The sequence below is a fragment of the Lepidochelys kempii genome, chromosome 6 (genome assembly GCF_965140265.1).
Source record: "Lepidochelys kempii isolate rLepKem1 chromosome 6, rLepKem1.hap2, whole genome shotgun sequence".
Lineage (NCBI taxonomy): Eukaryota > Metazoa > Chordata > Testudines > Cheloniidae > Lepidochelys > Lepidochelys kempii.
In genome coordinates this window covers 117,240,603-117,384,781 of record NC_133261.1, presented here as the reverse complement: position 1 = coordinate 117,384,781, position 144,179 = coordinate 117,240,603, and the positions used below count along the sequence as shown (strand labels likewise).

The following is a 144,179-nucleotide window of genomic DNA, read 5'->3' as shown; positions in this document are numbered from 1 at the left end:
GGCATTTAAAGTTTGAATGCCTTATGCTCCTATTCTCCCCTATGGGCCAGGCTCTCTGGCTGGAGTACATCTCCCATGATGCCCCCCTTTCTTCCCCTTGGTGAGGTGGAAGGATCCATCCCATGAGTTCCTGGTCGTCATACATTATGGGAAATGTAGTCCAGTCATAGAGCCTGGCCCATAGAGGAAAATGGGACTGTAAGATAGCTGAACCTACAAGTCCCATGAGGCAACGCAGAGCCATTGGGAATTGACATATTTCTGTTAACTCTATATATTCCTTGGCAAGCATACACTGCAAAAAAAAATTGTTGAATACCCAATTTTCCATCAAAAACAGTTTTGATGGGAAGATTTTTGACCAGCTGTACTTCCAAATTCCAACTCAGTGCCTTAGCCACAAGACCATTGCTCCGCTCTCACTGACCCCAATTTTGCCAGCCAATTGCATTGCGGGTAACACATCACTTGGTCCTGTACATCGTATCAGTGAGTACTGTGATATCCAGTGGCATGCAGGATTTCTGCTGAACACAGCACGTTGAAAGAGTGATGATTAAACGGATAAAGTTTGCAGCTGACACAAAAATTGAGGGAGTGATAAATAATGAAGAGGACAGGTAATTGACACAAGGTGATCTGAACTGCTTGGTAAACTGGGTGAAAGCAAACAGTATGCATTTTATCATGGCCAAATGTAAATGTCTACATCTAGGAACATAGAGTGTAGGCCATACTTACAATATGGGAGATTCTATCCAAGGAAGCAGTGACTGAAAAAGATTTGGGGGTTATGGGGGTTAAGCAGCTGAACATGAGCTCCCAGTGCAATGCTGTGGGTCAAAGGGGCTAATGCGATCCTTGGATGCACAGACAAGGGACTTTAAAGTAGGAGTCTCTGATTAATTGTATAGCCAATTGTTTTGATTATAGTCACAGTTTGTTATTAAACATTTTCAAAAGCCCAAATAACCAAACTTAGCCAAATTTATTGTCTAACGACAAAACAGTACAATATGAAAAGAAGACATACACATTCTCCTTCTATGAAGCAATTCTTATCTCACAGCATGTTCATTTACACAGAAGGTGTGCCCTGAAATATGCATTGAAGACCATGTATTTACAGCAGACCAATATACAAGCCAGAAAGTACTTTGTAGATTAACTAGGATATAACCCACCAATTCGTAACTACCAGTTCTGTCCCTTTCTTTGTATCATGTTTTGGTGAGGCTTTTCCTATTTTCTCATGCCAAAGCTAACTTCAGCTTTGCAAAGTGTTGTGGGATACTTGACATTGGTGAACGGAATTGTGGGTATATCATAATTTAGGCCGTGACTTCAGCCAGTGCTGGATGAGAGCCACAGGCGGCAGGCAGCAGGCAGCTCCCCGCAGCTCCTGGCCGCCGTGGACAGCACAGGGCACCGCTGTCGCTCCCAGTCATGGCAGGCAGCAGGGGAGACCCCCACAGCTCCTGGCCAACCCGGGCGGCAAGGGGAATCCCACCACTCCCAGCCGCCAGCGGTGGCAGGGGGGACCCCCACTGCTCCCAGCCACCCTGGATGGCAAGGGGGAACCCTCAGAGCTCCCCACCATCCCTGCAGCAGGGGGGACCCCCGGAGCTCAGAGCTGCCTGTGGAGGGGGACCCTGGAGCGCCGAGCCCCCGCGGGTGGAGGGGGCCTCTGGAGCTCCCAGCTCACGGGCAGTTGTCTAGGCTCCACATTTTGTCATGGATATTTTTAGTAAAAGTCAGGGACAGGTCACAGGCTTCTGTGAATTTTTCATTATTGCCCTTGACCTGTCCGTGACTTTTACTAAAAATATCCGTGACAAAATCTTCGCCTTAATCATAATACATTCAGTTAACATAACTTCTCAACACTTATCTATGTAATGTATGTTATATTATTAATACTGTGTGAATAATACCTATTACTGTGGTGTATACTACATCTAATATATATATATATATATATATATTGGCTAACAGTGTAGAAAGGTTATTTTACCTCTCTATTTGGAACTGGTGTGATTGCTCCTGGAATGCTGTGTCCTGTTCTGGTGCCCACAATTTGAGAAAGATGATGTAAGATTCGAGAGGGTTCAGAGAAGAGCCATGAGAATGATTAAAGGATTAGAAAACCTGCCTTATAGTGATAGACTCAAGGAACTCAGTCTATTTAGCTTAACAGAGAGAAGGTTAAGGGGCGACTTTTAGAGTCTGTAAGCACTTACATGGAGAACAAATATTTAATAATGAGCTTTTCAGTATAGCAGAGAAAAGTATCACATGAACTGGCTGGAAGTTGAAGCTAGACAAATTCAGACTGGAATTAAGGCATAAATTTTCTACAATAAATGTAATTCTCCATTTGAACAATTTTCCAAGGATTGTGGTGGATTCTCCATCACTGACAATTTTTAAATCAAGACTGGATGTTTTTCTAAGAGATCTCCACTAGGAATTATTTTGGGGAAGCTTTATAGCCTGTGCGATATCGGGAGGTCAGGCGAGATTATCACAGTGTCCCTTCTGGCCTACGAATCTAAGAAAAAAATTAAGTATGTTCTAAAATCTTCTATGTAGAAAGCCTTCCTGAATCTCTCCCTAAGCTATTGCTGTTTATTGAGCACTAGGTTGAGTCACACTAGAGTATCTATAACCTTACAATGAAGGTGTGTTTATTTATTGATACACTAAGGATCAGTAAGTAGAATATAGCAAAATATTTTCTTATTTAAACAATACACATTTTGAGACCAAAGTAAGGTCTTGTCTTCAATGGAAAAGATGGGAATTGAAGGTAAAGAAAATACATCTTTCAAGATGGAAAAGAATTATTCTATTATGGGAGAAGATTGACACTGAATGAGCTGAGCATAAAAAAATCTGAGCCTGAAACAGACTTGTATTAGTAGTTGTCTATTTATTTTAAAATACCTACCAGAATCAAATCATGTTAACAAACCATTAGTAAAGCTAGTGGAAAAGTTTCTGTTGCAAATATTTTCTGATGTGTACACACACACACACACACACACCAAATCATAACAAAAAACATCCCACGTCCATTCTCTTTTTTGTAAAAACAAAATTTCAAATTTTCTTTGGAAACAGTGAAAAATTGTAATGCAAACAAAAATTCATTTTTGTCAAGATTTTTCTTGGGGGGGAGGGGTAGGAGGAAATATTAATTTCCTGATCTGCTCCAGTTATTAGTTAGATCTCTTCTTTGCTTATTGATATGTCTTGCTTTCTTGATCTCTTATTAAAAGTAAATCTACAATGGTGGGAGTAGAGCTGTATGCACTACCCAGTTTTATCATTTTAGCTGTCTCTACAAAATACCACTCAGTAAATGTTTGGCACAGTGTGAGAAGGTTTGATATCAGATATTGCTAGTAAGTTCCCAGCTGTATTGAGATGTAAATACAAAAGACAAATCTCAAAAAATAAAAGAGAAACATTTTATATTAAGGGCTGTGTGACAGGGTGTACTTACCCTGCACTGGCCCTGCAGGGGTTAACTGCGCATTACAGGCCGAGGAGGCCACGACCCTCCACTCTGCTGGGCATGCTCAGCCTGAAGACAGGATATAAAAGGAAGCAGCGTCACTCAGTCTGGGCAGGCTGCTGAAGGGGAAGGATGCAGACTGCAGGGTCTCTCCCGGGAGCTGCTACATGGTTAGGGTTAGAGCTAGAGCCAGAGCCAAGGTGCATTGAGCCACAGACAGATTCCAAGCTGCCTGCAGAACCCAGAGAACGGACCAAGCCATCAGGAGCTGCACCAGCTGAGGACCCCAGAGACCCAGGGGAACTGTGAACCACTGCTGAGGAAAACAGGGTAGGAAGCAGCCCAGAGGACTTAGACTTTGCTCCGCTTGGAGAACTGGGGAACAGGTCAGCATATTTCGGGGGGATTCCCACAGACTCAGGGTCGAGCACCCTTGTCAGGGCCCTGGGCTGGGACTTGGAGGAGCAGGGAGAGCCTGAGTCCCCCTACCCTGGGCACCACGCACCCCTAGGTGGTGCCTCACTTCCCCAATGAGCTAAAAGGCCAACACAGCCCCGTAAAGGAGGGCTGCTCCATTGACTCCGGCCATTGGGCCACATTGGGTGCATTTATTGAATCTGGCCACTAGGATGTCCTTCCACACATTATAGTCAGGGTCATCAGTATAAGCTTTGAAAATCTCACCCTTGGTTTATACATCCCAAGGCTTAGTTCCTATAATGAGTTCTGTGCAAGCTCATAGGTTCACCCACGTGGTGCTCATTGCAGGATCTGGTCCGTAAGTGTAAAACTATGCTGTGGTGCTGCTATTATCATAATGTATTATTTGTATTGCAGCAGGGCCTAGGAACCCTAGTTATGGACCAGTATCCCATTGTGCTAGGCACCGTACAAACACACAACAAAGAACAGTCTCTGCCCCAAGGTGCTTACAGTCTAACAAGAGACAACAGCTGAACACAGACAGACCAATGAGGGATTATACGAAAACAATGAGATAATATTGGTCATCATAGTAGGCTGTGATCTCAGTACGCCAGCAACTTAACCGTTGCCAAATTCTGCTCTCAGCCAGCCCTTTTATGTCACATTTACACTGGTGTGACTGAAAGCAGAATCTGGCCTTTTCTAGGTACAGATGGGATGTAGACAAATGCACTGTCAAACTTGAACCATTGCATCTCGTCAGTTTGTGGAAGTCCATCCCTCTCAACTAAGAAGTAAAACTACTTTGCCACATTTTCTCTGTCGTGAAATAAATGAGATCAAGCAGGGGGTAAAAACCATGAGCCTTCTGTTTAAAATTACAATTGTAAGCAAAGAGCCCCTCGGGCAGCCCATATTAGGCAAAGTGCACTCTTTTCTTGTAAAAAGTTTGAAGAATTGTGGATCTGCTGCCCCCCACTTATAATCATCAGTGCACTTGTATATCTTGAATGAAAACAAGAGGAGATGCCAGGACACTGGAGCAAAAGCATGAACTTTAAATTCTTCACTGCTAGGGCCAAGACCTGCATGTTGTAAATCACCAGGTGACAAAATGTACACACACAAAAAATGAAATAATGCGTCTGCTGAGAACATATGCCCTGGATTTTTGTTCTGAAATGCAGGAGCTGCTTTTTTAGCTCTCTCAGCACCCAGGACCTGTGAGGGTGAGATGATTTATTTAAACATGTGTCTGAGATTTTATTTTAAAAATACAATTAAGTTTTAGTTTATTAATGATCATTCCTAGTTCTTATTATTTTTTTGTTACTTGTGCTCTGGCAGCATGTAGAGGCCTCATGCAAGATCAAGTCCCATTGTGCTGGGCGCTGTACAAATACAATGAGAGTTCCTGTGCCTTGCGGCAGAAATAGACAAGACACACACAGAGTGGGAGTAAAGAACTATTGTTATACCCATTTAATAGATGGGAACTAAGGTGCAGAGAGAATCAGTGACTTGTAAGTCTGTGGCAGAGCTGAGAGTTGAGCCCAGGCCTCTGGAGTACAGGCCACAGGACAAATATTCCTCGCCTATAACAATTAGGATTACAAACAAACACAAGGAATTTTTCCCACTGGGGCTAGACAGGGTAAGTTCCAAAAAGTCCCATCATTTAAAAACTTCCTGTGGATTTCTATTACACGAGGGTATTTCTAATCTCATTGCTGATATAATTTTTCTTGGAAGTGCAATAAATATTGTAGAGCATTGGATAGCAGCCATTGTGCTGAGCTCTTGAAGTGCCCTCAGCCAGTCTAGGCTCATCCGAGACAGGACATGTTATATGTACTTACAAAATAAAACCAGCTCAATCTGCAGAAAGAACTGTGAGACTCCTTATAAATGACAACGCTGGGGTATCCTAGCGAGAAGAGTGTTAGTAGGAGAGATTATACAATATATGATACAATACTATACCTGGATCAGTATCTCCAGGTATGATTTCCATCATCTACACAGTGGAAAGCATGCTTTCTGTATGTTCTCCCTCAAGCTTGGGGGATCAGATTGGTTTATGAATGTGCTTATATGAAGAACAAACAGTTTATCGTGTTAGATTCTCAGTGGGCTTGCTTCACCATACCTCCCTGACTTCGTGGCTATGTTCTGTATCTACCTGCTCGGCTCATTCACACCTCTTCATTCCCAGCCCGTAACCTGCTGCATTTGGGGGTTCTTTATCTTGTACTGTCCTGTCTGTCAGGCCCACTTTTTTCCCTCCCTCCTGGCAACTCAGATGCTCCTCACCCCAATTTGAATCGTGCAGTAACATTACCTTCCTCATTTCTGCCTGTCATTGATCCTCCTTGCAAAGTATTCTGTGATCATGAACGTTAAATAAAATGTGGGTGGGGGGTTGTGTAAGATAACGCCGATATTTTAAGTTGTCTGTCCTTTACCTATCCAGTTTACCTCCTCATTTGCTAGGTGTTTGAGGTTGCTCTCTAGTCAATAAGGTGTGTCACTTCTCAGATTCCAACATACATTACAAATTGCTGCATCAACAAATAAAAGTAAACACCCTTCTCTGCCTGGTAAGATGATGAAAAACATAAATTACGAGGTCTTTAAACAAAAGGGAAAAGGTTGCCTTATTAGGCATCAGGGTCTTATGTGTATATGTCCCTTGTAAAATCCCTGTCATTCCAGGGTCTGTAGATCTGTATAATGTTCTGCACAGATTCAGCCGAGTGGCCAGCATACCAGAGCATTGCCTAGGCTTGGGGATTTGTCATAAAGATGGGGGGTGTGTGTGTATATTTAAGTAGCTAGAAAAAGTTACAATCTATGCTGGTCCTTTCACAGAAACATCGCCCTGTGAGGAACATGCTTTGCCTAGATTCTGGTGTAAGCGGCTCTCTTGATCTCTCTCTTTCTCCTCCTGCCGCCCACCGGGCACCTTTTCTTAGTTTATGTAGAATATACTCAGTTGGTTCAATCTCTTGCGTTACAGTATAGTTGAGAGCAAGGTTCCTCTAATGCCAGGCTAACAGAGCACCAGTTTAGACATTAGGAGCACAGCGTCTTCACATTCACATGCCCGCTATCTGTTCCCACTTCGCGTTCTCAGTCACCTCTGAATTCAATCCAGCTATTCTCATTCACTCTCTTCCCTGCACTCATTCACCTTGCTCACCCTCACCTCATTCATTATTTCCCCCACAGTCATGCCCTCTCACTTATTTTCCCAGTTTCTTCCCAGTCTTTTCCCCATTCCGTTTCCCTCTTCCTTATCCCATCTCTCACCTCTTTCTTACCATTCCCTCTAACATCAATTGTTCCTGTCCTTCTCCTATCTTAGTCGTAGATGCTGGAACAAGGGTGCTGCTGCACCCCATGGCTTGAAGTGGTTTCCATTATATTCAGGGTTTACAGTTCAGTTCAATGGCTCTCAGCATCCTCACTATATACAAATTGTTCCAGCACCTGATCTTATGACAACCCACACCTGCTGTCTCTTGGGTGCCAGAAGGCCCTCTGTCTGGGGAGTAAGGGAAGGTAATAGGATCTTTATTCCCCCAAAGATTGGGTGGGGAGAGCCAAGATAAGATCCTGGATGATCAGTGGCAATCACAGGAGCCTCTCTGCCAGTCAGGAGAAGCAGTGGTGGCTATGGAAGGATGTGAAGTCCTGGAGCTTCCAACTAGGGCTGGTCAAAGACTTTTTTCACTGAAACATTTTGTGAGAGAAAATTGGGCTTTCGACGCAGTGAACGTTGTTGTGGATTGTGTATGCATCCCTCAAAATGTTTTGATTTTTCATCAGACAACTCAGAACCTGATTTAAAAAAAAATTCTAAAATTTTGGCTGAAAATATTTCACTTTGTGGCAATATTCAGTTTTCCAACAAAAAAGCTGATTTTTTTCATCTGAAAGGTCAACACATTCTGTGAGGAGAAAACAACCCATTTTCTAACCAGATCTATCTCTGCCCTAACGGGGAGGCAGATCTCAGATAGCGGTGCTTGACAGCAAGGAAGTAGGGTGGCTGAGTATATGTACGACTAGGCAGGACGTTGGCTGACAGGAGAAAAAATATATTGATAAAACTGGGAAAAATACCCCCAGCCCTGCTAAATCTCTCCATGAGAACCTAGGATTAATGGATACCCCAGTCAGCTTAACCTGAGCCTGGCTTTAGGCAGGGTTACAGCAGTTGTTAGCCTGTGACCGCAGTTGGACAATGTTAGTCTGACACGGGGTGCCATTGAAACCTGGACATTCCCTACCTGTACCAGTTACCTATGCTCTGGCCTTTGATTCATTTCTCATTGGAATGATCATGAAATAGGAGAATGCAGGAACTCGTTATTCCATACATGGTGCCTGTTTGTACATGAGTTACCCTGTACCTACCTAAATAGTTTTTTGTCACAGTTCAGGGCAACTGCACCTGTATTTCCCCTCAGGGAGCCAGTAAGGGCACCCACCCTCAGGCTTCTGGCTCTCCAGCCATTGCTTTTCTGGGTGGAGACTCATGCCTTTCTCCCTTCCAAATGTGGTATTGCCAGGCTGGACAGTTCCCTGTCAGCAATGTGTATTTCCCAGCACAGCCAGGTAGCCCAGGACCCCCCATAGAATATCAGAGTTGGAAGGGACCTCAGGAGGTCATCTAGCCCAACCCCCTGCTCAAACCAGGGCCAGTCCCCAATGTTTGCCCCAGATCCCTAAATGGCCCCCTCAGGGATTGAACCCACAACCCTGGGTTTAGCAGCCAATGCTCAAACCACTGAGCTATCCGTCCCCCCTGCTTGCTTTCTCCTCAGAGCTGGTTTACAGGAGTAATTGCTGCAGTTATAAGGTACCACTCAGTGCTTCCTATCCAAACCTGCTTTTTAGGTATAAAGCATTATAAAGAAAAAACATATTAAAAAGAATAAAAGAACCTACATGTGCTAATAAGCTCACCAGAGTTAACCCCACCATTCACGTGAGCTCTGGTGGGAGCAGGCCTTCAACACCACACCCAAGGGAATTGTTTTGTAGTCACAAGTTCATCACAGCTCCAGCTCAGAACAAGCACCCAATTGGCCCAGTCTTTCCAATCCACCCTACGGATTGGGACTCTCCATAGACCAGAGAGCCCATCCATTAGCTAGATCCAGAAGAAGGCCCTGAGCCAGTTTAAAACCAGGCTATTTATCCAAAAACCCTTTCTTTGTCTGTTGGTCCCAGGAGAATCCAATCTGAACTATCTTCATTAATGATCTGGAGGATGGTGTGGATTGCACCCTCAGCAAGTTTGCGGATGACACTAAACTGGGAGGAGTGGTAGATATGCTGGAGGGTAGGGATAGGATACAGAGGGACCTAGACAAATTGGAGGATTGGGCCAAAAGAAATCTGATGAGGTTCAACAAGGACAAGTGCAGAGTCCTGCACTTAGGGCGGAAAAATCCAATGCACCGCTACAGACTAGGGACCGAATGGCTAGGCAGCAGTTCTGCAGAGAAGGACCTAGGGGTTACAGTGGACGAGAAGCTGGATATGAGTCAACAGTGTACCCTTGTTGCCAAGAAGGCCAATGGCATTTTGGGGTGTATAAGTAGGGGCATTGCCGGCAGATCGAGGGACATGATCGTTCCCCTCTATTCAACACTGGTGAGGCCTCATCTGGAGTATTGTGTCTAGTTTTGGGCCCCACACTACAAGAAGGATGTGGAAAAATTGCAGAGAGTCCAGCAAAGGGCAACAAAAATTATTAGGGGTCTGGAACACATGACTTATGAGGAGAGGCTGAGGGAACTGGGATTGTTTAGTCTACGAAAGAGAAGAATGAGGGGGGATTTGATAGCTGCTTTTAATTACCTGAAAGGTGGATCCAAAGAGGATGGATCTAGACTATTCTCAGTGATAGCAGATGACAGGACAAGGAGTAATGGTCTCAAGTTGCAGTGGGGGAGATTTAGGTTGGATATTAGGAAAAACTTTTTCACTAGGAGGGTGGTGAAGCACTGGAATGTGTTACCTAGGGGGGTGATGGAATCCCCTTCCTTAGAAGTTTTTAAGGTCAGGCTTGACAAAGCCCTGGCTGGGATGATTTAGTTGGGATTGGTCCTGCTCTGGGCAGGGAGTTGGACTAGATGGCCTCCAGAGGTCCCTTCCAACTCTGTTATTCTATGAACTAGTGTATGTGCACCTTTCCACAGGGGTGGCTTCTCTGGAGAGGTGACATCCTGAATTAATTTGTCTGCTTATCCTCTGTTGTTCTCCTATTTGTCCTTCCCATGAAAATACATACAATTTCACAATCACACAACTGCATGTTTAATACAATGGATCCCAAAGGTATTAGCCCTAATTCAGTACAGTTTAACTTAATTCAGTAAGATTTGTTCAGGATATAACAGGAAATTGCCAGTCTGTCACAGTTTTACCTAAATAAATAGCTCAACTCTAGTGTCCTACACTTGCTGCTAGAGGAAACGTCCTGAATGTTGCTAATACTGACATCATCTAGCTGCAGATATTTCTTAGTCATCTGAGGCAATTGGCCAGTTCTTAAGGTCCACCATTGTCAATTATGATTAAATCTTGTCCTATTGATGTATGTTTTATGTATTCTTACAAAATATGTAAGGCTTATTTCTTCTGGAGAGCCTTCGAGCATGAACCTGTACTTCTGGTCTCTTTCCAACTTTATTTCCTCAACTAATAACCCATTCACTTAAAATACATTTAAAATAAAACAAGAGAAAAAGAACAAAAAAGAACCTGACACAGTGGGGTCCTGGCCCATGACTATGGCTCCTAGGTAGTACAAATAGCAATAATAATAATAATTAATAATTAATTAATTAATAAGTTGCATAATAAAGCTTATCTTGATATCTTACTGTTATGATTATTCTTCCTCCTAAGCCCACCACCACCCTTTGTTCATTAACAATTTGCCATGCTGTTATATCTGATTTGGGTTTGACCAACTGCAATTGCCATTAAAGTGAATGAGTTATCTAAAGATATTTAAAGACAGTGGAGGTTGTGCATGATAAACAAGTCTTAGGATCAGTTATGAGACGGGGATCTGTCTTTTGTACAGGTGTTAAAGCACCAGTCATAAATTTGGCACTACATAAATAATTACGTCAAAAAATCCCTCAAAACATACAAACAAACAAACAAAAACAGCCCCTCCCCTTTATGTTAAAAAAACATTAAGATTGCAAAGTCAAGCACTCAAAAGTTAGGAAATGCCAGAATTAAGGTTGCCTGTGTAACCTTAATTCAGCCCCCTTGACTGTATGTATTATGATATAGTCTTAAATTATATGCTTGCATACTATTTTTTCCACAGGACTCGTTTAGAGAATGGGTAGTTATTCAGTATTTATTTTTATCTTTCTCATTCAATGTGTGGCTAGAGCTCTTACTTACCACACAACATCCAAACCCTACGCTGAATACAAAATTCTTAATTTTGTGATGAGCATTTCTATGGTACTCTCATCAAGGTATTTGAGAGCTTCATAAACAGTAATAAATTTGTCTTTACAATATCCTGTGAGATTGGGGGTATTATTATCCAGCTGGGGAACGGCGGCACAGTGAGATTAAAGCCAAATATGTCCACTAATTTTGGATGTCCAATTTGGGACACTTGTGGACTGATTTTTCAGCGTTCTTAGCATTTGATAACACTTTATATGTCCAAAGCACAGCCTCCACTGACTTTAGCTGCAGTTGTCAGTACTCAGCACTTCTGCAAATCTGAAACCAAGTGTAACACTGAAACTGTCTTCCACACCTAAACCCTCACCAACCAAAGCAAAAGAAATTATTAAAATCTTTCAAAAACCCAAATAAACAACCAAAAGAAAAAAAACCCCTACCCTAAGCAGAGTTTTTATCCTGAACCGAAAGAAGTGCCAGAGACTTCATGAAGTCAATTAGCTACTTTGCTACTGCTATGGATTTTACATGAAAAGCACTCAGATGCTATATTGATGGCCAGCAGTATAAAAGTACAAGTTATATAGATAGACAGAAGATAAATGTTTCATGCTGGGCATCCAGAAAATGAGGAACACACAAATAGTGTTCAACTGTGAAAATTTTGGTCTAAATGGCGTGCCTAGCATCACAGAAGAACTCTGTGTAAGAAGCAGGGATGAAATCCAAATCTCCGGGGCAGTATTCAAACTGCCTTACCCATGAGACAACCTTTCCTCTTTCCAGTACAGGTACTTCATTCACTAAACACCTCCCAGCTTCTGCAACAAAGGAGGCTGGGATCCTACAGACAACAACCTCCTGTACCACACAATCCTGATTCATTCTCAGTGCACAGTGTGTTGTGTGTGTGAAATGAGGCAGAAGTGCTGAAGAACGGAGCAATTGGGAATGGCGCATGTGCTGTCCGGTTGGCATGCAGGAGCTGTGAGAAACTGGAACATGCTCAGTGCTGACAGAATCTTCTAAAAATGTAGCTGCCAAACTAACAAACCTCTACCGAGCATGTGCAAACTGAGATTTTTCAGAGGCTTATAACTTGGGCAAGTTTGGGCACATTTTCACATGAATGGCAAAAGGCACAGTCCTGACATTAGGGTGATCCCCAGCCCCTTGCTAAATTTCAAGACCCTGCTCCAAAGCACAGAGCAGATGCTAGAGTTTCTCAAATAAATGGTTAAGATTTTTTTTTAACATGAGTAAAACAATGTATTTTCCCTTAAACTCATTCTGAGAAGCAGCTGGACCTTTCCACAAAAAAATTCAGCCTCAGACAGACACCTGGCATAGAAAACTTCTTGAAAGCATAAACCATTCAAGATAAGATATAAGCACTGAAAACAGGATCTTAGAATGGAAAGCTTCAGGCAACCTTAATAATAAGTGACACAACCTATAATATTGCCTGTGTCATTGAATTTACATGTCATCTTCCCAGTCAAACGCAAGGTACTTTTCTCCATCCTCATCATCCTTGACGTACCTCCTGTTTTTGACACTGCTGACCACTCCATCCTCCTTAGTTCTCTCTTTTCCCTGGACAGTAATGACTCCATGCTGGACCAGTTCTTCTCCTCCCTCTCCAGCCACTTCTTTAACATCTCCCTTGGTGGCTGCACACACTTCCTGCTCCCTGTTGGCATCCACAGGGCTGCATCTTTGGCCACCATCTTTTTGCCCTTCTATACCATGTTTCTAGGTGACTTCATATTCTCTCATGGCTTCAATGACTTTTATTCTGATGATTCCCAAAGCTATCTTGTCACCCCGACCTCTCCCCATATTTTCCATTTTCATCTGCAGCCATCTCTCTTGGCATCTCAGCCCAAAATCTTTGATAAAAGCAAAACTGTGCATTTTCCGCTCAAGTCCTCATGCTAGATAACTCCACTATCCTCTTGCTCCTGGTATCTGCAGTGTTGGTGTCATACTCAACTCCTCTATTTCCTTTTTCCTCCCATTGAAATTATTGCTTTAAGCCACCTTTGTGTTGCTTGGATTCTGGGGTTCAGTGCAGCCCGCAGCATAAATCAGAGCAGCTCCAACTGCCACAGCCCAGAATCTCCAATGGACCATGCACTATGGAGATGGCTCCTCCTGCCCCAGCATGCCTCCAGCACACTCCCAGGGCTTGCTTTGTTTATACAGTCAATTATACCAATGCTGTACTGCTCTTGAGCCAGGGAAATTCTTCCCCAGGTCCTGGAGGCCAGAGAGATGTATAGGGAGCGGGGGAGGAGTGAATCCCTTTCCCTGTCCTGATGGTATTCAAGTTAGGCTTCAAGTGGGCAAAGACTTAAGCACATTCTTGATTATATGCATCAGTAGTCCCACTGACTGCTCAGATGAGTAAAGTTGTGCGCATTCATAAATCTTTGCAGGATCAAAGCCTAAGACAGTAAGTTCTTTGGGGCAGTGACCAGGCTAGCAAGCTGTCATGGCCTTTGTTTCCAGCCATCTCTGCTCACCATTGAAGGCATTCTAGAAACCAGGCCAGTCCAAGGGAGGAAAGAAGGTAAAATGGTCAGGACGGTACAGTGATATATCCTGCTCCAGAGGGGATATCCCAGCTGCACCCTGACTAAAACCTCAGCCAGATGGCATTATTGAAATTAATTAATGGGTTTAGTGAAGGAGATTGTTTTCAGTTTAAGTGATCATGTTAGGAAAATGCCCAGTGATTTCCTTTCTAGAGTGCTTGGATTGTGTGTATTTGAAAACCTGTTTACTGAATTTATTTTTGCAAAAAGCCTGATGTAACAAGAATAGAACAATAACGTCATCCATTTTTGTTGCACTGGCAGCACTGTTACTATTTAATAATGCCACATTATTTTTGTCTGATTGCTATTTAATGTTACTTGACACAATCTTGTCAGTATTCCACCAAATAAGAGCACACATACATTCCTACTTTGCTTTGGAGAACAAAGGCTTCGTAATCTAACAAAGTGACTGGTGTTATTTTATAGGAAGACTAATATAGTTCCTGCAGAGGAAGCTAATTGCAAATGATTGAAAAACTCAAATATCTGCCTTTTTATCTCATAAAGCTCAAGCTTCCAGTCACAAGTAATTCACCTTGATTTAACATTTGGGGCCTGATTATGGTTGCATTTACAAATCGGGAGTAACTCCACTGAATTCAGAGAAATTACTATGGTTTCAAAGTGGTGTGAGGTCACAAACAGGTCTATGAAATATAGGCAAATTTAGAATTTGTAGGAGGCCATGTTTTTTCAGACACACTGTAGTTATTAATTGAATAATCTGTGGCTCATTAATTTAATGTTGGGATATAGTACAATATGGCAGAGTACTGAGTCATGCATTTCAAATGATTTACTATGAATCAAGAATTTGCTTACATTTTCACTGAGAATTGTACAGCATTGTCTCCTAGAGCAGCATTTCTCAAACTGGGGTCCTTGGGGCCCCGCTGATCAACTCCTCCCCCTCCCTCCCAGCACCTCCTGCACGTTAAAAGTCCAACAGCGCAGCAGGGCTAAGGCAGGCTTCCTACCTGCCCTGGCCCCACGCTGCTCCCAGAAGTGGCCAGCACCTGTCTGTGGCCCCTGGAGGGAGGCAGGGGTCTCCGTGCGCTGCCCCCACCCTGAGCACTGACTCCGCAGCTCCCATTGGCTGGGATCTGTGGCCAATGGGAGCTGCGGGGCAGTGCCTGCGGGCAGGAGCAGCGTGCAGAGACCCCCCACCCCTGCGCCTAGGAGCAGCTGCCAGAGGGATGTGCTGGTCACTTGCAGGAGCTGCCCAAGCTGCCCACCGCCTGGCCAGAGCCTGCACCCCTCATCCCCTCCTGCACCCCAACCCCTTGTCCCAGCCCAGAGCCCGCACTCAAACTCCCTCCCAGAACCCCCACCTCTCACCCCCTCCCACACCCCAACCTCTTGCCCCAGCCTGGTGAAAATGAGTGAAGGTTGGGGAGAGCGAGTGACCACGGGAGGGGGGATGGAGTGAGAGGGGGTGGGGCCTAAGAGAAGGGGTGGGGAAGGGGCATGGTCTCAGGAAAGGGGGCTGGGCAAGGGCTGAGCGGAGGGGCTTGGGGATCCCTGAAAATTTTAAAATCAAAATGGAGGTCCTCAGGTTGCTAAAGTTTGAGAACTGCTGTCCTAGAGAGAGCTTTCCATGGCATTAGCTGCAGCAGAATATGTATTGAAATTATCTATATACATTCATTCCTAGAAACGTGGGAACATACAGAAGAACCTTGATGACACTAATTAGTGGGAGACCCTTCCACCCTCTGATCCTGGGGCACAAGATAAAGTAGCCTCAAGGCTGATGTAAATTTTTCCTGCTTGAATGGCTCCTCCATGGGCCATTATGCTCCAGCCATGCCATGCCCCTATACCAAGGCAGAGCCAGGAAGGGGAGGTTAGGAGCTGGCTACACTTGCGGGGGGATCTTTCAAGGGCATCTTTAAGTCTGACTTATCAGGGGCCCAAATCGTCCCCCCAGTATCTATATTACCAGGGTGGTTCATGCTGGGGCAGGATAAGGGTGGGTAATTAAGGTTATTTAAACGTGCATTTCCTCGCTAGAAATTTTGTAATGTGTAATTTTTTTTACTTTTTGCCTTTCTGAACTATCTGATGTTCTGGCCTTTACCCTTTCATTTACTGATACATATTTACAGCTTTAACTCTAGCTAAATTAAGCTGGAAAATTGCTGCTCATTGTTTAATGTCACCCACACATAGCTCTTTGGCAACTCTGTATATGAATTTCTATAGCTAAAACAGCAGAGAGAGGGAAAGCGATGTTGTTGTGTTACATCCGCTTCCAATGTAACCTTCTTTTTCAAAATGTCATACCTCAGTACATTCTCAGCTCTCCAATACATTTCCATATCCTAGTGGCCTTAGACAAAGCTCAGCTGATCTTCAAAACATATTGAAAAAGCAGAAATCCAAGGCTGATATTTCTGCTGCTGCTTTACCCAGTGTTACTGGCAAACCGTGGTTCAAAACACTTCTTAACGCACTGCTTAGTGTCAATGCTGATTCCTGAAAAAAACCAAGACCCAGTGTACTATATCCTCCAGCAGACCAATCAGGATCTCTAGTAGCTATAAGAACTTGTACTGTGTAAGTCAAAGTAGTTAGCATTATGGTACAATGCTCATCCAGTTCCAGCCAAAACAAACCCCTGTGTGGTGGAGGAAAGGTAGTGAATGTGACACAAGAACAGTCTGTGGAGAACTGCTAATAGACTATCTGCAAAAGCCATTGGTGATCACGATTTCCCCTTCTACCCATTCTTAACTCCCATCAGTATAAAGAGACTGATATGGCTCCTGCAGAGAAAATACGAGACAAAACATTTATCTGTCTGATATTCACAGTTGTATATATGGCTCTGAGAAGCCAGCGACACAACATAATTTGCAAAGTGCAGCTCTGCAGATGGGTTGTGAAGAGAGCTCTTAGGAAGTTGGCTTTACAGTTTAGAAACATTCTTGGTTTTTACTCACCTCCTTGTCATTTAATTTTCTTTGAGCTGAGATTGCTGTTTTCATCTCAAACTTCCTTTTAGCAGAACCGTAACTCAGGTACTGGCACACTGGAGAATTCTGACCCACAGGCCAACTTTGAAGGGCTTCTTCCTACACCCTTAGCCAATACTTCAACAGATACTGGAATATATATACTGTTTAATTGATTTTATGTGAAAGATAAGATATAAGATCCTATGGTGATGGGTGACAGTACAAAGCCCTAAGATCAGACAAGACATACAGTATAAGCAGCATTTTATTGTTTTGTTTTTTAAGTCCAAAGGAGAGAAGCAATGAGGAGGAGACATGGATTTCAGCCGAGCTTTCCGTGTGTCTGTACATATGCGGAGAGCACTGTCAGTGTTACCTACTGCCACTTAATGAACCAGATGGTCCTTGAAAAGTCTCTAGACAGTGCAAAATATCTATAAACTCCAGAGAGCCTGTGTTCGAGTCTGGCCAACTGCCTGATTGCTTTCTATTGGTTTCTGTCATTGCATGGTACAAAGATGTCCGAACTCCACATTACTTTCTAGATTTTATGCCTGATTCTACTGCTATTAAAGTAACTGACTTGGAGCAGCCTAAACAGTAGGAGTGTTGTAACCAACAACAAAACCAGAGTGCATATGATTGCAATGTTTTGATATTTGGTAACGCTTTATGGAATCCGTTGTAATGCTTTTATAGAATTGTTTGCAGGGGTACATTTTAATGAACAATTCCCTCCCTCTGTTTCTGTTTCTTATTTTTTGAAAAACATGGTTAACATATGAACTACATCAGTATAACCTTGAACTATTCTATATGGGTTTTACCCGAATGGTGGTGGAATCAGGTTTAAGTGTCACACTTTTGAATGTTACTGTAGCATGCAATTTGCAATAAAAATCCAAAAATATAAACGCTAAACAGAAAAGTTGCTTCTTTCAAATGGCGGGACAGCTACAGAAACAGGTAATGGGAGTTTTAAAATCAGTAACAGTGAATTTTAAATAAAGTGAATACCGGCTTCAGGACTACCAATTACTTTCTTTCTGCATAGATGCAAGAGATTAGTTCTTTTACTGAAAAGGACAAATCTGATGATTCTGCTGCAAATACTTCCCCTTTTAAATATACTGTGACAGGACATAACTGGTCTGGGTTAAGTGCTTGGGGGTGGAGAGAGCTCTGTGGAAGCATTATAGGTGCTGGATGGCTGAGAGCTGGGCAAAAGGCTCTGTCTAAGATACAGGATGATGGGTCTCAGGGGGTGGTGTCAGGGACTCTGTAAAGTGGTGAGGGTGACCAGTGCCTGAGGGAAGGTGCTGGGTGTCTGGGGGATGCAGAGTACTAAGGTGAGATGGGTGCTGGCAGTGTGGGGGTGAAGGGCACTGAGTGGTAGGTACCTGAGAGAGGTGAGGGATGCAGGGGGCTGTGAGCTGTGTGTCTAGGGGGATGCACGGAGCTGGTGGGTGCTCAGTGTCTAGGAGGATGCAAAGAACTGGGCCGTGGATGCCTGAAAGAGGTAAGGGATGCAGGGGGCTCAGTGCTGGGCATCTAGATGGATGCAAGGGCTTGGGGGGATGGTGGATGCTGGGTGTCTAGGGGAGGCAGGAGGGATTATGTAGGAGGCAGAGTGTTGGTGTCTGAGGAAAGCAGGGGTGGGGGCAGGAGGTGGGGAGGCAGGGGTGCATCCCCTGGTCAGGAGCAGGTAGTCAGCCACAGGGACAAAACTAGAATTTTCCTGGGGGGGGAAGGCGGGGGCGAGAAGCAGGGGTGCGTGTGTGTGAATGGGATTTTCCCCCTTCACATTGCAGCAACCTCCCTCTCCCCCTCCTCTCTCGCCAGAGAGATCGGGACCTCTCCTCCCCTCCACCATGTCCCACTGTAGAGACATGAACCAGCAGGGAACTTCTCCCTTCTAGGCTAAGGTCAGGGGTGGGGGGCTTCCCCTGACTCTTACCTGCCAAGCCCAATGAGATTATCTGCAGACAGAGGCTCTGTCTTCGATGCTGCTGCTTCTCGAGCGTCAACAGCAACCAACTCAGCCATGGCTGCCATGTGCTGCTGCCGACAGCCACGCGAGAAGTGACTGGTGTTAGGGGGCTTATTCCTTCACCCACTTACTTCCTTGGTCCTTCTCGCATGAACAGAGAGCAATAATACCTGAAGTCCAAAGGTGCAAACAATTCGATGTTTATTGGGGTGAACTTCCAGGAAGCATGATTCCAGTTTCCTTCCTTAGCATCTCCCTTCCCAGCTCTGACACCAGAGAGGCTTACCTGTGTCCCTGTTCCCATTTCCCCCTTTAGCTAAACATGATTCCAATTTCCCCACCCCCATTCCCTGTTCTCATTTCCCCCTTTAGCAAAACATGATTCCAATTTCCCCACCCCCATTCCCTGTTCTCATTTCCCCCTTTAGCAAAACATGATTCCAATTTCCCCACCCCCATTCCCTGTTCTCATTTCCCCCTTTAGCAAAACATGATTCCAATTTCCCCACCCCCATTCCCTGTTCTCATTTCCCCCTTTAGCAAAACATGATTCCAATTTCCCCACCCCCATTCCCTGTTCTCATGTCCCCCTTTAGCAAAACATGATTCCAATTTCCCCACCCCCATTCCCTGTTCTCATTTCCCCCTTTAGCAAAACATGATTCCAATTTCCCCACCCCCATTCCCTGTTCCCATTTCCCACCCACTTCCTGATTGACTGCAGACTATATAGTAAAACTTGAGTTCTGCTTAGCTATACCGTAACCAATCATTTTCCTGAAATTTAACTAACCAATCCCAACATATTGTAACATGATTATGTAACCAATTATATCCCACCACCTTAATTAGTTTACACCCAGCAAAATTAATTATACAGCAGACAGGAACAATCACAGAACCAGACAGAGATTATACAGACAAACAATAGCAAAGTGGGAACTATAATGACAAAACAATACAGAAGTGAGGATTTCACATCCCAGTATTGATAAGTGAGTTCTTGCTAGACAGGATGCTATCAAACTAAGTTTCCTTTTACATTTTCTAGGCACTTCCCTTTCTCTGGAGGCGATAGGCACTATCAGGACAGGATTGTATTCCTAACAGCCCAATAGCACCTTATTTCAGTGTGACTAGTTTGGAATGTGAGGATGTGACTGTTCGCTTCCCAGCTTATGGCTGCCTCTGCTGCTTAGCCAAAGGCCTCAGCCTAAGCACAGGGCCTCAGACTGTTATAAGAGAAGGACCTTACACCGGCAGACAGTGATTTTGATTCTTTCTTTTATACCTCTAGAACTAGCCAAGTGATAAGAATACACCTAAATTCTTAGCGTATAGGCCTTTACAGACAGGCCTGAATATCTATATCCTAACAACTGGCACCTCCTCAGCTCCTCCTCCCCCCAGAGCCTGGCACCCATGCAGTGCTCATGCGCAGATGCCGCCAATTCCAAGCAAGGCTGTCTGTGCTTGACTGGAAATGAAGCCCCATCCCTAAGCCTGGGCAAAGCAGACTATCAACAGATTTAGTAAAAGCAGTGGAACACCATGAGTTGCGGGAAGTGTACAGGTATGAAATCCCCTCAGCTTGCAGAGATCTTGCCTCTGTGGTGCTGAAACTTTGGAGTCCGTGCAAATTTATGATGGAGTCCATGTTCTTTTGGACAAGGTGCCCAAACAGCAATTGAACTGACACCACTGGATGCTTGTTTTTAGAAAATGAATAATGAAGTGTGTTCCCTTCCTGTGATCTAAACATAGGGAGGCAGATCTTCCCCTAGTGTAAATTCTCATCCAGGATCTGCACCAGGAAACAGAAATGGGTATCGTGCTGTGTATTGCCCTTAACTTCAGGTTTGTTTTGGGGACAGTCCCTCTAAAACAGGGGTGGGCAAACTACGGCCCACGGGCTGCTTCTGGCCCATCAAACATTTTTATCCAGCCCTAGAGCTACCGCCAGGGAGCAGGGTCAGGGGCTTGCCCCGCTCTGCCCACCCAGTTCTCCTCAGCCCCCGACTCTTAATTCCCTTGATGAGCACCATCTTCTGGCACGCAGAGCCACACTGAGCAGGTGTGACTTCACCATGCTGTTTCTGGGATCGGAACCCCCCCAACCCCCCATGCAGAAGCATACCCAATCCCCTCCCAGTCTCCTACAGCCCCACCCTCGAGAGCCTCAAAACTGCCTAAGGGCTGCACCCATCCCAGCTAGGGTGCCTCCGTCCGTGGCAGTGCCTGGTACAGCTGCCTTGGTGTCACTGCTGGCAGGGCCCCTAGGAGTCCCCGGTACAGCCCCTGTAGAGCCCCTTCTTCCCCCGTGCCGCACCTCCTGAGTCCCCACTCCCCCCACCTCAGTAACATCCCTTATAGAGCACCCCCATGCTAAATCCCCTAGAGTCCCCCTCCCCCCCGGGCATTCATGGACCGCCATACAATTTCCATACCCAGATGCGGCCCTCAGGCCAAAAAGTTTGCCCACCCCTGCTCTAAACGAAAAGCTGATGATAACTAAGAATAAACTATCCTGAAATGTTCCATGACATTTAACTTTGAATGGACTCCTGGGGTTGCTCTTCCACTCCTTGGCATCTTGTGTAGTCCTTTGCATCTGTGAAAATTGAGTGCAAAACATTCCTGCCCTGATTTGGTAGCATTTCTGATCCACTTTGCACAGCTGTGAATGATTACACAAGGCACAAAACAATGCAGAATCAGGCCCTGATGTGAATTAATCACGCTGCAGAATTTGCACTGGGATTTTAAATACCTTAAAGGTCAGGAGTGTTTGGACCTGGGGGGTTGGCCCATTATAAAGGTAGGAGCTGTTTTCAAAACCAGATTTAGGTCCAGACTGAAAAATCTCAAAGTTCTGCGGTATTAGCTTTGTTTAGGGAACATCTCATGTCATTTGGTCTGGAAAGAGTTTAGTTCTTAACATTTCCTCCATGTGCAAGCCAAGGGCCAGATCAGTCCTCTTGTTGTTATAGTACCTTATGAAAGGTCATTAAGCTTAGGCCTTGTGGTGTCTAGACACAATGGTGATAGGCACATTAAAAATACCGTAAAAGTAAATTAGATCTGATTGTAGTAAATTAGACTGGAGAGCTGAGTTATTTTCTTTACAACAAAAAGCCCATTCAATGTTTGTGTCAGGTTTGAATATAGTTAAGAGGCCCAGTGATCAATCTGGGCCATGAAAAGAACCCTCTGGTACATCTGGTGGCAAGCAACCAATAAGAGAGTTAGTGAGGTGCTGTAAATCGGTTTATCATGTAGCAACAATCATTTGTGAAAATGTCTTTGTAGCAACAGAAGAGTCTATTTGATGGTAGCACTGAGTAATGTAAATGAGGATTAATTAATGATTTCCCACAGTGATGTTGGCAGTGATGGTGCTGTATTCGTGTAATTTAATTTCTATTGACAGGGATGCTAATGAAAATGGATACAGATGGGTGTATCTTACAGCAGGCTAGTTCTTTCACAGAAGTGATTTTGCTAACTGTTAGTTGGACTTGTTTAATGTGAAAGATGTAATGAAAGGTGACCAGTGAAAGAAAGGAAAATAATGGGGTTTATTGGCTGGTTTGTACCAACAGTCCTACTCACTTTCTATAACTACTTTTCTTAATGCTTTGAAAGATAGCTCAGAAAGAGCCACACGTAAATGGGTCGAGAGTACTGCTATGAGACTGCTGTCTTTGAAGCAAAGGGACAGAAGGAAGTTTTGGCATCAAACAAACACCTCACCCCTCCTACCTCGCTAATTTTGACATATTTTTAATTCCCTCTAATTGCTTCTTTGTTCTACGTAGTTGATTCCACAGATGGATTACTGGTTGAATCAAGATATTTCTCCTACATTTCCTCTGTTCCCAGACCCTTGTTGGCTCAACTTTGTCTTCCTGTGTTCTGGAGCTACGCATCAGCTCAAAAAGTTCTCCCCAGGGCTGATCGTACAGTCCTTACTTCAAAAGGAGTTTTACCCTTGTAAAGACTACATCAGCAGTAGCAAGAAGATGACGTGACTCCTCCTTCTGTCCATTTCGTACATTTTGAAAACGTCTCTAACCAATACGAGTGAGTGCTATACATTTGCACTTCCATAGTGCCTTCTCTTGATTTTAGTAAGAACTGTGGGTGTTCAGCACCTCTGAAAATCAAGCCCTTGGCATCTAAATTCCGGCACCCAGAAGTAAAGGATATGGGTGATCTCATGGCCACCTTAAAAGTCAGTGAGGGGTTTGCCATTGACTTCAACAGGGCCAGGATTTCACCCCATTTTTGAAAATTTGGACTGAAGTGAGTCAAGAGTAGAACCCAGATTTCCTGATTCCTCCTCCTGTGCCATAGCAGCAAGACAAAAAGCCTTTGGGAAGCCTTATGGGAAGCCCAAGAGAGTCCTGGATTGAGCTAACTTACTGGAAGCATCATTACTTAAAGACTGAGATACCTGATCATTGTCAGTTTCCTCAAGCCAATTGCTCATCAGGCTGATGCGTTTAAGGTAAGTGAGTTACCCTGTAAAGCGGCTAGCCAGGGCTCGACCCTCTCCGGGGCGGCAGGGACCCACTCCGGTTCACAACACACAGATAATGTTTGGAGAAATTAGTCCGGCCGCGGGAGTCTCCCTCGGCAGCCCTTGCAGCAACTGAAACAAGCACCGTAAGCCCGGGCCCTAGGTCAGGGCGGAGCAACCAAGTCAGTAGCTCCAGCCCTCAGGCAGGGGCTGAGCAAACAGTTCAATGTTAGCAGGCCCAGGCCTCTAAAGGACCTGGAAGAGGGGGAGATGGCCACCCATGAGTTGGGTGGCAGTGGGGACGCAGGCCCTCCCACTCCACTGCGTCCAAGCCCGGGGCCCTAGCAGTGGCAGAAGACCTGCTGCTGGGTCAGTGGGGCTCCTGGCTGCAACACATTGTCATAGGCTCTGGTAGTGCCTCAGCCAGACTACGGTAGGCTGCCTCCGGGCTACTTCCTGATTCCCCCTCTTGGGGTACTTGGGTCCAGGCGGTGTCCTCTGGGGCGTCCAGCACCATGGGTTCTTCAGGGTAGTGGGCAAGCGGCAAGTCCGTCAACTCCTCTGGGTAGCGGGCGCAGGGCAAGTCGGGCCAGTCCTGGCATGCACCTTGGGCCGCAGGGGCTTCCCAGTCGCAGGACAGACTGGAGGTGTCTGGCCTCCCCAGTGGCTGGGCCCCCAGTGAGCTCTGAGGGTGAGCTTTTATACTTCCGGGTCGCCACCTGACCATCTGAAGGGTGGGCTCAGAGCTCCCTAGCTCTGCCCACTCCGGCACCCGTATGAGCTCATCCCTCTCCGGGGTGGCGGGGAGCCACACCACCTTACCACATACCCCTACAGTTCACCCAGCGGCAAAATGGGTAGCTGGTCCATGGAGTTAGGGTAATCAAAGGCAGTCCAACATGATGCTGGCCACATCACTCCTTTGGATACCATGAGCTATGAAACTGATGTGCCTTATCACTGTGACAGAAGCAATTCCATAGATTAATGGAGGAGCTTTATGGACCACAGTTTGAGAGCTGCAAATTTTAGAAAACCTTGTGTGTCCTGGAAATTAATCTAGTACCATTACAGGGTTTGTCCTGTGTTTGTTGTTCCTTGTTTTGGATCTTTGACAAACATTTGAAAAGCCATTTACATTGTGGCGTTTACAAGGAAGTGACCGCCTGCTACCTCTCTGGTGCTGTACCATTCATGGTTGGGTTTTTTCTAACCACCTGCTGACACTTTGTCTGCTAGCTGGTAAACACCTTCACTTAAATTGTTATCCTCCTTCCAGGAGATGTGACCAGTATAACTCCTCTCACTCTGCTGGATAGATGTCAAGAACATCCACTATACCCTCAGCTTCAGAAGCACTCCCTTGTTGGTTTGATGGTAATGACAGTGTGTCACAATCCACCATCAACATTCATATCCCACATAGACTTTCTAACCATACTTCATTTGCCAAATGCTATAATTGTATGTTTTATATGTGGAGATATTAGAGGCAGGATGGCATTGTTCAGTTTACAAAATTTCACTGCCATTTCAATCTATTCTTTCATGCCTAACATGTAAACAGACAGCCTATTTAATAAGCAGTGAAATTCTGTCAATACCGGTAGTTGCTATGGAGAGAATTCTGTGCTGTGCTGTACTATTTGGTCACTATAAACAGACAAAAACGTAGGCGTTTGTGACAAAATAATCTGCCCATTTAAACACAGTGGTGCCTAGGGGTCAACCCCCTCACCCCATCATGTGGCATGGCCCTTTAAAATTTGGGGAAGTTTTGATGTATGCATAGTCCTAGGAAATAAGAGGTATTGGTAGAAAGGAAGCAGTCTTAAGCATAAGTAATATTCGGGAAAAAGTTAGTTACTGTTTCTTTAAGGGACCAGGAGCCTTGCAGAATGGGTGGGGCAAGGTTACCTTCACCTGACCAATTGGGAATGAGCTGGAGAAGGGGACTGGCATATATGCTGCCTCCTCCCTTATAGCAGGGCAGGGCAGACTAGACTAGACTAGACTAGACTAGACACCACACCACACCACACCACACCACACCACCAGGAGATGGTCTGCCTGCTGAACCCTTCTACTATGGGAGTGAAGGACTAATTTTAGGAAAAGGGCCAGGTGGAGCAGAATCTTCCTGAGTTCCTACAGCTGACCTAAATTACATCCCAGCTCCAAGAAGGACAGCTGGGGACTCCTGGCTTAAGGAGGGACAGAGAATAAAGTAGAAACTCAACTCCAGGAAAGGGGGCTGGGTAGGGTTGCCAACTCTCCAGAATTGTCCTGGAGTCTCCAGGAATTAAAGATTGTCATGTGATGAAACCTCCAGGAATACATTCAACCAAAATTGGCAACCTGAGGGCTAGGAAACCTCCTGGACAGGAGCAAGAAGCCAGCACCCAGAGTGGGTGTGAACTAGGGTGACTAATAAAGTGACTTACACTTTGCAGGAAGACTTAATCAGACCCAACAAAGGGGGTACTTTGATTTAAAGAACCCAAGGGGGCACTGACAGGACCATGAGGGGCCACAAAAGGGGGCATTTTGGGGGGCAGCGCCCCATGACAGAATTTCAGATTTATAACACAATATTCACAGAACTATATTTGAAATGCATCATAGGAGATAAGCTAAAATAATCAAAATACTCAAAAAATCTAGCAGTGAAACAATCAAAACCAAATACTTGTGAAAGTGACCATAGGAGAGTGATTCAGTGATTTAGGTAAGAGAATATGAAATTGAGGTATCAGCTGTTCAAATCCAGTAATAATGAAGTTGTTACTGTCTCATGGCAGTTTGTGAAATTAGCTGGCATTTCCAGCACAGTGCCAAGTAGATAGGGCTTCACGTCAAAGATTCACTAGCACAACTGTCACTAGTTGGCATTCTCCTTGGCCGTCCCAGCAGAGAGGGCAAGGCATGAACAGAGATGGAGAATTAACTGCTCTTTCAGCCCCAGTGGTAGTCTGTGCAGAGCAGAGTTGTGTGGGGGTGATGTCGGGTTGCTTGATCTGCCTCTGGATGTGCTGTCTTTTCTCTGCAAGGAAGAGTCCAGTCTCCAGGACTGTCAAGTCACCAATTTTTAAAGGCAGGAAATGCACTTAATATATTATGTTAAATATAAAGAAAGTAGGAGGTTAATAAGTAAAGGTGGCTGGAGTTCATAATGGCTGCGGATGTTTACCTTTCATTGGTAGAAATAGAGCATTATTTTGTGATTTGGCACAGAGGTATTTTAGCAGCCTTTAAAAGGTAAACTTGTTATTATAGCCAGCCACTTGTACTGTACAATAAGAGCTGTGAATGCATTCTGGAAGTAATGTCAAAGAGGACCAGATGGGAAATGAGCAACATTCATTCTAATTTAACAGACAGCTAACTCAGTACTTGCATCAACACATTTAGCATTTTTAGTCCGATTCCATTCAGAACAGATTTGCAATATCCCTTCCAAACTTAGGGAATGGAAGGAATGGCTAGTGCTTGGTCTGTTATCATTCTTTTTTAATTGGAAAGGTTTGTCTTTCAAAGCCAGGTGTAACTGCACTTGTACGTGTTACGCCCACAAAATCCTGAAATTGCAGCATGTGCATATGGGTCTAACTACACATTTGCATGTAAACATGAAGGCTTTTTGTGTGGCACCCCTATTATGCTTTACTTTGAATGTTTGTAATATAAAGACAGTGAAGATGCTCAATATTAGATTTAGCTTTCAAAAATGTTAACTCACATCTTTCCTATTGCAACATTGATCAAGTGGGATTAGTGGAAACCTGGAGGGGGAAAAATGGGAATTTTTCCTGAATTTGACCATCTTGTTGTTAAGCACAGACACAACTTTTTCTCCTGTATTCTTAACTATAAAAAGGAAATTAAATGCAAAGAAATCATGGACCAGATCTTGAACTTCATATTCAAATTTTATTCAGGCTTTTTATTTGGTATTTTTGACTTCAGGGGGACTCTTTTCTGAATGGATTTCAGGATCCTTGTGTTAAAGTTGTGCAGTTAAAATAAAAAAAAGTCAGAAAGGGCCAAAGGTCCCACACCAATATTAACTCAGTGTCATTTCAAAGCCTGTGTTTTATGGTGCTTTGGAGGTTTGCATTTAAAATAGGAAATCAATTACTTATTATTAGGGTTACCAGATAGCAACTATGAAAAAACGGGATGGGGGTGGGGGGTAATAGGTGCCTATCTAAGAAAAAAACAGGACATCTGGTCACCCTACTTATTATGAATAATAAAGCACAACTTTAATGTTACATTGACAAAAATATCTTCACTTAATTCTAAAATATTCTTTGTCATGGGGAAATCTATTCACATAATCAGCACCTGATACTTAGTCTAGTCTTCTTTTTAAATACTGAAGCAAAGGAAAGTCTGGAAAAAGCTGAGGTTAGATTGATCAGCCTTATAGCTTCTTGTTGCCTTAAAATCTGTGAATCTGATAACTGATAGTTCCACCTGCGGGTTGACATGGTACAAAAATGTTTTTCTTTTGATTAAAGCATCTGATTTAATGGATCGCTTTATACCCTTAGTTTTATCCTACATACTAATCCTGGGCTTCTGCTATGCTATTTTCCTGTTTTCACCAAAAATCACATTGGAAGGTGCTATATGTTACTCCAGGCCAGTAATCTGTCTGGAGACCACCACAAATCTTATTTATCTGTCTCAATATACATACAGTGTGTACAGATGGTATGTGAAGAAGTCACTCTGAGAAGGAGAATAGGATCTCTGACTTTCCGAGTGAATGATCTGCCACTGATCTAAAGGAACAGCTGGGCCAGCTCAGCTCAGCAGGGACTCTGTTATCGTTGGGGTAGATGGAATTCTACAGCATTCCAGGGCTTATTTCTGCAGCAAGTGCGAGATAATTTTGTGACAGATTTTACCAAAATTTTCTGTTGTTCTGTGGATGTGCCAACATGTAACCATCTGTGATTCTGCACCCACGGATCTCTACAGCATTGCATACAGGCTGGTTTTTCACAATCCCTCATAGCCACAGTGTCAGCGAAGCAAATATTTGCCATGCAATTTATTTAACTTTTTTTCAGCATTCTTGGGGATAGTGAATACATCCATGGAGAGTCTATATGGATGACTAAATGAGCATACATTGGATCTCCTGTCAAATCACTGCTGATAATATCCAACTACCTGCTTCACAGTGGTGCTGTGTGCATTAAGCAGTGAGGTCCTGATGTTTCTACTCACATAGGTAAAGTTATGAATGTGCTTAAGTATTTGCAAGATTGAGGCTTTAATAGTTGTACAGCATTTTGAACAATGTAAAATTGTTATAGTATAGAAATGCAGGGCAGGGAGTGGTTATTGCCAGAAAAATGATGATGGGAAAAAATCCTAAACTACAATCGTGTGCAGTATGAATCCACCATGGCAATGGATACAGTTTTCACTGTATGCTAGCAGCCTCTGATAAGCCAAGGTGGCAAATATTTGTTGGGACTAATGTAATGAAACCTATGATATGTCTTGACATCACTAGCTAAGCTGGCTAAGACAAATCAACTTCAAGCTTTATAGGAAAGCGAGTAGTATAAAGAAGGCTTTTAAAAAGCTTTTAAATAATATCCTGTCCCTTAACAAAATTACAGCAGTAGTTTCCTCCTTTAATAGCACTCTTCTCTGGGGTAATCTTGTTTTAGTTATGGTTTGTGACAGGCAGATGCCGATGGCTAAATCATCTGACACCCCTAGGGCTTAGTTCACCTGGCTCGAGGAAGAGAATGGAATTCTATTTTGGGGCAAGAGACCTCATCTGGAAGAGGAAGCCCATATTTGCATTTGCTCCTTCCTTCCACCCCACAAAACTTCTTACGAAAAGCAGTGTCAGCCACTGACCGAAAGAAAGGGCAAAGGCTGAATCTAATCCTGATGAAAATAAATGCTCATGGAGGTAATTTAATCCAAGAATTCTTGTGTGGATAGTCACTTCTCTTAGGCACACAATGGCCCCAAATAAACCCAGAGGTACTTTAATCTATCTGCTGCCATTACTGTGTGTGATTTTAAGTATCACTTTCCCATAAAAGTGACTGTGTAAAAATGATACTGTCTTATCCGTCAGGGCCCCGATTCTGCAGTGAGCTCCCCTGTGCTACTGAAAAAATCATTGTAGGATTGAAGCCCAGATCTGATTTTGGGTGTATTCAGAGTCTGTTCTGCTGACTTTGGTGACAAATAAGTTTTTTCTCATGTTCTCCCCACAGATCTGAACCAACTAGTTTCTGTTCTTTCTTGTGCTTTAGGAACAGAGTTGCTTACTAAATTCTAGCCAGTTTCAAGCCCTTTGATAGTAACAGGATGGCATAGATGTGACTAAGAACCTCAACTGACCATTGATAATTTGGCCTGCAGCACCTTTATTGCTGGTGATGATCTATGAGAAGAGGGAACCCAACTTGACTTGCAGATCTCATGTGGACTTTGCAGGGCTGGCAGTTTAGATAGAAAGACGTTTTAACTGTAAATTGAGCATATTTTACATAGAAATCACTTAGACACAATAAACATGGAAGACCATGATACCAGTTTTATAACCAAAATAAAAGGGAAGGATGTACAGAAGGGAGAGCAGAAAGGTCACATAAAGGTGCACATTAAATAAAATGATATGCTGGACACCAGCTTCAAATAAATATATGTTGGTACGATGGGACACAACCTAAAAAAATGTCTGGCATTACGTGTGTGAGGGGGTGGGGGTAGGGTGGGGTGTTCTATTATACACCCTTAATAGCATCTGAGAGCCCTTCCAGTAGTGCATTATGTGACCTCACTAACTTCTGTCACATGTGACTTATTCTCTTGCTCTCATTCTCTCCCCAGGGGGAGAATCGTGGGTGCAGAATAGTGTTTCGTTTTGGGAGGCTATATTTAAAAAATTTTAACTGTACACAAAGGCAGGTTGAAGCACTTGGAGAAGAAGATGGTGAAGTTTGTGATGTGAGTTTGTTCCACAGTCTGGGATAAGCCAGCAGGACAGTTCTGTCTTCTGCACAGACAAGCGTTACTCTTATGGGAGAAAGTTCTATTGTGCCTGAGGAGCAGAGCTGTCAACTGTGGAAAATTTTTAGATATCCTAAACTTGGGCCATTGAGCATCTTGATGATAAGGACCAAGACCTTGAACTTGATTTGATTTTCTGTGGGAAACCAATGTAGGGAGTGGGGGACAGGTTTGAGGTGGTACTTGTACCCTGTGTGGTTGAGGAGATGCACTGCAGTGTTCTGTACTAGTTGAAATTTCCTACGGGTGGATGGCTTCATGTCCAAGTATATTGCATAGCTATAGTCCAGACAGACAGTGACAAAGATGTGTGTAAGCACAGCCATGTCATCATCTGCCAGACTAGGATAGAGTCTCCTAGCCAAGACGAGTATTACTTGAGGATGCTGCCATCTGCTATTCGTGTCAATAAGGAATCCAGGAGCATTTCTAAACTTTGGACTGAATTGACCAATTGTGGGTGTTTGCCTTCAACCTAAGGAGGTGGCACTGTAGCTGTGAGTGCCTCAGAGTGCTTTGCTGTGTTCACCAGCATAACCTCCATCTTGCTAGGGTTCAGCTGTTCTTCATCCATGAGCTTCTCTTGTCCATCTTATTGCTAGTAGCACCAGTTGTCCTCTTTGAGGTCCGTGGGATTAGCAATTTATACCTCCCTCGTCCCACTTGTGTGAATCTGGTCCCTTGTCTTGTGTTAGTAACTCCAATCAAACAATAGCCTTCACGTTCAGGCTGCTTTGTTTCCATGCAGAAAGATGCTTGTAAAAACACTAAATGGGCCAGACAAAGTCCAGGGATAAGACATAGTCAGATTCAGTCATGTCCACAGCAAAGCTCAAAAATGTCTCAATACAGCCAAGTTCCTGACAGGAAAAGAAATCCCTCTCCTCCAATTACCTTTTAATGCCAACTCTCTTCTTGAAGAGCCTTCCCCACTCTTATTAGGAGACTCAGCCCACTACACTTTTTCCTCTGGGAGTGTGCTGGATGATGAAGGAAGGAATTTTTCAAGCCCGTTCTGTCCTGCAATTTGCTGCACTTAGCACAACAAACTGTGGTCCTCCTTGTACCCTGAAGGAGACGGTTAACCCCTTCTCTGCTAAGCTTGTATTGGAATCTATATATATCACCACAACTTCCAACATACTCCTCCCTCCCTTAACCTTCCCAGTGGATAAATTCTGGCTTGGGTTATAGATTCATAGATACTAAGGTCAGAAGGGACCATTATGATCATCTAGTCCAACCTCCTGCACAACGCAGGCCACAGAATCTCACCCACCCATTCCTGCAAAAAACCTCTCACCTATGCCTGAGCTATTGAAGTCCTCAAATCGTGGTTTAAAGACTTCAAGGAGCAGAGAATCCTCCAGCAAGTGACCCGTGCCCCATGCTACAGATGAAGGCGAAAAACCTTCAGGGCCTCTTCCAATCTGCCCTGGAGGAAAATTCCTTCCTGACCCCAAATATGGTGATCAGCTAAACCCTGAGCATATGGGCAAGATTCACCAGCCAGATACCCAGGAAAGAATTTTCTGTAGTAACTCAGATCCCACCCCATCTAACATCCCATCACAGGCCATTAGGCCCATTTACCATGAATATTTAAAGATCAATTAATTACCAAAATCATGTTTTCCCATCATACCATCTCCTCCATAAACTTATTGAGTTTAATCTTAAAGCCAGATAGGTCTTTTGCCCCCACTGCTTCCCTTGGAAGGCTATTCCAAAACTTTACTTCTCTGATGGTTAGAAACCTTCATCTAATTTCAAGTCTAAACTTCCTGGTGGCCAGTTTAAAACATTTGTTCTTGTGTCCACATTGGTACTGAGCTTAAATAATTCCTCTCCCTCTCCGGTATTTATCCCTCTGATATATTTATAGAGAACAATCATATCTCCCCTCAACCTTCTTTTAGTTTGGCTAAACAAGCCAAGCTCCTTGAGTCTCCTTTCATAAGACAAGTTTTCCATTCCTCGGATCATCCTTGTAGCACTTCTCTGTACCTGTTCCAGTTTGAATTCATCCTTCTTAAACATGGGAGACCAGAACTGCACACAGTATTCCAGGTGAGGTCTCACCAGTGCTTTGTATAACGGTACTAAAACCTCCTTATCTCTACTGGAAATACCTCACCTGATGCATTCCAAGACCGCATTAGCTTTTTTCATGGCCATATCACACTGGCAGCTTATAGTCATCCTATGATCAACCAATACTCCAAGGTCCTTCTCCTCCGTTACTTCTAATTGATGCGTCCCCAGCTTATAACTAAAATTCTTGTTATTAATCCCTAAATGCATAACCTTACACTTCTCACTATTAAATTTCATCCTATTACTATTACTCCAGTTTACAAGGTCATCCAGATCCTCCTGTATGATATCCCGGTCCTTCTCTAAATTGGCAATACCTCCCAGCTTCATATCATCCACAAACTTTATTAGCACACTCCCACTTTTTGTGCCGAGGTTAATCCTATAAGGGTTCCCATTTTACACACATACTGAATGTCCATTTCTATGTATTGCTGAAGACAACAAGGCAAGTGAATATGGTGAATACAGTCTGCTGTGTCTTCATAGCTGCCAAGTTTTCTGCAGCTCCATGTCACAGCTTATACAAATGATTTAATGAGCCAATGTGCACATTTGCAAGTTACTTGCATATAATCATTTTTAAAAAGTGTGAGAGGCACAAATCCTGCCCCAGAGCATTAGGAGCAAGTAGGAGTGGAACCCCACCCTGTCTTGAAGGAATTGGTAGCTGAGCCCCTCCTCTGCCACAGGGACCAATATTCTCTGGTTTCCTTTGGCGTGTACAATGCATAGATGCCAAATCTAAGTTTAAAACATGTTTAAAGAAAGCACAGTCTCTCCCAGTCCCATTTCCACAGGGATTGTGCTGCTTCCTTATACTGTCCATGGCTCACACTTACCAGTATGGATTGTAGGTGGAATAGGAATGAGCCAGTGGAACGGGGCTGAGGGAGGGGAAGAGACTGTGCATTTAGAAGTTAAACTTCAGCTCAGCAGCCACTGATTCCACAAAGAGAGGGCAAGGAAGGGGCATCTGGGAGCCTGCCTTTCCCAGGAGGGAGAAGCAGAAGAGGGTGCGGGAGGGAAGGGGAGTCCCAGAGCCCGCTCCTCCAGGCAGAGCATAAGTGTCTCTTGGCACAGATCACCGTGCTTCAGGCACAGAGCAGACAGCGTACTGCCTACCAGCCAGGTGCATGGCCCATTAAGGTGAGGGAGGAACTGGAGGGGGGCAGTCTAATGAATCTAGGGTGTTGGTGCCAAGGCCAGTTGTGTGAGTGGTGAGGGAGCTATGAGGGGTAGCTGCAGGGGTAAATAGTGTGTGGAGGATAGTCAGAGAATTACTCACGCTGGGGTAAGTAGATGGAGGAGCAGAAGTTGATGATGGGGGTAACCTAGGCCCCCAAAGGAAGCCCCTGTTGTTTCCCCACTGGGATCCAGCAGGGGGAGTAGCAAGCTGGGAGACAGAAAGGGCCGCTAGCTCAGCAGGCAGGACAGCCGTCCCTGACCACGTGGAGCAACTGTGAGCAAAACACCTGCTGCTGCTTCTCTGCAGCCTAGCCAGATGCATGACAGTCAGGATAGGAGGTGGGATTGGGTGACAGTGAGGCTGGGTTGCAGGGGTATGTATAATGTGAGGTGTGTTACACTCAGCAGAGCTGTGCACCCTTTCACCTTTGGGTTCTGGGTTCAAATCTAGTCTGGGACTGTAAACACTGCTCCATGTGCCTGCTCAAGCAGTCTGCAGGATCAGGGCTCTGGTCCCCATTTGAGGGTAGATCCTGCTGTTACGCATGGCTGTCTGATACCCTTTGTTACATGGATGTTGTGATCTCAGTACAGTTCTCAGGGGACACTAGTCCACATCACAGAAACCGTCACTACCTTTAGAGGTAGGTGGGCCAGGTCTAACGCACACTGTTTGAGCCATGAAGGAAGCTTCCTCTGATGCTGCTTGTGCTGTACTTGTTCTGTGAATAGCGACCATCAGAGCCCAGGGGTGGTAACATAGAACATTTCTAAAGAACTAAATTCACAAATGAAAAACATTTTCATCAGCACCTCTATGGCATGCTAACATTACCTTCACCTTCTCAAATAACTAGCATTATACACACAAATACCTCCATGTAGAAAAAGAAAGTAAAAACCTATGGCACTCTGAGGAAATAAAGTTTGAAGCAAGTTCATGCTCAATAGCTACAGTAAAATACCCATCAGGAACACGTGATTCAGGCTGTGATGCAATAGGGAATAGTTAAAACTGGAGAAACGCATAACCAGAAAAGAAGATGAATGGAAGCTCATCTCTAGTTGAGAAAGGAATTTTTAAATGGGGTCATATCATTGCACATCTTCTCCCCTAGATGTGTCATAGATAGTTATGTGCCCTTTTACCAGACTATCTGATCACTGATAATAGTTACCCATGGGGAATGGAGGCACACAAAGTGGAAAGATGAAGCAAATTACCCAAGGCAGTGGGTGACAGAGCAAGGAAGTGAGGCTGGATCTCCAGAGTCCCAGGATAGTGCTGTAACTACTGCATCATCTTTCCACTTTGTGCTATATTTTCTTGTATTCTTTTTCCACACGCATGCTGGCTTTAGAATGCTGAAATAGACCTGTGATACTTGTAATGATGATATATACAAATAGAATGGCCTTAGCATTTTGTGCCTGGCCTGCTAGCTAAATTCTAAAAAATTTTTTTTTGCTGCTCGCCACTTCAATATAATCAATATTCAGCTACCATGCTCTCATCACTAGCCAGAGAACAGTACTTAGTACCTCTCCCCAGCAGCCAGAGAGAAGAGGTTAAAGCTAAATAGCACTTTCCCCTTCCTTTTGGAACTTGGAAGGGAAAGAGGTGGGAGGATGGGAGTTAGTGAAGATTTTTGCATGGCAATGAGATGTAGTAACCTTAAAATATCATGCCAGTTCCTCCTCCACCTCCCCTTTGCTGAAAATTACCCCATGCCTCTTTCTAAAGTTGGTGATATGTCTTGAGGAGGAAGATTTGTGCACACACCATAGATGAAAGTGCCAACCCTATCTTAACTAATAGACATATGGATGCAGCTATGATTGGGGACATCTACTGGGGGGGGGGGCGGTGTCAGAGAGAATAAATGAAAATGAATATTCATCTCTTCAAGCCTGAGCTATTTTAATTTAGAGGGGAAAGTAGAAAATCAGGAGTAACTGGAGGATTGAAGGATGCTTTCTGAAGTCAAGTCAGGTGAGTAATGATAGCTGTGGGGGTGGCTGGGTGGGTCCAGGACAGCAGGGCAATGGGTACCTGTAGCAGACTGTGGTGAGTGGGAAAAGGGGTGGCGGAGGAGAAGCAGGCCTATCGGTGGGTAAGCAGCAAAGCACAGCAGCAAAGGAAGATGGGGAGGGCAGGAGGACTTTGGTGAGTGGCTGGCCAGCTGGCACACATATCGCAGCTGCTGTTGTGTCAGCCTAGGGGAGTAGCTGCAGCTGCGTGCTGGCCATGAATAGTGGAGAAGTGGTACACTGGCTGGCTGCTGGAGGGAATGAAGAGTCAGGCTGGGTCTCTGCAAAGAAAGGAGGGCGGCTCTGTGAGGTTTTCAGCACACTGGGTGTGCTAAAGCCCTTTGATTTCTGAGCTGTTTGTTCCCAATGGTCCACTTTACTGGATCATCAGTAATAGAAGGTTAATGTGAGGAGGAGTGGCAGAAAATGTTAGGGCCTAACAGTTGAGCCAGTCTTCTATAATGTATCGGTACCACACTGGAGCTCTGCGGTCAGCAGAAATCAAACCTGCTATTTTTAGCACCAAAACCTCTGCCCTGGAGCTAAAGGAGAAATCCTCTACTGTGCTATTCTTATAGCAGGCTCTTACACTTCCTTGAGCCAGGCCTAGGAGGAGGACAGGATCACATCACCTAGTCATCCGTTCTGTATATTATAAGCTGGGCTAGTAGCATCCCCCTTTTATTAAGGTTGCCCAGCCCTTCCCATTATAAGACCCTGTTTTCAGTTGGTTGTAACTTTGTGAAACTTTAACCATTTTGGATGACGTTTTCTATGCTGGGTATCTGCTTCAGGCTGAATTGTTCTGGAAAATTTCAGCCAAAGTGGTTCAGCTGTTTTTAAGGGCAGGTCTACACTCCCACTTAAGTCAATCTAACTTACGTCACTCAAGCGTGTGAAAAAGACACATCTCTGAGTAACAAGTTACAGCGACCTAAGTGCTGTCCACACCGACCTGCCCTAAGAATGAGGCTAGGGAAAAATACATTGTTTTGCCTATCTTAAAAAATTTGAGACATTTTCTTTGAATGGCTTTGAACAGTGCTCCCGGGCTTTCTGATCAAGCACCATTTGTGTTAGGGAGGGTGGCCTCTGTGTCAGGGATGTGCTTCTTGCCATCCTCATGAAAATCTGACCAAATTTGGCCAGGTTATAAAACAATGAGTAATCACAGTTCACTAATACTCAGTAGAGACGTCTTTCCTACTAGCAGTTAAATCTCTGAAGGTTCCTTGCTCCATCCCCTCATAACTGCTAGTGCTGACCAGACTGTGCCTGCACCATTCCAACAGAGCAACTGAGCATGTTGCCTATGGCTACAGTGGTGAAGCCAGATTTTTCTATAATTGCTGCTCTGAGCTGAGGTGGGGTGGGGTGGGGCCAGATACTGGAACTTCGAGCAGGGAGCCAGTGCTCTCAATGACACCCCTGCTGACAACCAGGTGTTGTGGAGAAGGAAGCCTTCTGATTAGATACAGAGGGGACAAAAGCCAGACTGGGGGGGCATGGAGGGGAAGCAGCAGATTGGGAAAAGGAGTCAGGGACTGGAGGGAGAGAAACTGTGACAAGGAGCTGAAGGGGAGGGAGATTGGGACCGGTGGGCAAGGAGATTGAAATGAGAGGCTGGGGGTGGGACCTAGTGGGGGTGGGGAGGCTGGGAGTCAGTGAGGGAAACTGGAAGACGTGGAAGCCAGTTGGCTTGAGAGGGGCAGAACACTGAAATCAGAGGAGGAGCTGTGGGAGGGGCATATTGGGCCTGGCTGGACAAAGAGACTGGGACAAGGAGCCAGGGAGGTTGAGATTGGATGGGGAGCCCAGCAGGGGGAGAACTAGGACTGGGTGGGCAAGGAGACTGGTGACAAGGAATTGGGATGAGAGTGGGGGAACTGGGACTGGCTGGTGTAAAGGAACTGGAACTGGGATGAGACTCCTGATTCGTGGAGGGTATGATTGGGTAGGCAGGGAGAATAGGACTAGGATAAGGAGCTAGCAGTAGGGAAGAGACAGGACTGGGACAGAAACTATTTTACGGATTGGGAGTTGAGGCACAGATATAAAGATCAAAAGTCGCCACTCATTTTGGGTGCCCAATTTGAGATGCCTATGCCCTGATTTTTCAGAGTACATAGCATTTGATAACATTTCATATGTTTAAAGCACAACTCCTATTGACTTCAGTGCACCTGTGAGTATTCAGCACTTCTGCAAATCAGGCCCCAGCATTTCAAGTCAGGCACCCAGGAAATGAGGAACACACAATTAGTGACTACCTGTGAGAAATATGGTTGAAGCGACTTGCCTAGCATTGCACAGGAAATCTGTGGTGCAGGCAGGAACAGAATCCAGTTCTCCAAGGCAGCATTCAAGTGCTTTAACAATGAGACCCTCTTTTCTCTTCCTACAAACCTCTGACTCATTCACTAAACACCTTCCAACTTCTGCAACAAATGAAGTAGGGATCTTACAGACAACAGTCTCCTCTCCAACACTCTGATTCATTCCCAGAATAGGTCTGTAGCATGTGCAGAATAAAGCAGGGGTCCTGAAGAAAAAGTGATCCTGCAATTAAGGACTGTGTCATAATGTTTGGGCAAAAGGGGGGCAAATTAAGGTTGCACAGGCAACTCTACGGCCTCTGCTGTTCTGAGATTTCTCAAACAGAGTGAAATTAACAAAACTCTGCTCAGTTTGGTCGGTACTGTTCAGAACCATGTAGAGGGCAGTAAAATGGCAAGATTCCTGTCAATTTCGCTCTGCGGAGGCGGCTGCTTGGGAAAGCTGTGGGCAACAGCAGAAGTCGGGACTCTAGCCATTCAGAAAGGAGACGACCACAAAAATGGAGGCTGTGGAGGAGCAGAAATTGGAGTCGCCCCTTTCAGCAGCCAGGAGGCTGGTAGATGGGGCGCAGAGCAGCCGGCCTTCTCTCAGCTAGCAGGAAACTTGGCAGAAGTGGAGTAGTATCGACATCTTCTCCCCGGCCAGGGGCCCTTGGGTGGTAAGACAGGGAAAAATCCATTTTCCTTCTCATCAGCCAGAGGGCAACGTCACATGTCTCATTACACAAAGGTGGACTGAAAAAAAAGGGACACCCCCTCCCCCAACTTCCTTCCCCTTCCCAGCAGCAGGTGGGGGCAGGGAAGGGAAGAGGACTGGGCTTCTAACCGGTGCATTCGCCCTCGCTGCTGTCTTATCACCCCCGTCCCAGTTTGCTCTGGGCTTGCCAAGGTCTGGTAAAGTCCCCCCCCGAGACACCCGCTGAACGAGGGACGGCGCGCCTCTCCCAATCCACGGGGCACGCAGCTCTGACCACGCCGCAGTGGACGGGGCACCCCCCGCGCGCAGGTGGCTGCCTGTGCACGCACGAGGAGTACTGGGGCGCGCACGCCCGATCCCTGCGGCCAGTCGGCGTGCACCCCCTGGGCTATGCTTAGCGCGCACGCCCCCGGGGCCGGGGCCGGGGCCGTGCCCCTCTCCGGCGCGCCCCTCCGTCTCCCCGTCCCCAGCCCTTTAAGAGCAGGAGCAGCGCCGCGTGGCCACACCCGCCCGCTCCTGGGTTGGGCCCGTCCCCCTCATTAATATGAAGGCTGAGGCGCCGGTGACTAATGGGTAATGAAGCTGTCACTCTGGCACCTACTTGTTGGGTGTTCGTGCGGTGCGGGCGCGCAGAGAGCGAGCCGAGCTGCCTGCGGACCAGCGCTGCTACTGCGGGAGCTCTCGGCGGTCCGCGCTGACAGCCCATGCCCTGCACCTTTCGGGGCGTTGGGGAAAAGCTTCCCGGGCAGCAGAGGAGCCTCCGCCGTGTGCATGTAGAGAGCTTCGCCGTCGATGCTCTGTGCAGAGGCCGGTCCATGGCTGGTTTCCTCGCCCGTCTCTGATCAAGCACCACTCGGCTCGGAGCAGCAGGCATGCTGGGTTCTAGCAGGCGGCACTGGGCTCCCCGCACAGCAGCGCTGAGCCTGGTGCTGCTCCTAACTCTGAGGGTGCAGGTAAGAAGATTGGCGGTTGCAGGGTGCTGGGGAAATGCCCTGGGGGGGCTGGAGCAGAAGGCTTTCCTCCCTGAAAGGGATACACCTCTCCCACCAAACGGGGTGCGGTGGAGGAGGGGGGAATGCATTTAATTTCGTAGCCAGGGGTAACTGTCTTTTTAGCATTGCCCCTTTTGGGGCATGGCTCCTAGACCTAAAGCCCTGATCTCATTGTGGGGGTTGCCATGGCTTCTTTCTGTCTCTGTAGCCTTTCAATCAGTCTCCTGTTCATGGCATTGGATCCGTGGGTTTAAAGGAGGGGGGAGGAAATCAATATGCCGTGTTAGAAGAACATAGAATTTGCAGCTACATTTTCTTCACGCCCATGTAGTTTAAGCGGTTCTGTATGAAAACAAGGTTGCATTTGCAGAGATCATAATTACTGTTGTATTTCAGGAGTTGGGTGCTCACTTCTGTATACTACGTCTCTTCATACCTCTCTCGATAATTTATTCAGCCTTGAGGGATTTTAAAATGTGTCTATATCACTTGCAGTGGCATATTTATGTACAGTATTTTTGCAGTGCAGTTACCTAGTGCAGCTTTTTATTGCTGTGCTAACATCTCTACAGTTCTAGTTGTATTATTTTATAGTAAATATAATTTTAATAGCAAAACGCTTTACTGGAAGGCTTGGGAGGAAACCTTGTATTGGCTGGTTGCAAACTTCCATGCACTTTCCCAAGACGCTATAGTAATGAGGTTGACTCCCTTTTGATTTTTATTTTTAGGTGTCCCAATCCACTGGCTATTTCGAGCTGCAGCTTAACTCGGTGAAGAATGTAAACGGAGAATTGTTGAATGGGGAATGTTGTGATGGCATGAAAAGTCCCCAGAACCTGAACTGTACCCGGGATGAATGTGATACTTATGTGAAAGTTTGTTTAAAGGAATATCAGGCCAAGATCACTCCCATTGGACCCTGCAACTACGGATCCGGATCTACCCCAGTTCTCGGTGGAAATACTTTTTATTTGAACAGCAACAAATATTATCAGGGCAAAAATCATGACGTGGGCAGGATTGTTATACCTTTTCAGTTTGCATGGCCGGTAGGTTGACTCTCATCCCTTTTTCTGTAACCTTTTAATTTCCTCAAAGCAAAATCCTTTTTCTTTGTGCATTGAATAGGCTGGAAGGAATAACCTAAGAAATAAGGTTCCCCCCCCCCCCCCCCGATGGTTGCAAATGGATGGCTGAATAGTTATGACCTCCCTTTGCTCGTTGCTCCACTTTCTAATTTGAGTTGCCTTTTTCCTTCCATCCCGCGCTGCAATCCTTCTAGTAGACTACTGAAGGTAGTGTGTGCTCTTTGCTTGTGGAGGTTAGAGACGGTATGGAAGGTGATGGTTACCAGGTTAATATTAACGCTTGCTGTTTGAATGTACATTTGCAAAGCTGGGGTTTCCCCTTTTCACCAGCAACGATTTCATTTGTCTTGCAGATCGGGATCTCTAGGGCTAGGGGAGCTGTATTAACTCCCTTGTGTGACAGAGAGGCATTCAAGAAACGCTTGCAACAGGCTGCAGCCTAGTGACTGGGAATATTTGTGGCAGTAATAGATATAAAGCACCGCACTGGCTGCAGTGTAATAATAAATTAAACATACAACGAAGACTAATCCCAGAAGTAACTACATAAGGGCGTTTCAGTTCTGCAGAAGCAACTGGGAAATCAGTTGCGTGACAGTTCCTGCTTTACCAGGTGTGGGCACTAAGCCTGTGCAAAACGCATTTGCCTCTGCATGGAAGGAGATACGTTGTTTTTTGGCTCCAGGTCCTGCAGCTTTGCACAGACTTGGAGCCTCCCCTGTTTGTGGCGCAAGGTGCTGCCTGCTTGCAGTTAAACGGGGCATGCATTGAAAGGAGCCTCCCGGCAGGGGGCGCCGGCAGCTCGGTGAGCCTGGGGCGTGGGGAGGCGAGGCGGCGGCCGCTGCACTGGCCCCAGGCTGTGGGGAGTGAGTGGAGAGCGCGTGCGGCGGCTCGCGAAGGGCGCGAGCTGCTCGGCTTCTGGAACTAGACCGGCCCCGCGGGCGGGCGGGCGGCCGTTGCAGGAGGTGGGAGGGGCCGAGGCTGGGAGGCGAAGCCGCTGGCTTGGTAGGCGTGTGGGGTACGCAGCGCCTAGACGCCAGGAGCCCTGCCCCGCCCAGGGGAGGCTGGGAACCGTCCCCTAGGGGCGGGGGCCCCCGTCGCCCTGGCCTGAGGCAGGGCGGTGAATTGGGGCCGGTCACGCCGCCCCCTCGCCCCCCGGCCTGGGGGCTGCCCTCGGTCTCAGGGCTCCTGGTGGCGCCCTGCCCAGGGGTGTGGGGCCGCAGCAGCCAAGCGTGACGCTGACTGGCGCTGAGGGGGGGGGGCGCGAAATCCAAGGCGGCCCGTGTGACTGGCAGCCGGGGAGCCGCCTCCCTGGTGTGGGGGAGGGGAGCGAGGGGTCGGTGTCACGGAGCGGGGTGAGCTCGGGAGAGGCTGCGAGCCGGGAGCCAACTCCAGCCGCCCCGCCCCGCGCCGGGCAGGTGTGATCCTGCAGGCACCGCTCGGCAGCTGCCCGGGGCCGTCGGGGTGAGGGTGGCTAGTGGCTGTAGCCCAGGGCAATGGGGACTCGTCATGGCCGAGTGTCCGAGTTAGGACGGGAGCCTGACAATGGAGGGTGAACCCCGACTATGGCAGCTCTTGGGCCGAGCACGTTCACGTTGTGAACAACAAATGACTGGATCCCGCTTGCCTTGGGCTGTGCAACGATCTTCCTCGTACTTCTGGAAATCAGCAGTCCTTGGAAATGTTAAATGGTGAAGCTCAGGTTAAAGACTGGCCATGCTAAAGAAATAAATCCCACATTTAAATCCTCAGTACTACTGAAGACTCTCTTCCTCCGAATATTTCCCACTAATGGGGGAGCTGGTCAGTTTTAAAAGAGGCTTTTTGTAGTACAGGCGGGAGAGGGGATGCTTCAGATTAGAAAGATACTTTAACTTTTTGCTGTTTAAATCCATATGAAGAACTTTGGAATGGATACAAGCTCTTACATGTTGATCTCTGTGTACAAAGTGGCTTAGCTTCTAATGTCCAAGACAACACTTAACTCTTTCCTAGTCTTCTATAGAATTATAAGGCTCCCTGCTGATGGAATATGGTGAATACTATATAAATGTGATACGTGGGACAACTGAACAGCTAGCTGAAATGTGATCAAGCATTAAATAAAGATTTTTCTCTCTTAAAGTCATCTGTTAAATACAGGTGAGGTGAAATTATAGACTTTGAGTAAGCTAAGTGAGCAACATTAGCATCTGAAAACATTTTATACTTGATGTGCATGAGGAAGTAGAGGTAAGTTAGGTCATTATTTTATTGTGCCAGTTTCTAGTACTGCTTCTTGAAATTGGCAGAGAATTGGGTAGTCCTCATAATACAGGTTTCTGAGCTCAATCGACCCTCTAATGTTTTCTGTCAGAATAAACATTCCTATCTTGCAGCTGCCCTCTACTATGTTCCTGTATACTGAATAAGTCGTAAAGTTTAACAGGCCTTTCTACTTCAGGCAAACTTACAGTACTTCCAGCACCCAAGTAATATCTGTCAACCCTCAAATCCTTTACACCACTACCCACACCACTTTATGGAAGCATTGAAGCTGAAACACTTGGTGTTCCATTTCCAGGGTGGCTTTGCAGCTGTTGCAAAGCAACCTGTAATTTATTTAAACAGTGCAACCAGTTACAAAATGCAGTTTGGTGGGTGGCTTGCAGTTTGAGTTTAGAAGCAATAAAGTCCTCTCTCTGCCTACCCGTAACTCTGAAAATAACTGTAGACTAGCTGCACTACAGCTTTAAAAACTACCCAAGCTGCTTTATATGCTGCATTTAAACTGGTATGTTGTAGCCTCATCATGAGGGTCAAGCTTTAAGGGGAAGATCTTGGGAATTCCAGACTTCCATGATAAATTATACAATAAGACCTATGATGAACAAGAGTAAATTGAAAGACTTCCCAGTTCATGTAAGACCTTTTTATTGTAACATAAATACTAGAAAAAGGTAGCTTAACAAATGTTTTTGGAGCTGAATTATGTTCATTGGTGAATAGTCCTAAAGTCAACTTCTTGAATGACTCAAATCCTTAAAACTACCATTTTCAAAACAGATCACTTTGTGTAAACTCTCCATATTGGCATACCACTCACTTGCTGTACTCTTGTCATGGAGCTAGTTTTGTGCACATCAATGTGCACATAAGCGCACCAGTAATGAGTAATGTCACTTACTGATCAAGTTGCAGGAGATGCCACTAAAGGGGGCAAGAAAAAAATCCTTAACTTGCATAAAATGCATTTGGTTTGGCATCTATGGTCACCAAGGGACTTGAAGTCTAAAACTTCTTGTATAAACCAGGAAAAAAATATAAAAATCTTTGTGGATAAAATATCACTTAATGAAAACAAAAATTGGTATATGTGGACTTCTTACTGGCCACTAATTGAAGGCTTGATTGCCTACTTAAGGAGACTGTTTTTAACTTTCTAGTATTGACTAGAACCAATTGAATACAGAGGAAAACTTGTCTCCAGTATTCTTCCCTCTGTGTAATCTCTTAATATCACAAATTAACAATGGCTGTAAATAAGCTGTTTATAACCATGTTAGTAGAAACACCCTTTTCAGCTGTTAAGATGCTTTATTACAATAAAACATACTACTTTTCAATTAGACTTGCATATTTAGACTTCAGTTAGACTTGCAAGTCAATTAGACTTGCATATTTCAAGTCTCTTTTAAAAAGACAGTCTTCTTTAGAGTAGTCTGAGGTATGACAACTCTGTTCTGTAAAGCTGAAACAGCTGAGTTCAATGATGCCTACAAGGAGATAGAAGTGTCAGTTGTTGCTCATTCCCTGTTTCCTGTTAGATCAGACTAGAAAGGTTTAATTAAAAAAAACCAACTATTTTCAAGAGAAGGTCTTAAAATTGCTACCTTGGGATATGTCTTCTGCAGAAATTTTGGCAGTGGGAGAAGATGAGGAACAGCTAGAACAATACGGCTGTCTTCACCCACCCACCTCAACTCTCCCCTCCCTCCTGCTCTAAAATTTGAGAAGCTTAATGATTATCAATAAACAAATTTAACTTAGTTAAAATACAAGTACTTCTCAAGTTGAGAACTACATAAAATGTTATAACTGAAATATGAAAGATTCATAAATATAAACTGCATAGATGGCAATAATTGCTTCTTCTAAACCACTTTCATCTTACTCTGTGTTCTAAGTATAGAAGTTTCAGCATCTGACTAAAATACTACTGAAAACTGACTTCATTGCAAGGCTTGTTGAGCATCAAAACTGTTGTATCTTGAATGCAATTGGGATGCTTCTGTATGCAGACTTTCAGCTCTACCAGATTTTTATATTAAAAGCTCACATTCCACAAACTTTTAAAGTGGTGGGTTCTTTGCCCAATATTGCATTAACTTGCATTACTGGGAACTGTCTGCATCAAGAGATCATGAGACACTTTACATTTATAGTAGAGTCTAATCTCTTGCTTCAGAACAGGCTCTTCCTGAATTGATGGATTGATTCTGGAATAAGTTTGCCATGGCAACTAGTAAGTGACATGTAAGAAATGAGTGATAATGTAGTTTTCAGACTTTCTGCAATAGTATCTCTTTAGCTTGGGCTATCAAACATCTTGTGGAGATGCAGGACTATAATGATCAGTCCTGCATTTCCACAAAATGCTTAGGCTTCCATTAACTTTAAAAATTGGTTCTGTACCTTGATCAGGAGAGAAACATTGAAAAGTGCATTTTATATAAATGGGGCTATCCCAGCACAGCCTGTTTAAATGGTGGAGTGTTGACTAATTGTTAGAGCAAAAGATTGGGAGTTGGGTCACTTAATACTGTACTGACTCTCCATTGCATCTGTAAGGCTTAGTTTTTGTAAGGAGCTCCTAAGAATCTTAGTTGGAAGATACACATAATCATTATCAAAATACCTAGTATCTAATTATCCAAGGCTAGGTTCTTGCTTTGCCAATTGAAAAAGAGGGTTTGTCTTCTCTCTGCCCCCCTCCACCTGTTAGGGGCCTGTCTGCTCTGTAAGAGGTCAGCTCCTCTGGGAGTCAAGCTGTATCTGTAAGGTCTCTGCCAAGAAGATGAGCATGTATGCCAATGTTTTGCAAATATCTTGTTGGCTATTGCGCAAAACAAAAAGTGCTATACCTTAACATACTGAATCACATCTTGACTTATCAGAGCGCTGAGTGATATCCTAGAATGTTGACCAGGGCTTCTCCACCTGTGGTTTGCAACAAAATGGTTTTGGGATTGCTACCACCATTCCTCTGTCCTCCGTTCATGAAATAGTACTTTAGCCCATTTGGTAGCAGAGAACCTTGAAAGTGTAAACCACTGGAGTGATTCCTCGCTGAAACAATAGCCCTAAAAGGTGTGAACTGTTACATTCAAGGTTCCGTTGCTTCTGGTCTTCTGTAGCCATGCAATCTGGCACCTCTCCATCATGCCACGAAATGGTGAATTCCACGGCGAAAATGTTTCACTTTTCTGCACCAGGCACCAAAACTATTGGTACTCTTATCTGGCCATACAGTTGAGTTAAACATGCAGGTATATTGTACTGAGAGGTCTTGAAGTTGAAAGTTTTGAGCAGAGAGAATGGAAGAACAGTAGTTGCACCCCCATTTTTTTCAGACCCTTGAATGTGATGGTCAGGTAAGAGCATGTTACACCAGTGTGCCACACAGGCTGTCAAATTCTCTAGGTAAAATTTAAAGTGAGTCTGTCTCCAAAATCCTAAAAGATTTTGCTACCACCTTCCTTCTCCTTGTGTCACAGAACCTGTTTATCTGGAAACTCAGGGTAACTAACCAAGAATGAGTCCTGAGTGGTTAGGCTTTTTTTCTAGTAACTTGTTACCGCCAGGAACTTGCCAGAAGATTAGTGTTCCCTACACTTTTGGAATGTGTCCAGGATTTCCATAAATATTTCAGCTCTTCTTATCTAGCCTGTAAGTATCCTTCTCAGTTGAAGTTTTGTAGGAACTTTAAGGGGAACTTTCAGGTATTGGATCTTGTGTATGAAAGTGGTTTTTAAATTGTAAGTCTTGTATGCTGTACACAGATACTAGGGTGATCGGTCTCATCCAGATGTCTGGAATTGTTCAAACTTGATCTAAAGCATAAGCTAGAGTGTAGAATATATCCTAAGCGAAGCTGTTGAAATAATAACTTGGCTGCACAAGTAGATCTAAGATCCACTTGACACTATGTCTTTAATATATAATTTAAACCTGTTCTTTAGATGTTGTTTACTTCTGCATAATCCTGCGCACACACAGCTAGCTCATGTAGACTCCCCTAACTCAAAATCTGAGAGCTGCATGGTTGTAGCAAGGGTAGAATTAGATATTGGAAGGCCTGTGGTCTTGACTCCTTGCTGCCTTTGGACACCCAAATAGCTTTGGTTGGAAAATGCCTCCCCATCTTCTCAGCTCTGGGTCTGGCTGCAGTGAGCCATTCTTTTGTCACTCAGGCATCGATTACCATAATGCAATGCACTTGGGATCTCTGATCAGCAATGCTTTCTTCACTGGATTCCCATTGATTACTGGATCAAATTCAAGGTCATGTCATTTTCAGTCTTCCTTGGGACCAGCCCAAGTTGATGATGCAAACTAAATGCCTTAGAATGAAATGTAAAACTTCCTACTTTTGACAAGCTGTCCCTTAACTCCATTGACCCTATAGTTTTAAAACAACAAAACTTGATATAGAATAGAGTGGGTGAGGGGAAGGCGAGAAAGTGAACATAAGATCTAACAAACTTGGGGATGGGTGCAGTATAAGCACATTATATGAATTAGGACAGTATAATGGGAAATTAATATGAAAAATGAAGTAGATGGTAGCTACATATTAGTTAAGAACATAAAATATTTATGCAACTTAACTTGACTGCAGGTTTTTTTTTATTGGAAGTCTGTGCTGATAATACGAAGTTTCCCTATAAACCAGGGATGGCCAAAATTACTGACCCTCCAAGCCACATATGACAGTCCTCAGAAGTTCGAGAGCTAGGGCACATCTGCCGAGGCTCGGGGCTTCAGTCTCGCAGGAGGTGCCTGCTAGGATTGGGGCTTCAGCCCCATTTCTGCTAAAGCCCTGAGACTCCGCTCCCTGCTAGGCAGAAGCCCCTACACCACCACCCCACTGCAAGGTAGAGGTCCCCAACTCTCCTGCCCAGTCTGGTACATGGAGGGTGGGGGAGTATGAGGGGCTCTGCAAGCTGCACTTTAACTGTAAAAGAGCTGCATGCAGCTTGCAAGCCATGGTTTGGCCCAGGGTGGATTTGATTTAAATTAAATTACTAGTCAGGAAAACTCTCTAATCATGGATTTCTACATAAAAGTGCATTCTTGTTGGTTGTTACCAACCTGAAGATCCTGCATGTTCAGACATGTTCCTTTCATCATCTTCAAAGGAGGTTCCTCCTGAGAAGGAACACTTCTCATGATGTTGTTTCATTCAGACAACTAGGCCTTGCATTTTTTTGTTGCACGGTTTGCATTTTGCATGTATGCCTGTTTTACCCACAGGTAGAGGAACTTCATTAAAATATTCCCAAACTGGGTCTCTTTTACGGGCTGCTGCCATTGTAGGTTTCCCTTCTAGTGAGAGAATGGTATGGTAGATCTCCAATCAATGAAGGCTACGCTCAGAAAGACCTGAAGACTTCTGGAATATGCTGCCCAAACAGTTTCACTTTTGTTTTTACTGCCTGTCCTTCCCTTCTCACATTTATCTCCAGACTTCTTCTCCTTGTCCGGATCTATTCTGCCCCAACAATCTTCTATTCATTGAACTTTTTGAAACTTTGCACTTTTAGAGAGAGGCAAGGGATTGACTCTTTGTACACAAATTTGCAGAGGGACAATAGGGTTGAGGTCTGTTATTTCTCACCGCTGTATGTTTGTTTGGGGTTTTTTGTTTATTTATTTAAAAACATTTTTGCTGTCAACAAGCATGTTACTTCTGGAGACAAATCCACAGTTTGAGAACTGCAAAACTAAGCATTTCTGATGGTATCTTCTAGACTGAGCACTGAGTCCCATTGAGTAGATAGAAAGATTAACCTAAATAATCTATACAGAAGCCCCTGGAACCCCATAAGATTGCGTCCCTAATCCATGAACTGTTGGAACTCATTTACAAAACGTTTCTTAAGTATTACATGAATATATTGTCTCATACTATAGAATTAGAATGTATAATCCCTATTCCATGATGAGATATCTTTGAGCTATAATGTATCTTAATTAAAACTATCTTTAGATTGCTTTTTGAGGGGAAAAACCTTTTTATCAAAAAAAGTGATTGATTTTTATCCACCCTGGCTTAGCCACCCCTGCTATAAACTCTTGGGACTTACCAATATGAACACTCAGTTTGTGGCAAGTTGAGATGTAAATCTACTCTGTGCTAGCCTGCCATGCATGTAGTGTCTATGTGGACACTACTGCTCCTCACTAAAAGTTCCCTAGTGCGCATCAATCTACTGTTTCAAAGCAGGATAGATCCAAGTGCAGTAAGGAATTTTTAGTGTGCAGCAGCAACATTCACATGGACACTTAATGTGGGGTAGATTTGCACCCCAATTTGCCACAAAATAGGTGCTTATGTAGGTAAGCCCCTAGTTTAATCATCTTTCAAACGAAATATTTACTCCTTAATTAGTACCTTTTTGTGGCACTTTGGGTAGGCAATTTGAGAACGTTCTAGCAGTGTTGTAATAACTATCACAGTCAGTTTTCTCTTATGACTCTAAAAGGACATGCTCAATGCTAATAGCCCAAAATGACACTTCCAGATAATCATAACGTATGGATGTGCACCAGAAATCATCCCCTGCAGATTCTCTGCTGTGCATTTATGAATACATAGAAGACTGGGGTGTACAAGAAAATCTTGCTCTCTGTTCCCTATGGCTTAGTGGGTAAGTGAGTTTGGATAAATTTCCAGCTGCTTAGTACTTGTCTTCACAGATCTAACTCTTCTTGGGATTTTGTATGTGAAAGAGTGAGGGACTATTTCAGGATGTAAACAGTATCCCTTCAATATTAGATCAGAGAGCTTTTGAGTTAAATCTTACATGTTCACTGTCGATAATATAGTAATGGTGTAGGCCAGGGAGTTCTCACAACAAATTTGTGGTGGCCTCATAGTGCAGCCACCAACACACTGACACTTTTCCTAAAATTATTTATTTTTTCCAAAAGTTGTTAAAGTAATATGCACATAAATAAATTACAATGATTTGGATTTATATATGTAAGATTTTGGGTGGGTTATATTGTAAAAACAAAATAATGTGCAGTTCTCTATTCTTTACTGGACCTAACAGAATAGAAACACAAATAAGAACGTGGAAAGCACTTCCTTTTTTTTTTTTAATTTCTTTTGCTTTTTTGGTGAAAGTGGTTGTCTGTACAACAACTCTGAAGTAAATTTAAAAATGCTTTGACATAATAGAAGTGCAAATAATAATTAAAAAGATCTTGGTGGCTTGGGTCTGGGGAAGAGAGGCATGGCTGTGGCTGGCCCAGAGCTCCTCTGGGGTGGGTGTGGTTTGGGGCTTTGGTCTGTCCAGAATTCCTCTGGCCGAGGGGGGGGTGGGGTGCTCTGGACTTGGGCCAGATTTGTGGGGGAGGGGAGGGTGTCTTGGGGCTTCAGCCAGCCCAGGGCTCCTCTGGTCAAGGGGGGACACTTGGGGCTTTTCCAGGCAGGGGCTTCAGCTGCAGGGAGGACAGTGGGTCTGCTGGGGGGGGAGGGGAGGGACTCACGGGGGTGAAGGGGTGGAGTCAGGGGCTCCACCTGGTGCACATGTGCTCGCCCTTCGCTGCCTCCTCACCCTGCTGCTGGCTTGCTGCTCACTTCCTCACTCCCCCGCTGGGCTCCCCTCTACGCCTGCCACTTGCCTTGCCTCCTCTCCCCCACAACCACTCGCCTCCTCTCCTCACCCCACCCCCGCCAGCTGCTCACCTCGCTGCTCACCTCCTCACCCCCTCCTCGCCTTGCTCCTTAAGTGTTGTGTGTCCCACCTCTGCCTCCAGAGAGGCAGCGCATGCAGGAGGAAGGAGAGGGGCTGATGCTATTCCCACTCCCCCCATTGCCCAGGAAACTGCTGTGGCTGTAGGGGAAATATGGTGGCTGTATTTGAGAAACTGTGATCTAGGCTCTGATTTTTCAGGTGTGCTGAGTATGGACTTCTCCACTTGATGTCAATGGTAGTTGCAGGTGCCACTTACTCCCCCCCCACACACACACACAAAAAGCACTCTGGGCATGCTGTGTGTGCCAACAACTAATATTGCAGCTTGCCCAGAGCAGAAACTATGAAGAGATACTTTTCATGTAACTATAGAAAAGTCCTGTCTTCCAAATTTCAGTGAAAAGAGAACCCTTAATGTCCTCTGCATATTTCAGACGTTGTAACTGAACATAGAATTTCTTGTAAAAATATCTTGCATTGCAGAGAGATTAGTGGCCTGCCACCTTTTGTGTTATACTTTCTTAACCTTTCTTCCTTCAAAGTACTCTTAAAGGCATATGGATAACTCTTCAGATAGTAATATAAGGACAGTTTAAACTTAGCCCTGCCTTAGTGGTGGGGGCTGGACTAGATGGTCCCTTCCAGTCTTGCATTTCTGTGATTCTACATCTGTGCCTCTGAAAGCTTATTTAATTCTAACATTTTAAAACTTCTTTGGCACACCAGTGTTTTACTAAAGTTCTCTTCTTTAAGGATACTGAAGCTTAATTCAGACTGCAGGCTTTAGTGTTGTAGATCGGAAATGGACTGATACCTGGCAATCAGAATTTCTTTCACAAGGCACTCAGGCTGTGCATCAATGAGATCATTACACTCTTGTTGCAGTACACAGGACATATGCAATAATCCATTATTCTAATATCTAGTCTATCTTCAATCAAAGAATCACGTATATATTAAACAAAATAAACCTAGGGTAAAGGGTGGGGAAGGAGGTTCTTGTCCGTCACAATTTATAGTAGAAGCTCTGTATCCTTTCCACTTATAATACTGTCTTGAGCAGTTTGACCCTATTATGAAGTGTGAAGCCACTCTGGCTATGTCTACAGCAAGAAAAGTATTTTTACAAGGAGATCACTAAAAGGTTATAAAAAATTAGGTGTAGACAGGGCACGTTGTAGTTTTACCTCAACTAACTTTATTTTAAAAAAGTAATTGTGAATAGATGCAGCACTATCCTTTGGTCTGCAGACAGTTGTAGATGCTCTTGTGCTCATAAATTTCTCTTTCCCCTGCCCTGCCACAAGCATGTCTCCTCCGCCCACCCCCCCAATCAGTGGAATAAAACTAATGCTCTTTTGTCAACTTTGTGTAGACGCTGATTGAAAAGTCCTTGGCAGAAGCAAGCAATGGTGCTACTCCATGGTGGGGGAAGGGGTATAAAAAATTGTGGTTGGAGATGTGGTACAGTAGTTGAAGGAAAACGTACTTTCTGCTGTTTCTTCTTTCCCCACCCTGTTGGTTTACTTACAGCAGCCAAGGAGCTCCTAGGGGCAGGTTGAAAGAGGAAATATTTTTTCCAGGAAAGGGATGGGGGGAGGAAGGGCAAGGTTGGTGCTTCAAATGTATCAAAACTTAGCAGAGGATCATCCAAAAGATGGAGCTGCTGAATAGGGGATAGAGAGAGCACCTATTCAGGAATCCTACCATCCTGCCCCTTTCAGTGGAGGTGTGTCAAGGTGCTACACCTCTTACCAGTGGGTTGCCCTGGACCTTGCTGCTGGTACCACCATTCACTTCTGGCTAGGAGGTATCTAAATCCTTTCGATTGTTGCTTTTAATTTAGTAGGGATCAACTCATAACAATGTCATATGGAACATTCTTGGGTGAATTTTAGAATAGAGGCGATCAGAAATCCAGTGAGACAGTGTTCATGAGTCAGTTCAGTCCTCAGTGGCATATATCCAAATTCCTCCTTCGATAATTTCATTCTTTCTATCTAAATTAACTGTGCGCTTTTTAATTGGATACAATATACTATTTGGTCTTAGCTCTTGCCATAGCGTTGCTCTGCCAGCTGTGTTCCACATTGAAAAGGCTGCATTTTATGGTAGAAAAAATAATCCTCTTACCCATCTCAGAAGTTTTGGGGGCTTAAATACTCTTGGGGGCTCATGAAATTTCATCTCCAAGTCCTATAGTTTGCTTGGAAACATGTCCGTACTGCTGCTTGTGGTATAAAGATGCTTTTTCTTCAATAAAGTCATACTGAAGACATTCACTGTTACAAAAATCTTGTTTTGTGAACCAGGCTCTTTTACCTCTTTATAGAGTTTGACTGGAATGGACCAATGTGATCATCTAGTCTGACTTCCTCTATAGTATAGGCCATAGAACTTCCCCCAAAATAATTCTTAGAGCATATTTTATAGAAACAACATCCAGTCTTGATTTAAAAATTGTCAGTGATGGAGAATCCACCATGACACTGGTAAATTGTTCCAGTGACTAATTATTCTGATTATATAGTGCCTTCCTTCCCAAAGGATCCAACTACAAACACTTATCCCCTAGTTTCATTGGTTTTAGCTTGGCAGCTCATCTAAACAAATTGAGGGGAAGAAAATGGATTATTTCAGCAGTCAGCATTTTAGTTGTTAGCTAAATGAAATAAAGCAAAAGGCATATAGTGAAGAGCTTTCCTGATCTCTGGTATTAGAAAGAATTCTCAGCTGAAATGTGTAATGAGCATGGATATTATCCATGGCTAAAACTATTATTTGTTGCCTAATAGCAGTTAGAATCCTCTATTAGATGAAAGGGGATGGCATTTCAAGGATAAATGACAATCTTGGCCTTACTTGATTAGAGCTTACAGAGGTTGCTAAGAAACAGACTAATAGTTCTTGAATAACCAATTATATGCCCCTTGGACAGATGCACAGGTCCTTGCTCTCTGAAGTAACTTTTTTTTTTTTTTTAAACCTGCGGGAAGACTGGAGTATTAAGTAAACTGCTTCTTAAATTTTAAAGTGCATATATTTTTTTAAAAATTTCCTTTGTTGCACATCTTTTCTGGTGTGTTTTTGTCTTTTTTTTTTTTATTCCCTGTATTCTTTAGACTATACTGTATTTAGCATTCATGTACATTTTTTTTTTTTTTTTTTACAAAGGGGATCTTCCTCTTACCTTTTATCCCTCCTGAATAGTCATCTCTGCTGCTATAGTTTCTAACATACTTTTTGCGTGTAGAGACTGGAAATTGTTCCAGAGTCCTACCTTAGATTAAAGCTAGATAAATGTGAAACTTCTGTTTCTTGCCCTTCAGTGTCTGCTTGTTTTGACTCCTCTCTTCACTAATCTTCCTGGGTAACTCTTTCTTGTGTACTTCATTGAACTACTAGTGCCTTTTTCTGGGCAAGGCTATCTTCTTCTATTACTCGTGCACAGCAAACCAGTCTCTCTTAATTTTTTAAAATAATATCTGATTAAATTCTGCCCCACATTCTGGAAATAATTTTGTACCGTGCAAATGTTAAGAATTAATTGCAGTTTGAATGGTGAGCTTTGTCTTGCTGGGATTTCAATCTATAATGTTTTTGCTCTATATAGTCTTAGTCCTTTTGGATTTTTAACTGTTGTATATGAACACTACATATGTAAAGGAATCATGTAAGTGAGGTTTTATGGATCTGCATTAGATGTATGAACTGACTGATCAACCACACACCTCATTTGGAACTGGAAGTGTGCAATCAGGCAGAAGGGCAGAGGGGGGGAAGCAAATACAGTATAGTACAGTATTAAACATAAACTACTAAAAACAAAAGTTTAAAAATTTGACAAGGTAGGGAAACTTTCTGTGCTTGTTTTATTTAAATTAAGATGGTTACAAGCAGCACTTTCTTCCACATAGTAAAGTTTCAAAGCTGTATTAAGTCAAAGAACAGCCATAACTGTTTTGTTCAGTTACGAACATTGTAGAGTTACACACAACCTCTATTCCTGAGGTGTTTGTAACATTGAGGTTTTACTGATTTGGTTATTCAAATCTCCAGGAAACTAACTAACTAAGGTCCTTTTGACAGCCCATAGTGCTTCCACAGCATTACCTTTTAACTTGAAAGGAAGATGCAAATATTAAAGATCAAAAGTACAGTTTCAGTTAGAAAGCTATACATGTGTATTCCTTCTCAAACAAGCAATGAACAGCTTTTCCAATATGAAATTCACACTGACTACATAATGAATTTTGGTACAGTAACATTATTTCTAAAGTCTTCTAATAGCTTGTATTACAAACCATTATTTAAGAAAAATGTCGTGGTGGGGCGGAATAGGCAGGTGAGATCTTTTAGCCTTGTGCGGCTGTAAAGTCCACGGGGGTGGAGAATAACTTACACTTGTGATCCAAGAACCTCTTAATGCCAGCTGGAAAAAGGGCACAGAGTGGGTTAGGGTTGCCAACCCTCCAGAATTATCCTGGAGACTCCAGGAATTAAATAGATTAATATTTAATTAAAGATTGTCATGTGATGAAAACCAGGAATATGTCCAGTCAAAATTTGCAACCTTAGAGGGGGTGCATAGAGTTTACAAGCATTTCCTGAGACTGGTATGTTACATCCTGGTTCAGACTCCTCTTTTCATATGCTGTGTATCTATACCTCCCTACTATATGTTCCACTCCATGCATCTGATGAAGTGGGTTTTAGCCCACGAAAGCTTATGCCCAAATAAATGTGTTTAGTCTCTAAGGTGTCACAAGGACTTCTCATTGTTTTTGCTGATAGACTAACATGGCTACCACTCTGAAAGGAAAACAGGTGAGTCACTGGTTAGGAATATTGTCATAAATATTATGTACTGCTACTATGTAAGGAGGGGGGTGTGTGTGTACACAAACTAGAAGTACATTTAATAATATATATTGTGACAGGGTGGGCCAGATGGCTACAGGAGAGATTTTTTTTTTCCATTTGAACAATTTATTAGTATGCCCGTTTTTACAAGTTTTAGAAAAAGAATCCCAGGATTTTGCCTCCTGTGTGTTTTCGCCTTGCTTCCTCATGGTCCATGATGCCAGCGGAAATTGTCAGCACTATGTACCCAAACTGACGTGAAGGCAAAAGGTTGTTCTGCCACTTATCCAGGTCCTTCAACTGAACATCAAATCTGGGACTGATCACACCACACTTGTTCAGTCTGCCTGTGAGATTAACAAGAATTTTCCCAGCTCTGATCGTCAATGATCTCCAATTCATCAATGTAACCATGCTTCATCATCACGGTTAAAAACCGGATGATTATTTTAGAGCACAGTATAATGAGAACTTGATGTTTTCCATGTTTCTCTGCATCGTTGATGCTGTTAAGGGCATCAGCCAGAACTTTCATGCACAAGAGTGATAGAAGGCAGATATATTAGCACCTGGTTAAGTAGGTCCCTTTTCCCCTGGTAAGGTAACAGGGAAGGTTCCAGAACAATCAGGAACCTTCTGGAGACAATTAAGACAGACAGGCTGATTAGAACACCTGCAGCCAGTTAAGAAGCTGTTAGAATCAATTAAGGCAGGCTAATCAGGGCATCTGGGCTTAAAAAGGAGCTCACTTCAGTCTGTGGTGCACGTGTGAGGAGCTGGGAGCAAGAGGCACTAGGAGCTGAGAGTGAGAACGTGGAGTGTTGGAGGACTGAGGTGTACAAGCATGATCAGACACCAGGAGGAAGGTCCTATGATGAAGATAAAGAAGGTGTTGGGAGGAGGCCATGGGGAAGTAGTCATACTGCTGCTCCAGCAGGCACTGTAGACAGCTGCATTCCACAGGGCCCTGGGCTGAAACCCGGAGTAGAGGGCGGGCCCGGGTTCCCCCCCAAACCTCCCAACTCCTGATCAGATATAGGAGGAGTTGACCTGGACTGTGGGTTCACGAAAACGGCTAAACTGAGGGCTGCCGTGAATCTCCGAGGCGAGCAAATCCTCCAATAAGTGCAAGACCCACCAAGGTAGAGGAGGAACTTTGTCACTATATATTTATAAAAAAAATTTACTTACTTATGGTTTGTATCAAGGTGTTAATCCCCAGCAGAGGTGAAAAACTGGTTTCCTGTCAGAGCAGAGATGTTTATCCATCTGTTGCAATGTAAAGTGAGTATTGTCTCACTCTCAATCATCAGTCTGAGCTAAATGCAGATGAATGATTGAGACTTAAAAGGAAGAAAAGAACGGCAGGGGGAAGAAAGCCTTATCTGAGGGCACACCTCAAAGGTTTATGGGACTATAACTGGGGGACATGTAAAGCACCCTGTTATCCTGTACCTAAGAAGTAAACGGACTGCATATTTATGTACAAAATGGGATCACAATCCGCCTTCTGCAGTGTTTCCAACCAAGGCTATGAGTGAGATAAGACTGCTCTAGATAGGAGGTTAAGATTAGTCTCTAGAAAGCATGTATTTCCATTATCTTCACTCATTCTTTTGAATCCTGATCTTTGATGATAAACTTTGTTTTCACGATAAATACCTCAATGCTGTGGTGTTTGTACAAGGAGCTGATCCTAAATTGAATTAATCAAGAAGGCATGTACGCTGGTCCCATTGGGGGCAGCAGACCTCGTAAGTGTTCAGTGAATAAGAGGCTGTCTAATTCAAGAGAATGCTGCAAAGGGTTCTGGGGTCTGAGGTGCACCTATTGTTAATCTGTGAGGCAAAGTAAGGGCTGGTATCGCCCAGAGGGGATTATTTGGGTGACTAGCAGGCTGGAGGTGTCAGGGAGCTGGCATCCAGTTAAGCACAGGCTAGTCTCACTGGAGGCAGGGGGGTAACAAGGTGAATCACAGTCCTGAATATCCTGAGAGCTATCACCATATTTATATAGTGCCTTTTGTTTGAGGGTTTCAAAACTTTATACTTGACACTGCACAGATGTGCTATGAAGTAAGGCCATATTATTCTTTTATTACAGAGAGGAAAATGGGGTGCTAAATGACTTGCCCAAGGCTACATAAATTGGTGGCAAAGTTTTTTGGAAGAGAAACTGGCTCTCTGAACTCAAATCCCTGTGCTTTAACCACTAGATCCTGCTGCCCCTCATGAGAACTACCAGCCAAAGTATCATGGATTGTAATGGTCACAAATAAGATCTTCAAAAGCTTGCTATTCTGCAAAATCAAGTATCCCTATTTATTAGCTTGCCAAGAAACTGGATTGAGCAACTGTAAATGAGGAAGCCATGACAAACTGGACACTTTTTCAGCTTAAAAACTAACTTTTTTTTTAGTGGTTGCATGTTTTGCTGTTACTAATTGAACAATGCTGTGCTAGGAGTGCTTGGGAATAGTTTGTTATGGGACTAGATTTAAAAAGTGATGAAGAGCTGTTAACATCTTTATGATAAGTGGCTTCATTCCAGTTCTTCATGGTCACTTGGCCATATCACAGAAGCAGTAGCAATTGGTACCCTTTGAGGAACTAGCTAGAAGCCAAGGATTGGGGGTGGAGAACTTGCTCAACTACTTGACCATTCAAAATAGGGGTGATATTGATAGTACAGAGTTTTGTTTTTATTTTTAAGCTGCCTACATAGGGACATGTCGTGATTGCACGTCTGAATGGATAAATGTTTCATCTTTTAGTAGGAGGTTCTAATTACTTAAAAACAGATCTCTTGTCTTGCTGGATGTGTATGTGGCTTTGTTAAAGCATACATCTAACTTTTTGTTTAATATTTGTTAATTACTCAAGCTTTTAGACTACAGTGCTACAACATTTTATTTTAGAATATTAAAATTGCTAAGAGTTAAAAGGTTTCAGAGTAACAGCCGTGTTAGTCTGTATTTGCAAAAAGAAAAGGAGTACTTGTGGCACCTTAGAGACTAACCAATTTATTTGAGCAACTCAAGTACTCCTTTTCTTTTTAAGAGTTAAAAATAACTCACTCTTGCAAAAATGTTTGCCATACATTGGAGAAACTATAAGACATGCATAATCAAAATATAAGTTTACCTTTTAGTATACACAGTTGCAATACAAAATACAATGCATGCAGATGTTCTCTGTTTAGACCAGTAATTAAAGTACATTATTACATGGCTAGTTTAATTCCCTCTTGACTTGAAGTTGAAATTATAATGATGCAGAGCTTGAAACATGCAGAGGACCTGATAATATCCATGCCACATGGAGCATGGGGGGAGGGAAAGAACAGTATTAATTACTAGTTCAGCTTTGAATTCTAAATATCAGTATAAAATGTAAACCATTAATGGCTCTTCATGGTCATTACATACACTTTTGAAAGAGACAATTTAGCTTCATTTTCACCAGCATTAGAAGAGAATGCAGGAGGTATGTTTCCCTATAACAGCTATGGTCATGGAGAACATACAAATCAAAACTTAGTAGCTTTTGAGAATCAAAACTTAGTAGCTTTTGAGAAGTGAATAGATGACCCTGCATGTCCAAAACAACTCAAAAGGATGATAGTAAGGTTGGAAGTTTTTTGAATATTCAAATATTTGAGTATGAATGGTGTTGACAGCACTTCACACAAGACTGCGTTGCAGACCGTTCACACTTGTTTTGTATTCCAAGTTTTCTAACTTCATAGATGCTTCATTGTATATTTCTGCTATTGGAGCACTCCATGTGAATTCCTGGAAATGGCTTGAAGGTCACTTCAATCAGCTGGCATGGAGAGCACTAAATCTTAAATAATTGTGTAGCCATGAAAGCATCTGGGATGGAAGTAAAGAAGGAAATTGCTCTAGGCTGTTATGACCACGCAAAGAGCATGTCTATTGTCTTCATCCATCATGTCTCTCCTCTGAAGACAATATCCTCCTCAGAAAACTAGTGGAAGGAGAAATCTTTGGGCTGTGTCTGAAACCAAAGTTCAAAGCGGTTAAAAAGCTATTCGCATAACAATTTTAAAAGCACTTTCTGTTGAAGTAGTGACTTTGATTTCTTAAATTAACTTTACAACGATTAACTATATATAAAAAGATTGCTTCTACTTTGAATAGTAAGGGGGAACATACAGATGAACTTTCTGTGACAACTTAAAAAAAAATGAGAAATTTCTGTGTGCATGCACGTGTGCTCTCCTCTCACCACTTCAGAAGTATTTATTGTGACACTGTCAGACCAGATGGCTACAGGAGAGTAATAGAAGGCAGATATATTAGCCCCAGGTTAAGTAGGTCCCTTTTCCCTGGGTAAGGTAACAGGGAAGGTTCCAGAACAATCAGGAATCTTCTGGAGACAATTAAGACAGACAGGCTGATTGGCTGCAGGTGTTCTAATCAAGAAGCTGCTAGAATCAATTAAGGCAAGCTAATCCAGGCCCCTGGGTTTAAAAAGGAGCTCACTTCAGTTTGTGGTGCGTGTGTAAGGAGCTGGGAGCAAGAAGCGCTAGGAGCTGAGGGTGAGAAGGCTTACTGTTGGAGGACTGAGGAGTACAAGCATTACCAGGCACCAAGAGGAAGGTCCTATGGTGAGGATAAAGAAGGTGTTGGGAGGAGGCCATGGGGAAGTAGCCCAGGGAGTTGTAGCTGTTGCACGGCTGTTCAGAAGGCACTGTAGACAGCTGCATTCCACAGGGCCCTGGACTGGAACCCGGAGTAGAGGACGGGCCCAGGTTCCCCCCCAAACCTCCCAACTCCTGATCAGACACAGGAGGAGTTGACCTGGACTATGGGTTCATGAAAATGGCCAAACCGTGAATCTCTGAGGCGAGCAAATCCGCCAATAAGCGCAAGACCCACCAAGGTAGAGGAGGAACTTCGTCACATTATGAAGAGTGACATTGAGGGAGGATTTATGAGATTCACTCACTTGGGAATCTGGTAAAATAGAAAAAATTGGATTCATGTGACTTAAGTCTGTTGATGACCTTGAATCCCAGCTCAAAGTACAAATTTTTATTTGGAAATATAAGTTAAGTTTGAGGGAATGGGGATGTTGCCTGGTAGTAGTCCTATATACAACAGCTACTAAAATAATGTTTGCAATTCATGGCACCATCAGTTTTGTTTTCAGCAACTTAGTGACATTTCTAATATTAGTCAGCAGCCTGGGGTGTAAAAAGAAATCTTAGTTGAATTGACTTATACCCTTGTTTTTGTTTATAATAAAAAAGCTATAGTTTGAGACTCCCAGATGACTTAAGTCAGTTATTTACTGTGTTGCCAAAACATTAAGGATTCAAAACTGTTATCAAAGATTATAGTTAAGGATATTATACAGAAACATGACTACTTCACTATTCTCTCATACCAGTTCAAGTGGCTTTGCTTCATTAGCTAACTGAAGGAAGGTGGGGGGGGGGGGGGCTCTAGCGTTGCTTTCCCAAACAGATATTTGCTTGCTGCATTAGCTCTGTTTCCTGTTCTGGCTCCAGCAAGTGGAAGTAATTCTCATGCTGTCTCCTTGCTTTGTTTTGGAAGCTGATAAGTGTTAGGCCTGGGAAATAAGGCTACATTTCAGTTTGTATCTTACTTTGCTTGAGTAGCCTCTCCTTCCTGACATCACAGCGCTTGTGGAAAAATCTGTGTGTGAACAGTGTGTCCAATTTCTCTGACATCTGGAAGAAATGGCACTGCAGGAGAGGCTCTTGCTCCTCTTTTATAAGAGGCGCTGTTACTCCTGATGCATGCAGCCTACTAGGGAGCGCTAGTCCTGCATAGCAGACCTCTGGAGGCATGCTCATGTCTCAGACAGAGTCAGTCAAACATTGCCCGTAAGGCTGAGGACATGCAAAATCTGATGGGATCCTGCTCTCCTCTGTGGAAGAAGTGATGGCATTACTAGATATGAATATTGAGTTCCCGGAAATTTCTCCAGCTTCTAAAAAGGACTCCTAAGAAGACTGTTCCTCATAGTACCTGTGTATTAATCAAAACCTCTCCCAGCATAGTAGTGCTTATGGCTTTACTGAATAATGACACCTTGGAATTTAGTACAGAAATGTTAATTCAGTCGTTTAACTATAAAACCTGCGGTTAGGCCTCCGTGCAGTCTTGGATCCAGAAAGCCTCTATTCTCCTCCCCCACCCCTCACCCCCCCCCCCAATCTAATGGGGTTTGACTTAAGTCTTGACTCATAATTATTCCCTCCCTGTCTCCAAATTCTGAAGCTGTACTCCGACCCGGCCCTGTTTGACAGCTGATGCCAGGTGCACCCTCCTGGGGCTATTCTATATTCGCATGATATTTTGATCTTTTAAAAAAAGAAAAACCTACAACAATATAAAATCAATGTGGCATGTACTGAATGAAATAAAAACTGGCTAACTGATCTCAAAATGTAACTGTAAATAGTCAGTAACTGGTGTTTCGAACAGGGTCTCACAGGGTTCAGTTGTTTTTGATTTTTTTTCTCAGTGACCTGGAAAATAAACCATAAAATCATTGTTGAAAGAGTTTGCAGTTGACCCAAGAAACTGGGAAGTGGTAAATAATGAAGAGGACAGGTCACTGATACAGAACAGAGAAGAGCCATGAGATCATAGAATCATAGGACTGGAAGGGACCAGGAGAGGTCTTTATAGTCCAGTTCCCTGTATTCAAGGCAGGACTAAATATTATCTAGACCATCCCCGACAGGTGTTTGTCTAACCTGCTCTTTAAAATCTCCAATGACTGAGATTCCACAACCTCCCAAGGCAATTTATTCCAGTGCTTAACCACCCTGACAGGAAATTTTTCCTAATGTCCAACCTAAACCTTGCTGCAATTTAAGCCCATTACTACTTGTCCTATCGTCAAGTTAAGGAGAACAATTTTTCTCCCTCATAAGTTTTCAAGTACATAAAAGATTATGTCCCCCTTCAATTGTCTCTTCGTCAGACTAAACCAATCCAATTTTTTTCAATCTTCCTTCATAGGGTCATGTGTTCTAGATCTTTAATCATTTTTATTGAAGTGTGATTTGAATGATTTGGAGCATGGGAAAACATGTCCTTATAGTGATAAGTTAAGTAGCCTTATGGAGATCACTCTAACAAAGACAAGGTTAAGCAGTGGCTTGATCACTATGTAGGTGCCTACATGTGGGAACAGAAATGAGATAGCAGGCTCTTTAGTCTAACAGGTAGCAATTCAGGCTATCTAATGGCCCCTTCCAGGAATTCAGGTAATCAGTCCTTTTCGTTCTGGAAGAGACTGGATAGAAAAATATTCCCTGGTTGAAGTATCTTGGTCTGATTCTAGGCACTTGTTAAAGTGTCTGGAGACTTCATATTTATGGATGACAACACTTCAGTCTGTGACCTGAAGTGGTTCATTAGGGGAATTCTCTGCCATCAACCTCTGGGATGCCTACATGCCGTTTCTAATTTAGCTTCAAGGTACTATCAAGTCTGTGTCTGTTGCTGGAATTTCCAGATTGTCACAGTGCCTCATGACTTCAGGTGATGAGTTCCTTGCCAGCCATACTAAATTGTTCTACATAAGAACAGCCATAGTGGGTCAGACAAAAGGTCCATCTATCCCCAATATCCTGTCCTCTGACAGTAGCCAATGCCAGGCTCTTCAGAGGGTATGAACAGAACAGGTAATCATCAAGTGATCCATCCCCGGTTGCCAATTCCCAGCTTCTGGCAAACACAGGTTGGGGACATGATCCTGCCCATCCTGGCTAATAGCCATTGATGGACCTTTCCTCCATGAATATATCTAGGTCTTTTGAACCCTGTTCCTTGGCCTTCACAACATCCTCTGTCAAAAAGTTCCACAGGCTGACTGTGTTGTGTGAAGAAATACTTCTTTTTGTTTGTTTTTAACCTGCTGCCTATTAATTTCATTTGGTGACCCCTAGCTCTTGTGTAATGAGAGGGAGTAAATAACACTTCTTTATTTACTTTCTCCACATCAGTCATGATTTCATAGACCTCTATCATATCCCCCCGAGTCATCTCTTTTCCAAGCTGAAAAGTCCCAGTCTTATTATTCTCTCCTCATATGGAAGCCATTCCATACCCCTAATTTTGTTGCCCTTTTCTGAACCTTTTCAATTTCCAATATATCTTTTTTTGAGATGGTGCAACCCCATCTGCATTCCATGGTACGCCCACATCTTGAATATTGATTTATATAGAGGCAATATATTTTCTGTCTTATCTATCCCTGTCTTAATGATTCCCAACATTGTTAGGTTTTTTTGGCAGGGGGTTGCCACTGCACATTGAGTGGATGGTTTCAGAGAAGTATCCACAATGACTCGAAGATCTTTGAGTGGTAACAGCTAATTTAGACCCCCATCATTTTATGTGTAATTTGGATTGTTTTCCAGCGTGCAAATTTTGCCACCTCACTGATTACCCCTTTTTCCAGATCATTTATGAATATGTTGAACAGTACTGCTCCCTGTACAGACCTGGCAGACACCACTGTTTACCTCTCTCCATTCTGAAAACTGATAATTTATTCCTGCCCTTCGTTTCCTATCTTTTAACCAGTTACTGATCCATGAGCAATCTTCCCTCTTATCCCATGACAGCTTACTTTGCATAGGAGCCTTTTGGTGAGGGACCATGTCAAAGGCTTTCTGAAAATCTAAGTACACTACATCCACTGGATCTCCCTTGTCCACATGCTTGTTGACCCCCCCTCAAAGAATTCTAGTAGATTGGGGAGGCATGATTTCCCTTTACAAAAGCCATGTTCTCTTCCCCAACAAATCATGGTTAATCATCTACATATGAAACTTCCATTTCCTCTTTACTTTCCTCTACATATAGTAAAGGAGCCTCAAATTAATAGTCTAAACACTCTGGGCCTTATTTAGAGTGTGTGTACTTAGTAACTGTACCATATCAGGTTTCAGAGTAGCAGCCGTGTTAGTCTATATCTGCAAAAAGAAAAGGAGTACTTGTGGCACCTTAGAGACTAACCAATTTATTTGAGCATAAGCTTTCGTGAGCTACAGCTTACATCTGATGAAGTGAGCTGTAGCCCACGAAAGCTTATGCTCAAATAAATTGGTTAGTCTCTAAGGTGCCACAAGTACTCCTTTTCTTTGTACCATATCAGTCCCACAATATTTTTTTTTTTAGTATTTACAAAGTCTGTTTTTTCAACTTCTATTGTGATGTACTTAGTAGTAGCAAAGCCAGCACCATCTTTTGCAGAGTCATTTTTACAGGTAACTACCATTTAGTGGACTCCTGTACATATGCAGTGGACTCTGGTTTCATATGGTGGCTTTTACTAACTTTAATGGTGAGAACACGTGTATATAACCTTACAGAAATCACTGAAGTATCAAACTGTTTTGTGACTTTGTTCTGTGTCATAATTACCACTATCTTTGAGAATTTGTTGAGGGTGGGGGTGAGGTGGAGAATCTTTTAGTATCTCAGACTGAAAGTTCCCTTCCTTGAAAGCCATAAATACAATTCTACAACTCAGAATTTTCAAAACTGTAGTTATTTAAGGATTTGACTAGTTTAGTGTGGAATAAACTACTAGTATACTGCAAATGTGATCTAGGTATTGTACTATAAAACAAACAACAAAAAAGATGAAAGAAACCTTGCTTTGCATTCTTCTGATCACCCAACTTTGTTTCACCTGCCAAACGTTTCTCCGCTAGCTAGGAGAGAAGGCATAGTTTCCTGAGGGCTTTTGTTTGTCTGTTTATGGTTGCTGAAGACGTTCTGTCTCTTTGGTTAGGTAAGGAGGAAAGCAAATCTCTGACACCACCTGATCAACCATGGAATTTGTAGTTAGTTTGTAAACACTACTTGCTTTACCACAATGCTGGCGTTAGCGGAATGTAATATGTAGTTTGTTCATGGAACTAGATGCTCAACCTTTGAGGCAAGCATTTGTTTTGACAGGCAAATACTCTTAATCTGAAGAGGAGGAAAGTACTTACAGAATTTAGAAGTGGAGACATGCCTAAAGTAATACAGGATTACGTGAGGTATTCTCACCCAACCTAGAAATGTAATTAAACATATAAACTTGAGTTTTGTATGATTGTGGCTAAATTGAAACTATCTTATATTGAATGACAAATGTAAAATTGACTGTTAAAGTGGGAGTACAATGATTGCACACACAGCTGTCAGAATTGCTGTAGAAAAGTCATGAGAAGGATTAACTTTGTGTAAGTCAGGCTAGAAAAGTTTTAAATAGACTGTAACCTCTTCATTCTCTGGCCCATATAATCAGAACCCTGTTAAACTTTTTATTTATGAGCTACTTTACACAAGTGTTTGTCTACTTAAATGATTGATCAAGTACATGACTGAAGGCTCTAAGATCATTCCATGTTGCCACTATGAGGCTAGTCCATAGAGTTCATGATAAACTAAAGAATTGCCTTTGTTGGACAGATTGGGACTCTGAGTACACAGGAAGACTTTTCCAGCTAGTGTCATAATAGACATCACCAGCCTAACAGAAAGGAAAAGAGTCAGAAGGTGACAGCTTGGACTGTACTATGAATGTTTGTGTCAGTTCTATACCATATCTCTATATCAGACAGCCTCTGTGGAAGAAAGTATCACAGAGATCCTCATATCTGGATAACTGAGAACATCTGGGATTGTCTAGCTTAGTCAAAGTCTAGGGAGAGTATACAATTAAAGATGGACTTCCAAACACTGATGTCTAAATTGTAGTGGCTAGGGTTGTGACCGCCTAGAATCAAGAGTCCACATACTTGGAACTTGGTCTGTTCAAGAACAGTAGTTGTATGTAAACATGCTGGAGATTATGGCCTAGAGACCTAGTATTCTTCTATCTTCCCACCCCTCCCTCAGGAGTGCACTCTGTCCCATGTGACCTTTTCATTGCCACGTACTTGGCAGGAAAGGAGAATACTTAATGATGTAATGAGTCTCCTTGGTAGATCTTTGAGTGGTCTCTGGATTAGGGAGTGACAGATCAGACCTTCCTCTAGGGAGGTGTTGGGAAGGGATCTCTTTGCCATTGGACGAAACAAGAAGCTAATGTCTGTCTTCTCATGGCTCAGATAAAGAACTGCATTAGCAAGGGAACATGTTCTTCAGTCACTGGAGAAGGAGGCTGCTATATGCTTTTGCACCAATTGCTCTGGCAGCAAAGGTACTGGCAAAACTCAGAGACAAAATTTGATCCTAATATCCCTGTAGTGGTGCAGACAAGTGTGGTTGCATTGCTGTTTGCAACAGAGTTCACAAAGTGTCCATCAGGCTGTGATTTGGGCCTTGGATCCCTCAAAACTGAGGCACCTTACTTCATCCCCGCCCCAGAATCTTCATTGATAGCTTGTAAAAGAGTGTATAGATGAAGGAAATTGTATTTCAGAGCAGGTGAGTAATGTCCTTCTGGTGGGTGCCAGAGGGGGAACAATTGCCAGTGGAAAAAGCTTGCAGACCAACGTGGAGTCCTCTGTTCACCCTATGCAAAAACTGAGCGATTGAGTACTTTAATTGTTGAGCCGAACTTTAAAGATCTGCTCTCTCCAGATATTTTGGCCTATCATGAACTTACTAAAAGTAGATTAGATTAGTGTCTCTGTGGCTTAAAATAAAATAAAATTTAAAAAAAAAATCCCTGTCCCATAAGAGATTGAGGTCCTAACAAGGTGGCTAAAAATGCCTTTCCTTTCCCCCTGCTCCTTGAAACTCACTAGAACAGTATGTCTTCCTGATCACTGATTGACTTGTATAGTGAGTCTCAGGCTCTAGTTGCTGAACCATTGCCATTAAATATCAGACTTCCAATAATGCAGTGCTATGGATTTGGCACCTTGGAGGGAAATCTAGAATACTGTTCTCCATCTTTAATGAGTCTATTTGTCTGACTGTGTTCTTCCAACAAATGTATGCCCATTGCTGTGCACTTGATGTTAAAAGGTCCTTTTGGGGTGCTACTTGGAATGGACTAAAGCACTTCAGTTCCTTGTTTGTGTGTATGTGTTTTTTTTTAAAATACCCATTTAACAGCATTGTCCAACAAAATGCTATGTCTGTGTAGATGTCAGATAGCATTTCACATTGTTACCTCTGTCTTAAAGTTACATATGCTAGCCCATCATTTTGGCATCTGAGCACCTTCCACGTACAATTAATACCAGCAGTGAAGTCTGTGGTGGATTTCATGGAGCCTCTGGATCGTCTCTTTTGGAGTAAAAATTCTGCTTGGGTTTTTTTGTTTGCTTGTTTCAAGATTTTATTTGGGTAGATGGGTATGTCTGTGTCATTCTTCTTAGGGTCGAAAGGCTTATTTGGGGAGGAAGATTTTATTTATTTAATTTTGCAACACTTTTCTTAGATGGATGAATCCAGAGTCTGAAAAACTTGCTCTGGAACTTAGGTCCATGGCCAGATCCTTTTGGCTGGGTTTTGTGTTTGTTTTTGTATCTGAAAGAGGCAGGTAACTGTCTTTGTAGTTCCGACCTAGTTTGAAAATAGGTCTTAACAAAGCTGGTTTAAAATTGAGGCAAGGCTGCTACCATTATCTGTTACAGATGTCTGTAAAATAGCTATTTGTTCCCCTCTCAATACACAGTTTAATTGCTTGGCTTTGGCTTCCAAAAAGGAATCTCTATTTGGGACTCCCCAGGCCTGGAACTTTTTCCCAAGGTAAGGGGGATGATGGTGATTAGGATGTTCCTTTTCTTCAGCTGGCCAATTCTTGCACATAGGGTTTGTTACAATTTTAACTTCGCATCTAGAACATCTGTAAAGTTTCTTGCTCTCCAGGAGCGAGAATACAAAAAATATTTGTTTGTCCGTATAAGTGAAGGAAAATGTTATTTAACTTCAGTTTCTTTGAAGAGATCACTGCAGGATTCTCTAGCCTCAATTCTGGCACCCTTTTTGTTTGGGGGGAGGGGGGAGATCTGATTCTCGCACTTTGTTTTTCCTTGGGTGCATCTTATCAAGATTTTGAACTAGCTGTTCTTTGCCTACCATGCAGTTGAGTGAACTAACTGGATTATTGTGGAGAGCAGCATCTGTACCCAATCCCCTTGCTATCAGACAATGAGTAGGAGCCTGGATTGTGTTCTGTCTCACTAACCTAAAGGGTTCTCTTAAGATGTCTTTCCCCTCCCATGCCATTCTTAAGAGCTGGGAGATTCAGCCATACTGCACTGGATTAATAGGTCCAGCTGGACAGGAAGCAATGGTGAGAGGTTCTTTCTATTAGTTCACTGACCCTTGGTAACTATCGAGTCAGAATAATACTGCTCTGTGAAGTGCAAGAGGTCTGAAGTGAGACCACCAAAATGACAGAATTGAGTTAGTCTCTAAGGTGCCACAAGTACGCCTTTTCTTTCTACAACATAAAAGCATCTTCCTTTTTTTTTTCCCACCCTTTCCCCGCTCTGAGGCATGCCAGGGATAAGTGATGTTACTCGATACTGGTGGGATCGTGCTTCACTGAAGACAGCAGACTGTGAAACTAGAGTAGACAATGCATACAGAAAAGTGCTGATTTAACCATGGAACAGAAAATATACACTTGGTAACAGTTGGATGTAGAGAGGTTCACTGGCCAATCTTTTCCATTTTATAATGCAGTCCTTGCTTCTTCCAACCTTCTGTCCCTATTAAAATATTGATTAAACTGTTTTAGTGACAGAATCCCAAATGTAGTTGAAATACCCTTAATTAAGGGTAAGTCCCTTTTAATATACAGTGGCTTGTTATGGAATCTGAAACGGGAAACAATGCATCTAGCGTCACTTCCAGCTAAGAGACTTAAAATTTGCAGTTGTACAAAATTATTTTGAACGTGAGGGGAGAGGGTACAAATTAGCTAACAACAATTTGAGGTTACAGCCTAATCTGTGGTGTGTACTTCAGCAGGCTAAGTGTGATTGAGATGAATCTTTCTTGATCTGTTAATGTCCTTGAAATTAGGATTTGATTCATTGTGTGGTGTTTGCTTTTTGAGAATATATATCATAAGTGTTAAAGGTTTAACCCATGAAAAGACCTTGCCAAACAAAACTAACTTTATTTTTGGGTCTGTTTAATGAAAATCATTCAGCAAGTGGCTTTGGTCAACATGAAGCCTTAAAATCATCCCAAAGATACTGATTCAGTTTTATTTAATAAGTCTTTAAATGCATCTCTTCAGAAAGCTGAACAAGTAGTCTAGTTCACAGAGAGTAGTATTTCTTGGAGGAAAATAGAAACTGAACGTTTGCATAACCGGTAGCCTTTGACACATACTTAGTTGCTTCATTCACGTGAACACTTGATTGGGTTTAATCACTTTCTTCTTGAAAGAAACTTGCACATCAAAGTCAATAAAAATGAGACTTGACTTACAGTGCTATCAGCTGTTCATACAGTCTTCATATGTCAGTAACTCACAGTAGGTGTTGATTAAGGGGGTGGGGGGGGGGGGAATTGTCCTCTAGTGTAACATTTGCTACCACGATGATGAACAGTAAATGCTATCTGATATCAAACAGCTTCCATTAATTGCTTCATATAACATACAAGTTGATATTTTATCAGTTTTTAACTTGCGTACTTCATGTGCAGTAGTTTTGACTTTTTCAAAGTAGTTTCACTGGACGTATTGCTTCTGAGAGGTTTTTATAGTTGCTTATTTAGTAAAATATTTTAGAAAACCATAGGTGACTAAGTCTCTATGCAAGAACAATGATGGGTTGCATTAATAGGGAAATCTTGTCTAGACTAGTAGCCTATATTCTAATTTAAATATACTTAAAACTAACACTAAATCTCTTGATTTAGTTCTGACTTTTTGGAGCTAAGCTTCTGGCTAACTCTTAAAGCACCATATTTAAAAAAAAAAAAAAATTCAGTGTTCTTACTGGCTTCCATAAATCTTCCCCAAATTGTTGCCTTTAGGAATACAGAACACTGTTTGATATAAAACACCTTGTATTGGAGAATAATCTTTTCTTGCATGTGGCAGAAGATAAGGCCTTCTAGGTAACTATTATTTCTAACAGACGAGCATGAGCTTTGCTACATTTGACCAATCTTACATTTATAAAATGTGATCTTTCAGTACTATTATAATCAAAATTGTACTCTGTAAGACTTTTTAATAAAACTATCTAGTATTGGTACATATCTGTCCCTATTGTGAGCAGGCAATGAATGTTAAATTATTGATCTTATGATAAGGTCAGTATACACAATATTGAGATATATATATATATATATATATATATATATATATATATATATATATATATATATATATATATATATATATATATATATATATATATATATATATATATATATATATATATATATATATATATATATAACGTCATTAATGCAGTCACATGACTACTGAATAACTTTTGATAGTTGGGCTATAATCTTAGGTGCCTCAAGATGCATCTTATATCCTTCAAAGAGGTAATTGGAGGGTCTAGTAGCGCTATGTATGTCAGATGGATATCTGCTATTACCTTAACTGGGGCTGCAAAAAGGCTAATACAGTCTTTTATTTCATAGAACAGACCCATTATCAGCTTGAAAAGAGTGGGTTTTTTTTGTTTTGCAGATGTTGAAACTGTAATAGTTGTACTTGCACTAAATGGAGGACTAAGTTATGGAGTTGTCTCTTGTTTTAGTGTTAACTGTATCCAAGATGAGACCTCTTCCCACCACAAAAATTAATTCCTTTCTTTAAACATATCGCATATATGGAATTGAGGATAGAGTTAGAAGCTGAGATGGCCATGCATATTGGTATATTTTTCTAGAGAGGTAGAAGAGTAAACTCTGAATTGGAGCATACCTCAATTTGGTAGAGGCTCTGATACCATACTCATAACTCAACTGCTGAATAAAATAATGATTACGCAAAAGCACTCATGCTCTTTTCCACAGCCAAGTAGAAATCAGGAAATTTCATAATAGAGAACTTCCCTAACTGAGAACATCCCTTTAGTATAATGAAAGAACTATTGAAAGAAAACTACTGATGGACAAGTGTAGGGTTGATAGCATTTTTAATATGAAACTTCTTGGCAATGCCTTTAATTTCATATACTCACATAGGTACAGTGGTAGTTAAAAAAATCTACATTCATAATCCAAATATCTACTTCTGCCTAATACAAAATATGAAAGACTAGGTGAGAGTGTGGGATACCAGCAAGTTTCAGAATTTAATGGTATGAGTCCTTTCTTCGTCACTCTTCTGGCCCATTTATGTCTTACATTTTGAGATGTAGCTTTTAAACATTTTGAGGTGTTGGGGCAGGGAGAAAGTACTTTTAATGTAGTTCCTCAGTTTTACAAGACTGTCTTGCGCCTTTTAGTAGTCTCTAAATTATTAATTAAAACAAATATATAAGAATGTTAAATTTGAGTCCAAAACTTAAGCTGCACATGTGTGATCATGCAATTTGTGACTGTCAAATCAAACCATACAATTTTTCTGCACCTTATATGCGTAACATCTTGTAATTTCATTCTTGTATACTTTTAATTTCCTCTTCCATATTGGTGTGGCATATCTTATTTTAGGATTTTGGGCACCTCTGTGTTGTAAATTTTCTCTTTAGCCAACATGCAGCCTTTCCTTGGTGCAATTCAGGGAATGAGGCAGATTGCCTAAGCTGAGTTTGGTGACCTGTGTATGCCAGGAAATTTCTGTTGCTCCAAATATTGTAAATACAGTGTCATATATACAGTACAAGAAGCTGCAAGTTGATACAAGGTTGTTGAAAAATCCATGTTTTGTATTACTTTAGTAATAGTATACTACTGTGTAAGTATAGACAGGAGGCACTGCACCTTCAGCTGTGGGATTCCCTATTACACACAATTTAAAGTACACCTCATAACCCTGTTCACACTTTTGGACTCCTATGAAGTCCTTCTCTCAGCACATATATGCACCTCTGTTACACTACAGTATGCAACTAAATTAGCCATGGACACATTCTCAGTAAAGTTCTCTTCAGCTGTACACTTGATATGCTTGGCAAAATAGCTTGGCAAAATAAACTGGACGGACTGTCTAATGACGCTCACTTCCGACAAACACCCTCTTTCCAAGTGTCATAACGTGGTAAATCAAAATGAAGATTTGCTTAAGGACTCTTGTTTTCAGTGAAGGTTAATACCATGCTAAATTTTAGTTTTGAACCTTCAGCCACTGCTGTAAAAAAAAAAAAACTTTTAAAAAAAAAGTTGGATATGTCTCTTGCCTTTATTTAATTAAAAAAAGGAGGCGGGGCGCTAAAAGTGTGTATGATCCTCCTTAAAAGCTGAAATGCTTTTATGCCTTTATGAAAAACGTTCTCTTTTTGGAGAGAGTTTCAAACTGAAAAACATAATTGAACTGAAACGGAGGGTAGAAATGGATTATACAGCCTTAATTAACAAGTGTGGTCACTGCTCTTCCAGAAGTATTCCAGTTTTGATCACCAGTATCACAGTATAAGCCTTGGTCCCATCTTGCAGACAGTTACGTGGGTGTCTGAAGCAAGTGAGTAGTTTCAGTGAAATCAATGGGACCACTCATGCTTAATTTTTTTTATTTTATTTTATTTTTTTTAAAGCTGCAACACAAGCATAGAGATTGGATTAGGGGACCTACTGTTTACATTTATTGGTGAATTGCATAGAGGATTGGACTCACTTTGAATCCCCTTCCTCTGTTATTTCAGAGGAATTTTAACCATCTGAAGAGACAGGGAAGTGTCTGCACTCTAACAGCTAATAGATACTATATTGCATCTGAAATACAAACCTAATTTGTGGCAGAATTGTTACCACTAAGTATCTGCCTTGCATGAGTTGGACTACTAATAATCATGAGACATGGGGGTTCCAATGGACTCGACAAAGCTATTAGAATCATAGAATATCAGGGTTGGAAGGGACCTCAGGAGGTCATCTAGTCCAACCCCCTGCTCAAAAGCAGGACCAATTCCCAATTAAATCATCCCAGCCAGGGCTTTGTCAAGCCTGACCTTAAAAACTTCTAAGGAAGGAGATTCTACCACCTCCCTAGGTAACGCATTCCAGTGTTTCACCACCCTCCTAGTGAAAAAGCTTTTCCTAATATCCAACCTAAACCTCCCCCACTGCAACTTGAAACCATTAGTCCTTGTCCTGTCCTCTTCTACCACTGAGAATAGTCTAGAACCATCCTCTCTGGAACCCCCTTTCAGGTAGTTGAAAGCAGCTATCAAATCCCCCCTCATTCTTCTCTTCTGCAGACTAAACAATCCCAGTTCCCTCAGCCTCTCCTCATAACTCATGTGTTCCAGACCCCTAATCATTTTTGTTGCCCTTCGCTGGACTCTTTCCAATTTATCCACATCCTTCTTGTAGTGTGGGGCCCAAAACTGGACACAGTACTCCAGATGAGGCCTCACCAATGTCGAATAGAGGGGGACGATCACGTCCCTCGATCTGCTCGCTATGCCCCTACCTATACATCCCAAAATGCCATTGGCCTTCTTGGCAACAAGGGCACACTGCTGACTCATATCCAGCTTCTCGTCCACTGTCACCCCTAGGTCCTTTTCCGCAGAACTGCTGCCTAGCCATTCGGTCCCTAGTCTGTAGCTGTGCATTGGGTTCTTCCGTCCTAAGTGCAGCACCCTGCACTTATCCTTATTGAACCTCATCAGATTTCTTTTGGCCCAATCCTCCAATTTGTCTAGGTCCTTCTGTATCCTATCCCTCCCCTCCAGCGTATCTACCACTCCTCCCAGTTTAGTATCATCCGCAAATTTGCTGAGAGTGCAATCCACACCATCCTCCAGATCATTTATGAAGATATTGAACAAAACCGGCCCCAGGACCGAGCCTTGGGGCACTCCACTTGATACCGGCTGCCAACTAGACATGGAGCCATTGATCACTACCCGTTGAGCCCGACAATCTAGCCAGCTTTCTACCCACCTTATAGTGCATTCATCCAGCCCGTACTTATTTAACTTGCTGACAAGAATACTGTGGGAGACCGTGTCAAAAGCTTTGCTAAAGTCAAGAAACAATACATCCACTGCTTTCCCTTCATCCACAGAACCAGTAATCTCATCATAGAAGGCGATTAGATTAGTCAGGCATGACTTGCCCTTGGTGAATCCATGCTGACTGTTCCTGATCACTTTCCTCTCATGTAAGTGCTTCAGGATTGATTCTTTGAGGACCTGCTCCATGATTTTTCCAGGGACTGAGGTGAGGCTGACTGGCCTGTAGTTCCCAGAATCCTCCTTCTTCCCTTTTTTAAAGATTGGCACTACATTAGCCTTTTTCCAGTCATCCGGGACTTTCCCCGTTCGCCACGAGTTTTCAAAGATAATGGCCAATGGCTCTGCAATCACAGCCGCCAATTCCTTCAGCACTCTCGGATGCAACTCGTCCGGCCCCATGGACTTGTGCACGTCCAGCTGTTCTAAATAGTCCCTAACCACCTCTTTCTCCACAGAGGGCTGGCCATCTATTCCCCATGTTGTGATGCCCAGCGCAGCAGTCTGGGAGCTGACCTTCTTAGTGAAGACAGAGGCAAAAAAAGCATTGAGTACATTAGCTTTTTCCACATCCTCTGTCACTAGGTTGCCTCCCTCATTCATTAAGGGGCCCACACTTTCCTTGGCTTTCTTCTTGTTGCCAACATACCTGAAGAAACCCTTCTTGTTACTCTTGACATCTCTTGCTAGCTGCAGCTCCAGGTGCGATTTGGCCCTCCTGATATCATTCCTACATGCCCGAGCACTATTTTTGTACTCTTCCCTGGTCGTATGTCCAACCTTCCACTTCTTGTAAGCTTCTTTTTTATGTTTAAGATCCGCTAGGATTTCACCGTTAAGCCAGGCTGGTCGCCTGCCATATTTACTATTCTTTCGACACATCGGGATGGTTTGTCCCTGTAACCTCAACAGGGATTCCTTGAAATACAGCCAGCTCTCCTGGACTCCTTTCCCATTCATGTTAGTCCCCCAGGGGATCCTACCCATCCGTTCCCTGAGGGAGTCGAAGTCTGCTTTCCTGAAGTCCAGGGTCCGTATCCTGCTGCTTACCTTTCTTCCCTGTGTCAGGATCCTGAACTCAACCAACTCATGGTCACTGCCTCCCAGATTCCCATCCACTTTTGCTTCCCCCACTAATTCTTCCCGGTTTGTGAACAGCAGGTCAAGAAAAGCTCCCCCCGTAGTTGGCTCGTCTAGCACTTGCACCAGGAAATTGTCCCCTACGCTTTCCAAAAACTTCCTGGATTGTCTATGCACCGCTGTATTGCTCTCCCAGCAGATATCAGGATTATTAAAGTCACCCATGAGAACCAGGGCGTGTGATCTAGTAGCTTCTGCGAACTGCCGGAAGAAAGCCTCATCCCCCTGGTCTGGTGGTCTATAGCAGACTCCCACCACTACATCACTCTTGTTGCTCACACTTCTAAACCTAATCCAGAGACACTCAGGTTTTTCTGCAGTTTCGTACCGGAGCTCTGAGCAGTCGTACTGCTCCCTTACATACAGTGCTACTCCCCCACCTTTTCTGCCCTGCCTGTCCTTCCTGAACAGTTTATAACCATCCATGACAGTACTCCAGTCATGTGAGTTATCCCACCAAGTCTCTGTTGTTCCAATCACGTCATAATTCCTTGACATCACCAGGCCCTCCAGTTCTCCCTGCTTGTTTCCAAGGCTTTGTGCATTCGTATATAAGCACTTGAGATAACCTGTTGATCGCCCCTCATTCTCAGTATGAGGCAGGAGCCCTCCCCTCGCAGACATTCCTGCCTGTGCTTCCTCCCCGTATCCCACTTTCCCACTTACCTCAGGGCTTTGGTCTCCTTCCCCTGGTGAACCTAGTTTAAAGCCCTCCTCACTAGGTTAGCCAGCCTGCTGGCAAAGATGCTCTTCCCTCTCTTCATAAGATGGAGCCCGTCTCTGCCTAGCACTCCTCCTTCATGGAACACCACCCCATGGTCAAAGAATCCAAAACCTTCTCTCCGACACCACCTGCGTAGCCATTCGTTGACTTCCACGATTCGACGGTCCCTACCCAGGCCTTTTCTTTCCACAGGGAGGATGGACGAGAAAATATTGCATACTCTCATTTTAAGAAATGTAGAAAAATCGCATATTGTTAGTTTGAGATGTGAAACTGGGGATGTTAGTGTATGCAGGTTAGTAATTAGTGAACTTAATGTAAGGACAGTGATTCCTGGGCTGGGTCATGCTGAACACGTGTTTGAATTAAAGATTCAGAGAAGTTGTAGAATAACTAAACTGAACTTTACCTCAAACTTTCCTAGAATCTAGACTAAACTATAGCCATCCGAGTAGACTGCAGTTTAAAGAACTTTTTTGGACAGCAGATATTTTTGAGCAGCATTCAAGATGGGTATGGACTTTGCAGAACCCTTTTGGTATTGGTGTAAACAGAGATCATTGTATATGCAGAAGGCACCTCTGTGTTACTGCACGTGCAAAAAGTGAGACAACCTGAAACCCTTAGTCTTGATGGTCTAAAAATCAGGCCCTAAAGCATGTAGCCCATTGTTTTAATACAATTAAAACAGGATGCAATGGCACACTAATGGTAGGAAGACTTTTAAGAGGTAAAATTACAGACTAGAAAGAACTCTGATCCTTTACATAAAAACGTAACATAAATTAATAAAAGCAGGAACCTAAGCAAAATTCTGAGTTGGGGTTTGGGGGAAGGAATAGATGTTACCAAGCAGGGCTGGATTTAGGGGCAGGCAATCGAGGTGACCACTGAGGGTGCTGGGCTTGGGGTGTTTTTGTTAGTGACAAAAGGGAAAATAGAATGTTTGCTTCAGGTATTCCGTACATGGATTCATTTTTCACTAGCCTCCTAGAATGTTCTGAACCTATGTAGAGTCTTGTAGAACCTTCCAGACTGAGAACTATGCTTTTGTTGAACCTCCTAGAACTAGGGTGGGCAAACTTTTTGGCCTGAGAGCCACATCGGGGTTGTACAACAGTATGGAGGGCCAGGTAGGGAAGGCTGTGCCTCCCCAAACAGCCTGGCCCCTGTCCATCCCCTCCCACTTTCTGCCTCCCTCAGAACCCCCGACCCATTCAAACCTTCCCAACCCCCCCGCTCCTTGAATCCCTGACTGCCTGCTCCCAGGACCCTCAGAACCCCCAACCCCCCTCAACCCCCTGCTCCTTGAATCCCTGATTGCCCGCTCTCAGGACCCCCTTCCCCCTCAAACCCCCTGACCCATCCAACCCCCCCCGCTCCTTGACCCCTCCGTTCCCCGTCCCCTAACCACTTCTCACCCCCCCTCCCCTGAACGTCCACCGCATCCAACTGCTCCCTGTCCACGACTGCCCACGCGCCCCCCCCCCCCCCCCGCCCGGGACTCCCTGCCCCTTACCATGCCAGAGCCAGCCATGCCCCCAACAGGAGCAGCCGGGAGCTCAAGGGCCAGGCAGGACGGTCCGGTGGGCAAGATGTGGCCTGCGGGCCATAGTTTTTCCCCCCTCTGTCCTAGAATGTTGTCAGCCATGCCCTTGTGGAATGTATGGGGGCGGGGTGGTGCCAATTAGTGAACTATAAAAACAAAGTGAGAGCCCAGCTGCAATATTGTGAACCTTGTTTTATTTGTGTAATTGTGAAAGTGTACTTGTGTTTTTAAAACTTAAATATGTTCTTTATTAGTTGCTTACACTCTTCAATTGGGCATCAGAGATACCTGTCAAACTCCCGTCTATGCAACAGTATAAAAGCAATACTGTTACTTGTTAAGCATGGCAAAAGAAGTAATGTTTGACAGTCACTAGTGGTGAACGCAGCTTTTCAAAGCTCCGGCTCATTAAAACATATCTTTGATGGCTGAGAGATTGACAGCCTGCTATTTTATTCTTTTAAAATGCCATTGGCCAGTCTTTGGATCTCTCTGAGGCTATGCCTCAGTTCACAAGGGCAAAGATGAGAAAAGCGACGTTTTGAACTAAAGGATTAGGGTTAACGTTCTAAGGCTGTCACCTAGTGTAACACTATTTAATACTGGTCCACCCGATCTTGGTGCCCAGTTAAATTTCTTGATGTTAGTACATTTAAGTTATTCTTAAAATTAAATTTTTTCTATAGTCTTAGAGGAAACCATTTTTATTTGCTTATATATGGCATGAATAAATACAGATCCTAGTGCGCAAATTTATCTTGCGTGAGAGAGATAAATCATACGTGCAAATTATGCATTTAAGTCGTGAAATGGGCCACAAATGTAATAAAAAATAAGGTATTCAAAAGTTTGACAAATGGAGGGAGGGCTCTGAAGATGCTTCTCACCTGTGGCGCAATTTGGTCTCGGGCCGGTATTTGAGCTCGCATTCAAAAGCAAGAGAGCAGTCGAGAAACTGTGTAATACATCCAAGATTACAATATCCTTACTAGAACAATGTTCAGTCAGAGGGCTGCCAGAGTGTATGCTGAGAATCTCTTAACCACTAGAATACAACTTTCATGGAATATTTGTATATCTGTGTTGTATGTAGTTTCTTTATACCCTAAATGAATAGTAGCTGTGTAAGAAATGTGTATTTAGGCAGCTCTTAAAACTTTGAGGAACAGTTGAAATAATCCCTTTTACCTCCACTTTAATAATAATAATAATAATAATAATAATTAATAATATTATTATAATAAAAAAGGGGGGGCCTCTTGGAAATGTGAAGGTTGTTGTGCTGTCAGGCTTTTTACAAGCAAAGAACTGTTTGTTTTTCCTAGCTATGCTCTTGCCAGCTGTCCTTTTCCAAAGCAATCTCTCAGTAAAGAGAAAAAAGAACAGGAGTACTTGTGGCACCTTAGAGACTAACAAATTTATTAGAGCATAAGCTTTCATGGGCTACAGCCCACTTCATCGGATGCATAGAATGGAACATACAGAGAAGGTGGAAGTTGCCATGCAAACTGTAAGAGTCTAATCAATTAAGATGAGCTATTATCAGCAGGAGAAAAAAACTTTTGTAATGATAATCAACTTGGCCCATTTAGACAGTTCACAAGAAGGTGTGAGGATACTTAACATGGGGAAGTAGTTTCAGTATGTGTAATGACCCAGCCACTCCCAGTCTCTATTCAAACCCAAGTTAATGGTATCTATTTTGCATGTTCTAATAAATTTGTTAGTCTCTAAAGTGCTACAAGTACTCCTTTTCTTTTTGCGGATACAGACTAACACAGCTGCTATTCTGAAACCTGTTACTAAAGAGAAGATCCACTTCCCTGCCCAACACTTTTGCTGTCCCCTTGTTACCTCCTCCAGTCAGAAATTGGGCTAAATCTTTCCTGGTACTTTAGTAAATGAAAAGTAATTTTATACTAAAATTAATCAGTTGAAGAGCTGCAAAGTGCAGGAGTCTGCAGAATTCTAGAGAGAACCTTCAAACCATAACAAACTGCATTTTTAGCTGAAAGTGCATGAGGCACATTTATTCAGACATTGTAACAATTGTCCCCAATATTCACAACTCTCAGCATTTCTGTATCTTAAAAAATGAGGTCTAGAAGATGCATGTCTAAATAGGTCCTGCTGACTTTTTGTAGTATACCTACAGGAACCAAAACAATTGGTATTTTAAAAAAATACTCTATATTTATCTTCTAGGGGTGCTGCACAAGTTACGCTTTTAAAGCATGTAAACTCTGGAGTCTTAACAAGCTCTTTTGAGAGGGGCTAAGTGCTAAAGACCTATGGTAAAACACTGGTATACATCTGCTAATGTTAAGGTAGGGTATCCCTAGATAGCCTTCCTTGGTGCCTCCTTCCAAAAATAACCTATGTAAATTGACCCAGATTCCTTTTCCTAACAAGGGGCCTTCTATTTGAAAACTGAACTTGTCCAGGTCACTTCAACTCTGTAACTTGCTGTACTTAAGGAACGTTGCACATACTAAATTTTGTACAACTTAAGTGTGGTAAATGAGAACTTGAGACTTTTTTATGCGTCAAATTTAAGCATAAATTAGTATAAATATTGTATGTTTCCCATAAGAGTTGTGGGGTACTGTTGCACACTGGTTTTGTTTTAGTTAAATGTATATGAGCACTTCAGTTTGTTGTAAACAAGACCTGTAAGATAAACAGCTATTCTCAGTTGAAACTGAGATCTAGTAAATATTTAGACCTACAAATAGGACTGTAGCTTCCCCTCTGAATAAGTGCAGCACTTAAATGTGCTAGACCATTATGATCGGACTAATTGGATACTGTGGTGAAAACAATATTCAAGACTGTTGAAAGCTTTTAACTTTTTAAAGCTTTCTTCTTCCCTGCTGCTGCTTCCAAACTATAGCTACTTCATTCTAGATCACAAAACCTGGGAAGTATTGCTTTCACTTTTTTTTCTTTGAAAGGGAACATGTCCATCAAAGTACATTTCTCCTCCTCCTGCCCCCCCCCCCAATATTTTGCTCTGTTTAATTCTGCTGAAGAGCTCAGCCTTTTCCAGGTGCATTCTTCATATATCCCCTTTTATGAGAAGATAATTCTAAATTTTCAGTAGGAATCAGTTTACATTATTGGATTTTTGGACATCTTCACATGGTGGCTTTCCTCTTTTTAATTTAGTTTTTAGCCTAAACACTTATTAGCTATTTCTTGTAGCTAGTAGCTTCAATACATGTGAAGTGAAGATTGGTTAAAATAGGACAGTAACTTATACAGTTGTGGTGTTCTGCCTAATTAGAACTAAAACTTACGTTAACAGAGGGTCTCCATATGTGTTTTGTTTTGTTAGTGCTGTTTATATTTCTTAAACCAGCTCTGCTTCACAAACTAATGTTGCTAATGCAAGATTTTAAGTAGTACCTTTGAAGAATTTCATATTACTGCAAAAAAAAGTGAGATTTTTTTTGAGATTGCTTTGCTTTGAACCTTGGATCTGTCTTGGCAGTAACAAATGCTGTTTCCAAATCACTGTTCGTGGCTGGCTTTGTAAATGTGGGTGAGTGGGTTGGCTGGTTTTCTTGAACCCGTATCAAACTGGTGTTTGTTTCTTTTCAGAGATCATTCACATTAATAATAGAAGCTTGGGACTGGGATAACGAAACAAAAAATGGTGAGTATTTATGAAGAACTTCCATATTTCGCTCATCCAAAAGTGTATTTACACAGTGTACAGCAAAATTGTGTATGTTTGAAACTGGAATCTTGGATTTGGGAAACCTTTTCCGAATGCATGTGTCCTGGGATATTGCACTGAAAATTGGAAGTTTAACAGGGAAAAATATAGGTTAATAGTCACTAAAATTTCAAATGTGGCTCATTGTTAGAGGTAAATGAAACCTCTGAAAGCAGCATAATCAGGGGAAGACTCCAAAGTGTGCGCTTATGGAATAGCAGTTCTCTGTGATAAGTGGAAAACTCGTTAGAAGTCCGATGGAAGAAAAATATGACTCATATATTTTTTGTCAAGCTATTTGAGGGACTGGATGATGGCAAGTGAATATATTCCAGTCATTGGTTCCTGATGACCTGTAGTTTTCAATTGTGTTTCAAAGAAAAGCAAGTCTTGAATGCTCTTGTTGCTAGGGGAATTATGCCCACACTATTGAACACCCCCCCACACACACACACACACACACTGTTCTTTGGTCTCTGCAACTCATACTTAACAAGTGTGGTTAGTTCCCAGTTTTCATGGGCATTAAACTAACCCCTATTTCTCTCTTCCTCATCCATCAAAAGAAAACATACTTAAATAGGATTGACCTCTGTAACTACTGTTCACCATATTTTTTTTTTTTTGCCCTATAATTTCATTAGGTTTTTTTTTCTTAAACCAAAAAAAAAGTACTCAAGTGGCAATGTATTTACTAACTCTGGCTGGTGCAGACAACCTGGGCAGGGATGTCCGCTTGCTGTATCAGTACGGTAAAATTTAAAATGGACTGAGTAAACTGGTCACCATTTCTTTTCCCAATAGCCTAAAAGAATCTAATTTGAACACACTTCTTAGGAGAACATATAAATGTGATACCCCATTACTTTTTTCTTGATTAGTGGTGCTGGGTTTTGAATGTTTAGACTAGTTAGAGCTTCATGACTTCTATGATGGCTACTGTTAAAGTTGATTTACATTTAGAGGAAGGTAAAAGAGGTTGGAAGTCTCAAACTTTTTCAGACTAGCTCTAGCTTCCCACCCTCACTTTATCAGCCCATTTAACAGGACAAACATGATTATTCAAGTGAAAAATGTGTAACTGTCAAGACTTGACACTGTATTATAGATGGATGCTTTCCTAAATGAGACCTCAAGCATAGCTTCTAATGAAGCTTGGGTAATATGATGAAATTAAGATCTTAGCGTAAATACTCTAAGGCTTGATACAAACCTTTTTGCTCTAGTAACAGATTTTAAGAACTCTATGCTATATTATACAGCAAAACAAAAAAGCACTTCAGCTGCACTAAAGAATCTAGTTACAAATCAAAACAATGGTTTGATAGCTTTATATTTGGGAGACCTGTAATAGGGTAGCTGTCTTGCCAATGTGCACCTGACCAAAGAGAAACAATTGTCTGTTTCAGCTATCAAACACTGAATTTTGTCTTGCACTGGTATCATTCCAGAATGTCCTCAAAATTGGATATATTTTGAGTGATTGGATGCTAAATTGTTTTGTGGTAAACTGAGGTAATCTACTCTGTGTTCTCTTGGATTAGCTCTTGTGAACTTGAAACAGCTAAGAATCCAGCAGGTAGTGGCACTAATAGCAGTCCACACCAACACATTTAGGAGCACAATTCGATGTTCGACTTCCTTAGCATGTGGAATAAGTTCATCTTTGTAAGGTGCTTTGAGAACACAGCTGCAAGAAATATCTTGGTTAAATTCTGGCAGAACTATGTTGCTTATAGAATTGAAAAATAAAATCAAGCTGATTTAAAAACTTTATATTTTGTGCTGCTAGCACTAGGCCAGGGTCTGCTACTAGTCTGTGCTAACCCTATGGTCTGTCAAAGCTCCCTGTCCCCTCCAGGTTCCAGGGATGACCACTGGAGTAGGAGGTGCAGCCTGAATGGGTTTAGCTCACCTCTGTCTCTGGACCATAGCTCTGTGTGAAGGGGGGAATTCAAGTGCCATATAAATCCAGCATCTACTCCTTTAAAACTTCAAAAGATGCATTTAAATTTCCAGAAGGAACTGAAGTAGCAGCCATGAAGTAAAGCTTCACACTAGCATACTCAAATTACATAGTGCTATCTGGAAAATCCCCTTAGAGGTGGAGAAGTAAAGAACTATCTGTTGAGCATGCATGGAGGCCTCTGCTTTCAGAGGGGGACATGTGGTGGTCCCATCTAGTATACATTTGACATGTCAAAAGACATGAGCTGATGAAACTTCAGTGCTTCCGTGACACTTTTCTAACTTCTTACAAATATTTGGCAGTCGGAGAAGCATATTATAAGGTTTCAATGTCTTGCACATTCAGAGCTTAAAATGGCTTTGAATTTTAAAGGAAGCTTAGTGGAAGGGTAATCAGTGTTTGGTATTTTGGGCCTGAGGGAATGGGTAATGTGTTACAATCTTGTAAAAAGCATATACGGGAAGACTTATTATAATAACTTCACTGAGTCTAGAAAAACATTTGTGGACTAAGCGATAGACCAAAAAATGCTTATGGACTCTGTCAGGGATGGATTTGCGTAACCTGTAGAAGACCACAGAATTGTCAAATTACAGTTTGTAGCTTTAAAGAAAGTGCTAATGTGTAGGCATACAAGTGCAGTTGAGTAGAGTAAGTTTCCTTCATTCTTGGGTGCATGCTAATGTAGTTAGTTGGACTGGCATCCGAAACCCAAAAACAAAACCTTTAAATCTGAATTTGGGAAGCCTTTATCAAGCCCATAACCTGACCAGGCACCAATTAAACAAAATACCTGATTTGTGAAGTTAAGCTATTTATCATTCCCTTAATGTAATTTTTTTTCTGACATGTTGAGATTTAAGTTTGCTATTTTAGGGTTCTAGGAAAGACTCTTTAACATTGGAGATTTTAAAGATCTGATAAAGAATGCTAAGGCTTAGAGACCCTATTTTATGAGCAGGCCAAAACTGCCAGATCTTCTTCTTGTACTTCCTGTCTTTTTCTGATCCATCCCCTTCCCTTTCAGTGCTTTCTCTTCTGCTTCCTCTCAAATTTTCCTAGCCCAGTATCTTGTTAAAAAGATTTATGCTTCAAAGAGATGCTTTAAGCAGCATTACGTTACTTGTGATTGGGAGAAAATGAATGTGTTGGGTTTTTTTGTTTGGGGTGGAAGGAAGGGACAAATTGCATGGATGTAAAGCTGATGCAAAGGTCTAGCTTCTCTCCTCTCAAACATAACAGGCCCTGCTGTCCACTCTCCAGCTGTCATTTGATTTAGTCTTGTCTACAGAGGGATTAAACTGCATTAATTGTGTGCACCCTCTCATTCAGAATTAAAGTGGCCTTAATTCAGTAAACCAGTTATCATACAAGTCCCACACAGGAATTTAATGCAGTTTAACTAATCTATTTCTAATTCACACCATTAGTTAATTTGGATTAAATTTCGTGAGTGGCCTCAAGTAGACAAGCCTTTAGATAGAATCCTTTTCTTTTCTACTAGGAGTGGGAAGGAAGATTGTCTTGGCCCAGCATAATCCAGCGTAGACCCTTAGGAAAGCAGGCTAGTGTCTGCTTGGTAAAGTAGCTTGCAATGTAACTAGCTGCCAGCCTGCTACTTGTGGGTCCTGGCACATCTCCTTCTTTACTGCAAGTCTCTGTGAAGAGGGGATAGACTCACATGCACTTTCCTCTCTTATATGCTTTATCCCACTTTAGAATAAGATCAGACATAAAATATAAGAAGGCCACAGAGGCAAAACACTGGTGGTTGTCTTCTAAATCCTCCTTTGAAGGGCTGCAAGGTCTCAGCTAGAGCTTGTGGAAGTGGTGGTTCAGCAGAGGCTAATTTCTTCAGAACCTACTTTCTGATATGGCGGAAAAGTATTGAAATTAACAGGAGGTTTCTGGGTATCTGTTTGCTTGCAGATGACTGGTAGGTGGTGCCTATGCACCAGCCAGTAACTACCTTTTTGTTAATGTAAAACCCAACCCGTGTCAAAGGCAGTTCTGGTGGTAAACTGGGAAATCCTTCTTCTGTTTTTTGTTTTGTTTCTTGAGTAGGTAGAATCTATGGCACAGCTACCAATTGCAGATACAGCTATGGCATCTCTGGCTGAGCCATTTTTTTGCAGGGATTCCTTTCCCAAAGACCAGGTGGACTGCGAGGTCTGTTAACTCAGAAGAAACTCTAAGAGCATCAGCTGTTATGCAAGCCTCTCTGCCACCTTTATTTCCAAAGAAATAGGCATGTGGGAAAACTTATTTCTGATTATGGAAAAAAGTCAAATTGCTACTGAGTAAGGTGTCTCTTGTCTGTCTCTGTAGCACACACTTCCTTTAATCGATAAGACTTGCAGCAAGATAGGTTTCTTAAATACCCTGCCAAGTAACCTTGGCTAAGAACTAGGGAAAGTCCCTTTGCCCAATTCACAGAAGTGAAGTTTCGTAGGCTGCCTGGAGATTTGTTAGACAAGGACATAAAATAAACTTTAAAAGGCAACTCCTTCATCTCATCAAGACCCTCCTTTTGAGCCTTTAGTCAGATTAGAGTGGATTCTACATCCATCTACATCCTTGGTTCTGTTCCTGCAGTTTAAAAAAAATAAATTGGTGGATGGAGATATATATATGTGTGTATGTATATGTATATATATATATATATATATATATATATATATATATATATATATATATATATATATATATATATATGTGTGTGTGTGTATATCAACTAAACTTACATAATTCTTTAATTTTTGAAGGGAAGATATAGAAAGCATACACTAATGACAGAACTTAAGAGGAAATGCTAGTAAATTGTTTTTGGGAGGGGGCAGGACTTCTACTTCTAGAGGCTATACTTCTATAGTCTTTTTTCTTTTCATGTTTAAATTACTTTTATTTGAAAAATGTTCACTTGACCTCTAGTCCCACTGAAGTCCTTTACCGAAGAGATATAACTATGGCAACTGACATACAAGAGGCCCCATACTGTCATAGTGTGCCTAGCCACGATAGGAGCAAGCAGGGTCACAGGTCTCATGTTCATCTTCTAAAACTGCCAGCAAGACTGTTACACTAATTATATGATTGTCTATTAGTAATTGGATAGACAACACAAACTTACTTTGCATAGGGTGCTGAAACCGTGCAGTGGTAACAGTGTCATTCACTACAAGCCTGGGCTGGACTAGATGTGAACCATAGACCTGGAGATATGGGACTTGATCTTTCCAGGTGGAAACTGTCTACGCATCTAAGCTTTCCTTTTATGCTTTATTTTTATTTATTTGAAACACTTTGTGTTCAAAGAAAACAAATGCTAAAGTGTCTTTATTGAGCACATTTTGTTATAATGCATGAAGTCGGTACATACATGACTACTTCAGGGGTTGTTATAACCTCTTCACAGGAGTAAAAGTATGTGCAATCTTAGATTACGTACTGAAGTTAATCTAGACAAGTCGTACCATGTGATTAACCTTTCATTTTAGGATTTCATGTACATAACATCTGGAGTAGGGGAAGTAATGCTTATTATTGTTTCTAAACACTGAATGCTAGCTAAAGCGCTCTTCTGGTGAACAAATCCTTAATTTTTTTGTATTGCTCATGAAAACTTTTTAATGCTGGCAATCATTAAGTCTTCTATGAAATATGTTTAATGGTAGCAGTTCCTTAAATTTGTGTTCTATGACCCTCTTGTCGGGTGAGACTACTTTAATTTACTGTGATTACCACCTGCCATGATTTATTTCTTTTTAGACTGGCGTTTCCTAGAGAATAATATGAAAGTTAAACAATGGTGAAATGCTATTCATTTAATTGTACTGGAAAAAAATGAACAAGTGATAGTTATCATGAATATTCCATATGTTACCATGAGTTTACTCTCTCTAATTCTAGATGTCTTACTTCCAAATAACACATGCCATCTCACTTTGGCATTTTTAAAGTCATGGATTTCAAATTTTGGCGGGAGGTTCGGTGAAGTGGATGAGCTTTTTTACATACATAAAATAGGATTTATTGAGGGATACATTTGCATATGTCTATTTAGAGCAACCTAGCTGAACATACTGTGGTGGGGTTGTTTTGTTTTTTTAAATTACTCACATCAGAGATCCCCTATTCCAACAATTTATTTACTGGATTTATGCAGATTTTGCAATTTAAGAATAAAAAAGATCAGAGCCTCATATAAAGATAAACTTGTTGATTGACATTGTGTGGGTATGGTGTATTTGGATGCATTTCCTATTGATTATGTTCCATTTCTTAAAGCCATTTCCTATTGATTATGTTCCATTTCTTAAAGTCCTATAAATAACTTTGCAAGGCAGAGAAAAATAAATTTGGGGTTAGTAGCCCTTTAGCAGCTTAAGTTTTAGTTTTTTTTTTTGTTTGTTTTTTGTACTGAAGGTCTTTTTAACCAATTAATACACACAAATGCAAAATTACTTTTTTCTGTACCAGGCTTGCAATATATTGGGGTTTTTGTTTTCTCTTTATAAAAGATGAAGAGCTGTTAATAGAGAGAATGTCGTACGCTGGTATGATCAACCCTGAGGATCGGTGGAAGACCCTACCATTTAAGGGGCATGTAGCTCATTTTGAAGTGCAAATAAGAGTGAAATGTGATGAGAATTACTATAGCACGCGGTGCAATAAATTTTGCGGACCTCGTAATGACTTTGTTGGTCACTACACGTGTGACCAATATGGAAACAAAGCCTGCATGGAAGGTTGGATGGGAGAAGAATGTAAACAAGGTAATATTTTGTTTATTATTTTACATAATTATTATTGAAACTAAAGGTCATATTGAGGTGAAATCTCTTTTAGCATGCTGCACCAACTATACTGTCATGTGCAATAGCACAATACAAATAGATTTACTTTGTTGCTAAAGCTTGGCAAATAATGGATTTTTCGGTTTGCTGGCAATTCCAAAAAAATAAATTATGGCTCAACTCTAAATGAACTTGATCATTCTCTCTCTTCTTGGCCCAATGCCTATTCACTATCACTATGAATGCAAACTCTATTTTGTTGCTGGGTGCTTCTTTTGCTTTTTTTTTTAAAAGCAAAAACAAAAAAAGCCTGACTTGCTCTAGTAAGAGTGAAGTGAGACTCTTGGCAGAATATGATAAAGGGATCTAGTTGCTGTAGCGAGGACTTGTCTGACTGCCTATCAAACCAGGAGGTCTTCAAACCAGTGAATTAAATGCCCTTTAAACTTAAACTGAAGGTACTGGTTAACTTTGTTCAAGGAGCTACCTTTTTAAGAAAAAATGATGCATTATAGCTTTTTAACAGGTTTCTAAAATGAAGATAGGTTTTAATAACATTTTACAGTACCAGATTCAGTAATACTGTGTAAGTTTTTTCCAGTCCTGGAAAAATGTCCTTGTAACTCTTGAAAATGAGGATAAAGCTGTTTTAAAGTTTAATGTATACAAAGCTGAAAGCTTTCTGATGTCTGTTAATGTTCAAGTGCAGTCCTTAAATATACCTGGAATGTTCAATTTAGTCCCACAGCAATTTTCCTCCTATCTTTCAGTTGGTAATTAGCACTAAAATTGTTTTGGTTTTTTTATGACAAACTTCAAGTGATAATCGAACACCAGTTTAGAACTATTGTAGCCAATATTGTATAACTTTTGAAGGTATACTGGTCTTCAGTTCTATATTTAAGTGTCTGAACCCATGTAACAAATCAAATTAATTGGTATAGCATTAAAAATGTAATCCATGTTTGTAGATCCATGCTAGACAAGAGGCTACCTCAGTTGGTTTTATAAAAAGTGAGCTGATTTAATGAAATAGCTAGCTTGAAGAGCTAGATGGGGTTTTTTTGTTTTTGTTTGTTTGTTTGTTTTTTAAATAGTTGTGATTGTTTGTTGTCTGTGTAAGAATTAATTGAAAGGAAAACTGTTTTAGGAATGAGCAACAAATAAGCTACTCCATTATGAAATTGTTCTAATTACTGGGCTAGGAGCCAGTGTTTCTGTATTAACTGAAGTCTTACTGCCCATACTAACTGAAGTCTAAACCTTTTTTCTGTTCACAGCTGTATGTAAACAAGGATGTAATTTACTCCATGGGGGTTGCAGTGTACCTGGGGAATGCAAGTAAGTATATGTACTTAGCTATTTTAGTGTGAAGGAAGAACACTGGCTTTCCAGTACTTTGCTTTTAGCAGTGATTTTTAGTAATCAGGCCATGTACATAAAATAAAAATTGTCTGGCTGGGTATAGGTATGGATTCTATTCAGACCATGCCATATTAAGTTACATTTATTTCAGACTTTGAGTTTCACAGAAGCAGACAACCTCTGAAAGTAACAAGTTCTGTGTTTGTGACTGAAGGGATTTGCAAAAAACACAATTGGGATTAGATGAGGCGCTTCAAACAAGAACCAGCACTTTATTTAAAGATCACCTGTGATAGCAGAAAATTTTATTAACCTACACTAACTTTGAATATTTCTAGGTCTCCCATAGGTCTCATCAAGGGCTTTCGAAAAAACAGACAGTCTTTCATTTCAATTTGTTTTTATTTATTTATTTTTAAAGAATGGGTTATATGGGTAGATGGTCCTTTCCCAACTGCAGCACAGAAGGTAAATTCTGGATCAGTGCCATACTCAACCCTTTTCTTGAGGTGATATTTTTCAACTGAGAGAACACTAAATAAAACACTGCATATGAATTCTACCTCAAGCCAGGCCTGTTCTTCGGGTTTCCTTGTTGATACTAGATATGTCCCAGACTCTGGTTTCCTCTGGGTTGAACCACTTAACTCCACTCTGAAAATAAAGGGGAGGTGAACATGTAGTGTCTGCCACAGTGAACATGAATTGGTCATCACTTCGATGCAGGAGTTCTAACATCAGCTAACAGGGTCGGTCAAGAGAGAACCAGTGCTACCTTATTGCAGCTGGCTTTGTAAATATACTTGTCCCAACTCTTCAAAACTTGCCGCTTGCACAAATATTCAAAAATGTTTGTGGCCACAGCGTAAGCATCAGTCTATTCTCCTGTAATTGTGTACTACTTGCCAACTTATCAAAACACTGAGTTCTCTGTTAATTAGACTCATTCTTTATTTGCAAAGAAAATATCTTGCAGCTCTCAACATGAAAGTCTTGGCTGACTGAGGTTCGTTCCTGTTTTGTGGAATACAAGAAAAAAGCCCGGGGGGGGGTAGTTACATAGCCTACTAAACTCACCCCTCCTTTTCAAAAAAATTTTCTTTTCCTTTTCTCCGCTATGACTGGAGAGGTGTTAACGGGCTGCTTACCTTGAAGGGTCCCTTGAAATATATTTTAACTACCTATGCTAAAGAATCTGTTCCACTTTGTATTTAGCTGTGATGCTTGGAGTTCTTTTCCCAGACCTGAAGAAGAGCTCTGTATAAATTCGAAAGTGTCTGTCTGTCGCCATCAGAAGTTGGTCCAATAAAAGATATTACCTCACCTACCTTGTATCCCTAATATCCTGGGATCAACACAGCTACAACATCATTGCTTACAATGTTATAAAAGGCATTTGATTTCACTGCCACCAGTTCAGACCGTGACTCTGACTTGGGCAAATGACCATCCGCTTAAATTGGGAATGTTCCCCAATGGGAAAACGCTTGAGGGGAAAAAAAACTGAGCATCTACTTTCCTGAATTATGGTTCAGGCAGGCGGGGCATCTTTGAAGCTTTATTGATGTCCAGGTAGTACCACACGATCTCTTTGGCCCAGCGTAGTGGGATGTGAGAAGGCATCTAAGGAAATACTGACTGAGATGAAAAGACAACACAAACTTAGGCTAGGTCTCACATGTAACCGCTCTATGCCGATGGGGGAGAGCTCTCCAGTTGGCATAACTACCTCCCCCAACAAGCAGCAGTAGCTGGGTTGGCAGAGCATTGTTCACACTGGCGCTTTTGTCAGAGAAACTTATGTCAGTCAGGGGTGTATTTTTTTTTTTTCACATCCTCACCGGCAAAAGCTTTACCGAAAAAAAGTGCTAGCGTGGACATAGCCTTAGGCAAAGCAAGGTAGTACCTTTTTTACAAGGGCGGGGGGGAAGCTAGACAGATAACCATGTAGGAGAGGTAGTGTAAGAGCCTTTATTTGTTTCAGCAAGATGAGGGTAAATAGGAATGCGTTCTAGCAGAAGAGAGTGCAAGAAAATACCTTTGAAAGGTTCAAAAGGGAAAACACGTAGGACCCTAAAGATTAGGTTGAGGCTCCCAAGAGACCAGATGCATTTGAAGGGGGCTTTTTAAAGGGGTAGCTTTAGAAACCAAGAGGATATTGTAACAGGATTCCCTTTAGTTTTAAAGGACATGAAGAGCTGTTTCTTTATTTGATATCCATATGGCCCTTCCAAGGTATCCCAGTTGAGTTAAATTTCAGAAAAGTAGAGTCCCAGTTTCTTTTAAGGGCTCTGACTAGAGGCTTTTCCCATTATTCTGTTCTGTCTAGTTGGATTCACTCCAATATATTCAGGAAGTTTAAACAGCAGCCTCTCTTTTGCTGGAAGAGAAGATAGCAGAGGAAAGTCTAGGTGTAAAAATACTCCAGATGGATTGTATTCCACCTGCCAGATTCTTGACAGATGTGAAAATACACCTAAGGTCTCAACAGAAAGTGGCAAACACTACCAATTTGGTTGTCTTAATGTACCTTCTACCCACATGCACCTCATTTGAAAGCTGCTTATGTCTACTATAAGATGCGGTATGATGTGGAGCTATCAAGTGGTGCCATTTTCATAGAAATGAAGGTAAACAATGACACCATCAAGACATGCAGGTATTTCAGTGGTCACTTTAATTTGTTTGTTAGCTTAATGATGGTCTATTATTTCAAGACACAAAATTGGATTTCTTTGTGACCTCAAAGCATCACAACAAACTAAAGAGTAAAACAAAATCTAATTAACTTGAACAGGTATCCAGGAAATATAATAATGCTGGTGACATTTCTAGTCACCATCATTATTGTGATTTTGTTCATCGTTATGATCTCTGCCGAGCATGCATGGATTACCAAGTCTTCATTGCCTTGGCACGTACATATTTCTGTGCAGGGAATATTGTTCTGACTACAGACACAGTTGATTGTGCAGTGATCCCTACTGGTACAGGCACAAATAAGATCTTGTAGAAACTCGGATGCTGTTGGGCCCTTGAAGAATACATGAAGTAGTTCATCACCCACACTTTTCCATCTATGTTGCAATGGTTTATCTATATGTGAAGATATCCCAGTCTTTTCCAAGATGCTTTTTTGATATACTCTTCAAAACTGTCTTCACATGGTGAATGTTTAGCCAGTGACTTGTTCTTGTTGATGGCTAGATTGAGGCGCAAACAATCCAGCTTTCTGTGGATCTCCTTTCCAGCTCTAGTAATCTACCAACTTCCTTGCTGCAGAAATTGCAGCTTATCCATCACCCTCTCCCAGTTTGGCAAGATCTCTGAAGCAGTGGGCTCTTTGTTTTGTTTTTTTTCCCCACCAATACCAAATAAGGATGACAGATCCTTGCTAAGGACAGCGTTCTGTGGAAGGGAAGACCATTTTTGGACTGATAGCTGCTGTGATTGTCCCTCTCGCCCGACTTCTGTTTGGTGGTTTTGGCCATGTCAGCAAATGTAGTGATGCCAGGTTTCTTAACTGTCCGAAGAAGCTACCTGTCCCATTAAATCAAATGTTCATCTCTCAGATCTCTCCATTTGTTCTTCACCAACATCTGTTATTTTAGTAGAGGCTCTTGTATGTCTGTCACATGCAGTCCATTAAATATGTTGATAAGTACCTTTTGGCTGTGACTCAGTGTCAAATGGGTTTGTCATATTGTGGATGACATGGCTGGGAAGAGAGAACATTCTTTTCATCCCTCTTCAATGCAGAGTCAAGGACTTTTTTTGTAGATGTATGTTTGCTGCTACTTGTTTTGCCATTTCGTTCATAGGTTTTGCATATTCATAATATAAAGCTGTGTATTTTCATCTCTAACACTGTAGCTGACCTGTACTTAAGCATAACTGAATTAAAAAGCTAGTTTCTAGAATATTTCAAAGGCTAGTACTGCATGCAGAGCTAGCTGCAAACTAAAACCTTCTTCCAGGCAGACTAGATGTTGCATTGTATGTACAAAAGCTTACAAATGGAGAAGCATTACATTAGGAATTCAAATACATTTATCTTCCACTATGCAATACAAACTGTGGGCATGAAATCTACTGGTGCACAATCTTCAGTGTTAGCTTGATCTGGTCAGCAAATGTCAATTGGAAATATAGGAAATGTTTTCCCTTGTAAAATACTTTAACAATTAAGAATATGCCATGTGAAAACATTTCATGTTAGTATATTGCAAAATGTAGATATTTGCCATTTTTCCTGCATGTTAAACAGCTTCATCACTTCTGGGGGGGAAAAACTTGCCTGTGCAAAACCAAAAAAAAAAAAAAAAAAAATCTTGTAATGTCATAGTTTTGGCCAATAAGCACCACCTTAAGGTGTTTGAAATTAACTGAAACAGCAAAAACTGTAGTCATAGTCATATTGGAGTATTTCTAGAACTGCAAAAAATGACACTTTCTCCTTTTGGATACCATTGTTTCACCTCGCCTACAGTCTTCCAGCACCACTTGACAGCTCTTCTTTTGAACATACCATTGGAAAGCTTACTTTATGTATATGGGGGGTGGAGAGGTGTAGGGAGGGTTCATTAAACTCCAAAAATATGGCCCTTTTTGGAGACTTGCCTCATACCTACAAATGATGTCACGAATCCATGGAAATTGGTTAGCAAGTAGAGAGACTGTTAGAATTAACTAAGGTATCAAAGATTTACTAGTAGGTCGATACTACAGTTTTATACCTTGTTTAAAAAAAAAAAAAAAAGCCCTTGATCTTCATGTCCTTCAAAGAGATATTGGACTGATCTATAGAAGTTAATACAATGACACTAAAGCTCCCATTAATGCAACAAGTCTTAAAATATATTTCCGTAAATGATTTGTTACTGATTGGACAAGCCAGCCTCACAGTTGGTACTTAATGTACCTCGTTCTTGCATGCCATGGTAGAGATTGGTGTACTTTAGAAAATAACACTTTGACTAGATGGTAGAAATTTTCTATAAAAACGTGGAGTGAAGTATAAACAAGACTTGCAGGCACGACCTTATGTTTACAGCCTTGCAAGGAAGACTGTTTAGATATACTTGGGATAATTGCATTTGGAGCTATTGAATTATAATCTAAATTCCTTCTTTGGATTTTTGGACTATTGCCACCCTCATTTAACAGGTAAAAACAATGACTGCTTTCTAACTCTAAAGGAAAATGAAAAATGGGAGGAAGGCGAATGGGTGTGAGAGGAGTGGAAGTCTGCTGGTGCCAGTTGTCTGGCTCATAAACTGATTTGCCCTATTCTGAAACTTCACAATTGTTTTTGTATACAGAAAGAATTTCAAAATCTGTTTTTAATCTCTGATTTAGTGTGAGGATCCTAATTATAGCTTTTTATTGAAGTAGCTTTTTGCTTTCTTACTCTTGATATCAAGTAATTCAGAGTGATTCCTTGGACTAAGTGCTTCTGCAGAGGCAGACCTTAGAACCGTAGCAGTCTGAAGCAGCCATTCCACTGGTAAATAACTAAATGCTCAGTTATGCCTTTGGCAGGAGCAGGACTGTCATCCTTATCTGCTGGAAAGCTTTCTTGCCTCTGATTTTTAAGTCCTTTTGTTAGTGTTGCTTGAGCTATTTATCAATTAATCTTTTTGTCTGGTTAGCACTGTAGGAAGGAAAACAAAAATAAAGGTCTTCATTTTAACTTGTTTTGGGAAACCCTATAGCAAGCCCCTGTAAAAAGTTATCTTGAGAACTAATGGTCTGATGTGTCCTGTGGTTGGGGGGCGAGGAATAGGATTTTTTTCATTCTGTTTTATTTTCTTCTCTTGAGAAAGTGGTGGTTATGCTGGTACCTCATTCTAGAATAAGTGTCAACATGGAGTTGACAGGTTTCAGAGTAGCAGCAGCTGTAGCTCACGAAAGCTTATGCTCAGATAAATTTGTTAGTCTCTAAGGTGCCACAAGTCCTCTTTCACATGGAGTTGAGTAATTTTAAAGTATTTTACAGGGCATAACATTATAAGTAGGAATTCTACTTGGTAAGGAATAGGCTGTGCTTCAGAAATGGCTTTCCTCATGTGGTGGTGATTTTACTGCAGAGTCCATTCAGAAGAAACAAGCATGAAAGCTTGCTCAGATGACAGGCAAAATGACATTGATATCAAACCAATTGCTTCTTGTGTAGATCGGAATCAACTGTTAAAAACGGTCTGATAAAATAGCTAGATTTGAGACCACCAATCTGCCTTAAAAACTGGGTTTTTCTTAAGTTGCTGGCTAAGTGCTCTTGTTGATCACAGTACCTTGAGCTGATTCACATCACAGACTATTGTTTAAAAGTTCAGGTGGTGAGGGTGATTTGTTTTTGTGTGTTTGGTGTGTGGATTTTTTTTACAGTTTGGACAACAGCAGATCTTAAATACTAGATTGTATTGTTTTTTCTATACAACAATGGGTTAACTTTGGTCCAACAGTTATTTGTTGAGGTAACCTTATTCAGAGTAACTGGGCCCTGCACACCACAGTGATCCCGGATGGCCAATAGATATGGGGGAACCTAAAGGCTAGTTCTTAGATGGGTTATCTGAGTCTTTTGGTACCATTCTCAACAAGTTGTCATTGACTTAATAATTTAATCTCTCATTTCCTCATGATCCACTTTGGCATGTGTTTGGAGAAGTTCCAGGTATGTCTAGTATCCGAGCTACATTGTTCCCACCTTGCCAGGATGGTAGTGCTGTGTATAAAGCCTGTGTACTTTCCTTTAGTTTCTCTGTAAAAGCTTAAAAATAATCTTGCTTCAAAAACAATTTAAAAGGCCCAAATCTCAGTATTCAATATGTTATTAAATTAAAACTTAATCAGCATAGAACTATGGTAGGTGTATATCATGCATCTGTTCTTCAAAAAAAAATCATTTCTAAAATATAAAGAGAAACGTGTCCTATAGAGGATGTTTAGACGAAGTCAAATGGACTGGAAATGAGATTTTGGCCAGCATTGTTCATTGGGGTGGTATCAGTGCCCCCAGGTACGCTTGCTCCCCCTCTCCGAGAGATAAAGAGCAGTTGGGCCCAATCTTTCCTCATTTCTTTCTTACTGCCTGTGCTTACAAGAGGGAACCCTTGGCAGTGTCCACTGCTTTTTGCACACTATGCAATTTAAGTCCTCTCTTCGTGTGTATATGTGTCTGTATAATTAGTACTAGTGTAAATAGTACAGTTGTAGTTAGTGTAGTTTTATGATTAGTTGTTTAAAGACTGTTCAAATACAACAGTAACCCCCCTCCCCCCAAAAAAAACAAAACAAAACAAAAAAGCGTTGGGGCCTTTTCTCACACAGGGGTTTAAAACCTATGACTGAAGCGAAGTCTCCAGGCTTCTTTTAATGTGGTTACCCTGCTGAATACCTGGGACTCAAGGTGCCTTTTCTGTTTTGGTGTAGAGGGCATATTCCTGATAGGTGTTCAGTTTGGCATTCTTTCTTGAGAAGACGAGGGAGGCCCAATCTAAGCTTTTCTCAGATCTGGAGGGAAAAAGCCTCTAACAGACCTGAGCAGACATCGCTAAGCACTCCTCATTGAGCTTGTCCAAGAACAGGTTTTAAAACCTGGATCCCCAATTCAGTGTCCTCTTCTAGTAACTAGACAGCATTGTCTCCTAATATATAACAATTTAACTCTTAAATTTAAGCAGACTATACCTATTTTAAGTAAATAACTAGACATGGCTATTGTTTTGGCTTGTGCAACACCATCCTGTGTATGTCATCAGAAGATTTAGTGGATTTTTTTCCACCCACTGAATGATGCATTTTGCTTCTGTCATTAGCATCACTGGATTTGCTTTGTTTTCCTGTCATAAATGTTTTGGCTAAAATTTCTAATTGAAGTCTAAGTGCAGGAGGAGTTTTATTATTGTCAGGAAGGTTCTGTAGGGAAAAAAATACACATGTGAGTAACAGGACACGGTTGTGATGTTTGCTTCTGCCTTGCAGGATGTAGGATTTTTATTTTAGGCTGAAGTGTTTCAGCTCAGCCTTTGGAAGTGTAATGGGTTCCTTCCGCTTCCTTGAACTGCTTTAACCAAAAGAGTGGTAGGAGCCTAATGTTCCGCAGCCTGCCAGGATACATGGTAGAGGGATACTGAAGCTCATCTTAATTAATTAGCCTCTTACAATTTGTATGGCAACTTCCACCGTGTGTGTGTGTGTGTGTGTGTGTGTATATATATATGTGTGTGTGTGTGTGTGTTTATAAAATCTTCTTACTATATGTTCCATTCTATGCATCCCATGAAGTGAGCTGTAGCCCACGAAAGCTTATGCTCTAATAAATTTGTTAGTCTCTAAGGTGCCACAAGTACTCCTGTTTGGTTTTTTTTTGAAGTGCAACTGTAGTGGTGAAGTATCTGTTAATGCAGATATAATGAAAGAATCCTGCATATTGTATTGAGGAGTTTTATCAGTCTATAGAAGTGTGGTCTGCAAATTGGCATAAATCTGTGCCCCCCCCCAAAAAGGATTTTTTTGATGGGGGCGTGTGTGTGTGTGTGTGTAAGCCATTCAATTCACGTTACTCTTAAAGAGAGACCAGTAAAAACAAAGTGATGGGACTCAAGATCACTAGATTCAGCCCACTTGCAGTTAATTTCTTTTAGAGATAATTAGCCTTTAAGGTGGGCTTTAGCTCTGAGTGTAAATAAGTTTTTCCTCACCTTTGTTTTGAACATTGATAATATAGATTTGTTACCACCAGGGCTGGAAATATTTAGCCAGACCATGAAGCCTACTAGCTGAAAGTAGATGCAAAAGATTAATTGGACTCCCCAAGGGAAGTCCATATGCAATTCCAAGCCCAGCTGCTTTCAGTTGTTGAGATTCCTGTCAGGGTGCTATCCCTGGACCCTATGCATGGAGTCTGACTCATGTGACAGTCTGACATATGAAATGCTCCCCTGGCTTCTGCAAGGGAGGAGCTCTCAAAATTAAGATGTCCCTCTTCGTAAGTCAATTTCGCTGCTCTGGTCACCCAGACCTGAAGAAGACCTCTGAGTAACTTTGAAGGCTTGTGTCTCTTGCCAACAGAAGTTGGTCCAATAAATATATATAATTACCTCACACACCTTTTCTGTCTGGTCACTAATGTTAGTTTTGTTCAACAGTAACGTATGTTACGAGTTTTGTCTAGTGAAACTTCAGCTCAGCTACTTCTCTCATAGGAAAGAAGTGTGCAGCTAAATCCTGACTTCCACAGATCTATGTGGCTAGGAGAGAGAGAGAGTGGTGATTTAACGAATTCCAGTGTACAATGTGCTGTTCTATAGCCTCTAAGTCATTGGCCTATTTTAAACACTGGTAGGGATAGCCTGATTGTCTTGGTAGGTGAATAAGAGAGGAATAACATTCAAGTGTCTCCAGTGAGTCTACTTTGCAAACACTTGTGGTATTCGCAAAAAGAAAAGGAGTACTTGTGGCACCTTAGAGACTAACCAATTTATTTGAGCTTGAGCTTTCGTGAGCTACAGCTCACTTCATCGGATGCATACCGTGGAAACTGCAGCAGACTTTATATATACACAGAGAATATGAAACAATACCTCCTCCCACCCCACTGTCCTGCTGGTAATAGCTTATCTAAAGTGATCATCAGGTGGGCCATTTCCAGCACAAATCCAGGTTTTCTCACCCTCCACCCCCCCACACAAATTCACTCTACTGCTGGTGATAGCCCATCCAAAGTGACAACTCTTTACACAATGTGCATGATAATCAAGTTGGGCTATTTCCTGCACAAATCCAGGTTTTCTCACTAACACGGCTGTTACTCTGAAACTTGTGGTATTATTTCTGAGTGTTAAACTAGATCCATTTTTCCTCTCAAAAGCTTAAAGTAGAACAAGTTGAAAAATGAAAATAAAGTAAATTACATGCAGTAAATGGCAAAGACTTCCATGAAACAGCAAAGTGAAGAGGATCATGCATTGGCAGGTTTATAATTCCATGTGTTTAACCTAGATCTGGTCTACACTGGGGGGGAGGGGGATCAAGGTCTAAGTTACTCAACTTCAGCTACGTGAATAATGTAGCTGAAGTTGACGTACTTGGATCTAGTCACCACGGTGTCTTCACTGTGGTGAATTGACAGCTGGCACTCCCCCGTCGACTCCACCTGCGCCTCTCACTCCAGTGGAGTATGGGAGTCGACAGGAGAGCACTCAGCGGTCGATTTATCGCATCTAGATTAGACTCAATAAATCGACCCCCACTGGATTGATTGCTGCCTGTCGATCCTGCGGGTAATGTAGACAAGCCCCAAGAATCTGTTTTTGAAAACTAAGGGCCCAATCATACAAGATGCAAGCACCACCAGAGAGATGCCAAGAATCCTTAACCCCTACTAAGGTCAGTAGACTCTGAGCACATCTCAGTACTTTGCCAGATCAGACGCTTCAACTGCATGATGGTTACTAATGTCTGTTTCTTGTTTTGGTAAATACTCCTCTTCCACAAAATGGTTCGACAGATTGGGTCTTAACTTTGTATAGTCTTCACACTTCTAAATCTAATCTATTTGTAGTAGAATATAAAAACTCCAATTAAAGAAACATATTGCAGCCACATTGTCACCCGTTCTTGCCTTTCAATGCTTTTTGCTGCTGTTTCTGAATACAGTTTGAGGCTGCAGTGTATACCAGATACTTTTATTTATTTTAAACTCTTGTGGGATATCTTGACCTTGTGTCAGCTGTTTCACACTGCCTTAATGCACTCAGACTTAGCATTTCTACAAATGTATTGGCTGTCAATCCTCATTTACCTACTTTATGCCATGCTTCACTAGTAATGTGAACAAATATTTTATACAAACCTAAATATATTGATGATACAGTTCATGCTAATATAGCTTAAAATAACTGCATATGTAGTAAGCTGCTGCACAATTATTTCCTTTTTGGTTACCTTTATTTAGTTTGAAATTTGATGTCCCTACGTGTTTTGCTAATACTGTTCTTTAAAATAGCCTACTTCAGCCTTAATCTAAACTGTAGGTTTCCATTGTTACCAATCCCTCTATAGTCTAAAGAAAATGCAGCCCTTTTCATTTTGCTTTTGAAAGCAGCTAAGCTAAGTTTGTAGAACTGGTCATTATTTTTAAGGGTTTTTAATTAAAATTACTGAAGATCATGTGCCTGTTGCACTCCCCTTTGTTGATCTTAAACCTGACGTAGAGGACCTGTCTGATCTAAGACTTGATGCGTATGCTTTAGTGATTTCCTGAGGGAAGGTTAAACTATAACAATCTATTTATGGTAACTTCCTTTGTACTGATAGTGACCCAGAAATTTAGATTAAACTAGCTCTGATTTGCTTTTGCATAGCCATGGTCGTAAAGTTAGTGCTAGTAAAACTGGCAGAAAAGGGAAGGGAGAAAGGGACAAGAAATTAACCCCAATCAAGAATCTTAGATTTTCTGAGCCTAGGTGTTTGTACAGGGTGAATTCCACTTTAAATAGGAAAAATGGTTTACAATATTCATAATCGGGTTCAAAATTAATCCTAGGATTATGGAAACTTCAAGTATGCTTTTCCATTCATAATGGCAGAAATTTAATCTAGTCCACTGTTGGCTGCATAAACTGCTTCTCTTTAGACTTTGTTTACTGGGGCGAAATAGATGAATTCTCTTTTTTTCTAAATGTAACTCCACTCCTCTCTAAACCTTTGTTTTTATCATGGTGAACTGAAGTTCTTTTCCTTAATGCTTTGACATGACTTTCTCACAGGTTTCAATACACAAACCATTGAACCAGTTTTTTTTCTTTTTATCACATTTTGCTCTAGGAGTAAGCAGAGATCCATGTAAAAGTTCTCTTTCAAGAAGGAAGTGGAATTAAAGCTGTTCTAGCATCTGCTAATGTAGGATGCGACCAGACTTCCTGTTTGAGAGGAAATCCTAATTTGCTCTTCCTTGTAAACTGAAGACTGATCAGTTTACCACATAGTAACCTTTTGACTCGTAAACATAGTGTTCCTTTGGTTGGACTCCTGGTAGCTTGTAGAAATGATTTCCCTAGGGCTAGTCTGGTAACTCAACGTATACCGGAAACAAAGTTTACAGTTAATGTCATGAACAAGCAGTAACCCTTTCCTACCAAATAAACATTTTTGTGTGTTGTAGCAGGGGCTAAAAGCGCTTTGTAATTCCATTTTTCAGAAGATAATTTATATTGCCCTCTCTGTGCTCCTAGAGCACATCACAATTTTAAAAGAGAAATTTAACCAGTTATTCTGCTTTGCTAATGCATAAGCTTTTCAGTTTCTCATAGCCCATTTAAATAGGAGTTACTGAAACACGCTTTCCTGTCATAGTCACGTTGACATGCAACATTTGTCAGTAGGTATTTATTCTTTGGATTAAAACAGACTTTGTGTTGGCAATAATGAACCAAGTTACAGTAGCTGAAGTGTGTGTGTGTGTGTGTTGAGAATGCACTTAAATATCAGAATTGTATTGCCAAAATTTAAAACATTAAAGAAATCATGCATGCTTTACCATAAGTAGGTATCCTAGCATTGGAAACAGCTGTACTCTGTGGGTATGTAATTGGTACTGCCTAGAGGATGAATTTTTAGTATGAACTAGCTTTCTAATATTATTTATCTCATTTCACCATGCAACATATTAACACAGGAGGAGAGAACTGCTGTCCTGTAGAGCTTATATATTCTGCAGACTCCTGGCAACCCCCGTTTATCTGAATCTTTTAATTATCTGAATAAACTTTGTCTCCTGAAATATGTAGATAACTGTGTTTACAGTTACCTACAAATTGTGGGGATTACAATGTAAGTAGGAATCTCTAGCACTGTCACTTCCATGGTATAGTTCCAGAAGTTTACCAGTGAGACACTAAACATATGTTTGTACATGAAAAAAGCTACCTTTTATAATATAGATATAAATATAGAAGAGCAGAAATTCAGAGCTTTAAGCAAGGAGTAGTTTGTGTTGGTATTAACACAGAGGACCGAATTATCATGTTGCTAGTGTATGGTCTCAGGAACCACAACTCCTTATTAAACAGTCTAATATATTAGTCCCTAGTGAATGGGGATTCCCTATTTGATTCCTCTCTTCCACTCACAAGGTGGCTACAAATGTTAGTTCTGTTCTTTTACTGCATCCCAAAGGGGTACTGATATTGAGACGCTGACATGGATATGAAAAATGTAGTTTTGTTGCTGACACTCCTCCCTCTCAGAGCATATGAGGATTATATCCATACAATGTAGTCTAACCGATTTTTCTAAAGAGACTTTCTGGATATAGTGAAGCATATTTAATAGCCAGTTCAACAGACAACCAGTTTAAATTAACTGTCAAATAGGATTGTATTGGAAAATTTAGATACTTTTTAAAAAAGACCATCTGAGGTAAGGAAGGAATTCTTGCTGTTTTTGTTGGTGGTAATTTAACATAGTACACCTACTCTCTTGGGGCAGTCTCTTTAATGCTATAATAATTCAGTGAGTTTCCTTCTGACTTAAAAAAGCCATAACTTCTTGTTGGAGACTTAAGTTTTTTTAAAGTGCAAGACAAAACTTCCCTATAGAGCACACAGGTATTTTTGCTAACAGAATTCTGGCCTTGTAGTATATGTCTGCATTGTTACAAAGAAATCCAATCTGAAGGGAAAGGTTTTTTTGAAGAAACCTAGTTTAAAGTTTTGTTACCAAGTGGTTTTTACTTGCTTTAATTTTTGTGTATTTCTCAAGTGTTCATTACTTTATTTTGTCTGCTCCAAGTAAGGAGGACACTAGAATAAGCTGCTAAAGAACAGTGGGAACATAACAGACTAAATCTGCAGAAAGAGTTCTTAAAATAACTCAGAGAAAATTGACAAGACAGCTGCATCTTTGATCACCCCCAGGACTTGAAATAAGTGTAGTACTCTAGAACAAATTAGCTAATCTCTCACCAGCCATCTTCACAGAACAAAAATACAATGTATGCCTCTTGGTCCACTAAAAGAATTTGCAGTCTTCATTTCAAATAATTAATAGGTTATGCAGTCCATCTTTTTACACAACCGTGAGGCATGACAATTTCTAACTGGTGTCAGGCTGGATCTCTTGTGAAAGAACAGGTTTGTATGTGTGTGTACTGTTTTAGAATAAGCTATTGTGATATTTTGGAGGTCTGCTTTCTTTGTTCCTAGTGAATTATAGTAAAGATTCATACCACTCTTGAACTAGGCAAGTTGCAGAACAAGTTCTAAAAGAGAAAATAACACTTCAATATTCTGTTACATTTATCATTCATTATTTAAAACAAGTGGATTGTTCAACATATAACACTCTAAATACCTGTATTGCAGATAACTAAGCACGTTTAACATGTGCACTTACTTCTTAGGTGTCATTATGGTTGGCAAGGACAGTTCTGTGATGAGTGTGTCCGCTACCCAGGCTGTGCTCATGGGAGCTGTAAAGAACCATGGCAGTGTAATTGTGAAACCAACTGGGGTGGTCTGCTATGTAACAAAGGTACTTAATGTTAATTTACAGGAAAAATTAATAAAATTGCTTGATTAACTGAACTTTTTAACTGTTTTTGCAATGTGCAATTATCTGAGCACATCTGTGACTAATCCTTTTTGTGGCAGATGACTGCTCAACCATCATAAAAATAAAAACATTTTAAGGCAAAGGGCTCGGAATGATACGTTTTCCCCTCTTACTGATACAGTTCTCTCTCTTGTCCATCCTTTCTTATTCCACGGAGAGCAATGAGATGACAGGCTTGCTAGGGATTGATGACTTGAAGTCAAAATGGATTAAGTGGGAGGAGGATATAATGTTATTCAAGCCAGGAAGGCGTTGTATGTCTGCCTGCAGTCTCTTGACTGTGGACTAAAACAGTAACTTTGGGATTTATGTTACACCTGTCAGCTGCCATTTTCTTTTCTTTTCTGTGTCCAGATTTAAACTACTGTGGAAATCACCACCCATGCTTGAATGGCGGAACCTGTATGAACACGGAACCAGATGAATATCACTGTGCTTGCCCAGATGGTTACTCTGGAAAGAATTGTGAAATCGGTACTGATGACCATTGCATGCATCTACTTTAATTTGAAGCTATGTTAAGCAGTTGAAGAGGGGAAAGGAAGCTGTGTGCTCTAAGCAGCCTGCTGGTTTCCCTGCAGTGACACACATCCTGCAGCTAAGCCACATATGGAGAGAGGGAGGAATTGTTTCTTATACTTAAAGCTGCCCTCCCTTTCAAAGCTAGTCATCAAAAGAGGTCCCTTCCAAAATCCAATTTTTTTTTCCTTTCTGGGAAGCAGGAAGAGGATTTTTCCACCAACCTGCAAATTCAGGTCCTTGGAGGGAGGGGTACAGATTGTGTTGCTACCTAGCGTCCTGCTATCTTCCTTCTTAAAGACCTGATCAAAAAACTACTGAAGACAATGGAAAGTCTTCTGCTGGCTGCACTGGAGATTGAATCAGGCCCAGTGTGTCTCCTTTCTTCCTTTTTTTTGTTTTGTTTTTGTTTGTTTTTGTTCTTATGCTGCTTCCCCTTCCTCCCCCCAGTATTAAACTGTACCATATTATTTTGGGAAAAGGGTGCAGGCATACCTTTTTTCTACTGTACTCTCTCCCTCCCTTCTTCCTGTGCGCACATGTGCATATACACCTGGATCATCTTAAGGATGCTACAGGCTTTTGTGAAAGTCACTTCTAGCCCTGACTCCTGTAGTAAAGTAGAAGTCTACCTGGGCAGGTATTCTAACTGTGATCAAAGAAGAGAGAGGAGGGCACATAAATATTTTAATTTTTTTTTAAAAAAAATTACTTTTAGAAAGTCAATGAGCCAGTTATTCCGCTCACTTTGAAGAAAAGAAACTACATTTCCTACAAAGGGATATCACAGTTTGGACCCCATTCAGCAGGATTAAACTATGATTGAAAACTCTGCTCAAGGCCTGCTATGGAGTATTCTCAAGAACAGTTGAGACTAAAATGTTAGTTACAAAACTATGTCCAGGGGAGCACAGAAGAAGAGTTTTGGAGCATAATTCTGTTGTAGCCTCCTCCCCTCTAGCTTCTCTGATGTCAGTGTAGCAGCTCTGAGCCTATCCGATTCCACTCTGAAAGTTACTTCCTCTCTGTTTCATAGCTATGCTATATTTCTTTTATTCTCTTTTCCCTGGTTTTTTTTGGCTGTTCATGTTTGACTGTACTGTAACTATGGTCAGATTATCCCTGAATCTTCTGCATACATCTCCTTTCTTGTTCTCACCATTGCTCCCTGCACTCTTATCCCTGCTCAGTTTAATTGATGGGCTATGACTGCTCACTGAACTCTTCAGACCACTCTGTAGACTACTTCTTCTCTCTTTGTTGCCAAACGTCCTCATTCCATCAAACCTCTTCAAAAATCTCACTCACTTCAGCTATTGTTCCACTGCTAACCTCCAGTGTTTACCACTGGAGCTCCCCATTGCCACTCCAGCATCTAATCTCAATATGATGGTAACTACTTAATGTGACTCTTCCAAATTATCAAAATCTGCTGTTCATGAATCACTGTTGGCAAGGGGAACAGTGTCCCTACTCTGTTTCCTCTGAGCACTTTTCCTCCTTCCTTCTCTCTCTCCCACTTACCTATTGATCTTGATTCATTGTGTTATCTCCAGACATAGACTGTAAATTTATCAAAACATACCCCTGGCTTAATTTATTCTCATATGGAGCTCTGTGGTCTAGTGGTGCTATGGAAGTAGTAAATTTTGACTATAGCTGTAGCTAGCCGATCTTGTTGCACCAATGTGGATAACATGGACAATAATAGAATATATTCTTCACTTTGTTAAAGTGTGATGGCGGAAGTTTCTAGTTCTCTTGGCAAAAAGGGAGACGGGCTCAAAATGCATGTGTGGCTCCTAATGCCATGGCTTTTTAGCTATAATTACGACAGATTAAGGCTAGACTGCTTGTTGATAAAGTAGATTGGTTTATTGAGCTGTTGTAGTGTTAAATCACTTCTATTGCCCCCACGACTAACTGCTGCCCAGAACAAATTGTATTAAATGTGAACTGGGTAACCTCCTTGTGTGTTAAGGTCAAAAAGGGAAACATTCCCTGATAAATGATAAGCACCTGAATCATCCAGACTCTAACTTGATTTTAAAATAACTATTTCTCTAGTTGTGTAAAACCTTCCAAAAATAATCCAGTGCATTGCTGTTCTGAGTTTGCAGGCAGCTCTACTTTATAGGTTCCAAGGCCAGAAGAGAGCACTGTGATCATTTAGTCTGACCTCCTGTATATTACCGGCCATCGGACTAATAATATAGTCCCCAAAATAATTCCCAGGGAACAGCCGCAGAGTGAATTACTCTATAAATGAAACCTTTCTCACTTGAACTGTTGCTGTTTATCTTGGGGAAGCTGTAGTAGGAGTATCAGTAGAGAAAGGCACTGGAGCAGTTCAGAAGTGAAAGGTCAAAAAGCAGAGGCTGTGGAGGGAGTGGCAGGGAGAAATAGGTTAGTGGACATACTTCCAAGTGTCAGGTGGTTCTGAGACATTTAGGTGGTCTCTCATTTGTTTCCTAGCAGTTACAGGAGGTGAGAGGCTCATATGAAAGATGATGCCCCTGAGCAGGGTCCAGGTTCAGTCCCCTGATAGTAATCTAGCACCATTCCTATCACAGCAGGTAAGGATGGGAGAGCCTGAGCTTCCCATCTGTTCAGGCATCCTCCCTTTTTTATGTTGCCTCTGGCTAGTGAGTGAGTTCTGGCTAGAAGGTGTCCAATAAAAATAATCTTAGACCCTGGTTGTGGTGTTACAGTGTAATCATTCTACTTAGGAAAACCTTTCTTTTCTCTTTAGCTGAGCATGCTTGTGTATCAAATCCTTGTGCTAATGGTGGAAGCTGCCATGAAATTTCATCGGGCTTCAAATGCCATTGTCCATCAGGGTGGAGCGGACCAACGTGTGCTGTTGGTAGGTACAGTTCAGCTGATTTTAGCATATTGGGCTTGAAGGATTGTTATACACTTTGCTGAATAAGATCTGCTACGTGGCAAAGTAGGTAACATGCTGTGCCAGTTGATTTTTGTTCAGTAGTTGTGAATTTCAAACTGTGTTTTATCAGGTATTTCTATGGTTTTGTTCTTGTGTTACTTAGAAAAACAGGAAGGCATTGAAAGAAGCAGCTAGTTTTGCAGTATAGGACTAAAAGTTAACAAAAGTGTAACTAAGTACCCGTTTGCATTACAAACATGCATCAGACTTGCATACACACTTCGTGGGTGTGAAAGAGTTATACCAGCCTAACTCCCCAGTGTAGACAGGGCTATTCAACAGGAGAGCTTCTCCCATCAACATGGCTGTGACCTCTTGCAGAGGTGGCTTAACTATGCCGACAGGAGAAGCTCTCCCAGCAGCATAGTAGCATCTCCACAAAACTGCTACAGTGGCGCTGCTGTAGCGTGTGTGTAGACAAGCCCTAAGTCTAACTACCCGCTTTATGTAACACAGTGTATGTATGTTATGCCCCAAGTTTCCTTGCACCTAAATAAATCAATCTTCCTGCATAGTAATATATGTTATGAAAATGTTTCTCTTCAAACTGCTTAATTTATAATTTTATGTGTAAATATTTTGTATTCCATTCTATATGGGTTGCGAATTAGTGATGTTTTAACTCCATTACCACACCGGAGCACCGCTTAAACTAGCTTAAGAGCAGAGTCGGTCATGCTGACTTCATATTAGCGATCTGAAAGCCTTTTTAGTTTGAATATGTGGAATTTATTAACCAGTTCATTGTGGGTAGTGTACACTAGTTCATATGCCTTAGGGAATGTTTGGTTTGGTTTGCTTTAACTGAAGGCACCTGTGAAGGAGTACCTAAACCTCTTAATCTGTGCTAATAGATTCAGTGAATCTTCTTACTTTACGAGGACAGAGATCTTCCAGAAAATTTTGGGAATCATACATTTATAAACAATGGTGTACACAGCACTGTACAGTGTGAAAACTGTGTTTAAGTGGCAGCTTTCAGTCCCCAAAGAGATTTTAGTTTCATTGGAATATAGTGGGAAAATACAGAACAGTATACTATCAAAACCAAAAAAAAAAAACCACTGTATGTCACCAATGTTGAGGTGTCATAGATCACACACAGAAAGTCCTGAAACTTTTTTCATGTTGAAGTTAAATAAGAACAAAGGTTGAGACTTCCTAGGCAGTGCAGAGGATTTATCCACACTGTTCACTTAAGATGTGTGACTAAATCCCTTGCTCCCTTTTGAAAAAAATCTCAATTCATACTTTCCAGAAATGTTCTATATGGCTATCTTTTCATTTTACAGATATTGACGAATGTGAGTCTAACCCTTGTGCTCGTGGAGGGACCTGTGTTGATCGTGTTAATGGCTTTGAGTGTATATGTCCACAACAGTGGATTGGAGCAACCTGCCAGCTTGGTAAGTAATTGCTTATTATGGCTCTTGAAGACAGTTCCACACTTTGCATTTACTCATTGGGGGTTTTTAAATTTTTTTTTGTGTATTCAGCTCTATTATATCAGGATAGATATTTCAGTGAACTTGTAAGATATGGGTCACTTATTCTTGATATCTTGGTTCCTGCTTAATAGTTTTGGAAGCAAACACTAGTACCTATAAGCATCTAAGCTGACACCTACATACAATTATAACTGATCTTAGAGGATGCCTGTTTACTTTTCTGTTTCAAAATACAATAGTGGTGATGGTAGCTCCTTCTTAATGGTGGCAATGGCTGATTTATAATTAGTGTGACAGTAATTTACTCGGGGGAAAAGCCTTCTCTCACTTTCATAACTAACACTATCTGTGAGATTTGTCTAAGGGGAAGATGTTTTTACTTGCATGTAAAAGAATGTAAATGAATTTGCATTGAAAAGCTACAATATAGAGACTGTTTTCGTGGCATACATAAGTAAAATTCTACTGTTTCTTGTAACTGATGCTTGGATTGCATGGAGGCTTTGCTTGGTGCAAAGGGGGTCTGTTTCTGGGTTTGTTCTTTATTCTCTTCTTTTATCTTGTTTCACAGATGCTAATGAGTGTGAGGGGAAACCCTGTCTTAATGCTTACTCTTGCAAAAATCTCATTGGTGGATATTACTGTGACTGCATTCCAGGATGGAAAGGAGTAAATTGTCATATCAGTTAGTATTTCTTCTTTTAGAGTGTGTGTGTGTGTTTGTTTATATATATATCGACCCAGGGTAACTTTCTCTTTAAAAAGAGAACTATCACAGATTATGGTAACATAGTTCTAAATGACTGAAGGGAAAAGAACTTTTATGCTGTTTCAAAATGCCTCTGTAGCTTTTCTAACTTTTGGCAAAGTAAACTGGGAGTGCATACTGAAGTCTGTAGAAATGCTTTATTTATTGGATATAAAGCATTTGATTTCCGCTGTGGAATTGGACTAAAACTGTAAACATACAAACACACGATATACTGAATGATATAGTTTAAAATACAGTCTTTCCGTTCTACCTTAGAAAAATATTGTCTCAAATAATGAATGTAATTGATATACTTTAGCTTGTATTCTGATTTTAAACATGAATGAGTTTTAAGGCAGTCAGATATCAAACCTATTTACCCCTAAGCGTCCTGTCAAAATCCTTCCTTCAAAATAATTAGTACTGACTTCTTCTTTCTTTCTTTTTTTTTTTTTTAAATTCTGGACCCTTAGACTTCAAGGGGTTCAGCTTCTGCTGTAAATTTTTGATGTCTTTGTATATTTTTTTCAATAGATATTAATGACTGTCATGGACAATGTGAACATGGAGGGACTTGTAAGGTAATCTTTTTGTAAAATATATTAATCACATTAACTTTTGTAAGGGAAAGTGCTCATCTTTAAAATCTTAAATCAAAATTCATATTAATTCAGTGCTTGTATGCAATATGTGTATCTACAGATTAGTTCAATAAGAAGATGAAGTGGGAGGAGACACAAACTGCTTGTATATTGCTTAATTCATGAGTTTGATTTATTTCTTTTAATGGAGCCAAAATCTGTCTGATGCTGTTTGTAAATACAGTATTCAAGATCAATCTTGAAAATGTGAGGTACACCGTACTTTACAATAAACATTTATTTCCAGTCTTGCCCTTTCCTCCCCCTCTATGTAGGATGAAGTGAATGGTTACCATTGCTTATGCCCTCATGGTTATCTAGGAAAAAACTGTGAGATAGAAATAAATGAATGTGCAAGCAATCCATGTCAAAATGGAGGACACTGTGAGGACCTGGTCAATGGATTCCGTTGTCTATGTCAGCAGGGCTTTGCAGGAGCTTTCTGTGAGGTGAGAGCGATGTTGAAATTGCTGTAATAGCTTTGATGGATTGAGTTCTGGAAAGAAACGTATTTCCGGTTTAAATTAGAGCAGCCCAAGGCCAGAGCATTACAGATTAATGCAGTGTTACTTGATACTCTGTGAATAAGCAAATTTGTTGTACAGTGAGTGGTATAGTGGCTGTAACATTTAAAGCTACAGCCTAATGCGTGTAACTGTAAAGCATTGTAAGCACATATATTGGTGAATCTCTCTAAGGCCTGGGCTCGGGCTGGGGGGTTCGAACTAAGATACGCAACTTCAGCTACGCTAATAGCAAAGCTGAAGTTAAAGTACCTTAGTTCGACTTACCTGGCCGTCCTCACGCTGGTGAGTCAACCACGGCGGCTCCCCCGTCAGCTCCACTTACTCCTCCTGCCGAGGTGGAGTACAGGCATCAATTCGGGGATCAGTCAATCGCTACCTGCCAACCGGTGGGTAATGAAGACGTACCCTTAGTGTTTTAAGATTCAGAATTTCTTAAACAAGTCTAATGATTTTGCTCTGAATCTTTTTGAAGACCTCTGCTCTTTTGATATACTCAAACATGTATTTAGGCCTGATCCTGCAAACACTTACGCCTGTTCTTAAACTTACTTGTGAGTAGTCCCTTTGACTTCACTGTGGCTATTTATGTGCTTAAAGATAAGCATGTGGGTAAGTGTGTTTCTCATAGGTTTCAGAGTAGCAGCCCTGTTAGTCTGTAGCCGCAAAAAGAACAGGAGTACTTGTGGTATCTTAGAGACTAACAAATTTATTTGAGCATAAATAAAAATTTGTTTCAAAGAATTCTAGAAATGTAAAGCTGGGAGTCAAGTCCAGCTCCCTGCGCTGAGGCAGGACCAAGTAAACCTTGATCGTCCCTGACTGGTGTTTGTCCAGCATGTTTTTTAAAAAGCACCAATCCTGGGGGTTCCACAACATTCCTTGGAGCCCTATTCCAGAGTTTAACTATACTTCTAGTTAGAAAGTTTTTCTACTACCTAATCTGCATTAGGGGAGATTTAGATTAAGTTCCTTACTTCTTGTCTTACATTCAGTGGATATGGAGAATAATTGCTCACCATCCTCTTTTTTATAACAGCCCTTAACGTATTCGAAGACTGTTATCAGGTCCCCACCTCAGTCGTCTTTTCTCAAGGCTAAACATGCCCACTTAAAAAAAAATTTTTAAAAATCTTTCCTAATAGGTCAGGTTTTCTAAGCCTTTTATCATTTTCGTTGCTCTCCTCTGGACTCTGATTTGTCCACATCTTTCCTAAGGTGTGGCACCCAGCTGGCACGCTACTCCAGCTGAGGCCTCACCAGTCCTGAGTAGAGTGCAGAATCTGGATCTTAAACCTGATATCGCACCAGAAGTGTGTGGAGATGTTGCTTGCTGCAGGGTTTAGAACTTGCATACAAAAGCATGAGTAAGAATTAAAACCACTCATGAGGCTGAAGATTTGTTTTTGTGGGGAGGGCACTCAACCCTTTCTAAACAAAACCTAGAATTTTTTCCCCTTAACATCTAGTGTCTAGTTTTTATTTTCAGTCATGTGAATATCTGAGCAGTCACACAAGCAGTGATAGAACCGTAGCACAGCAACATCCACCAGTGAGGGTAGATTAGAATTTAGGGATGGGGTTGTGCCAGGTTTTTTTGCTGAGGATCTCTGTTCTTCAGTTTAATAAAATATTGCAAAAGCAATTCCTCTGCTTGAAATACAACTACTTCACAGTACCAGTACCCTGTTTTTTATTTAAAAATTAAAAAATGAGTTGCCAGTAATAGCCATGAACCAGTTCTTAAACTGATCCATTAACTCACAGCTTAGATGCTATTTCTACATGGGTCTGATCATTTGAATGCTCTTCCTTTTGGGTGGCTTCTAGTACAATGTATAAGTTTATCAAACCTGATGAATAAGAGAGGGAGTTGGCTGACTGCCATGAGTGTCGCAGGAAATCTCTACTGCTGATTCCAGATGCTAAAGTAGCAGCTACTAAACGTGAATTGAGAAAGGGAAATTTACTTTAATGGAAGGAAACGAATGGAAACTTCTGATAGAAAGATATTCTCAGATCTTATTCTCAGAATCTAAATGCTTTTTGTAGTCTGCATGGAACACACTCTAAAAGAACAGAGCAAAATATTTTGCTGAAAACTCTATTTCAGTTGCACATGCTGCATTGAATTGAAACACATCTATGATTTTTGAGCCTTTGGTTTACTTTTTTTTTTTTTTTTTTTTTTTTTTGCTACAGACAATTTTTTCAGACTGTCTATAAAGTTGTCAGAATTACAGGCAAATAATGAAAACTCTGCAGTGAAGTTAATAAAATCTCCTCCCTTTTTTCTCAGGGGGACACTAAAACAGGATAGTACTTAAAGCTTTTCCTAAAGTAAAACAGGCTCTTGAGAATAGTAGTTGGTAGGAAAGGTACCGTGATATGAGGTACTTCTTTCATTCACTGGCATGTAAGGACTGTTTTAAGCAAATGTAGCAGACACAAGAAGACTGTATATTAAGATGAGTCACTTCCTTAAAAGGATGTGTCTGTGTAAAGGTTTACATGCTGTGAGGTTTTTTGTCTAAGTTTGGCATTTTCATCCTAATAGTAGTAACAGACAGGATTTAAGAGATCTTTTAAATCATCTTTCTTAAATATGCACATTCATGAAGTTAGTAATGAAAAGCCTGTTTGCTATCAATGGAGGTGGCAGGAGAATTAAGCAGCTGTATGAGAATTTTTAATGCTCTGGAAGTATTGTGCCAAATAGTTGCAAGCATGAGTGGATTGTATGAAAACTATACAGATGCACCAGTGTCCAATTCAGTTACAGTATTAGAGGGCAGACACAGAAATAGTAAAGGGTAGAGATTACAATATGACATTTTTGAGTTTAAATTTTGTATTTTATTTATGCATCATTTCTTACCCTTTTTTTTCCACACTCAGCTTGCTGACAAAACTGAACGATCACAAAGTCCTTGTTGAATCTTCAGAGTGATCCTTTATAGTAGTAACAGAACTATTTTGCAATGGACTTGACTAAAGTAACTTGCAGCCTGTATCCAAGCTGTAGAATGGCATACAATATAGACAATTTATAAACATTGTGTTTAATATTAATTTCCTGATAAAGTAACTTCATCAGTGTCTATAGCAACATTGATAATGCTGCTTACCGTGCTGGGAAATAGTTCCTGATGGCTGATACTCTTTATTACAGATGGATGTTGATTTCTGTGAACCTAACCCTTGCCAGAATGGGGCTAAATGCTATGATCTAGGAGGAGATTATTACTGTGCCTGCTCTGATGACTATGATGGAAAGAATTGTTCTCACCTCAAGGACCACTGCAAGAACAGTTCTTGCAAAGGTATGTGCTGTCCCCCAGGAATTCATTACTTGGGCAGTCATGTAGAACACAATGGGAGAAAAATGCAGAGGATTATAGGGTGGCAGGGAGTAGTGTCTCTTATCAAAGTGCTGTAGTTAAACTATGTATGCAGTGTAGCTGTAGCAGTGTCAGTCCCAGGTTATTAGAGAGAACAAGGTTGGTGAGATAAAATCTTTTATTGGGCCAGCTTCTGTTGGTGAGAGAGACAGGCTTTCAAGCCACACAGAGCTGCAGAAGAGTTGTGTGTGGCTCAAAAGTTTGTCACCAGCAGAAGTTAGACCATGTCAAGTACATGATGGCTGGGGGAATGGGAAATATGCTTGTAATCTTGTGTATTACTTGCAGGGTAATGCAAGATAACTTTCACTTAATGTTAGTCTTAGAATGTGCATAAAATGTCTTCCAATAAGATATGAAAAATGTGTTTACTACTCTAAGATTAAAAAAAGCCACAGTTCTTGGTTGGCACAATCTTTTCTATATATAGCTAATGGTGTTAAGAGTAACTGATTTACCTTTTTATTCTTAGTAATAGACAGCTGTACAATAGAAGTATTCACAAATGCTACACAGGAAGGTATCCGTTTCATTTCATCTAATGTTTGCGGGCCTCATGGACGGTGCATTAGTCAGCCAGGAGGGAATTTTACTTGTGCCTGTGAGAGGGGTTTTACTGGAACGTACTGCCATGAAAGTAAGTGGAAGTCTGTCTATCTTTTTAAAGAGCTTGAAGGCTTAGAGATTTTTTTTTTCAATCATTAAAGGAACGTTGCTTTGAAATTTTCTTTAAAAAATGGACAATAAATGTTAATGCTTCGCTTCTAGGTTGCTTGTTCAAAGCCGGGTCATCTTGGTAATGACTTTTAGTCATTATGATACTATTTCAGTTTTCTCTGTAAAAACAAGTTGTGGTTTTAATACAGATTTTAGGGAATGGGTGTCTTCATTACAACTGGCACCCTCATGGGCAATCCCTGCACAGGAAGCTATGAATTCATTAGACGTAGAGTTTGAACTTTCTTGGAGCAGGTTTTGAGGCATATTGGTGAGGCAGTGTAAGAGAGCCTGCCGTGCACTGTTAGCATTTTTGGTACAGTGACTTAGAGTATTTGCCAGATGGAAGGAAATTCCCAGTATCAACAGTGAGAATATGATTAGAACCATTAACCATTTTTGAAAACAAGTGTGTGTGCGTGTGCACCCATTTTACATGGACAAATGGAGCGCATAAGTTCCAGAGCTGTCAATCTGGCACACCCTCTGCGGGACCTAGCTCTTTAAAATGTTTAACACGAATCTGAAACTGTCTTCTGCATTTAATTCACTGATTAAAATAGTCCCAATTATAACCCTGTGTTGACTTTCTCTTTAGATATCAATGACTGTCTTGGAAAACCTTGCAAGAATGGCGGGACTTGCATTGATGAAGTAGATTCATTTAGGTGTTTCTGCTTAAGTGGCTGGGAAGGAGAATTGTGTGACACAAGTGGGTACAACTAAAAATTTCTAGCTTTGATAACATTTTTTGAGGCATTTAGTCTGCAGTTAAGAATGTTGGAATTGAGTTTCTGACCATTCTATAGAACCGTGGCATTTCCTATTCCACTTGCCAAATGACTGTTTAAGAGGCTTTAAGAATGCAGCTTCTAAGGGGAGCAGTTCTTTAAATGTGAATGTAACCTGATTTTGCAGCGCTTTTTTGATTTTTGCAGCGTGCTTTTTGATAAAAGCTTTCAGTAATTATCATTTTTCATCCTGCTAATTAACATTTTCAAAATAAGACACCAGAGAGTCCTGTGGCACCTTACAGACTAACAGACGTATTGGAGCGTAAGCTTTCGTGGCTAAATACCCACTTTGTCGGATGCATGTAGTGGAAATTTCTGCCTCTGGAAATTTCCACTACATGCATCTGATGAAATGGGTATTCACCCACGAAAGCTTATGCTCCAATATGTCTGTTAGTCTATAAGGTGCCACAGGACTCTTAGTCTGGACCTTTAAAAGTGGCAAACGTGGCTACCCCTCTGATACGTTTTCAGAATAGTTAGAGGAAAGCATATGCTGGTCCTTAGAACGTTCTTGCAACACAGTTGTCACTATACCAAAAGCAATCTGATAGTCCAGGTGTACTAAAAACCAAACAAACCTGTGATATGAATCAGTCTTTTTATGGTGGTATTGATGGAAATCTAGATTAATGCCCAGACTTGGACCACAACTAAATCTTAAGTGCTAGAGGTTGGAAGAATGAATAGCTCAAACAGTCTGCATCGCAGAGATGTTCGTGTTTTCTTCAATTAAACTCTAAGATAGGATTATAAATATTCCTACTGATATCTCCAGAAGTACTATTAGAGTAAAAACAAAAATATGCCGGCCAGAGGCTGTCTAGGCTAGTTATGTGTAATTGATGTACTGGAGTATCCTGGTAACTGACCCAGAGCAGTTTTTTTTTCCCCAAGGACTTCTGCTTCAGAGGTATGCCATCCGCCCCGCTATTGAGAACCCACTGAGTCATCTAATACTGTAGATTAAATATATAGCAAATGTTGAACTCTCATATTTTAAAAAAGCATAACCATAACAATTGATGTAATTGAGTTTGGAATGAAAGAACTAACTTAAATATAACCTAGACTTTAGAATGTACTATCAATTGTTACCAAGTTATATCCTATCTGGATCGTCTTCCATGAGGGAAAAACTTCCCCTCTTGAATGAGTAGGGCCTATGTTCCTATCAGCTTGGACTGATGAATGCAAAGAGGGTAATATTTGATCAGTACTTGGATGGATTACTGCAAAGAAGATCTCTCTTCCCTCTGAATTAGAAAAGCATTTCTAAATCTTGGTTTTAGGGGTTTACATGGCTATTTCAGTTGCCATTTTTCAGATCAGATGTGAAACAAGGGCCTTTAACCCTTTGGTCCTTTTTCAAGAGATGTTAACATGGTGTCTTGGCTAAATTCCATCTTAGATAATTGTTCTGCCTACAAAAATTTTCCCCAGTTCAACAGAAAAAAGCATTCTGCTCTTCCTGTTCTAAAACTCCCAGGTAATATTGATGGTGTCAGATGATTTTATATCTCATGCAAAAAATTTATCAGAGGGGCCAAGTATTTAAATTAACAAATGCTGAACACCACTTAGAGATGGTCCCTCTAGGTCTGGGTTGAGGCCCATTGGTGGGGCAGTATGGGCCTGATCCAGAGCCCCATAAAGTCTGTTGGAATCTTCCCAATGATTCCAGTGGGCTTTGGATCAAGCCTTGTGTGAGGAAGCTTGCTCTAACGGTGCCAGAGCAGTACCTGTTCTTTGGGTAGCAAAAGCTCGGTCTCCAGATCGGTCAGTATAGTACCTTTCCCAAAAATAGTTTTGAATCTGAAAAATTCTTAAAAGAAAATGTAAACATTTAAGGCATCTTTTAATTCATGGTTTTCAGTATTAAACTCTGGATTCTCATGTCATCTTTTTGCCACTGTTTTCATGCCAAGGTCTGAAGCTTTCTTTACACTTCTGACCAGTTCTTGTCTCTGTCTGGAGACATTTTATTTCTTCACAAAAGACAATATACCTAATTTTTTTTAAAAAGAAACTCCTCTATCCTAGTCTACCGCATTTTGTTGAGCACTTTGAATTTTTTTAATAGATTTTAACGACTGTTCCCCTAATCCGTGTCACAATGGAGGCCGATGTATTGATTTGGTGAATGACTTCTATTGTGAATGTAAAAATGGTTGGAAAGGCAAAACTTGCCATTCACGTAAGTGTTTACTTTGTTCATATTCATCTTTTGTGCACATACTTCTATTCTTTCTCCCATAGAGGGTGGAGGGGAAACTACCAGTTTTCTCAAATGGATTTGAGACCGCACCTGTGGAGGAATCAAAGTCTATATTCATAATCTCCTTCCCAGTCCAAAACGGTGGTGGTGGTGGTTTTTAAAAGGTTCAAACAAACGAAAACTCTTGTCAACATGTTAGGCTGTTGAATTAACAGTGGAGGAAAGACAATAACTGCCATTTGCTTGATTTCATTATAATACCAGAGCAAATGGAACAGTGCACTTTCTTAATGGTATTACATTGAAATATTAAGTTTGTTCTAAAAATTAAAAATCAAACTACATCCAAACATACTCTGCAATGTCTGTCACAGAAAATGTTAATATCTTGTTTTAACTTCCATTCACTCTTGATGTGCTGCTTAGTTCTTGTTTTGTTGTGGCTCCTAGGTGAATATCAGTGTGATGCCAATACTTGTAGCAATGGAGGAACATGTTATGATGATGGAAACACTTTTAGATGTTCATGTCCTCCAGAATGGAAAGGGAGCACTTGCAACATTGGTAAGCTTTTAACTTTACTCATTGATGTGTGGTAGAGTCCAAAATGGGTTGAGGCAGAGAGGATTCTAGATAGCTCTCAAATATTTGGTAATTGGGAGAGGCTAGTTCAAGTCCAACCCAGTGGCCAGTGACCATAAGTTTTTAATACCTTTCATTTCATGTAGACCCTGAACAGGAATTTTGTCACGTCTATCCAGTATTCAGTAGAATGTTCATATAATAAAAAATATGCATTACAATTCGCACCATGACTCCTACCTAATAAGACTTCCAAGAAAAGATGGAGTGGGCATGGAGAAGCATGGTAGAAGTTCATTGGGAGCAATATGGGGAAGCTTGCATTGCTGTGTTGGCTGGGGCTGGGCCTGGGTTTTTGTCTGTCTTATTAGTTTGTTTTTGGTACCTGTTATGTGAACAAATGGAAGACGTCCATCTCCATTTCTAAAGAACTGTTTTCATGAGTACTAAACTTCCACTAGAAATGTGAGATGAAAAATTAGATGAAGACAGCACAGTTTTAGTCATTCCACTTGGCTCTGGTTCTATTTCTTGTATATATCATACTCATGTTTAACTAGGTTATAGAATTTTAAATCGTAGCTTGGCATTCATATTTACCACGCTGTGTCCTGAGATGTTGACACAGGAAGAGTATGAGGCCAAGAAACTAGCAAGACTTTTGGATTGGACACTTGTGTGGATAACAGGAATACTCAGTTATAGTCATAACAAAAATTTGAAAGGTATATTAAACCTCATGCTTAAGGCAATCTCTAACTAATAGGGATCAGGATCAGAACTAACACAGGAGATATAGTAATCTATATCTACCTATTTCTAGGTTCCCAAACCTTCCCCTGTATTGTCTGGTACTGGCCAGACGGATCTTGAGTCTGATCCAGTATGGCAATTACTATGAACCAACCAAAATGGGGATATAAGTTTGAAATCTAGATTTTGATACTGTTTTACATAATTGTTTTGTTTGTTTAAATCAAAGCTAAAAACAGCAGCTGTATTCCTAACCCTTGCATGAATGGGGGAACATGTGTTGGCAGTGGCGATTCTTTTTCTTGCATCTGTAAAGAAGGATGGGAAGGACGTACATGCACACAGAGTAAGACTTCATTTTTTTTTCCACTAAGATACTAGGAGTATCTGGTACAAAGCTGTTAATTAAACCAAAGCAGCTTTTTAATGTTCAGGTGCCAACATGTATGAATCATTCAGGGTGGGAGGTAGCTAGAGGGGACAAAGCTTGTCTAATGAACTGTGAGAGCTTGTTTGTTTTGCACCTAATTTTTGCCAACATAAATGTTTAATTTCCTATGGAGAAATGATCTTTGAAAGTTTATTCCCAAAATTTTACAAAGATTTTTTTTTCTCTGAGTATTTGTCTCTAAAACTAGTAGCAGGTGGAAAAGCAGACTGAACTATATATCCTGTTAAGAATGCTAAAATGGTTGGCTTTTATTTTCCTGTAGTATAACATTTCACTCTTTTAGTGACGTACCAACAGGATGATTTGTTTAGGTGGGGCAAAGCTTGCGTTTCTGCTGCCTCAAGACATAACATGAAGAAACCATTGCCTCTGAACTACATTTTCACCTTAAATCAACTCTGAAATGATGCCTTTATTAGATTGTTCAAAGTTGACTATATTGGTGATGTTAACCCTAAAAACTCTGAATTTGTTTATAATTGCAAGGTTTTGTAAAATACAATAAAGTTTAAAAAATAACCGGGTAAATTGCATACATGCATATGAAAGGTCAAAGGAGTAGTGCTCCTTTAAGAAACTGTAGAGGCTGGTTTAATTAGCAATAGCCAATACCATTGTAATTGTGAATATAGTCTTGCTGTCTGTTCCTGAGTTTAGCTGCTATCCCACAGCACTTTAATCTCTGAAGTTGTGATCTATCCAACTGAGACGAGTTCAAAGGTCACTGAATTAAATGGCCAGATACAGTCTTTAGCATTTGTCACTTATATTGTATGTAAAAGCTCATTTTAAACCATTTTATTGTTACCTTTATGGAGTTTCACCTGAAAATAACCCGTTTTGTAGTTAGTGTATTTATACCGTATTACAATTTCTTGATTGCAGATGAAAATTTAAAAATTTCTTTTGGTTTACTATACTCTTGTTCCTTTAGGTTTTTAGTTTTTTAGTATAGATTTAGTTTTACAGATTATAATTGGCATGCTACATATTCTAAAAGTCATACAGTTCATTTACTCTTCCATTATAGATACCAATGACTGCAACCCCCATCCATGGTAAGTACTACAAACCTTCTGTTCATTCTTTTATTTTCATAGCACTTGAACATATTGTTATATGTTACTCTTAAAAATATTCATCCTTCACTGAATCAAAATTGTACTCTAAACATAATTAGACCTGGGCTTATAAAGAACATTCTAAACATTCTTGATCAAACTTTTCACAAAATATGCTTTATTTGTGCTCCCTCCTTTGTTTTTGCTTTCTGCAACAATGGAGCAATTTAGAGTTCACTGGTGAAAATATTTATAAGAATTTAATTTCTAAATCTTGTGTTAGTATTCATGCCAGAAGTACTTTTGAAAGTTTATCCAGTCAAAAAAAAGAATAGCATTTTATGTAGTGAATCACAACTAAGATCAAAATTAAAATATTTGCTATCCAGTTTGAATGAAAAATGTGAAGATACTCCCTGAAAGAAGAATGTAGCCATCACAAATTTTAGTTCACCCATACTATTCATTGACCATTATTTGCTTAGCTCTTACTATAATAAATACAAGAAATTATATCCCATTTAAGATCAAATATTGGCTCTGAATCTTCTAAAATGTCTTAGTGAAATTTGATAAGTAGCGGGATTTTCATACACATACTCTCTTCTGAAACTGCAAATACAGATTCCTTTGTCCATTGTCTTAACACATTTTGCTACTAACAATGCTACTCCCATAATTTTCTAAGTTTTTAAAATGCAGACTTCTGGGTTAAGCAAACATCCAGTAAATCTTGCAAGTTTTCATTTTCTGATCCATCCTCTGCATTTTGTACACTTTCAAACAATGTGGGGGGAAAACCTTCAATTTCTGTTTTACATCTTGTGCACAGCCATTGCATTTTTTTCCTGAGCTGTGTTCATATCTTTATAAATGTTCCTAACTATACTTTTTCCCACAGTTCCTATAATATTGTTTTATCAGATAAATTATATTGCTTAATAACTCATCTAACAATATCCCAGATATCCTTTCTCTTAGTGGGAACAGATCATCCCTTTAAACAGAAGCAGAAGGCTTAATTAACAAAGGTTTAATTAGAGACCAACAAAACAATGCATATGGCTTATTAAATAGACTCATATTATGAATTAGCAAGGATTTTTTAATTCCATATTGTTGAACAGTGAGAAAATACCATGAATAGGGACAATAGAAATTTGCATTTGAACAGACTCCTATGTGAAAGAACTAGGGTTTTTGTTTATCTTTAGGCTTGTGAATCTACCCTGAGAGCATTCACTGTAATGATAGGTTTATTATTTTTACAGTTACAATGGAGGCATCTGTGTAGATGGTGTGAATTGGTTTCGATGTGAATGTGCTCCCGGGTTTGCTGGTCCTGACTGCAGAATTAGTAAGTACCTGTATGGCTGAAGGACTGAGAGGTCATGCCATCAAGACCCAAAATCTTTGTTATCTTGACCCTTTGACATTTCATGCATTAAGCTTAGGTCAGCTGTACCCCAAATAATGAAGCAGAAGCTAACTGAATTATTCATAGACACTGATCCTCACTTTGTAAATAATGGGCTCTTTTTGTCTGGGACAGAATCCCTTTATTCATTTGATAAATGCAACTAAAATACTTGGCTTAAATTGTACTCAAAAGATCTGTTGCTGGATTTTATGTAGGTGTTTTGTTTTTTGGCCTTTTCTTTCCTGCCATTAGGTTTGTAGTGAGAGAGAACACTTTGCATATTTTTATGCTTAAACCATAACAAATGCCTTCTTCGCAGTGATAACTTAGTGTTTCTCCCTCTGGATTCTTACTGCCGACATAATGGGTTGGAAATTTCATAGCTAACTGAAACAAAAAGATCAGGGCAGAGTATAGTCACAAAAGGAGTAACACGTGGAACATGTAGCCCCACATTTGCAAGCTTTATCTTAAGGACTGTTTAGTGCTATCTTTCAATAACGACCATGAGAATGGTAAAAACTAACTGCTGCCTTTTGTAAGGTGGGGAAATGGAAGACCGAATGAACATGAGCCTTACATTGAAACATGAACTTTGTAGTTTTGTTTAAATAAAACCCTGAAATCTTTAATACTGTGTAACCCACACTGATAGTGTGGCTCTTGGTCCCCCTTCGTGGCAAGACCACATATAGACTGCCTCTGTGCCTGTGCACCTGGTCCTTCAGCTCAAGCAATAGAGATTCATGCCTTTAGGCCCAGAGTTCCTGGGTTTAATCTCTCCTAGATGACCCAACAGGGGGTATCAAGTGATGAGTCCGGTGTTATCTTGGCAACTATGTCACCCCACTTATAATGATGCCCTTAACTGGATTTTTCTGCGGATACTGAACCTGGGACATGTGTACCTAAATGCATGAGCAGGTCCATTAGCTCAGAGGCTGAAGCAGACTCTTGTGGCCTTGTTATGGGGTGGGGGATAAAGCTATTAGCATGGTTACAGCTGTATCTGTTACAGGATTCCTGATTTGCACTCTTCCTTATTTACTCTGTAGTAAGCGAGAGAATTGAACCATAAATCAATCATTAGGTTGACAGTGGTGGCACTGATAACAGTGAATGCTGATCAACATATATATGGTGAAATGATAGACTTAACGAGGATCCTTTTGAAAGGAACAAGGAGTGGTAACGTGCTCTACTTGCTTGGTGTAGGTACTATTGTATTCTCCTAAAACCCCAGCCAACTCTAGGATTTTGCTAAGAATCTAGCACAGAATGGTAAACCACTCTCTTGACCCTCCAGGAGGGCATCAGAGACCAGGAGACCTACATGTACTTCTGCTGTCACTTGTCATTTTCCATTAGCTCTGCTGATAACTGTCATGTTGCTGTTCCATACCACTTTCACTTCCAGTTACAAACCACAACTTTAAAAACCACACTCACTTATACAATGATGGTGAATCTTGGGAAGAAATTTGATTTATAAGTTTAAAATGTTTGATCTGGGAAAGGGAGAAATGCTGAGAAGATGGCTATTGGAAAGGAAAACGTGCAGGGCAAGTCTACGCTACAGCACAGCTACACCAATGCAGCTGCGCTGCTGTAGCGCGAGAGACGCTCTGCTGACGGGAGAGCACTCTCCTCTCGGCATGATTACTCCACCTCGGTGAGAAACATCAGCTCTGTCGGCGGGAGAGCATCTCCTGCCGACACAGCGCCGGTGTGGACAGCACACAACTTCCATCGTTTGGGGAGGGAGGGGGGTTCACACCCCTGACTGATGTAAATTAGATTGACTTAACCGATAGTGTAGACCGGTCCTCAGTATTCCTGGTTTTGCAACTTTAAGTATCCGTGTATACTCTGCTGTTAAAGAATGTGTTGTGTAAATGACAGCTGTTAATTTCCTTAGTGTTACAAAAAATGCACTTCCCTGTGCATCTACATATGCATTTGATTCCTTGCTCTTTTTTTTTTTAAAGGGGTGGATTTTTATGGCCAAGCTTATGAGTTTCTTTTCAAAAATTCTTGCCCTGATTGCAAGAGAGATGCTTAAAATCTTTTTAAAGTAAGATAATTAGCTTCATTTTGTGTTAAACTATTAACTCGATCTGTTTTCCCCGCCTGTTGACATTAACAGAAGTTACATGGGTGTATGGGGAAGAGACTAGACTCATAAATGTTACTTTTCATCATTTGATGGGCCAGATTATACTAACAAAGTCCATTTGTTTTAAACACAGCCAAGCCAATTTACTATTTAGTGTTTGAATTCAGATGCCTACATTAATGGGCATGCATTTTAAGAAGGTTCAAACTGCTGAGACTAAGCAGCTGTTGCATGTAGCACAAAAGTCAAATTATCTCTTGCACAGACCCATAGCAAAACAGTCCTTACAAGTGAGGATAGCAGATCTTGTCCTTTTTGATTGCTTGTAATTAGACATATAATGAAACATGCTGAATCTTTGCCACTGACTATTTTACTTGTTGATTTTGTTTAGACATTGATGAATGCCAGTCGTCGCCTTGTGCATATGGTGCCACTTGCATAGATGAAATAAATGGATACAGGTGCACCTGTCCTCCTGGGAGAGTTGGCCCTAGATGCCAAGAGGGTAACTTTCCTTTTTTTATAATTTAAAACTATTAAAAAATTAACTCAAGAACCAACTGAGTATTTCATAACTAATAGTTTTTATTGTGTATGCTATTCGCTCTTGTAGATAAATCAAATTAATTTAGGCCTGAATTAGTTTTCAGTTCAGTACTTTAAAAGACTAACTGTACTTTAACTTTTTTTTTTTAAGTGATTGGTTTTGGAAAATCTTGCCGGCTTAAAGGAATGTCATTTCCTCATGGCAGCAGATGGGATGAAGAATGCAACAACTGCCACTGTTTGGATGGACATATTGACTGCACCAAGGTAATGATTAGACCTATAAATATTCTTCTGAAATACTCCTTTTTAGCTGTATGTCTCTACCTGGATTTCTTCATGTGCAAGTTATTAGTCTTCAGTCCCCTTTCTTCTGCATTCTTTCCCCATGTACATCACCCCTACTATACCCAATAATATATGTATCCTATTGGGTAAGGTAATAGTAGTAAAGATGCATGATTCAATTTGAGTGCATCTGCCCACTAATTAGTCTCTACTTGGCTATATCGAACATTCCAAACTTCTGAGCTGCTTTCAAACCATCACTAGAATACAGTGCTTGTGTTCAGGACTGCACAGTTGGACTCATGGTGCTAACACACACTGGCTTTTCAGCTGGAGAGCTTATGAAAAATAGCACCAATGTTGCTCGCTGCTTGTGAGTTACACAGATAATTTCAGATGAGTGCCAATAATATCTGTAATATTACACCACAGTATAGACTCCTACAAAATCTGTAGGAAAAAATACCAAGTTTTTTTGTTTTTTTTTTAAAAAGATTTCTAACGACTTTGCAGATTGGTCCAGCAGTAAAGCTAGCTGCCTTTATATTCTTTGTCCAGCTACACATGCCTCAAGGGCAAAGAATTTTCTACGATTTTCTAGATCATTTTCAGATAGTTATAATGTAAATTTGAGATCTGATTTGTTTTTAAAACATGATGATTACTAGCTTCTTGGTGGCTCATTTTGATAGTCCTAGTGAAGACTAGTGGGTGTAGTGCAAGTGAGGTGATCAAAGGTGCACTATAAATGGAATTTATCACCGTAAATAAACAGCTTGTTTTTGTGGCTTTCATACATAAGGAAGCATATATTTTATTCCATTAATATCCAGAGATACAAGGTGGGTGAGGTAATATCTTTTACCCGAAGAAGAGCTCTGTGTAAGCTCAAAAGCATGTCTCTCTTAGTAGAAGTTGGTCCAGTGAAAGATATTACCTCTAACGTCATGGGACTGACATGGCTACAACACTGTCTACATCCTTACGATCCAGTCTAGACTTCCAAGGGCACCATATGTGCTCCTAGGAGAAGAATCTGTATAACATTAGGCTTCACCATTGACAGGTGTATACGGTTAAAATGTAGCTGTACTTAGAGGTGATCTATACCACCCAGTAACAGAGTGTGCCTATAGTACTCATTCCTAGGAAGGAGGAATAAAGTGTGTTAGTGAGGTAACATGGTACTTATTCACCTGAGTGTCTCTTCCCACCCCAAAGTTAAGACTAACTGAGATGTTATCAGGAAGAGGTAACATGCCCCAATGCTGTGGTTCTCAATGAGAGGTCTGGGGGGGGCCATGGGCAGGTTTCAGGGTGTCTTCCAAAATAAATCAGAGAGCAGGGCCAACATTAGACACTCTGGGGCCCCCCAGGCAGAAAGCCAAATCCTGAGCCCCCCTGTTTGAGGCCAAACCTGAAGCCTGAACCCTTCCTCCCAGGCTGAAGCTGGAGCCTGAGCAACTTTGCTTCGCAGGGCTCTGGGCAATTGCTTTGCTTGTTAACCCCCTAATGCCAGCCCTGGCTTTTAATCTACTGGAAAACAGTTGTTGTGGCATGGGTGGGCCATGGAATTTTTATAGCATGTTGCAGGAGGGGAGGCTTAGAAGGACAAGGTTGAGAACCCCTGGCCTAGTGGATAGAACGCTCCTCAAGCTCAAGCAGGGGGTTGGAGTAGATGACCACCTGAGGTCTCTTCCAACCCTAATATTCTATAATCCTGTGATTCTACGCTTAGGAGGAGACCTGCAAAATATCTGCAGGACTAACTATTATCATCCTTCAAATTCCTCATTCGAGCTCTTTGTAGCCATCCCAGAAAAGATGTGACACCACAGAGACTGCTGGTGTGCTGGGCAGTAGGCTCAGCACACTGACCAAAAGTGTCTCATGTTTCCTTCCACTTCCCTCTCTATGTTCTGTTTCCATCTGTTAGTTTGTAAACTGTCTGGACTCTCTCTCCCTTGTTCTGTGTTTGTAACGTGCTGAGCACAATGGGGTTCTTGTCCTAGGAGCTATAGTAATACAAATAATAATCGCAGCTCTGCCACTAGTGTGCTGGATGACCTTGGGCCTCCCTGCCTAATTTTCTGTAAAATGTGGATAATGATACTTTAAGTGCTTTGTATGAAAAGTCTTGTAAGACTCTGGTGGTGATGGGCTGATCATCATTGTCACACTAGGAAAACGTGGCCAAGCTTTTATCATGAGTACCTAAATCTGAAGCACACTATTAAAGAGAGCTACAGTAGTTAAAACTACAGCATATGACCTGTAGAAATAACTGTCTGTTTTCAGTAAGAATAAAAGTCGAGTTTGATCATTACCATTTTCTGTGGATTACTGGTAATTACTGTAAATTGTAGCAAATCAATGATAATTAACTGATTTTTTTTCATCTCTTTTTAATTTCTAGGTGTGGTGTGGGAGTAAACCATGTTTATTACAAAAACATCAGGATCATGCAAACAATTGGTGTCCCATTGGTCAAGAATGCCAAGAAATAATGTATATCAAATGTTTTCAACCTCCTTGCACCAACTGGGGAGAATGCAGCACATTGGAGCCTCTACCTGTTAATATCAAGTGTCCGCCTAGTTCTGGATATTTAGACAATAATTGTGCCAGAATTACTTTAATTTTTAACAGAGACAAGGTACCCCAGGTGAGAACAAAATTCTTACACTTGCCCAATAGCATAGAAACACTGGATTCTCGTGTATACCCTGTGTAGTTGCATATAAAACGTGCTTTTTATCAATGTCTGTTACTGCCCTCTGTTTACAAAACTTCTTTTTATCATATGTCTGTAGCTGTACTATGAGAACTTTGCTCCAATATGTTGTCATTCAGCCACAGTGCAAAAATAAAGAAACCCACTGTAATTTAGAGAGCTACATAAGGCTTATTTTAATATTTCTCCTTTAACATATATACAAAACTGGGTAAGTATTTACCAGTATATGCTGTTCAAACTGCTCTGGTTTGGTCCAAATATTGCTAGAGCCAACCAGAGAATCTATCCCACGCTTGTTTTTGCCAGAATTCATATAACTATGTAAAATTGTTGATAAAGCTGTATGCACCAGTAGTCTTTTAAATACAATTTTTAACTTGCACTGAAAGATATGATTTATCTTACTTCTAATAGGGCACTACCATTGAAAACATTTGCTCTGAAATTCGATATTTACCAGCCACTCGGACTGTATCTAGGGACAGGACTTTGATAGTATTGTGTGATCTATCATACTCCACAGAGAATGCCGTGGAAGTTGCTATTGTAAGTACTAGACTGTTCTCCTGAACTAAACATGAAAATTGTTTGTCTAGTTAGATTGAACCTGGGAAGAATAAATGAAACACACTTACATCCAACACAGATACCAGTATTCGTATTAAGTTTGACTATATTTTTGACTAGAATTGTTTATTACCTCATGGATCTGTATTGAAAAATTTTGTTCTCACAGTGGCAGAAAATTGCCATCATATTATTGTTTATGTGAAGTTGTCTATTTGAAATAAGTTCAATACAATTACTAGTCTACAGTGGCCCAAATCACAAAAACAATCTGGCACATTTATTGACAATCTCAGCAGAGACACTGAGCAGCCCTTGAGGGGAAAAAAGTTATTGGTGGGGCACATCTGCCGAGTAAAGAAGCTTTCATGACTGCTGTATATTTACTATGGGCAAAGAGAACTTCAGCCTTCAGGATGCTCAGAGGAAACACTGAAAACATTAGTGAAGGGAGATGGGGGGGATCTGTCAGGGATATGAGTCAGCTAAGTGATGGTTGACTTAAATCCTGCTGAACTATTTGGCTCCTTGTAAGGGAGTTTGGGCAGGATCTTCTTTGTAAATTGGTTTTAGGTAGTAGGACAGTACATCCAGCCGGAAGGTGTGGTATCAGACAGATAGTCTGAGCTAGGCTATCTTTGCTTACCAGCTCCAGTAAAGAGCATGCTGAGCTATGATGCAAGTAGGGGGACCTGCACAGTTTAAATATAATGGATTATGTCACTAGTGCAAGCTCATATCGAGATAATCTTGAAACCCTTTACACTACGACTAAGTTTGGCTCCGTGGTGTAAGCAATGTAGAGGTCTGCTGCCTCTACTTGACATATAGCAGGGGACAGTGTCTTTCTGCCATGTGACAGATTTAGAGAATAGTATTGTCCTAATATTTGCATACTACTTCAAAATGAACCAGCCACCCTGTGGAAATAGTAAATTAGGATGTTCTAAACTGCTTTCAGTGTAACTATCAATCTGTACGGCTAATTTAAATTAAGATTAATCATTGATATAGAGAAGTACAGATCTGGAATTATAAAAATTATTTTTGCCATTTTTCCCTCTTAGTCTTTTATCCCACACCAAGATGAGCAAGATAACAGTCTAATACAGAACGCTGCTAATACAATAGTAAATGCAATCACCAAACGGCAAAACAGCACTGTTATGCTGGCAGTTACTGAAGTCAAAGTAGAGACCATAGTTGTTGGGCATTCATCATCCGGTAAGTTGAAGATACATTAGTGTTTTAAGTATACTCAGTGCTCTGATGCTATCTTCCTCTGTCCTGCCAGGAGGGCAGTAGCAGTCAATCATGAAGCTGTTTTGCCACCCTCTCTCTCTGCTTTTTTGTAGTAGGATCCCAGTTTCCTACCTCATAACAAATGTGTCATTTAATGGCATACTGAATTGCCTCTCTTTTTCCCACCCACCCCCCAGCTTGTTCTAGATAACAAAACAGGGAAAAGGACACCAGTGGAACATATAGTATAACTTGCCATGTCTCTATCCCAAGATCAGAAAAGGTCATGGTATGAGCAACCTTGCAGGGTGCTGAGCATCCTCAATGCCTAGTCACTTCCATAGGAGTTAAAGATACTCATCGCTTCTTAACATCTGGCCTGTTATAATCAGTCATTGCTGTCCATATCCATTCAGTTCGTATTGTGGTTCTTTGCCTCTAGGGATATGGCACAGCTGAATGGATCCTTCACTTGACAATACATCCCTAAGCGTATGTGAGGCCAGAGCAGGTGCAGAACATCTGTACGCTAGGTGTCACACACCAGCAGTCCCTCCCAGCACAAGAGACATACAGGAAGCAGTTGTGGGAAATCCCTAGTGGACTCTTTTTTCTCTGACCAGGAATCCCAGAATGGGAGCCTTACAGTGACAGGAGATTTACCCAGTCTCTTCCTAACTTCTCCAAGATCTCATCCAAGGAGTCCTCCTACCAACAGTCTTGGTCAGTCACATGTATGGCCTCCTTGCTTTCACTGTTGGGGTAGAGAAATGTTTCATCCTTCAAGAAATTTGACACATTTTTCCTCACATGTTCCCCAAGTCCTCTGAGGCAAAAAAAAATCTTCATCTCTTTCTTGGACAGGAATTCTCTAGAGGAGGTAGAATTGGTTCCAGACTCTGAGCCCAGGCTGTCATATCTCCTGCCACCAGGAGAGTCATTCTTGGGGAATGGGATTACTTAGTCTCCCACTTCTCCAGAGGATGAAGCCAGTCTAGTTATAGGAGGCTCATCAAATACTCTCTCCCATCCTTAAAATGGTTGGTGCAGTGTGCTTGGCTCCTGATTGCTCCATCTCTTCCTAAGAACACACATGGAATCTACAGATTAAATATTGCTGTTCATGGTCTTTGGCTGGCCTACTTTAAAGTTAACTTGGCAATAGTATCCCATTCTTCACTCTCAACTGCCTCTGAAGGCCAATATCTCTGTCCATGGCTATCTGAATCATAAGGTGTATACGGGATGATAAGGAACATCTTTTTGAGGTAGGAGATTCTGAGCTAAACACTTCATCTACCTCTCATACACTTTGAGATCTAAGCAGACAGACCATCCCATGGTTGGTGATGGGACAGAGTCACCTACCTGAATGGGGACTCCTTCCCAAGACCTCTTGTTTTCAGGTGACCATTGGCACAAACCTACTTAAGTGATGACTCCACATTGGTCTGGCGGAGGGAGAAAGTCTGGTTACCATAAGAACGCAAGCTTAATATCCTCTTGGCAATGAAGTTGGTGGGAATGGCCCTCCTCTCCATAAAGTATTCTGCCTTCAGCCACCATCTAACTGAATTTGACAGCACAGCAGTGGTGACTGAGTTCCTCTGTCACAGAGGGAAAAGAAGTAAAACTCTGTAGAAGTCTGTCGTTCTCCAAATGGATGAAATATAATTTGGGCCCTCTGCATTCCAAGTTGACTCAGCCCTCCAGTCTTAATGGCTAAGCTGCATTTGATGTTCTGATATGCAGGGCAGATTCGCAAACCCTCCTCATTGTCTGCCTCATTCACAATAAACTGAGACTTCTATATAAGAAAATAGCTTGTCCAAAAAAACTGCTGAACAATTTTTTTCTTTCTTGGAAAAGTCAGGACAAATATGCAAATCCATCTCTTTGGCATTTGTTTGAGAAGGAGGTGTGCTCCAGATCTTGGTGTAGCTAGGTACCATGGCCATAGAACAGTTATCCTGGAGAACGCTGACCCGTAGGCCATTGACTTAATTCTTCCTGATCTTAAGTTTTTATCTAAGGCAGCTGCATGGTATTCCTGCTACACAGTCTGACTGCATAGTGTTGGCTGGCATAGGATATGACTAGAATCTTTCATGATCATTCCCTAGCAATACCCCAGGTCTCAAAGAAAAGCACAAAGTATTCCATCTTTTGAATTCTCTTGAAACTTCCTCTTCTATATTTGCTTCTAATACTGCTTCCCTTCCTGACTTTGGAGAAGTAAACAGAAAATTATCCTCCACTGGACGTAAAAGTAGCTAGCAAAAATACATTTCCAAAGCAAATGATCTCCCAGAGGTTGATTTTAAAAGAACATAATTTGCAGGGAAAATAGCCTGTTCTCTGACATATTTCTGTATTCATGTAGCTGTGGAAGCACTCAATGGGGCTTGCTGGGAAGGGAGAGGAGAAAGGGAATGAAGAAAAACTGCTACTTGGATTGACTGTTACCTTGTAGTGTGATATGCAGAAAGGGTAATACGTTTGCACTGACGGAATGCAGTCACAGCAAATGTCAATAACTAACTTGTACTTTTTTCTGCTTGTTAGTTTTACTTCTAAGAGTGCTAGATGTAATATTTTTAAATTTACATGATCAGTGTTCAGGGTATTAAACGAAGTAAGTTTAAAAAAAACCATATGACACATTTGAAAGGAATATAGTTTCCATTAACTCAAGTGAAGGTATACAGAGAGTGCTTTATCTATATGCAGAAGTATTTGGATAGCTACACTTAGTAGAAAATAGCTGTATCATCAGTAGTACATAAGATCGCATAAAGACATGCAATAAAGAGAGAGAAGCCATGAATACATAGTTCCTATGTAACTTTACTTCCTGAAAGGTAACTGGAAGAAAGTCAATCCAGATATCAACTAATCAATGTAGTTCTAATGGTGTTTCATACCACTGGTGTATACTCATGTAGCAATGTCCAGTAGAATAGAAATCTCCTCTGATTTTCTGCCATCATATTTCTCAGGAACCGTTTTTTCCAGTCAAAAGGACTAGAGTTTCAAGCAGAAAATTAACTTAATATTTTGTGGCAATTCCATCCTTTCCAAAAGGATTCTGAGAGGATATACCTGCAGCATATGTATGGATATTTCTTATTGCAGATGCTCAGTGTTGTCTAACTAGTTTCAGTAACCAGGCTTTCTGTTTTGGTTTGTCCCCTAGATTATCTGGTTCCAATACTTTGTGTAGTTTTTAGTATTGTGTGGCTGACTTGTATAATCATCTGTGTGTGGTGGACTCGAAAGAGAAGAAAAGAGCGAGAGAGAAATCGCCCACATAGAGAGGAGAGTACCAACAACCAATGGGCACCTTTAAATCCCATAAGAAATCCTATAGACAAACCTTACAGTAACAAAGACATTCGTTATGAATGCAAAAATTTTATATCTCCTCAAAAAAGAACTTGTGATGCAGTGGAGGAATATGTAGAATATGAGGAAGAGGAGGAGGAGGAGGAGGAAAGAGAAGTCTTAGAAATGGACAAATTCCTCACAAACAAACTCTCAATGCCTTTGTCAGCAAAGGCATCTGACACATCAGAGAGCAGTCCGGTAAAGAAATCCCATCATATAAACAAAATGGACAACAGATCTGTAAAAAATGTGAATGCATCAAACTTTGAAGGCGGTAGAGGCTAACCTGTATTCAGAACATAGGCGTACTGTGCCTACACTTAATGGGGAGGGGGAAATTGACATCTCCACTTTGCATCAAGGACTAAAATATTGGAGTCAAATGTTCATAGTTTCTTTATTTTGCGTAAAAAAAAAAAAATTAAATAAAAAACAATAAAATTAAAAAAAAAGTTTATTTTGTTTCTTTAGCCTTGTATAAATTATTCAATGACTGTCAGATGAAAAAAAAAAGTAATCTTTGATAGTTGCTATTTTTGTAAAGTTTACTTGTAATACACTCGCTGTATGGCAGAGAAGAGAGGTTGTATTTTCAATATATGTGTAAAGTTTATTACAAGAGACTGTACACTGTTTACAGAATGTATTTCTTTTTATTACTTGCTCTAATTTAATGGTGGCTTTAAAACCTCCTGGTTGAGGAAATTGTGTGAACTTAAACTGTTTCTTGACTTCAAATCTCTATTAATGGCAGCTCACTGCACTTGTTACGTTAGTAGCTTCTGTAAGTTTTTTCAAATTTGCCTTACACACTTTGTAACAGGAACAGAAATTATAGAGATCTTTCAACTGTGGTTTAAAAGTGGCCTTTTTATTTTTGTTTTAATTACTTTAGAATTGCAGTATTGAAGCATGTGACAAGTGCCTTGAGATTAAACTTTTTCTATAGCAACTGTCAAAGACTGCCACACCGATATAGTTAAATTGTGAGAACTGACATGGTTTATTTTGTAATTGTGAAAATGCTTTTTTTGTAAATATGTATATATTAAATGAATCACTCTGTATATTTGATTTAATAACTTAAAATATTTTGGTCTTTTTTTTACGTCATTCCTTTTAATTTATGTTGCCAAAAGGGAGGTTTTATGGCAGTTTATAAAACTTTTTTGTATTATGTCCAGATAAGAAGATGATGTTAGTTAATACAATCAATGTTAGGAATCTGTTGGTCATTTGTATTTACATTGGAACACAACCATTTTACGTGTAAATAGGTCCAGAAACGTTTGTTTTACCCAAGTTCTTCCCATCTCAAGAACAGTAGAGGGTGCATATACTGTACAGTACAACATAGCAAGGCATTTTTCTTTTGTGAATGTTAATTACATGTGGTATTGCATATTTTTTGCATTTAAATACAGGCCTAATGAAGGGAACAATATTTTCCTCATTCTTGTTTCTGTTGTGCTTATTCATCTATTGCTCTAAGAAAACGGTTGGCAAAGTCAGAAGATGGAGTACCTCGAGAAATGGTTGTTCGTAATGGAAGGCTTGTGCATTTTGTTTTTGACTTTTTAAAAGCTTTATTGCTATAACTGGGCAAACTATACGTTTATTTTAATTACTGGAAAAACATAACCCTGCATACACTTAGTTATCCTACCAGTGAGAAGAGCGGATGTTTATCTAAAAGTATAAACCCTGGCCAATGAACAATGTAAACATGAATGTTTTGAAACCAATTATTTTATACATGAACGCAGGAATTGTTTTGCAGGATCTTCTGTTTAGTACACTTTGTTTGACATGTTCTTAAATAACTTTCAGAAGAAAACTATTTATTAAAGCATTTTATAACAATGTTTGTTGTAACTTTTTTTACTTTGTGCTAAATATTCAAAACTTATTTTGATATCCTGGTTTAGGAGGTAGCTTTAGAAAGGGTACTATCCTTCACATGTTCCCCAGTATAATCCTAAGTATTTAAACCAAAAATACTTTCTGCTACCCTTGTAACTTTTTGTACTGTAAATGCTGCTGTCTTCCATAATCTAATAAAATGATTCCCTCATTGTGTGTAATACATTTTAAACTGTGTTTGCTTTCAAAATGCATTCTATACGCCTATGATTCTGCTGAACAACATCATCCTACTTTGAAGGGCAGAGTAGTGGGTTCAGTTGCTATTTCAAGAAATCCATTTTACTTTGCTTCTGCAGCAGCACTTTCAAATTTGAGTCCATTGGGAGGTGAGATTAACGAGGAACCAAAGTGCTGCTTTAGCTGTGGGTGGTTCCTATAGCCCTGTGTAACTGGCTTCCTCTGAACATCCGCACACTTAAGGGAAAATGGTAGCAGTATCTTGTGCTATCTGATTGGCTGCCTTGATGCTCCATCAAAATGGAATACTTTACTGTTCAACATGACAACTAGCTCTAGAAATTGAACCTGGTGGCACTATTGTATCCACCTTTAGCTTCCAGATCAAATTCCAGACTTTTTCCTTCACCATCTCTATTTCAGGAGCACTAAGAGTGCTTTTAGCTGATACGTTACCTATTAGAACTGAGCACCATATGGAGGGGCTCCAGCCTCAACTGTTGGCTAATGTAAACAGTAGCCTTTCTACTGCTATATTCCCCTGCTTCATCAGTTGAAGATGGGAGACTCTAAAACATCCTACAGCGTGATTTAAGTACTTGCAGTGAGTGTAAAACTTTTTTAAAGGACGAAAAAAAGCTACTCTCCTAAACAGACCTCCACCTCTCTGCAGCTGTCCAGTCCTTGTACTCGACACCATATTAGTATATGGTCTGCTTTAGGTACAACTGTATCCTTGCCAATTGTAGTAACTTACATGGCTTAAATATAGTGGGACTTACTTGATTAATGCAAACCTATGATGCCTCTAACATACTACAGTAGAACCTCAGAGTTATGAACTGACCAGTCAACTGCACACCTCATTTGGACCTGGAAGTACACAATCTGGCAGCAGCAAAGACATAATAAAAAAAAAAGTACAGTATTGTTAAATGTAAACTACTAAAAAAAAAAAATGGAAAGCCGCATTCTTCTTCTGCACAGTAAAGCTTCAAAGTTGTATTAAATCAATGTTCAGTTGTAAACTTTTGAAAACAGCCACAACGTTTTGTTCAGTTATGAACATTTCAGAGTTACAAACAACCTCCATTCCTGAAGTATTTGTAACTCTGAGGTTCTACTGTAAATAGTTCCTCTACTGACAGACTAATATTTCTGGGAGAACCGGGGCACTGGACACTATATAGCCTGAAAGTTCATCTTTCACTCTTCATCCAGTTAATACATACATTTTCACTGAAGAACTAATATTGCTTGACTTAAACTAGAGCTGTTTCTGAAATACTTCGGGAATTATCTGCTTTTACTTTAGGCTGATAAGCCTGATTCCTGCAGGGGAGTACATGAACCATACAATAAATTTGGTTCCACAAAAAACATCCAAAGCTATAGTGAAGAGACATCACTCCCCTTATGACTTCCTAAAGCCAATCTTGGTTTTTCCAGGATTTCTTATTTGCTAGAAGATATCCCCACTCCACATCAGTAGTGGATCAGCACTAGCTGCTTATGACTGTCAGAGAAGAAAATATCTTTTCAAGATGCAGAAACTCAGCCTATTGCCTTTGGGAACTCCTACCGATGTTTGTGGCTACCTGCTGCAGAGGGCAGGGGAAAGACTTTGGTATTAGAAGTTAGTGCTGATATTGATGGGATGTTCCTACTGGCTGTTTTGGATGACTGATGTCCAAACACAAACAATTGCAAAGACTTTTACAGCTGCAGCAGAATGAAAAATTACAGGTTGTATTTTTATATGGCTTTTGCTATCCACCAAAGAGCTTGGAGTTGGGTCTTAACAAATGGTATTTGTAAAGCTAATTTTGCTTATTTAAATAATGTCACATACCAAGTAATTTAAACAATGTTTGAGATCACTAAGCAATATAAAACACTGCATTTGAAATGCAAATCTTCAAACAGCTATTGTGCTTACCAGAGGTAAAAGTTGCTAGTGTTTTTGAATCGCTTCATAAGGGAAGGGGTTACCCTTACACATTCCAAAGTGAAAACATATCTGTGCCAAAAAACTAGTGCATTTTATGTGCATAAGCAAATGATTATAAAGAATTACAAGATCGCTTCCCATATTCCACAAAACAAGTATTAACCTAGTGTCTTGTAGGTTGTTTATAAATGAGACTGTAAAGGGTGATAGCGATTTAATATCAATTGAAATATCTGACCTTTCCTATACTTAGAAAAGCTTCACTCTGTATTTTCTTCAAAGGGCCAATACACACCCACCCCAATATATCTAGGGTGTCACAGTAAAATGTTCAATGTAGACTATTGGTGTTGTTATCCATCTCGTTCAAGGAGCACTCCCACTTGGGTATACTTCTGAAATCATGCAGCAAAACAAGATTGCATGATCTTGGTTTCCATGCTATACTGGATGGATTCCCTACTGCATAAATGGCATTGTTCCATGGTACTTGCATGTGGTGACAAGACAAATTACTTGGAATGAGGCACCTGGACAGAAAGGAAGGAAAAGGAGGTATTTTTGAGAATTGCCTTTAAAGAGGAGAGTGGGATAGCTTTTAATCTTTATTAACCCTAAAACAAATGTCAAATATAAAGGCTCAGTCACTTTTAAGGTTTGCTTGTTTTTTAATTGCATCTCTTTTCCCCCCTCTCCTTCTAAACCCCTGTCTGTCATCTGTACTGTTTCCTTGCATTTTAATCTTTCCCATAAATTTCTCCAATGTGCCACCAGTGTGCTTGCTACTAATAGATATTTTTTGAACATTATGCCAACATTACATTATTTTCGATAAAACCGCTCAGTGATCATGTTTTAGTCTGGTCAGTGACCTATCTGTGCAAGAAGGAATTTTGTACTGCATGACTTTTAATATGTAGCCTTTCAAGTATATTCACAAAGAAACCTTGTACACCTCCCCTTTTGGGGTTTTCTGAAAGTAATTTCACTTTTATGCTCCAGTGCGCTACTGACCTGTAACACCTTACCAAGTTGTGTTGCTTGTGGTTCTTCTGGCCCTTTGCCGTCCGCTGTTTTGTTTTTTGTTCTTCAACGGGCCAGTTAATTAACCCCTTTGAGTTCAAATTGTGCCTGAGTGAAAAGTTGATTGTAGAAAAATAACTTGATGATGCCTCTATTACATTAATGAACTGCATGGAATTTATGGAAGGGTATTTCCCAGTACCCGGGGAGAGTAACTAGACTGCATAGCTCATGGCATTGGGCCCCGAGGCAGACTTATTATTTATATATTTATGTACCTCTTGGAGGGGCAGCATAGAATCCCTACAAACAGCGGGAGCTTTCTCCTTTACACCCTTGACTGCTAATTGCCCAAAGTAAGGGTCCATAGAATGATCCTAATAAATAGTGGGTGACCACGGAGAGAAAGTGTCTCTCTTTCCTGTGGTTGCTGTAGAGTAACAAAGCTGCTTCAAACTACCCAGACAGTCAAAACTAATAGTAAAATAGATGCTGGTTGTGATCTAATGGACCTTTTTTGTTTTGTTCCGAGTTTTTTTGGGAGGAAGGGAGTCTTGTACTCTACTTTCCCTCCCTTCTCAAAGGCGAACTGGCAGAAGTGAGGTGTAATTTGAATTATCATTTTTGGATATCACTTAATAGCATTAAGAATAAATACGAGACCTTTCTAAACATCCATAGGTTCTTGTTAAACTTTATTTTTATTTACTGTTGTAGGGCTCAGAATAAAGAAGCAGATAGTAAGATAGTTAAGAGGGGGTAAACCAGGACATAGTATGAAGGGCTATAACAAATTTGACATAACCTTTTACAACTACCTCACTTACCCACCCACACATACAGTGCCTAACTCTACAAAAAATTTTAAAAAAAATTCTTTCAATGTAATAAGTCATTGTCAATTTTCTTTTTAAATCTGCTCTTCTGCTTTTGTCTTTCCCTGGGTACTCTAACAGGCATTTAGTATGGGGTATGTATGACCATATGAAAATTGTTGGGTGTGTATTGTCTTCCTAAATGGTAACAAACGTCAAGGCCTTACACCTCAGCTTCCTGTTGGAAAAGACATCTGTGTTACAGACTCAGGATCTTTTCTTGTGTAGCTTTGTATATAAAACAATATATAGACCAGACCTGGAACAGAGCTAGTCACAAATGACATGCAAGCAATCACCAATGCCTGGCTCTAAAGGATCAACTCTACTCTAAAAGTTGACTCTAGTTAGGCAGATTAAAACAGAACTCTCCCCTCGCAACAGCTCCCCACAAAACAATCTATTACAAAACTAACTGCAGCAGTTTTTTCACACTTACACAATTTTGCAAGTTATTTAACAGTGACATCTGAAGAGTCCTGCCATAACCGTATAATACATTCCATAGTTAAGGTTGAGTTTTACACCTAAAGCAGGGATTCAAGTACTTTATGTAGGAAGAATATAGTGTATCCTCCACAAAATTTGAGTACTTACTTTGAGTAAAGAACACTTTTTGGTTGGTTGGGTTGTTTTTGGTTTTTTTACAGAATTTTCCGGCAATTTAGTTAGCTTGAGGTAAAAGTTGATTGGGTCATTTTAAGAAATTTACCACTCGGTATTGGACAGTTTTTCTCCCAAATGATCTTAGCAACAGAATAACAAAGCCTCTTCAAACATCCCTTACAGTTAAAACTCACTGAAAGTTTCTGCATAGGCTATGTTTGGAAAGGCTTTTGTGTTTTGGATTAGCGGCAGTTATTTTCCTATGACTCTTCATAACTGAAAGCCCTACAGAGAGAAGAAAAAACATTTGATTTTTTTTAAAAATCCACTTATTCTAATATGGGACTATAAGTGCAATACTATACTACCTAAATCATGATCTTATAGTTGTTGTTTGGTGTCACCACAGGAAATAATTAAGATTGTTTGAGTGTCTGAACTATGAATTTCCATACCTGAAAGAAATCTAGGCATGTTGTGTTGATTTTGGGATAATTACAACATTCCTGTTCTGTGTATTATCCTAAATTATTGATATGCACTCTCAATCTTAACTCCATTTTAAAGTAAATTTTGTCTGGAAATAGATATAATTGAGAGTATGGGGACACAGCTTTAGATATGCAGTACTTTTTGTCAGCATGAATTTTGGATGGTTACATTATTCATATATTCTAAAGCCAAAAGGGAGTTATGCAGATCCCCTCCTACAAGTGCCAGTAAAATTTACTTTCATATCACACCACACCATCAGGTGTTCTTTATATACCATATATGTAGGAGTTGATAATCTCCACTTCACAGCCTATGCAGGGCTGTGAGTTAGCACAGGTGCAATACATAAAGCCATTCCTGAGCTAGGACTCAATTTTGCCTCTTACAGGCCTCAGACAGCTGTAATGTGGAGCAAATTGTATGTATGTACTGTGTGTGTGTGTGTGGCTTTAAAATAGGCAGCTGTTTGAAGCTGCTTGGTCGTTGGAATGTTGGAATGAATCCTGGGGTAAGGCAGCAGGGGACAGAACAGGTGAAGCATTCAAAGATGCATGTTAAATTAGTTTATCGTATGAACATAACCTCCCCAGATGTAATCTCTGATATATGTGTTTATATAGGAGAGAGTTGAGCCCGACCCCAAACGTTTGGGTCTGTAGCTCAACTTTTGTTAATCCAGAATTTGTGAATCCAGTTCAAGTGACCGTTGTGATTGCTGAATGACTCCAAATACAGCACACATCAGGTCTATGATAAAATGCCCTGTTATTTCTGTTACCCTCTCTTACTTCCCTCCAATCCCCTGCCTGCTCATTTACATTATCCACCTGCTCTGTCTTACCATCATTCTCATAGGCGGGTTGGGACAGGGACCATTGCTCACTCCAGCTTTGTAGAGTGCTTAGCACAATGGAGTCCCGACTTGGTCAAGCTCTCGCTAGGTGCTGCTGCTTGTCATGTGCTCATACTGCTTCCTGCCACATTTGTGCACTTGTGATTGCCTGATCATTGCATGCCGCCAAGCCACTAGAAGTGCATTCGTGCTCAAGCAACTGTCGTAGTGGGAGATGTTTCCTATTTTGAGGATCTTTGTTACAGAAAAAGGTAGTGGGGCCAGTGATTCCATCCCACTTGATCATCGCATCTGTAGACTGGCCAGCTCCAGTGTGGCATCAATTTTAAGGCAATACCATATAGTGCAGAGCTGATCTGCACTGGGTGGTACGAGCTGGGCTGGCGGGAGCGGGAGCACACGGCTATAGGATCATTCCCTGCTCTTGTTTGCTGTAACTGTCACCCAAACAGACAAGGGTTCAACATGAGGGGACTAGCAGTGGCCAGAAAACTTTGTTGTGTCCTCTGTCAACTCACATAGAGTAAGAAGTCTTGGATCTGCACATTGTCTCATGTGCTCAGCTTCCAGGCGCATGTCAGGAGAAGTAATGCCTGCAAGGATATAGAGGCTGTTGACATGGCTAGGCTTAAGGTATCCTGTAATATAGCAGCAGACAATGTAAAGTACAGGGTCCAGATTCTCTGTGTGAGGGGGTTATGCCCACACTGCACAAACATATTCAGCAGAGAAGTAGCAACGTTCCAGTCCTGTTGATCGGAGTGAATGGGTCTGCTATCCACTTTGATGTAACCAGCTTGCTGAGAATGCTTTGCATGCTAACCTTGGCTTTAGTTTTTTCTATGTGAGCGCAAAAAGAGTGTCTGGCAGAGACTCACATCAAGGTACATGAGATTTATGGAGTGAGTAAACTTCATCCCAAGCCAGCTGATGTTGAGTTAGCATTTGGCTTCTTGTTTTTTGAGATGGAATGCACTGACTTGCATCTTTGCTGGGTGCGTATGCAGTTAGTTGGCTGAATAGTACTTGTCTAGGCTGTTAAGTGCATTCACCAGAGTACTCTGTAGTACACCAAACTCCTTGCACGGGCTGGTGACCCACAGGTCATCTGTGCAGATAAAGGTCCTTGTGCTGGGGTAGCTTGGCTGCTCATTTGTATAAATTAATGTAGGTGCTAAGACACTTCCTCATGGGATGCAATTCTTCGGTCATAGTCTTCTGCTCCATTTTCCACAAAAGTTCACGAAGAATCTTTTGTTCTCCAGTATGGTCTGTATTAGCTTTGTGAAGTGGTGGTTCTTCATTAACATTAATATCTTGGCAGGGAGTCCACAATGGTTGACTATCGTTAGGCAGTTGAGAGATCAACAAACCCAGCTCCCATAGTCAATCCCCTTTCGCATCCGTCTCTGATAAGTTGTGTCAAGTTCAGAAGCTGTCCGGTATGACTGACCCGGATGAAAGCCAGCCTGCTCATTGATACAAAATGGTGTGATAGCTGCTGTAAGGTGCTATAGCAGCAATTACTCCAAACAATTTTAAAATATCACACAGGAGTGAGGTCAAAAGGTTTTCGGTTAGATGGTTCCTTCCAAGCCTTCAAAGGGCCCTCTACTGTGGCTTGTCAGATTTTTGGTATCTGGAGCTGGATGAGACAGGTTTTGAATATACTCAGGAGCCACTTTGGAGGGGGAGGGGGTTGAAATTTTTGATGTAGGTGCTACTGCATTATAAATAGTGGTTCATAAGTTCAGGACTTTCAGATTCAGATGGGAAGTATGGTAATGTTCAGATCTAAGTAAGGGGTAAAGGTCTTGGTGTATAAAACACCCACCTTATTGCTTATTACTGGGATCTGTGATATCCTGCTTTTTTCAGCTGGTTGATTTTTTTTTTTGAGACTTTTTGAAGAAGAAAATACTGGCATAAGGTGATGCTCTCCCAGGTACTGCTGGTCATACTTGAGCCCTACTGGCCCAATATAATTTCCTCTCTTCCCGTAGAGGTACTGAGCACATACACCTCTTAAAGTGAATGGGAGCCATGGGCACTCAAGCCCATCTGAAATTCAAGTCTCTGCAGTGTCCTTCAAGTGGAGATGGTGCTGTGTGAGAAACATGCAAATACTGAGCGGGTCTTGAGTCTGCCCTATGGGGATCTGAAAACCATTCCTGAGCCACAATGTCACAATGAGAGTTTGGCTATAGCTCTTGCGAGGAATTCCTGTGAGTGTGCTCCTTGTAGTGTTTTGAAACCGAGCTAGGCTGGCTCTGTCTTTTAGTGAGACATTGCCACCATTCCATCTGGTGCTGAACATTCCCATCCGTGGTTGCATAAGACTCTGCAAGGTTGCAGGGATCTCTTTAGGGTTGCATTTATTGGGTAGGTATATCTATTATGAT

At 41.1% G+C, this 144,179-nt stretch overlaps 1 protein-coding gene and 1 pseudogene across 1 annotated transcript; one reads left to right on the top strand and one right to left on the bottom strand.

Moving 5' to 3' along the window:
* The first annotated feature begins 39,471 nt into the window (after positions 1–39,471).
* Positions 39,472–135,955, top strand: JAG2 (jagged canonical Notch ligand 2). Its single transcript, XM_073349842.1, has 26 exons — positions 39,472–39,840; positions 40,611–40,931; positions 81,892–81,946; positions 88,499–88,753; positions 90,055–90,115; positions 104,547–104,677; positions 105,113–105,232; positions 108,030–108,143; positions 109,517–109,630; positions 110,244–110,357; positions 110,958–111,004; positions 111,340–111,513; positions 114,761–114,911; positions 115,462–115,626; positions 116,305–116,418; positions 118,584–118,697; positions 119,169–119,282; positions 120,283–120,399; positions 121,535–121,562; positions 122,837–122,922; positions 125,496–125,609; positions 125,802–125,917; positions 128,355–128,603; positions 129,090–129,221; positions 130,310–130,466; positions 133,681–135,955. Exons 1-26 carry the CDS (start codon positions 39,760–39,762, stop codon positions 134,154–134,156), a joined length of 3,720 nt encoding a protein of 1,239 aa, XP_073205943.1. The 5' UTR covers positions 39,472–39,759; the 3' UTR covers positions 134,157–135,955.
* LOC140913922 (small ribosomal subunit protein uS8-like) lies at positions 55,927–56,342 on the bottom strand (annotated as a pseudogene).
* Positions 135,956–144,179: the final 8,224 nt, after the last annotated feature.

What these genes read in the sequence shown, in the direction of transcription:
- JAG2 (XM_073349842.1), top strand. Translation starts at nt 39,760, where the DNA reads ATGCTGGGTTCTAGCAGGCGGCACTGGGCTCCCCGCACAGCAGCGCTG. An exon ending in AACATGGAGGGACTTGTAAG is followed by an intron (nt 111,005 to 111,339) that starts GTAATCTTTTTG and finishes CCCTCTATGTAG; the next exon opens with GATGAAGTGAATGGTTACCA. An exon ending in TGTTGGGCATTCATCATCCG is followed by an intron (nt 130,467 to 133,680) that starts GTAAGTTGAAGA and finishes TTTGTCCCCTAG; the next exon opens with ATTATCTGGTTCCAATACTT.